This window comes from Perognathus longimembris, chromosome 6, assembly GCF_023159225.1.
Source record: "Perognathus longimembris pacificus isolate PPM17 chromosome 6, ASM2315922v1, whole genome shotgun sequence".
NCBI lineage: Eukaryota > Metazoa > Chordata > Mammalia > Rodentia > Heteromyidae > Perognathus > Perognathus longimembris.
This window is the reverse complement of record NC_063166.1, coordinates 10,883,459-11,022,045: the sequence shown is the minus strand read 5'-3', so window position 1 is coordinate 11,022,045 and position 138,587 is coordinate 10,883,459. Positions and strand designations below refer to the sequence as shown.

General features: G+C 57.4%; 3 protein-coding genes across 5 annotated transcripts; 2 read left to right on the top strand and 1 right to left on the bottom strand.

The window, feature by feature from the left end:
- The first annotated feature begins 44,373 nt into the window (after positions 1-44,373).
- On the top strand, positions 44,374-49,862 carry Cdkn1a (cyclin dependent kinase inhibitor 1A). Its single transcript, XM_048347854.1, has 3 exons — positions 44,374-44,452; positions 47,961-48,407; positions 48,682-49,862. The coding sequence occupies exons 2-3, from the start codon at positions 47,966-47,968 to the stop codon at positions 48,729-48,731; spliced, it is 492 nt and encodes a 163-aa protein (XP_048203811.1). The 5' UTR covers positions 44,374-44,452; positions 47,961-47,965; the 3' UTR covers positions 48,732-49,862.
- A 6,251-nt stretch (positions 49,863-56,113) lies between these two features.
- Positions 56,114-66,665, top strand: Rab44 (RAB44, member RAS oncogene family). Its single transcript, XM_048349207.1, has 13 exons — positions 56,114-56,323; positions 57,698-57,806; positions 58,772-58,943; positions 60,058-60,201; positions 60,311-60,401; positions 60,543-60,638; positions 60,889-61,076; positions 61,514-62,808; positions 64,712-64,793; positions 64,870-64,984; positions 65,538-65,639; positions 66,424-66,500; positions 66,575-66,665. The coding sequence occupies exons 1-13, from the start codon at positions 56,114-56,116 to the stop codon at positions 66,663-66,665; spliced, it is 2,772 nt and encodes a 923-aa protein (XP_048205164.1).
- A 3,374-nt stretch (positions 66,666-70,039) lies between these two features.
- Cpne5 (copine 5) lies at positions 70,040-135,785 on the bottom strand. Of its 3 annotated transcripts, XM_048347850.1 has the most exons (22): positions 135,608-135,764; positions 126,143-126,183; positions 125,033-125,079; positions 111,372-111,475; positions 109,161-109,200; positions 108,895-108,971; positions 104,542-104,601; positions 102,721-102,771; positions 102,368-102,431; positions 93,561-93,664; positions 89,275-89,379; positions 85,089-85,130; positions 82,281-82,356; positions 79,508-79,561; positions 78,489-78,550; positions 75,285-75,331; positions 73,300-73,481; positions 72,414-72,541; positions 72,205-72,307; positions 71,645-71,702; positions 71,207-71,280; positions 70,040-70,255 (listed from the first exon to the last, which is right to left on the bottom strand). In XM_048347850.1, the coding sequence occupies exons 1-22, from the start codon at positions 135,700-135,702 to the stop codon at positions 70,040-70,042; spliced, it is 1,830 nt and encodes a 609-aa protein (XP_048203807.1). In that variant the 5' UTR covers positions 135,703-135,764. The 3 variants fall into 3 exon arrangements, with proteins under 3 accessions (XP_048203807.1, XP_048203808.1, XP_048203809.1); XM_048347851.1 differs by lacking the exon at positions 102,721-102,771 and having other exon boundaries at positions 135,608-135,785; XM_048347852.1 differs by lacking the exons at positions 102,721-102,771; positions 108,895-108,971; positions 109,161-109,200; ... (2 more) ...; positions 126,143-126,183; positions 135,608-135,764 and having other exon boundaries at positions 104,542-104,621.
- Between the last annotated feature and the right edge of the window lie 2,802 nt (positions 135,786-138,587).

The window sequence follows — 138,587 nt, the reverse complement described above, 5'->3', positions numbered from 1 at the left end:
CAGAGTGCTCGCCTCACATGAAGCCCTGGGTTCCTCAGCACCACACAGAAAAAGCCAAAAGTGGCCCTGTGGCTCAAGTGGTAGAGTGCTAGCCTTGAGCAAAAAGAAGCCAGAGACAGTGCCCAGGCCCTGAGTTCAAGCCCCAGGACTGGCAAAAAAAAGAAAAGCTCAGCTCTTGTCTACCAGGACTGCTGCCTGAGCTGGAAGTGACAGCAGTGGACAGGGAAGTTGTTGAGAAGAGTAGGCAGACTCGGCAAGGCTCTCTACTGTCCCAAATTTGCAGCCCCGTAGTGGCGAAGACCCAGGGCCTAGGGGCTGGGAGCTGGAAGGAGTCCACAATCTTGTAGCTTTAGAGATGAGAAGATCCATCTGTACAGGAACAATTGGTCTCCCATCAGGTACACTGCCATGCCATAGGCACTGGAGTAATGGCTTAAACTGGGTGCAATGGTAGTGAGGTTTGTAGTTCTAGCTGCTAGGCTGAGGCAGAAGGATCACCTGAACCTGCAAGTTCAAGACCAGCCTGGGTAGCGTAGCAAGGTAAACCTGTCTCACAATGCTATTGAGGGGAGAAAGTGATCTCAATCGTTGCGATAGTGTTGAACTTTTTTTGCCCTGGCTGGTCTACCATAACCCTTAATTAGGGAGGATTACAGGCATGAGCCACCATGCCCAATGTAACATGCTTTTCCTGCCATAATGATCCTCTTAGCCACTGTAACTGTCTTAGCCTAGTTCCCTTAGGTCTTCCTCTTGAATAGGAAACAAGTAGCATCCTTGTGCCCTTACCCTGGACGGACCCTCTGATGAGCTGTTAGTGCTCCTTAACTGCTGGCAGAGGCATCCCTCGTTTCTGTAGAGCCTGTGGCGCTGGATGAGAGACTCAATTCCCGCCACCAGATGCTTTTCACATTCACATTACAGTGCTGGGGAGAGAAAATGTACACTCTCAGGGAAGAGGAGAGAGCCAAACTGGTGTCCCGGTTGTTGTGATCAACACTGACCTGGAAGCTCAGAGAGGGAGTGGTCTTCTTTCAGATTTGGACCCATTTTGTAAAAAAAAAAAATGGTAGCCAGGCCCTGGTGGCTCACGCCAGTAAACCTAGCTACTCAGGAGGCTGAGGTCTGAAGATCATGGTTTGAATGTCTAAGACATCTCCAATAAATTACAGAAAAAGCCCGAATGGTGTTATTGCTCAAGTGATAAGTGTGCTAGCTTTGAGCAAAAGTTCAGGGACAGTGGGTAGATTCTTAGGACCACAAAATGGAGGGAGATATAGAGATTGGATGTGAGATCTAATATCCAAAGCGGTTTATAAAATAAATAGCTTGATGAAACTGTAACCCCTCTGTACATCACTTTGACAATAACTAATTATTAAAAAATAATAAATAGCTTGAGCCTGGCATCAGTTACACCTGAATCTTAGCTACCCAGGAGGCTGAGATCTGAGGATTGTGGTTTGAAATCAGCTCAGGCAGGAAAGTTCCTGAGACTCATCTCCAATTAATCACTCACCACCCCCCCCCCCCAAAAAAAAAAGGAAAATAGCCAGTAATGGAGCTGTAGCTCAAGTGGTAGAGTACCAACCTTGACCAATAAGCTCAGGGACTATGCCCAGGCCTTGAGTTCCAGCCCCAGGACCAGAAAGATAAGTTTCTGTACCTTTTAGGTACGCTAGACATCAAAATCAGATGTGTGACGCCATTCCATGTGTATCTAGAGGAAAATTTAAGAGTGGAGGGAGGCATACATCAACGCCACAGTGAAAACTAGAGCCGCTAAGCAGTCATGGAACAGTGTGACAGGAAGTCAGGAAGCAGAGGGAAATGTGGCTAGAAGATGCTCTCTCTCTCTCTCTCTCTCTCTCACACACACACACTTACATGTGTACATGCACAGCAATGAAAAATTTCAGTGAAATTCTAAGAACAATGTAGAGAGGTTGAAATAATAGAAAGTAAAGATATGAAGACCAGTAGATTTTCTATAAAGGAAAAAAGAAATGGGGGAATAGATAGAAAAAAATACGTTATAGGGAATGTTTTTGGCCATTTGACGCAATGCCTTTTTTTTTTTTTCTGCTTTGCACATGAAACAAACAGGCTGTGGAATTGGAAAAAAGGAACTCCAGTGTTTTCACAATACCCTGGCCCTGAAAACTCACAATCACTTTTCCTGTGTGATGGGGGTGAGGCGGGATGCATCTCCATTCTGAGAAGGGGAGAGAGAGCTGGATGGGAAAAGTGGAGTAGTTGGAATATGGAGTAATTATTCAATCAATACTAGATAGAGCCTTCATTTTACTTAAGCATTCCATGATGGCCTTATCCTAACCTAATTTTTATTTTTTGTCCGTCATGGGGCTTGAACTCAAGGCCTGGGAGCTGTCCCTGAGCCTCTTTGAGCTCAAGGTTAGTGTTTTACCACTTGAGCCCCAGCACCACTTCCAGATTTTGCGTGGTTAATTGGGGATAAGAGTCTCACGGGGACTTTCCTGCCTGGGTTGGCTTCGAACATCGATCCTCAATTCTCAGCCTCCTAAGTAGCTAAGTAGCCACCAGCACCCAGCCCTAAATTAGTATTTGTGCATGTATTTGCTTGTTGTCATTTACTGGGGTTTGAGCCCCAGTCATTTTGAGACAAGCTGGCTTCAATCTTATCACTCCTGCCTCAGCCTCTCTAGGAAATGTTATGCATTACCATGCCCCACAATTACAATTTATAAAGCCCCTTTTGTGTGTGCATATGCCAGTTCTGAGGCTTGAGCTCCGGCCTGGACTTTTGTGCTCAAGGCTAGTGCTTTACCACTTGAGCCACAGCTCTACTTCAGGTGTTTGTGGTGGTTAATTGGAGATGACTCTCACGAACTTTCTTGTCTGGGCTGGTTTTGAATGAGAGTCCTCATATCTTGGGCTCCTGAGTAGCTAGGGTTACAGGTGTGTAAACCATTGTGCTCTTAGCCTACAAAAAGCCAACACAGCAATTATCCAACTATCCGCTAGGAGGCAGTACTGCCCCATTGAGAAGCGTGGAGCCATATGCTTTGCCTGAGGTCATGCATCTCTAGTATGCTGGGACTCCAGCCTTTTCTACTCGGTTGACTGCAGTCATGGTAATGAGTATTCCCTGAGTGCTTTTGGACTTGCACTTTACAAAGCAGCCATCTTAGAGCTCATCCACTTGATGGGGTCCCGACCTCCCATTTTGAAACAAAGGCTAAGGCCTGAGCTGAGCTAGATGCTAATAATTTGTGTCAAGGTCATGTTGAAGAACAAATGCAGCAGGGCTGGGAATGTAGCTTAGTGGTACAGTGCTTGCCTAGCATGCGTGAAGCCCTGGATTTGATTCCTTAGCACCATGTACACACACAAAAAAAGCCAGAAGTGGCTTTGTGGCTCAATTGGTAGAGTGCTAGGCATTGAGTTTTTTTAAGAAAATGGGTGTAGACAGAAGACTGGCTATGTGGACATGCGTGAAGACAGGAGACGAAGGTCCCCTGTGAACTGACCAGTCTACACCTCTGGATTTGTTCAAGGTTTTAAATTCTAGTCCACTGACATGAGACCAGGCACTGGTGGCTCATGCCTGTTATCCTAGTTACTCAGGAAGGTGAGATCTAAGGGTCACGGTTCAAAGCCAGCCTGGGTGCAAAGTCTGAGAGACTCATTGTTAGGAAACTGAGTTACAGAAAGAGCAGAAAGCAACCTCAACAGACCAGATCAGCTGTAATGGAGAGTTGAAGCGGGATGCCACGGTGGCCTGAGGAGAGACAGGAGGTAGGAGGTGTGGGATAATGGTGGCAGGGGTGGAGGGGCTTTAAATAGGATAATGGTTACGGGGTGCAGTCACGGGTCGCTGAGGGGCTCAGTTTTGTGAGTTTATAGTGCAGAGCTGGCAAGTCTCTTGCCCCCTTTGCAAGGAGTTCAGTGGGCTTTCAGATATAGATTAAGACTGGGCTGGACTGGGCTGGAGAAGTTCTGGAAAATTCCCTGGGCGAAGGGGAGTCAGTGAGCCAAGCCATGGGAGCAATATTATGAGAAGAAAGCAGATTCCCATCACTCATCTTCAAATGTCTGTGAGACCCCCTTCAACATTTCCTTGTGCTGTCTACAGAGGAAGAGCTGGGCCAGAGGAAAGGCGGGGAGGTGGGGTGAGTGGTTTGGGCTCACGGCGCCCGGCTGGGGCCATCTCCCCACCCCCGGCCTGCCCTCAGCCTCTGGCCATTCAACCTCTCACCCTGAGCGCACCCTGGCTGCTTGCCCATCTCCCCGGCAGATAAAGCCTCAGACGGATGGCAAACAGCGCTGGCTGCTGGAGTCAGTACTGGGCTGATTCACCCCGCGGTTTGTGGCTGTGCCAGCCTCGTGGGTCCCCTTGGGATGCTCTGCCCCTCCCGATCACTTGTCTTGGGGACTCTTGAGCAACAGGCAGGCACCTGGGCGTGAGAATGGCTCTGGCTCATGCTAAATGGTCACGGAGGACCTGTCTGCCCCGCCCCGTGGGTGACTAGAGAATTGCCCCAGTGCAGTTTCAGTATCAGGGTGGGGCTGTGGCGTGGGGTGGGGCCCTGTCAGCTGCAGACATGCTGGCAACAGGTGTGGGGTTCTCCACCCAAAGTGCTCCCAGAGTGCTCTCCACCTGTGCTGGTCTCTGAAGGACTCGGCGTGTCAATGACCAGGCTTCGCTTTCTACAGGCTAGCTGCTGCTGCGGCTCTCCCCACATCCTTATGAAATACCGTTTCCATGTTTCTTATCACCATAGGATTCACGTTTCCTTTTGGGTGCCTCTTTTATGGCACGCATCACGTGCTCTCCCAGTGAGCTGCACACCCAACCTCTATTTTTTTTTTAACTTTTTAGTGAATGACTTCTGTAGGCATTGAATAGAAGAAATTGGAGAGAATACAACTTGCCAACAATGTTGATTTTCGTGTTTTACATTCACATTTCTAGGTGCTGCAAACTATTTTTAAGGACAATTTTTTTATTTTTAAAATTTGAGACAGTGTTTTCCTACATGGTCCAGGCTAGATTCAGGCAAGTCTCCCAAATGCTGGGATTAAAGTTTTATACTACCAAACCTGGCTCAGAAACCATGCTTCAGAGTTTAAAAAAATTAGTATATAATTTAGTATGAAAGGGTTTTATTGATATTTCGATTCATAAGAAACATTTTATATCATCATTGTTGTACTGAGGGATGAACTTAGGGCCTCAAGTTCTCATTCAGCTTTTCTGCTCATGCCTGGTGCTCTACCATTTGAACAACACCTCTACTAGTGCCTTTTTGCTAATTAATTGGAGGCAAGAGTATGGAGGATTTTTCTGCTGCCATAGCTTAAAACCAGGACCCTCAGATCTCAGCCTCCTGAATATCTAGGATTACAGGTGGGAGCCACTAGCACCTGGCTGAGACATATTTTAAAGTAAGTTTAAGCCCCTTTGTACATCACCTTTATAATAATAATTTTTAAAAGTAAATTTAGGGCTGGGAATGTGGCCTAGTGGTAGAGTGCTTGCCTTGCATACATGAAGCCCTGGGTTCGATTCCTTAGTACCACATACACAGAAAAAGCCAGAAGTGGCGCTGTGGCTCAAATTGTAGAGTGCTAGCCTTGACCAAAATGAAGCTCGGGGACAGTGTCCGGGCCCCAAGTTCAAGCCCCAGGACTGGCAAAATAATATTAAAAAATGTAAATTTAAAGATTGAGGTAATAATTCACGGGTAGAGTGCACGCACTAGCATGCTCAAAGCCCTAGTTCAATTGTCACAATGTGGCTGTTTAATCATTTACCAGATTTTAAAGGACCCGGAGTTGGGGACATAGATCAGTGTACCCTGCCTTCTTAGCCTGTGGAAGCCCCCCCCCCCCCCCCAGTGGTGGTAACTGACACTTTAACTTAAGGCCTTGCACTTGCTAGGCAGGAGGGCTCCCACTTGGGCCGTGCCTCCTGTCCACGGCTCCTGCTACATCCCGTGGGCTCTCCTCACTGGGCAGGCTCGAGAGCCACACCGCTTCCCTCCCAGGCTTGTTGGGACAGAGACACCGGCTGATGTGTGTTGAAGCATTGTGCCTAACTTGGGAGGCTCTGAGAGTTGGCAAGCTCTGAGTTTTTCTTTGCATCATCAACCTACCCCGCCCCCCCCTTAATTACTCACTTGTAGTTCAAAGGTAACCCATGACCATGGCAAAAGAGACAGAGAGAGAGACGAAAGAAACAGAGACAGCGAGAGAGCACTTGTCAACAAAAAGAGAAGAAAGGATCTGATAGTTTGTGGTTCCAAGGTCTCTGTGTTTCTTTATTGCTTGTGCTTGGCCTGGGAGCTTCCTTTGTGTTCAGGGCTTCTGTGGTGGGGTCCTCACTTTGCAAAGAAAGAACTAGATTGCAGAAGTAGGCAGTGCCTCAAGGTCATGCGTGGTAGGAAGGTGAGGCTGGGCTTCAAACAGCCTGGGAGCTGGGCCACAAAGAGCCCTCAGGGGCGATGTGTACAGGCGGTCTCAGCGGGTGATGCCAGTATTTCCCCTGAGGCACTCAGTCCCGGGGTCCCCGAATGGGCAGGTTGTGAGTAAGCCCCCTGACTTGAGGTTTTTGTTTTGTATGGGTATGTTTATGTGTCTGCACTGGGGCTTGAACCCAAGGCCTGGGTGTTATCCCTCACTGGTGCTCTTCTACTTCCAGGTTTTAATGGCAGTTGGAAGGAAGAGTCTCACAGGCTTTTCTGCCTGGGCTGGTTTTGAACTGTGGTCCTCAGATCTCAGCTTCTCGAGTCACTAGGATGACAGGCGTGAGCCTCTGGCGCCCAGCGAGGTCCCTTGGTGTCGCTTTCGCAGGGATACAGAGTATGCAGTCTCGTTGCCAAGGTTGGCAGGTGCCTTAGTTCTGGGTGTCTCCCTCACTTTAAGGGTGCTCTTGCTCTGCTTTCCGGTCTTTCCTGTTTTCTGCCTGTCTGGCTCAGGCTTCCCAGCACACACTTCCATTGTTTTCTAGAAGAAGCAAACATTCTCTTAGCAGCTGATACACTCCCATGTCCAAATCGTGCACGGTGCTAGGTGGAGTCAGATCCATAGAGGGTGAATTCTGTCCCTGGATCTATGAATCCAGCCAACTGGCCGCTTAGATCTGGTGGTGCTGAGGGTCAGGTGGAGGGACCGTGTCCCATCTACGCACCCCTACGCTAGCGTGCACCCCAGAGCAAATAGAGCAGTGACAGCAAGAGGGGACCAGGTGGGCACCACCACTGGAGGATTGAAGGACTGACAGCCGGCCAGCTGTCTGGCTCCTGTCTGTCACCCTAGCTACTCAGGAGGCTGAGAGCTGAAGAACATGGTTCAAAGCCAGCCTGGGCAGGGAACTTCACAAGACTAAAAGCTCCAATGAGCTACCCATAAGCTAGAAGCGGAGGTGTGGCTCAAGGGATAGAGCCCAGCCTTGAGTGACCTGACAGCTTCTGTCTGCATTGTGCACATGTGCAAGCGGAAGCTTAGAGAAGGAAAACAAGACGGGGAAATGCTACAGCCAGGGCTAGAATCCTAGACAGACGCTTCCTCCTGGCACACGTCTGCCTCGGGTGTGCTGTTAGCTGCCCTCATTACAACTGGGCCTGGGGCAGAGGCTGGTGAGCGTGCCCCGCCCCCCCCCCCCACCAGAGGCAGGAAGGGAGCAGGGGCCCAGTGGGCCTAAAGGTCACAAAGCTGTTGGAGCTCACAGTCACCTGCTCCCCTGCCTTCCTGGCGGAATCCACCACTGTCATGGCAGAAGCCGGCTCCTGGCTGTGACCCTCCCAGGTCACACAGCCTGCAATCCCCGGCCTGGATCGCCAGGTGGCGGAAGAGAGCACTATTCAGTTCCGGCCTAGGGGAGCCTGGGGGACGCTGTGGTCCCCTTTGCTGACCGTGAGTGAGACTTGAGACTCCAGAGGCGCCAGGAGGACGGAGTGGTGTTCTACCTGAGAGAGAGTGTGTGTGTGGGTGTGTGTGGGTGTGTGGGTGTTGTGACAGGGTGGGGGAGGGGTGGCATGTTCAGGTGTCGCCAGGAAGGCGGGGAGAAAGCCATAAACCTGGGCAATGTCCTCCTTATCAGCAGGACCTTCTGCTGGGTCAGTCGGGCAGAGTTCAGAGTCCACCCCGATGGCAGGGTGGCCTAGGTATGGGGAGGATGGGGGCGTGTCCAGTGTCTGGGGACTCTCCTGGGAAAGGGGTGCTTCCTGAGCCCTAAACACCCAGACCTAGAACGGAGCAGAGCCCATTCCCAACCAGCCTAGCCATTTCGCATGGCGCAGGCACAGCCTCAGTTTCCCTGCTTGTAGGTGAGTGGAAACAACGGGCCCTGGCTTCCCCGTGCAGTGTGCCGGTGTGCTAGGCCGGGAGCTTGCACAGCCAGGCACTAGTAGCTCACACCCCTAGCTGCTCAGGAGGCTGAGAGCTGAGGATCACGGTTCAAAGCCAGCCTGGACAGGAAAGTCGGTGAGAATTCATATCTCCAATGAACCCCCCAAAAATCAGAAGAGGAGCTGGGGCACAGGTGGTGGAATTCCAGCCTGGAGGGAAGGAAACAAAGGGACATGGCCCAGGCCTCGAGTTCAAGCCCCAGGATGGGCATAAACAGGAGACTATAAAGAGCCCTCCCCGAGCCACTTGGCCACGGGTGGCGATTCCGTTGGCAGGACCCTCCAGGGACAGCAGTGGACTCTCAGAGAGCGACAAGTGCCATCACCCCGGGTGGCCTGCCTGGGCGGGGGGGGGGGGGGGGGGGCGTCAGCCCGCTGCCTCTGGAGCCCAGGTCTCCCTTCTCACGTGGCTCAGAGGCGGGTTCGAATACCGGCTGCGGCAAACTTCCACTTGGGTTTCGCCCTTGTTTTTCCTTTTTCGTTCCGTGGGCACCGGGGTGGGGAGCTTTTGATGTCACTGGGAATTATTTTGAAACTACCACCTTCCACGGGGCGCTGCCGGAGCCGGGCGGTCGCCATGGAGGTTCTTTTTTTAGTGTGTAAACAGCTGGGCTGCGGCAGCTGTGGCGGAAGCCGCCGGTGGATGCCGGCTGCCCGGCTCGGATTTCCTAGGCAGAAGGATGCCATGCCTTCTCAACTCCCCCGTTAGGAAGCCCAGAAGACAGGGTGCGGACACCACAGGGCCCGGTTCTTCCAGTGGCTTCACCTGGGGAGACCTCGCGGGCCGTCCAAGCCGCAGCGAGGGGACGGAAATAGCAGCGGGGGCGCCGCTTCTCCAAAGTCAAGGTAGAAAACGCGGCTTGGCAGTCAACGCGTGAAAAACAAACAACACCAGCCACCAACCACTGTTTATCGAACACAGCGTGTGTGTGTGTGTGTGTGTGTGTGTGTGTGTGTGTGTGTGTGTGTGTGTGTGTGTGCCGGTGCCAACTGGGGCTTGAACCCAGAGCCTGGGTGTCGTGCCTTGGCTTTTTCACTCAACTTCTAGTGCTCTACCGCTGGAGCCCCTTTCCACTTCTTGGTGGTGGTGAAGGATCTGTCTCATGGACTTTCCTGCCTGGGTTGGCTTCAAATCTCCACCCTCAGATCTCAGCCTCCTAGGTAGCTAGGGTGACAGGCGGAAGCCACAAGCACTTGGCAGAGAACATTCGCTTTGTACAGGTTCTAAGCCCAGCCAGGGCTCCCGAGAGGAGGGGAGGGGAGACTGAAATCGTGGGGAGGGAGCTCTGCTAGAAGCTGGAGCGGCCCAAGCAAAGGCCCTGGGGTTGGAATGTGTGAAGGATGTTACAGGGGAGTTTGCTGGAAGAGACAAGCCTGTGTTCAGTATCTCCTGGTGCTGAACACTTCCAGCCCCCAAAGAGCTGTAAGCAATGCAGCGCTTTGGAAAGCAGTGGAATCATAGCTAACACTGAGAATTCACAGTGTGTGTGTGTGTGTGTGTGTGTGTGTGTGTGTGTGTGTGTGTGTATACATGTGCACATGTGCCCTGGTACTAGGACTTGAACTCAGACCCTCACATTCTTGCTTGACTTTTGTGCTCAAGGTTAGTGATCTACCACTTTAGCCAAGAGCTTCACTTCTGGCTTGTTGCTAGTTAGTTGGAGATAAGAGTCTCGGGAACTTTCTTGGGCCGGGCGCTGGTGGCTCACGCCGGTCATCCCAGCTACTCAGGAGGCTGAGATCTGAGGACTGTGGCTTGAAGCCAGCCGGGCCAGTACTTATTTCCAATGAATCACAGAAAAAGCTGAACGCGGCGCTGTGGCTTGAGTGGTAGAGCACAAGCCTTGAGCAAAGAAGCTGAGAAAGTGCCCAGGTCCTGAGTTCAAGCCCCAAGACTGGCAAGAAAACAAAACAAAACAAAACCAACAACCTTGCTGGGCCTGGCAGGTCCTTGAGGGTTGGGAATTCCGGCCTGGGAATTTTTCCAATATTCTGCCAGCTGTTTCTTCTCTCTGCGTGGTTGATTACGTTTCATTCTGCTCCAGCTCCTCCTTTCGCTTTCAGTAAGGCAACGCAGACGGGCACGGAGGGTGGGAGCTGGCACCGGCCCACGCAGACCCGTGGCACCAAGGGAAGGCACGGGGGGGGGGGGGGAGAGGAGGAAGCAGGGACGGAGCGGGGGAAGTGAGGGCCGCACGGGCCACCTCCTGTGTTTCCTGGTGGTCTTCCCATCTTTCAGCTCTGGGCATTCATGAGACCTTGGTTTGAGAAGGTTCCTGTCAAAAGTGCATGTCTGTTTCTTTGGAGGATGACACCCTAACCCGGTAACACTGGGATGTCTGACAGGCTGGCGGGTTACCTAACAGAGAGGAAACCAACGAAAAGGGAATGGGGAGGGTTGTATGTATGTTATGTGTATATTCATTTATTTGCCAGTCCTCAGCCTTGGACTCAGGGCCTGAGCACTGTCCCTGGTTTCTTTTTGCTCAAGGCTAGCACTCTGCCACTTGAGCCACAGCGCCACTTCTGGCCATTTTTTGTATATGTGGTGCTGGGGAATCGAACCCAGGGCCTCATGTATAGGAGGCAGGCACTCTTGCCACTAGGCCATATCCCCAGCCCTGTTTTTATTTTTTGAGATGTGTCTGGTTGCCCTGTCACAGCCTCCGGTGTGCCGAGATTACAGGCCTGCCCCACCATGCCTGACTAGCCAGTACATTTTAAGGGAGAGCGGAAGCTGTAAGGGAAGAGCTGGCGCATGGAAGGTAGATTGGGGAGGGACATCGTGCTCCAAGCAACTACAGGTGACACACCTGCGCACTCATCTTTACATGGGAAGAGTTTTGTGTGTGAGTGCCAATCCTGGGGCTTGAACTCATAGCTCCACTTCTGGCTTTCTTGGCGATTAGTCGGAGATAAGTGGCTCCTCTCATAGACTTTTCTGCCTCAGCTGGCTTTGAACTGTGACCCTCAGATCTCAGCCTCTTGAGTAGCCGGAATGAGCCACCGGCACCAGGCGACATTTTGTTTGTGTGTTTGTTTGTTTCACTGCATCGTTAGGTTCCAAGAATGTGAGCAGGTGCGTAGGGTCCCCGGAGAACCCTTTCCTGTGGTAAGGTTGGCGCCCTGGCACCATTGGTTGGTCCCTGCAGCGTTGGGTCTCCGGGACGGTCTCTTGGATGACCTCTGGGTGGACAGCGTTGGCTTCCTGCAGCGCATAGTTAAGCAAAGTGGCTGAACTGAATGGCTGGTGTTTCTGCTTAGAGACAGGTAGCTCTGCCTGGGCACTTTTCTTTTTCCATTTGGATTTTACTGTGCAGCTCAAGCTGGCCTCGAACTCTCGATCTTCCTGCCTCATCTTCCAGAATGCTGGGATTACAGATCTGAATGGCCAGGCTTGGCCTGGGCTTTTTCAGAACAAGACATCCTAGCTCCCCAAGAGGCTGAAATCTGAGGATTGTAATTTGAAGCCAGCCTGAGCAGAGAAGTCCCTGTGAGACTCTTATCTCCAATCAACCACTCAAAAGCCCAAAGTGGCGCTGTGGCTCAAAGTGGTAGAGCGCTAGCCTTGAGCAAAAGAGCTCAGGGACAGTGCCCAGGTCCTCAGTTCAAGCCCCACAACTGCCCCCCACCCCCAAAAAAGACTTAAACTCGGCACTGGTGGCTCATGCCTGTAATCCTGAGGAGGCTGAGATCTGAGGATCTTCCAACCTGGGCAGAAACGTCTGTGAGACTAAGATCTCCAATGAACCACCATAAAGTCTAAAGTGGGGTGTAGCTCAAGTGCTAGAGTGCCAGAGTTAAGTGGAAAAGGCCAAGGGTGTAAAAGAGGCCCTGAGTTCAAGCCCCACTACCAGTACAAGGAAACAAACAAAAACCCCTCTAGGCTGGGGGCTCAGCTTTACCCAGTAGAGCTGAGTCTTTAGTCATTCATTCATTCATTCATTCATTTCCAGTACTGGGGCTTGAATTTGGGGCCTGGGCACTGTTCCTTAGCTTACTTGCTCAAGGCTGAGTTTCAGTTTTAGTTACAGGTCTTCTTGAGTTACAGCTCCACTTTTGGCTTTTTGCTGGTTATTTGGAGATAAGAGCTCATGGATTTTCCGGCCCAAGCTGGCTTTGAACCTCAATCCTCAGAGCTCAGCCTCCTGAGTAGTTAGGATTACAGGTGTGAACCATGGACATCCAGCCTGCTCTGTGTGTGTGTGTGTGTGTGTGTGTGTGTGTCGGTCCCAGAGCTCACACTCAAGGTCTGTGCCGTGTCCCTGAGCTTTTTTTTTTTTTGCTAGGATTACAAGCATGAGCCACTGGTACGGGGCTCGCCTTGTGTCTTTTAAATACAAAAAAAAAGGCCACACGGAGCAGATGTGCTGTGTGTGTCTGGGGATTGAACTGAAGAGACGTGAGGCCGAGCGGGCGAGCGCCTGACCCTGCACAACAGCTGTTTCCTCGCAGCCTGCTACCCTGGGGCGCAGCTGCCGCCCCTCCCCCTCCCTGGAACTGGTGGGCGGAGGTGCGTGGGTGGGCAGCGGGGGGGGGGGGGGGGGGGGAGGGGGGGCGTAGGAGAGAGGGAGGAGGGAGGGAGGGGTAAGGAGGGCAGTTATGGAGAGAGAGAAGAGAGAGAGGGAGATCAAGGAAAGGAAGGGCACCTGGCTGGGAACTGGGGGGGGGGGCTGGGGGAGGAGATCTTTGATCACACAGCTTTGGTGGCTTCCGCCACATTCTTCCCCCTCCACATCCCCCCCCCCATACTGGTGGGTTGGAGGGCAGCTGGGAGCACAGCTGGGCCCCCCACCAATTCCCTTAGATGTTTGAAAAAGCCATCTAGCCACTCCCTCTAATTGAGGCGCCAAGTCGGCAGCCCAAATGCCTGGCCGAGGGGGGTTGGGGGTGAGGGAGGCTGGGGGGGGTCGGTGCCTGATCCCCCCAGGTCTGATCGATCCTGGGAAACTATTGTCATCCCCCTCCCCCACCCCCAGGCTCCAGGACAGGGCTGTGTCTTGCTGACCCCTTTCTAATAAAATCCTCCAGAACACATTTCACGGCAGGAAGCGCCTTGGGCCAGCGTGACCCCCATTTCACAGATGGAGAAGCTGATGGCCCAAGTCTCTGGCTGTGGAGCCTCCGGCTGGTCCTGGGATAAGGAGGTTCGCTGCATAGCACCACCCACCAGCCGCAGTGGGCTGGGTGGAGTGGGGTGGGGGAATCCTCAGCCAGGTGCTGGTGGCTCACACCTGTCACCCTCGCTTCTCAGGGGGCTGCAATCCGAGGATCACGGTTCAAAGCCAGCCTGGGCAGGAAAGACCATGGGACTCTCTGATCTTCAAGTCACGAAGCCAGAAGCAAAGCTGTGGCTCAACTGGTAGAGCACCAGCCTTGAGCAAAAAAAGCCAAGCAAGAGTGAGAAGCCCTGAGTTCAAGCCTCAGTACAAGCAAAGGGTGGGGGGGGAACCTGCTAGGATGGAGAGACAGCGGCACCCAGCAGAGCTGGGGTTTGCACCTGGGCTCCGTGCCTCCATGCACCCAGGAAGCATCAGCTAGGAACTTGCAAGAAATGAGCTTCTTTGGGCCCTAGCCCAGATCTACGGAATTAGAAACGTAGGCCCAGGGGTCAAGAGTGTTTACTGCGGGCCCTGTGGAATCACCGGCACTTCCAGTGAATGGAAATGGCGGGCCAGATCTCAGCATACACTCACCCACTGAGGATAGCACGCCCTGGAAGGGTACACATTTGACCAGAATGTTCTAGAAAGGCAGAGCAGGGCAGCCTGCTTCAAAGAACCCAGGGGGGAGATCAGGGGAGAGGAGGAGCCCAGGCAGGACAGACTAGGGTTCAGCCTCCCCATCCCCCCCCCAAAAAAATAATTATACAATTTTAATTCCTACCACGGTTCAGCCCCTTGGAGAGACACATTGATGGTGCTTGTTAGTCTTGGCCCTCGTTCAAGGAGGCAGCTCCGAGTGGGGCTGGGGCGCCTTTGTTTGTGTGGTTTAACTCTCAGCCCAGTTTTCCAGGGCTGATTAGATATCCCTGCTCACAGCACAGCGCAGATCTCTGCTCATCTAGATTCCCTGGAGAGGGGCTTGAAGCCATGTTACCCTGAGGACTGAGAGGAGCTGAAGGCCCAGGGCCCAGCCCCTGCTGCTGACGGTATGCTCTGTACCTACGGTTTGCATATTCCATAAGCAGCAACAGGAGTCAGAAACCAACCACAGCTAGAAACTGGGGGCTCACGCCTGTCATCCTAGCTACTCAGGAGGCCGAGATCAGAGGATCACAGGTCCAAGGAGAGTCTGAGAGTCATGGGGTTTGATATCAGCGTCTCAGCACTGCCCTGAGCTATTTCACTCAAGGCTAGCAGTCTCCCACTTTGAGCCACAGCATCATTTCCGGTTTTCTGGTGGTTCATTGGGGATAAGAGTCTCAAGGACTTTCTTACCTGGGCTGGCTTCAAAGCACGGTCCTCAGGTCTCAGCCTCCTGAGTAGCTAGGATCACAGGTGTGAGCCACCAGTGTCCACCTTCTGTGAGACTCTTATATCCAAACCAGCAAAAAGCTGGAAGTAGAGCTGTGGTTCAAGGGGCAGAGTACAAGCCTTGAGCAAAAAAAAAAAAAAAAGTTCAGGGACAGTGCCTAGGCCTGAGTTCAAAGTTCCACACACATCAGTAACCCTGAGATATGAGAGTCAGAGGCAGATATAATAATAGCACCCTGACTCTGTCTAACCAGGTCATAGGCAGTAACTCACTTACTTTACAGATAAGGAAACCGAGGCACAGAGACATCTAGAAGCAATTGAGTGGAGCAATTGAGTGGAAAATGTCATATATGGGGAAGGTTCCATGGAAGTGGCATCTCTTTCGTGAACTCGTACAGGTGTAGTGGTGTGCACCTGTAGTCCCAGACACACTTCCAGTTTGGGGGAAACTTTGTGGAAATGTCATACAAATGTGTATACCCTCCCCCAATGGAAACTGCAACAATCCAGCTCTTGTTATGAAGACTGTTGACCAGAACTTGCTATAAATGTGGAAATGAGAGGAGGTACTTTCTGGAGGAAATGAGGATTAAGCTGGGATAGGAAAAAACCAAGAGAGCTGGGCATTGTTGGTTCACATCAGTAATCCTAGCTACTCAGGAGGCTGAGATCTGAGGATTGAGGTTCAAAGCCAGCCCGGGCAGGAAAGTCCGTGAGCCTCTTATCTCCAGTGAACCACCAGAAAACCAGGAGTGGTGCTGTGGCTCAAAGTGGTAGAAGGCTAGCCTTGAGCTGAAGAGCTCCGGGACAGCGCCCAGGCCCTGAGTTCAAGCCCCAGGACCGTCATAGGCAAGGCCTCTGGGACAGGCATGCTTCTGAACCCTGGCTAGCTGAGCCCAGCCCCCCCTTTCAGGGCACTGCTGTTGAGGAGCAGCTGGGCCTGTGGGGAGACCTAGCCCTCTGACGGGTCAGAAGCGGAGATGGCACCAGGCGAACTCCTCCAGCTCTGTTTACAGAAAACAATGTGCCTTTGGCTGACTCTGGCCGGCTTCCCTGAGCGATTAGAGCCACTGGCAGGGCGGAGGGGTGCAGTGCTCCCAGGCGGGGCGCCTCCCCCATCCACACGCCTGTCCTGCCCCCCTTCCCTCCCCCACCAAATTCCCACAGCCAGGGTGTGTGTGTGTGTGTGTGTGTGTGTGTGTGTGTGTGTGTGTGTGTGTGCCTGTCTGTCTGCAGTACCCCTGCCCTCCCTGGAAACACCTGATGAGGCTGAGCCTCAATGACGGGTCGCCTGGTCCCCATGGGAGATGAAGTGAGCCCCCACCCCATGCGGGAGGTCCACCTTTCAGCAGAACCGCCAGAGCCGAGAGGCGCAGAGCAAGAACGACGGAGGCCTGAGCCACCTTTCCCGGGCACAGTGGGGGTACGGCCTGATGAGGAGCTGCTGAGCTGGAGGCCAGCAGGCTCCCCCGGGGCTCATGGAGATAGAGAGCTGTGGGCCAGGGCCTAGGACTCAGACGGGGACTAAGTGACACCCCCCATGGACTTGCTGGGGTCCAGAAGGCTCTCCTAGCTCCCCTTCCCTCCACCCGCAGGTCATCCCTGCGGCCAGCCTGATGTATTTCTGAAGGAGAGGGCTGTCGCCCCCCTCTACTGTATTATACCCCCCCGCCCAACCCCCCCCCCACCCCAGTGGGCGGCCGAGGGTGCCTAGGAGCTCCCTGCTTTAGGCTCCAGAGAACTCCGTTGTTAAATATTCCAGAATGTTGTGAGCTGGTTGTTAGACAGAACCGGCATTTAAAATCAAATTATATGAACCAGTGTTTCTCAACCTTTTGTTCAGTGTTGCCTCCCAAGGAGCCTTTTGTTTTCTTCTTTCCTTTTGGTGGTGGGGGGGGGGCTGACTTCAGCTACGAAGAGTCTTTTTGGACATTTTCCTTCCACTCATCTAACCTCAATCCCCTCCTCCATGCCCAGGAGATTTTAATATTACAGACACACCTTCTACCTGTTTATGCATACATGCATGGCTAAGAGTAAACTTGCTTTTGTTCCCTCCATGACAAAAGGGAGTGACACCTCCAAAATACAATGTTCAGAATGTATTATATAAACTGAGTTATATATATATGTATATTATTATATATATATAATCTGTACCCACAATTCACCACTTCCTAGTCATTTTGCTATTATTGATTCTTTTCTTTTTAGGCAGGGTCTTCTCAATATGTAGCTTAGGTTTGTCAACATACCCATAATCATCCTATCAGAAGTCTCCCTAGGGCTGAGATTACAGGCAAGTACCACCCTTCCTGGCTTTGATTCTTTTGAGGTTATGAATCCCCTCCCCCCCCACCAAAGATAGCTGATTGTTCAGCATTTACTAGCACACCGCGGGGGGGGGGGGTCAAGAAAAGATGGCGATGAGCCCAGTGTTGGTGTCTCACGCCTGTAATCCTAGCTACTCAAGAGGCTGAGATCTGAGATATTTGAAGTCATCGCAAGCAGAAAACTCTGTGAGACTCTTCTTTCTTTCTTTTTTTTTTTTTTTGGCCAGTCCTGGGCCTTGGACTCAGGGCCTGAGCACTGTCCCTGGCTTCTTTTTGCTCAAGGCTAGCACTCTGCCACTTGAGCCACAGCGTCGCTTCTGGCCGTTTTCTGAATATGTGGTTGCTGGGGAATTGAACCCAGGGCTTCATGTATACGAGGCAAGCACTCTTGCCACTAGGCCATATCCCCAGCCCCTCTTATTTCTAATGAATCAGCAAAAAGCCAGAAGTAGAGGTGTGGCTCAAGTGGTAGAGCACCAGCCTTGAGTGCAAAAATCTAAGGGACAGAGCCCAGGCCTTGAGTGTAAGCCTCAGTACTGGTTTGGACACACACACACACACACACACACACACACACACACACACGAAAGATAACTCCTCACCTTTGAAGAATCCTGGGAGGACCTGAGGAATGAACCTCCATGGAGACAGGGAAAGGAGGAAGCGGAGGAGAAGGGCATCCACTCTGGACTGATGGGGCTGAGCGGTATTTGAGAGTGGCAAGTGTGTGGAGGTGACTGCCCCTTTTGCCCCCAGGCTGCCTGCAGGACTGAGTGCTTGGAGCTGGTGACCCTGTGCAGCCATTCCCAGCCCGACCCCTCCCCCCTTTGGTGAGCCACACCCTGCCCCCCCCCAACACAGGGAAGGGCCCCACCTGTCTGGGCTGTGGCCGAGACACGTGAGCTAGTGGGCTGCCTGCCAACCATGCCCTGTTCCTAACCCCGGGGCCTTCCGTGTGGCTAGTGGGAGCTAGGACCCTTCCAGAGGAGAGGACGGCGTTTGGTGGGCCCTCAACCAGTAAGGCTGGAGTCTTTGGAAGAAGAGGGAATTTGGGCCCAAGGGGACAGCGGGCTGCCCTGGCACAGATGGTCCCCAGGGTGGCACTGGACAGCCTGCCGGTGGAGGCTGTGGCCCGGCCCGGCCCGTTGTCTGTCCTCCGGGGGGGCGGGGCTGCGGATGGCAGCCTGGCAGAACAAAGAGCCCCGTGGTCCCGCGCAGCCTGGCGCTTCCTGCCTTTCATTCCCGGTGGCGCATTTCTCCAGTGTGAGGTCTCCTCCTCCTGCCTGCGCAGGGCTCGGCTCCAGCGGGAGGCCCGGCCCGGGCAGGCGTGTCTCTCCCAGCACCTCACAGGGCACAGTTCAATGCCAGGCACAAAGGGCACCCCATTGGGCCCCCTTCCTCTCTGCCAGCCTCCGCCACCGCTGCCAGCACTCAGGTGCTTGTCAAAATTCATGCCTTGGAATCAAGTCAGGGAATCAAGGAAAGGCAGCCATAGGGATGGGGGGGCTCCTCTTTCATCCCTCCCCCCCCCCCCGTCCTCCCCTTCCTCAGCTCAGAGACCCTCCACCCATTCCATTTCCCAGGTTTGATTGAGGACCCCTGCCCCCTCCCTCCCTCCCTCCTTCCCTTCCTCCTTCCCTCCCTCCCTCCCTCCCTCCCTCCCTCCCTCCCTCCCTCCAAGCTGTGCCATGTCATTCCTGTCTCTCTCCCAGGTGACATGGGGTCTAGGTCTTGCCTCTTCTGTGCCTTTATTTCTCGGCATCCCTCCTCAGACAGAATGGACCAGACAGGAAACTGGTGGCTGCCCAAAGCCAAGTCCTAACTCTGTTACTTAGGGGCCACGGAAGACTGAGATTGTAATTCAGGCTGGACGCCAGCTTCAATAATATGCCGCTGCCCTTTTCCCAAAGACAATTTGACCATCTCCACCAAAACGCTGCGTGCCTTCCCCTTCACCCAGCACTTCCGCTTCCGAGGAGATGTCGGGTGTGTGGAGGTGTCCCACGCGGAGCCAGGTCGCTGCAAAGGGCAGCTTCCGGTGTGTGTGTGTGTGTGTGTGTGTGTGTGTGTGTGTGTGTGTGTGTGTGTGTGTTTATTTCGTGGAACTGGGAGATCAGGGCCTCACACGTGCATTTTACCAATAGGGCTCACAGCCCTTTTGTTTTATTTGAAGTGGGTGCCCCCTAACTTTGCCTGGGCTGGCTTTGGACCTCGATCCTCCTGTCTCTGCCTCTGGACTAGCTGGGATTACAGCATGTGCCACCATGCTTGTTTTGTTTTATTTTTCTTAAGACAAAAATCTTACTTTGTAGCCCAGGCTGGCCTTGAACTTTTCTGAGTGTGCTGGGATTACACAGACAGGTGTGTGCAACCACGCCTGGTCCTCCGCGGGCCTCATTTGATGGGTTAGGGTACATCCACAAAGAACAAACTCTTGTGCCATGAGACAAAAAGGGAAGAGGATGTTATCTTTGAGCGTAAATGGGACGGGGCGTACGATGCTGCGTGGAGTTGAGAAGGAGGGTGAGAAGCGGTGTATGGGTGGCTCATCACCCCTGTGGGAAAGAGCCAGGAGGAATGTGTTACACGCTCTACACAGGGGCATGGGGCGGGGGGGGGGGCAGAGTGTGCACAGGAAACCCAGCCAGCGAGCCCTGTGGGGAGAAAGATGGCAGATGGGAGACTGCGGTGGGAACACAGCTTCCCACTCAATAGCATTCGGATGTTTTGAATTTTGTATCATGTCAGTGTTACAACTGTGTCAATGGGAAATAAAAACCGAGGAAATTAGCCAGACACTGCTGGCTTGCAACGGCGGAATCCTAGGTATTCAGGAGGCTGAGATCTAAAGGCTTTCTGAGCTGGAGGCTAGCGCTTGACCACCTGAGCCATGCCTCCACTTCAGGCTCGCTCCTTCCTTCCTTCCTTCCTTCCTTCCTTCCTTCCTTCCTTCCTTCCTTCCTTCCTTCCTTCCTTCCTTCCTTCCCTCCCTCCTTCCTTCCTTTGTTCCTTCCTTCCTCCCTCCCTCCCTCCCTCCCTCCCTCCCTCCCCTCCCTCCCTCCCTCCCCCCCCTCCCTCCCTTCCTTCCTTCCTTGTAGTTATCTGGAAAAAAGAGCCTGAAAAACTTTCTTGCCTGGGCTGGCTTTGAGCCGGGATCCTCCGATCTCAGCCTCCTCACTAGTAGCTAGGACGACAGCATCTATCATTGAATCAGTGGCATGGAAGTGATTCGACTGTGAAGAGGGAAAGGATGGAAGCAAGGAGAAATCACAGAGAGGTCACGAAGACGCAGAACATTCCAGAGAAGCAATCAGAACAGAGCCAGTGCCTGGCTACGGGCGGGGCATCCAAAGAGAGCCTGAGAGGGGACAGGGGCCGCCCGGACCCCCTCCCGGCCTCACTTTGGCTCCAACTTCCTCTTGCATTCTAAAGGAGGTGCTCCATGCAGAGTTCCAGAGGGATCTCAAGGGGGTGAGGGGGAGGGACGACCCACTGGCCTTGTCGGGCCCTGAGGCGGTGGCCAGCTTTGCCAGTGGACTGTATTCAGCCTGTCAAGGGTTGACAACACCACCTCCCCTCCCGTGTCTATTTAGAATGCTCTTGGTAGAAGGACACCATGAATGATTACAAAGTAACCTGCTTGGGGAGTTCTGGTTCATTAACCAGCTGTGTGAGACTTTGGAAAAATCGTTCTAACCCCTCTGGGGCCCAGACTCCTCAATCTGTAAGACTGGGAGTCATGATCGCAAGGAATAATGCCAACTCTCACTGCCTTCCAGGGTCTTTGTGAGGCTCTCAGGGCGTGGCGTACGTGAGCCTTTCAAAATATAAAGGCTATGCCCCGGTGGCATGTCCATAGAATGGAGTATTACACAGCCGCAAAGGACTCAAATACTGATACGTGTGATAACATGGATGGACCTTGAAACTGTTCTAGCAGGAGAAATCAAACTCCAGATATCACAGATTGTACGAAAACATTTGTATGAGATGTCCAGATAAGCAAATCTATAGAGAGTAAAAGTAGAATGATTGGGTTTGGTGGAGCATGCCTGTAATCCCAGCTACTTGGAAGACAGCCTGGGCAAAGGCAGGAGACTCTATATGAAAAACAAAGTAGCTGGGCATTGGCTCACGCCTGTAACCCTAGCTACTCAGGAGGCTGAGATCTGAAGGTTGAGGTTTGAAGCCAGCCTGGCCAGGAAGTCCATGAGTCTCTTACCTTCAATAAACTACTCGGAAAAAGTCAGAAGTGGCGCTGTGGCTCAAAGTGGTAGAGCGCTAGCTTTGAGCGAAAAAGCTCAGGGACAGCACTCAGGCCCTGAGTTCAAGCCCCACAACCAACCAAAAAAGAAAAGAAAAGAAAAGAAAAGGAAGGAAGGAAGGAAGGAAGGAAGGAAGGAAGGAAGGAAGGAAGGAAGGAAGGAAGGAAAAGGAAAACAAAGTACATGCAAAGGGTTGTGACTCAGGTGGTAGAGTACTAGCATGATGTTTGGAGATAAATCCTCAGTAGTGATCAAAAATAAACAGTCTGGGGGTTGGCAGGTGGCTTAGTTGGTGGGGTGTTTGTCAAGGAGCAAAAGCCCCAATCCTGAACAACAACAACAAAGGCCCAGAGAGGTTTTCAGGGGAGGGACAGTGATGGTGATCATACAACACGGGATATCCTCCATACAGCTAGACTATCCACCTTTAAGTGGCCAGCTGTTAAACCTTACATGCGTTTCATCACAATGTTTAAAGATGGGACAAAAATCTACACAAAAGGATTTGTGATCGTCTGCACAATAAATAGAAGGACATGGGGGCTGGGAATATGGCCTAGTGGCAAGAGTGCTTGCCTCGTATGCATGAGGCCCTGGGTTCGATTCCCCAGCACCACATATACAGAAAATGGCCAGAAGTGGCACTGTGGCTCAAGTGGCAGAGTGCTAGCCTTGAGCAAAAAGAAGCCAGGGACAGTGCTCAGGCCCTGAGTCCAAGGCCCAGGACTGGCAAAAAAAAAAAAAAAAAAATAGAAGGACATGATTTCCACAATGTCCTTCTCTATTCCCAGGCCAAGGAACAAGTGAGTAGAAAAAGGAAATCCTTGTGTAAAAGTGTGCAGAGGCCCGGGACAGGCCGTGTCAGGTCTAGCGCAGGGAGAGAGGTGGGGTCAGCAGAGTGCAGAATGAATGGCAGGGCCCAGGGATTGCACTCACCTGAGGATTTCAACACTGGCCTGTGTGGGCTAACCCTTTAATGTGGAGGCTGTGGGAACCTGGCAGGGGGGTGGGGATTAATCCCCAGCTTCCGGCCCCCAGGGTCGGCAGGAGGCTGGACCTGAGTAGCCAGACCTGGCCTAGCTCCTGCGGGACTCTGGAGCAAGCAGGATCCTTGGGAATCGACGTAGGTCCTAGGTCCTCGTGTGTGCCAGGCGGGCTCTCCATTGTGGAGCTATGTCCCCAGCTCTAAATAAGGGATTTTTGATGGCGGATGCTAGTGTCTCAAGCCGGTAATCTTAGTTACTCAGGAGGCTGAGATCTGAGGATTAAAATATGGTCCAAGTCAGCCTGGGCAGGAAGGTCCATGAGACTCTTATCACCAGAAAACTGGAAGTGGCGCTGTGGCTCAAAGTGGTAGAGCTCTAGCCTTGAGCAAAAAGAGCTCAGGGACAGTGCCCAGGCCATGAGTTCAAGCCCCCCCATCCCATTCCTTGTCCCCTACAACAGCAATAGCAACATCTTATCTTCCAACTGGGAGCACTCAGTATGTTCATTCATCCACTGTGAGCCTTATAACCACTCTAGACTATAATTACCCCAGTTTCCAGGTAAGGAAATGGAGGCATATACTGTAGGGGAAAATGTTGCAAGATTACCCGGGTGGATGCCTATAACTTACTGTTGTTGTGGTGCTAGGGCTTGAACTCGGGGACTGGGCACTGTCCCTAAGCCTCTGTGTGCTCAAGGCTAGCACTCTACTACTTGAGCTCCACTTCTAGCTTTTTCTGAGTAGTTTATTGGAGATAAGAGGCTCATGGACTTTTCTGCCTGGGCTGGCTTTGAACTGCCATCTTCAGATCTCAGCCTCCTGAGTAGCTAGGATTACAGGCTCGAGCCACTGGCTCCCACCTTTTTGTTTGTTTTTCCTTTTCTGTTGATTCTGGGGCTTGAACTCAGGTCTTGGGCACTGTCCCTAAGTTGTTTTTTTGTTTTGCTCAAGACTAGTGCTCTACCACTTTGAGCCACAGAGCCACTTCTGGCCGTTTTCCAGTTTTCTGGTGGTTCAATGGAGATAAGAGTCTCATGGACATTCTTGCTCAGGCTGGCTTTGAACCACAACCCTCAAAGCTCAGCCTCAGAGTAGTTAGGATGACAATCATGAGCCACTGGAGCCGGTGACTCTGTAACTTTTGATAGAACTGGGCCTCAAGTGTGCTGTTCTCTCGCCCGTCCATTCACCCGTAGGACGAAGGCTCGCCTTTCCCCTCCCCTTTGCATGCCCACCTCCCCGCCCGCATCTCTGCTCTTGTGCTTTGGGGCCATTATTACCACTTTCTGTCAGACTGTGACAGTCCCTCTGATAACTCCGTGACTAATGGGGAATTGTGGGGGTAGCGGATAAAGTGGACAAAGGGGTGATTCACAGCCCCGGCAGGACTGTGTGGGATTGCACAAGATTTCATCGTCCTACGCAGCCTAGAGCGCAAAGAAAACTTGGGAATTGTTTATTTCTGGAATTTTCCATTTCGTATATTTGGACCACGGTTGGCTACCTCAGGGCAAAACTCAGAAAGTGAACATAAGGAGGGGCTATTGTCCATTACTGCACCTCTCACCCCAAATCACAACTCTCATAGAGAAAGAGACAGGACTCTTCTTTGGTTGTTGTTGTTGATATTGGGGTTTGAACTCAGGAACTTGCTCAGCTTTTTTAACTTTTATTTTCTCATGGCTATTACTCTACCATTTATGCCATGCCTCCAGCATGGTTTTGGCTAGTTCTTTCTTTCTTTCTTCCTTCCTTCCTTCCTTTCTTTCTTTCTTTCTTTCTTTCTTTCTTTCTTTCTTTCTTTCTTTCTTTCTTTCTTTCTTTCTTTCTTTCTTTCTTTCTTTCTTTCTTTCTTTCTTTTTGCCAGTCCTGGGTTTGGACTCAAGGCCTGAGCACTGTCCCTGGCTTCATTTTGCTCAAGGCTAGCACTCTGCCACTTGAGCCACAGCGCCACTTCTGGCCGTTTTCTGTGTATGTGGTGCTGGGGAATCGAACCCAGGGCTTCATGTATACAAGGCAAGCACTCTACCACTAGGCCATATTCCCAGCCCCTTGGCTAGTTATTTCTGGAGATGAATTTACACAGATATTTCTATGTAGGCTGGGCTTGAACTGAGACCCTCTAGATCTCAGCTTCCTGAGTAGCTAGGATTATAAGGCCCTGAGTTCAAGCCCCTACAGTAGGGGATTTGGATTGAAGTTTGCATAACTGTGGAATTCTTTTTAAGTCATTAGGATTCCACTTTTTTTTTTTGGTTTGTTTGTTTTTTTGCCAGTCTTGGGCCTCAGACTCAGGGCCTGAGCACTGTCCCTGGCTTCTTTTTGCTCAAGGCTAGCACTCTGCCACTTGAGCCACAGAGCCACTTCTGGCTTTTTCTATATATGTGGTGCTGGGGAATCGAACCCAGGGCCTCATGTATACAAGGCAAGCATTCTTGCCACTAGGCCATATTCCCAGCTCCAGGATTCCACTTCTGGACCTGCAATTGATGCCTCTTGGGACTTACTGGTCTTACCTCCTTATTTATTTATTCATTCATTCATTCATTCATTTATTGATTTTGCCACTCCTGGGGCTTGAACTCAGGGCCTGGGCACTGTCCTGAGCTTCTGTTTTGCTCAAGGCAAGCGCTGTACCACTTGAGCCACAGCACCACTTTCAGCCTTTACTGTTTATGTGGTACGGAGGAATCGAACCCAGGGCTTCATGCACGCTAGGCAAGCACTCTACCACTAAGCCACCTTCCCAGCCCTCCTTCTTATTTTATACCTGTCGATACCCAGGCATGGAGAGGAAAGTGACCGCCCTGGACTTCACGTACAGGAGGCTGGGCATTCAGTGATGGCCGCAGCAAGAGGTGGCCCCACTTCTGAGGACAGCGGCGCGTCCAGGGCTCTGAAGATGGGTGCTGAGCATGGCCAGCCTTCTCCCTTCGCAGGCCTCCGAGCTCTCCAACCCCTCTGCTGTCTGGATTCTATTTGGCGGGTTTTCAGGACTTGAAGGCTGGCGGTCCGCACAGGGCCTCCTGCACCTTGTTTCACCTCTGCAAGGTGCAGAGCCCCAGGCAGGCAGCTCCTTGGAGGCTGTGAGTCATTGGATGCAAGGCCTTTTGACCTCCAACCACAGGGTCTTTATCTCGGCACATTTCTCAACCTGAACTGGGAGCTGGGGGCCTGGAGGAGGAAGGGAGGGAATTCACCTCAGACACTGAGGGGACAGAAGGCGTCTGCCCAGCCCTGTGCTGCTCCTTCCAGCACAGGTTGGTGCTAGTGCCCCCCCTCTTTCACATGAAGAAATCAGGACTAAGAGAAGGCCTGAGGTCCCAGCTCACAAGTGAGCTGACGGGGATTTGAACTCAGAATCTGCTGGTCCTGAGATTGTATCGGGGACACGTGAAAGGTTAAATGCCATCAGAAAGCCAGGGTACCACTCTTCCTAAAGCGGTTCCCAGGGTGTCTGGTCTCCTTTGCCTTAGGCTCATGCCCTACCCTCTCCCCCTCTCTCCCCCCTCCCTCCCTCCCTCCCCTCTTCCTCCCTCCCCCCTCCTTCCCTCCCTTCCCCCCTTCCTCCCTCTCTCTCTCTTTCCCAATCCTCCCCTCCCCCGGCTTGAATTCAAGGCCTTGCACTCTCTCTTGGCTTTTTTGCTGAAGGCCTGTACTACTTGAGCCATCCTTCCACTTCTGGCTTTTTGCTAATTGGAGATAAGACTCTCATGGATTTTTCTCAGCTGGCTTTGAACTGAGCTCCTCCGATCTCAGCCTCCTGAGTAGCTAGTATTATAGACATGCACCACAGCGCTCCCAGCTCTGGGTTTTGATTTTCTAGCTGGGGTGTGTGACTAGCCCTTGTGGGGAGGTGCCCTGAGATGTCAATCACAGTGTGCCCCGCCCCCTTCCCTTGCTTTCCTCTCCCCCCTGCCCCCCATGATCCAAAATGAATATCTGACCAAGGTCAATTCAATCAGGTTTAATCAGACCAGCTCTCTGTGCTGTGGGGACGCTGCAGATCACAGCGAGGCTGATGGTCATTTGAGGCCATTTCAGGAACTCTGGAACTAGGCGCTGCCTGGGTATTGGTGCTCCACTTGCAAAGGCTGGGACACAGAAAGGACACCAGGCCTAGCGGTCTGCTTCTGCATCTGTGGATAAATAAGCCATGCCTACGAATCGGGATTGCGTATGCCGAGTGCGAGACCAGTTGGAAGTCCGGACTATTCCCGTGGCCGGGAGGCCGGGCCCGGCCTGTTCCTATGTCTCCAGTCTCCCGAGCCCCTTGTACCCTTTCACTAAGGTCCTTTTCTTGAGGTTAATTGAATAGGTTTCTTGTTTTCTCTGAAACCAAAGAAGCTTTGTCTAGACACAGGGGGAAACTTGAAAAGAAACAAAAACACACACACATTTATAAGGTTTGAATTTTTTGCCATTGGTCAAGACACGGTTGAGAACTAGCTGTGAGTTGTTCCCATTTCTAAGTGGCGATCTTGAAGTATCACTATCGTTGTCTTCTGTTCCTAAGCCCAGAATTCAGGCAGGGCTTGGTGGGCACAGCTTGCGGCTGCTCCTCTTGGCATTGTCATAGGACTTTACCTGTGTAACCCAGGCTGACCTCAAACTCGAGATCCTCCTGTCTCAGTCTCCCAAGTGCTTGGATGACAGGCAAGTGCTGTTACACCTGCATACAGGAAGGATGCTTGTTCTTGGAGCCTAATCCTAGAACAGTGAGAGAGAAACCTTCTTGGTAGAGAATCTGTTCCATTATCTTCCAGCTCCTATTGCTGCTGCAGGGAAGTCTGAGGTTGCTCTTGTTGTTGTTGGTGGTGGGGCTTGAACTCAAGGACTAGGAACTGTCCCTGAGCTGTTTTTCACTCAAGGCTACTAGCACTCCGCCACTTTGAGCCACAGCTCCACTTCTGTTTTTTGTTTTGTGGGTTTTATTGTGTTTTTTTTTTTTTTGGTGGTTAATTGGAGATAAGAGTCTCACTGACTTTTCTGCCCTGGCTGGCTTCAAACTGTGATCCTCAGCTCTCAGCCTCCTGACTACCTAGGACTATAGGCATGAGCCACTGGGCCCTGGCTGCTGTTACTGTTTCTGGTTCCTCTGGAGTCTTGTCTCATTTCCTTGGTTGCATTAAGATTTTCCCCTTTGCGGGGGGGCGGGGGGGGAGTTGGGGAGGAGGGAATTAGGGAGGAAGGAAGGTAAGAGAAAAATGAGGAAGGAGGTGACAAGTTTGACAAGAAATGTACTCACTACCTAATGTATGTAAACTGTAACCTCACTGTACGTCACCTTGATAATAAAATAAAATTTAAAAAATCCCCTTTGGAGAATGACGGAGGGTGAATAATACAAAAAATGCATTGTGTCTATGTATAAAGATAGCATAAGCAACCTCACTGAAAGTTGATTAACAGTGGTCAGAAATGGGGAAAGAGCAATAGATAGGGCTACTCTGTTCAAAATATAATACATGGGGCTAGGGATATGGCCTAGTGGCAAGAGAGCTTGCCTCGTATACATGAGGCCCTGGGTTCGATTCCCCAGCACCACATATACAGAAAACGGCCAGAAGTGGCACTGTGGCTCAAGTGGCAGAATGCTAGCCTTGAGCAAAAGGAAGCCAGGGACAGTGCTCAGGCCCTGAGCCCAAGGCCCAGGACTGGCCAAAAAAAAACAAACAACAACAACAAAATATAATACATGTAAGCCGGGCACTCCTGTCTCACACCTGTAATCCTAGCTACTCAGAAGGCTGAGATCTGAGGATTGCAGTTCAAAGCCAGCCGAGGCAAGAAGGTCCGTGAGACTCTTATCACCAATTAACCACCAGAAAACCGGAGACGGCACTATGGCTCAAGTGGTAGAGCACTAGTCTTGAGCTGAAGAGCTCAGGGACAGCACTCAGGCCCTGAGTTCAAGCCCCATGACCGACCAAACCAAACCAAAACAAACAAAACACACACATGTGTGAAATACTATGGTGAAATTCCTTGGTACAATTAATACACACTGGGCGGCAGGAGGAGGGAGAGACCAATGGAGGAGATGAGTGAGGACACATGTGTCTGGATTGGGGACATGTATGAATTCCACAGGGAAAAGACACAGAAGCTTCACGTATAGGAGCCTTCCCACTGCAGCCTGACTCCCTCCCTACATTGGCCTGGTCCTAAGTTACATCCTTTATGACAAAACTGCAATTGTAAGTTCAACTTTTCCTAAATTCTGTGAGTTGTCATAGCAGATGATGAAACCTAAAGGGGCCCTGGGAAGGAACCTTCGATGTGTTGGCCTGGAGACCCTCAAGCAAGCAGCTGCTGGCTTAGCAGGCAGGCATACTAAAGATGGCCCATCAACAATGGATGTCTCTCCATTGCTCGTCCATCTACTCCATCTGCCTGGCATCAAAGACATGCCTTAACCATGGGAGAAATGATGCCATATCTTTGATGCTGAAATAACAGAGTGTAAAAAGAGGCATTGTGAGTCTCCGCTGGGATCGTCTCAGATCTCTTTTTCAGGCCCTGTGCCCCCTCTGGCTTTCCAAGTGGCTTTGCTTCTGAGAGCCACGGACCTGAATGTGTCCTAGAGGACGGCGCCAGGGCAGCTTGAAGCCGCTTCACCTGGGCTCAGAAGTCCCACAGTGCCCCTGGGAGCACTGCTTACGCAGTGATTGACAGCTGTGGGCATATGAAAGCCCAGCTTCCTTGTCTGGAGTTGGGATGAACCCTAAGGTATAATTTACACTGCAGGCAGGCTGAGCTCCGGACTTTGCCTGAAATTATAACCTTACTTGGCTGTTCTGGTCCCTGACTCCTCTTCTGGATTCCTAGGAACATTTCTTTAATAAATCACATGTCTACCAGTCCTTGACTCAGGGTCTGCTTCTGGGGAGCCTGACCTAAACTAGTTCCCTATTATTTACCACTCATCACATTTCCATGTGACTTGCAGTGCCAAGAGAGGGGGAGTCTACTTCCCAGCCCTTAACCCTGTGACATGTATTGACCAATGAAATTTGATAAGGAATAACGTATGCATTGTTATAGTGCATGCAAGTAACGGTACATTATTGACTCAAGATTCATCATAGGGTGCTAGAATTGTTTGTTTTTCTGGGCATCTTGAAAGACTACGCCTTCCGCCTGGTCTCAGCACAGAATCCTGGCTGACAAACAGCTAAGATATAACTTGAGTGAGAACAATCTTTATAAATGTAAGTCATGGAGAGAAGTGGATTGTTACTGCAGTCTAACCTATCAGCTCGACACAAGCAGTGTCACATAGTAACGAGCCGTTGGAAAGGCTGGGTTCTGCCGGCTCACACCTGAAATCCTAGTTTACTCCGATACTGGGAGGATCTCAATTCCAGGCTAGCCTGAGGAAAAAAGTTCGTGAGACCCTATTTCAACAGAAAAATCTGGGTGCGGTGTTATGCCTTCCATCCCAACTCCAGTAGCAAGTATAAAGAGGAAGACTGCAATCCCATTTGGCCAGGGTAAAAAGGAAGACCCTGTCTGGAAAATATTTAGAGCAAAAAGGGCTGGAGCTTTGGCTCAAGTGGCAGAGTGTAACCCCCCCAGTAATGTTAAAAAAGCAAAATGCAATTGATTTAAAGGATTAAATACAAAAGAGAATGCAGTGGGAGAGAAGGGGGAGAAGGAAGAAGGTGAGGAAAGCGAGGATGAGGCTTCAGAAGCAAGTCTGGACCATGATGAGATGCTAACCCAGTCAGCATAAGACTGGGCAATTTGTCCTATTTTATTCAACCTATTGTCCCAAACAAGCGAATCTAGATTTTCATTTCTCCAACCTTGTCCTCACAGACAAACCCAGATTCCCTTTCCCTCAGGGGTGAGAAACCCAGAGGTGCCTCTTGGGGGAGACTCTGGGCAGCGCCTTCTGACAGGTTTTGGGGTCCCTCGCTGTTGGAGCAGGGAAAAGGGAGGGCGAGGTGCTAGGCTCACAGTGATCCCTGACGGCACACACGTGGTCGGTGGGTTGGGGGGGGAGGGATGTTGCCCAGGGATGTTGCCCACCGGAAGCCACTATTCCAGAGGCAACCTTAACTAACGCCCTGATGACCGTGTGGCCGACGGAGGGGGGGGGGGGGATGTGTGGGAACCGCAGCCAGCCCCGCCCCCGCAGGCGCCACTGTCATCTCCTCTACCAACCATGGGCGTGGCCAGGTTGAGCGGGATCAACCACATCAGAACCCTCTGTGGTGGGCGTGGCCCGCCTCCTGGGTCGCCCCGCCCCGGCACGGGCGTGACCAACCAAATCAGAGCTTCCCGCCGCGGTGGGCGTGGCCCGGCAATCGGATCGCCCCCGCCCTCCTGTGGGCGTGGGCGTGGCTTACCGCATCAGAATCCCTTTCGCGGTGGGCGTGGGCATCTCAGCCCCACCAGTTGTGGGCGTGGCCAATAGAATATGATCCCTCTCTCAGTGGGCGTGGCCTGCTCCTCGTTGCCCCGCCTTTCCATGGGTGTGGCTAACTAAATCAGATTTCCCCAGCTGTGGACACGTCCTGCAGTCCCATTTCTTCCTTGTCCTGGGGTCCTCACGGCCCTGCCCCGCCTGGACACCCCACACCTGGGTGTCACATCGCACGAGGACTCCACATCCCCAGCCCAGGCCTTTGCACTCACACGCCTTGCGATGGGCACACCAATGACCTACGGCTCCCAATCGACCCCACCCACTGCTGCACACAGAACATGCGCAGAGCAGAAGCTGGTGCATGCAAATGACGTCTCAACCCCACACCCAGAACTCACAACTGAGGTGAACCGCCCCTCCCCCAGTGAGCACCCACCGCTGGACACACCTCCGGTTGACTCACCAGGACGTGTGCACCACACGCGCCATGCGCTCGGCTCAAGCAGTCACGCCAGTCACACGCACTGTGCACAAACGTGCAGTCCCACACCACACCAAACAACGTGGCACACACAATACCTCCGCTGAACAAAACCCACGTGTGTGGGCACACACTCACCAGGTCCTCCCATGGGCAGAGGACCTGCACCACCTTAACACACACAACATACACACGCCCTGCCAAGCACACCTACACCCCACCTCAACCTCATCCCATTCCATCTAGAATAACCCAACATCTCTGTGTGCCCCTTAGCATGGAAGACCCTGGTCCCCAGAAAACCCTCAGTCCCCTGTAACACGCAACAATTAGTCACTACATATTTCTCAAAGGAGTCATGCCTGGACCCCAATAAATAAACACCAGGGATAAAACCTGAGCTGCTGGTGTGTGTATGGCCACTGCATGGCCCAGAACTAAGATAATCCAAGCCCCTCGGCCCCAGGAGTCCCTGACTGTCTCTGGACAAAATGCCTTAGAGCAGGGTAAGGGCTGGGGGCCGGGGAGGAGAGGCTCACGCCTGCAATCTTAGCTACTCAGGAGGCTGAGATCTGAGGTTCCTGGTTTAAAGCCAGCCCTGGCAGGAAAAGCCATGAGATTCTAATCTCCAACTAACAGCCAGAAAACCACCAGTGGTGCTGTGGCTCAAAGTGGTAGAGGGCGGCTAGCCTAGAGTGATAAAGCCCAGGGAAAGCTCCGGGGGCCCTGAGTTCAAGCCCCATGATGAACCAAAAAAAAAAAAATTAGTGAAGATCTGTCAATAACTTCCAGAGAAGACTGAGACGCCTGAGGAGCCTGACTTTGGGGCTTTGTTCTTAGCAAAGACCTTTAGTTCACCTGAGCTGCGGTTCGGCGAATGGGTGCCACAGAAGCCCAACTCAGACAAAGCAGGTCGGGAAGAAGTCGCCTCTCCTCTTTCTCCCGGCTGTGGGATCCAGGACCCCCACCCCCATGCTGCCCGCCTGTCCCCCACGCCCATTCCTCCCCCATCCTGCCTGAGACGCTGTGGCTGGAATCAAGAAACCACCTGCCTTGAGCCACTACCTTCAAAAGCCTCTCATTCCGTCCTAATGGGCCCAGGCGCCCAGGCTGCCCCACCCTCAGGGCGGATCAGGCGGCCGCCTCCTCGGTGGAGCTTAAGGCACATCAAAAGAGCTCTCTGTACCAAAATAGCTCTCGCAGGCCTCGCTGGGGCAGCCTGAAATTATACCAGGAGAGGTTGCTTTTAGGTGAGGGCAGGGTGCTTCAAAGGCTCTTGCTCCAAATGCACCTGTGTGTCTCTGAGAGAGACGTGTGCTCCATCCTTCCCTGCCATTGTCTTCCGTGGGTTGCCACAGATCTTGCCTAGTGCCAGCTGGCTGAGGGGATTGGATTGTCTCTGGAGAGGCCTGTGGGAATAGGCGTGGGATGGATGAGATTTGATCACGGGGGGCGGGGGGTGGAGGGGGTAGGAAGGACACCGGGTGACTCGAAGATAGGGAAACAGCAGGGGCAGACACGGGGTCAGGGCTAGGGGCTGAGAAGGATGGGACACACCCTTAGCAGGAGCGGACGCAGGGGGTAGAGGCCCAGGGTTTAGGAAGGAGGGTTAGAAAGAATGTGGACTCCTCAGAAATGCCAGAAAATAGTAAGGGGGGGAGGGGGGCGTGCTGGTGGCTCACTCCCAGCTAATCAGGGGGCTGAGATGTGAGGATCACAGTTCAAAGTCAGCCCAGGCAGAAAAGTCTATGAGACTCTTTTCCCAATGAAGCAGCAAAAGGCGAGAAATGAGGCTGAGGCTCAAGAGGTAGAGCAACAGCCTTAGGTGGAAAAAAGCTCAGGGATAATGCCAAGGCCCCAGGTTCAAGCCCCAGCACTGGCACCAAAACATAAAAGGAAGAAGAGGGTGGGCCGTTTATGGGTGGGGGGCAGGGTCTCGGGGGGAGGGAGGGAGGCATTGTGAGTGTTTCTGCATAGGAATTGTAGAAACAAACAAAGACATGAGAAAAATGTTGATGAGGGAGAAGAAAGGTTAGGGGAACAGCACTTGGAGTGGGAATCTTCTTCTGTAACACTGTTTGGGAAGACACCAAAAACGGTGCTGCCGTTCTCCCTGCCCAATGCACAGTGACCAGCAGTGCTCTCCTTTATATCTTCCAGACTTCCTACAGTGAACTTGGGGATGGGGTTTTGTTTTCCAGAGCTGGGGATGGAACCTAACACGGTGCACATTTCGATGTCTATCACTGAGCTATATCCCTGCCTCTTCTGGAATCCGATTTCTATAAATATCACAAAAACATTTCAGAAGGTGACTCATCGGCTGTTTGTTGAGCCCTTATTAAATGTGGTGGTGCCGGGTCCATATGTGATGCAGAGAAACGGGAGCTGCCCTCACCACCAGTTACCCCTGACACGAGTTACGGGCCGGCACTGTGGCTCTGCGCAGAGATCAGGAGCTCCGGAACGGAGCCGAGCGATGGGATTCAAGGCTGCTTCCTGCAGCTGGGTGACCTGTGCCAGTGGCTTGCTCTCTGTGAGTCTAGGTCAAGTCATTGGTGGGACAGGATGATACCGGCACCTGCAAGGATTCGTGGAGCTGCTCCACAAGGACACGGCCACGAGTGGATAAGGGCTCGGCTTCTGGAGCCAGCCTGTCTGGGCTCAAATCTTTGCTGAGCCTTGGGGATTCATTTCATCTCTATCTCTACCTCAGTTTCCTGATCTGTAAAGTGGGGATGAAAGCGATGGTGCCTTATTCATGAGATGAGTAAGGGGGAAATAACTAGGGTTTACCCAGGGAACTGTGGGTAAAGATGCTGAGAACAGAGACTGGCATATACAAAGTGCTCAGGACTCATTAGTTGTGCTAACACTAATTATTATTATGATTATCATTATTACTGTTGGAGGAAACAGGATAACTGGAGAAAGTCATGGGGGAGGGTAAGATGTGGGATGGTCATCATCTCTCTCTCTGTCTGCCTGTCTCTCTCCCTTCCTCCCTTCTTCTCCCCTGTCCTCTGGTCCACAGGGTCCTGGTCCTTTACATTTTAAAACAGTGGCCCCCTGCCAGGTGCTAGTGGCTCACACCTATAATAATCCTAGCTACTCAGGAGGCTGAGATCCCAGTTCAAAGCCAGCCTGGCCAGCAAAGTCTATGAGACTCTTACCTCCAATCAATTAACCACCAAAAAAAAACCCTGGAAGTGGCGCCGTGGCTCAGAGTGGTAGGAGGATTAGCCTTGAGCAAAAAGAGCTCAGGGACAGCATCCAGGCCCTGAGTTCAAGCCCCATGCCCCAAAAGGAAAAAAAAAAAATTACTGATGCCTGGCACGAGGTCCCATCTCCTGTTTGGTCCTTCCTACATTCCAAGATGGCTGCTAAGTGGCTCACCAAAGAGAGAGAGGCTGTGGACAGATCATAGAGATACAGAGCGGAGGCTGGGAGGCCAAGTGTGTCTCCTGCTTCTAGTTCACGCGTGGGGCCCGAGGAAAGGAGCCAGCGCTTTTTCAGCAAAAGCAGTTTTGAAGCACCGGTTACATGCCAGCTATCCAGCTATTACTGACTACTTGGGAGGCTGAGTCTTGGGGGGGGGGGGGAATTGCAATTTAAGGCCCGCCCAGGTGGAGAAGTCTGAGAGCTCCATTCTCCACCCTTAGCTGGTTGCAATGCCACCCGGCTCTCATCCCAAGCTAGGGTAGGCGGCGAAGACGGAAAGGACTGAGGTGCCAGGCCAGTCTGGCCCCAAAAATTCCTTGAGTGAGACTCTTGTGTCTATGAAAAGGGAAGCCGGGCTGGCTGGGTGTGTCTCCCATCCCAGCAATTATGGGAAGCCTAAAATAGGTGGATTACAGCCCCCACACTAACTCAGGAGCAAGAGAGACCCTATCCTAAAAATAATGGGTGAAAGCCGGGGCTGGAGGGGTGGCTCAATGGTATCAGGTATCAGACACAGTGAACGCAGTATTTTAAGCCCCCTCCTGCAGCCTCTGCCTCCATCAGTATTTGGGTTCATTAGATCTGCAAAGAGTGACTGAATGAATGAACATACCCTGGGTGTGAGTGAGCTGGGGTGGAATAATGCTTTGGCAGACAGAAAACATCGGGAGGCATTATGAAACTTATTTATTCTATTTTTGTGCTGGTACTGGGGCTTGAACTCAGGGCCCGGGTCATGGTCCTTTAGCTTTGTCCACTTAAGGCTACTACTCTCCTACTTGAGTCACAAGCTCTGCTTTTGGCTTTTTGTTGGCTAATTGGAGATAAGAATCTCATAGACTTTCCCATCAGGGCTGGCTTCTAACTATGATCCTCCCCATCTCAGCCTCTTGTTTAGAGGGGACGAGCTTCTATCATGTGATTGAGCCTCATCTAATCAGCTGACAACCTTAAGGGGGGAGGGGCGGGGGAAGAAAACAAGAAACCAGGTCTCCTGGAGAGGAAGGAATTGTGTCTGCAGATCTTCTGCAGACATTTATTCCTGCTGAAAGTTCCAGCCTGCCAGCTTGCCCTGCAAATTACGGACTTGCCAATCCCACAACCACAAGGCTATTCTTAAAATAAATCAACTTCTCTGCCACTCTTTCTCTCCTCTCTCTCTTTCTTTCTCTTTCTCTCTCATTACCAGTCCTGAGGCTTGAACTCAGGGCCTGGGCATCGTCCCTGACCTTCTTTTACTCAAGCCACAGTGCCACTACTGGCTTTTTCTGAGTGGTAAGATAAGAGGTGATAAGAGTCCCACAGATTTTCCTGTCTGGGGCTGACTTCGAACCTCCATCCTCAGAGCTCAGCCTCCTGAGTAGCTAGGATTACAAGCGCTGGCAGCCCGACCCACCTCCTTGTTTTGACCATGTGAGAGAATGATCTCTTCCTTAAACAAATACAGGAAATTGTGGCAAAACAAACTTCTCTGCACTTTGGACTATACTACAAATAGAATTTTAGAGACTTAAAAAAAAATAAAACAAATGGCTATTATCGATTATATCAAAAGCAATATTTGTCTTGCGTATCTGCGGCCTCCAGCATTGCCCGTGTTCAGGGTAGCTTGTGTGCTTCTGACGTGGGGGGTGGGGCACGGGGGGGGGGCAGACGGCTTGGTTTGGGGTTTCTCAGGCGAGAGGGCTGAGGAGGGGACCCCTGGAACAGCGGGGTCCCGTAGAGAGAGCTCACACTTCTGCAGCACCCCCTTCCCCCCTCCCCCCACCCAGGGGGGAAAAAAAAAAAGATTCCTCGGTAGTTGTTGTTGTTGTTATTATTATTTTGGAAAAGGTCTGAAACATTCACCCCGAGCAAGTGGGAACAGGCTGGACCAGCTGAAAATGCCCGGGCGCTGGGGCCGCGGAGCGCCGTGATATAATTAGCTGTTTTTTCCAGCGGCGAGTGGGCGGCTCACTCTTCTGGCTCCGGGTGGGGACAGCGATGATGCAAGGAGCGGCAAGCCCGGGCAAGGCCGCAGGGGCCCGGACCGTGGGGGGCAAGGCCAGGGCGCCAGTTTGTTTGTTTTTTTCATATCACCTGTAACACGGGGTGGGGGGGGGTGGTGGTCTTGAAGCCCCCACTCCCCGTTTTCCTTTGGTAGGTTCTGGGAGGGCTAAGATGCTGGGTTGTTTGTTTGTCTAATGTTATGATCCAAAATGGTATTATGCAGACGCCTGTGGCTCACCCCTGTGATCCTAACTCCTCGGGAGGCTGGGATCTGAGGATGGATGGTTCGAAGCCAGCCCCAGCAGGAAAGCTCATGAGACTCTTATCTCCAATTAACCACCCCAAAGCCAGAAGAGCTCAGGAATAGCAGACAGCTTCGGTGCTTGGTTTCCTCTCTTCTGGCCGCATCTCTGAGTATTGGGGAGTTTATTCCAAGGGGGTCCCTTTCCTCCCCCTCCTCACAGGGAGAATCACGGGGCTGGAGAGAGGATGGCTTGTTTTTGGCTTATGGAAACTGAGAAAGAATTGGCCTTTGGCCTAAGTCTCAGCATGGGCTAGGGGAGTCCGGCTTCCCTCCCCTCCTTCCCCCCTCCCCACCCCAACCCCACCCCCACCCAGCACCCCTCGGGGGCTGTGCCTGCACCTCTGGTAATGAAAGGACTTTCTTAGTCAGCCTGCTCGGGGCCCCAGGGCACTTTCAGAGGGATTTGCTGAGCAAGGGATTTTCCTGCGTGCCGGCCAGTGACTCCCAGGCTTTGATGTCGACTAGTTAGTCAAAAAAAAAAAAAAAAATCAAGCTGTTTTCAGAGGAGGAAGTTGGGCCCTGCTGTGGGACTCGCCGGGGCACACTGCCTCTTTTGTGTCCTATTTCCGCTTTGGGAACGGAGAAGGACCTGGGTCTACCTCACAATTCCCCATCACCAGAGGAGTGTAGAGGCTGTGGATACCAGAACTTGGTGTATTTATCATCATTTTTGATGCCAGGATTGGGACTTGGACTCAGGGCCTGGACACCGGTCCCTTCGCTTTATCACTCAAGGCTAGAGCTCTAGGGCTTCAGCCAGGGCCTCGCTGACAGCTTTTTGCTGGTCCATTGGAGATGAAAGCCTCACAGATGTTTCCTGTCTGGGCTGAGTTCCAACTGTGATTCTCAGATCTCAGCCTTCTGAGTAGGGAAGGTTACAGGCTGACCCGCCAGCACCCAGCCAAAAGTGTTCACTGTGGAGACGCAGAAGCCTAGGTGCCATGTATGGCAATGCATGCAGACTTAGCAGGAAAAGATCTGGTAGAAAATGGGGGACAGGGGGGGTCCCATGGGCCTTGCTCCCTGCTGTCCTGCGTGGCTAGCAAATGCCATGCAGATCCGGGCCTTCTCAAGGTGCAGCCACAGACCACACTACATCTGTGGATTATGTGTGCGTGTGTGCGTGTGTGTGTGTGATTCCAATCCTCCAATGGTCGGGAGCCAGGTGTGAGCAGATGAACACATCTTCACACCCCCTCTGAACCTACCGCTGAAGGCAGACATCTCCAGGCCCTAGGCAAGATGGGTGTACCTCCCTTCCTCCTTAGGGGGTCATCAGAAGGCTGGTCTAGGTGGGAAGCCTGGAGTAGAGGCCTCTTGGGAGGTGTGTCTATAGGTGTGGGTGTGTGGGGGGGGTGCCGGTCCAGGGTGAGGGGGTGAATTTGGGACCAGGCTTATATGGGGTCTGAGCGAGGCAGGATATTGAAAGGTCCACTAGGTCTAGGAAGTTGGGGCCCCCAAAGGGTTGTGGACAGCAGGGCCTAGGCGAGATGTCTGCCTGCATAGCAAAGCAGGTTCCCATAGAGAGGTTTTGCCTGGTGCCTGCATAGCAAAGCAGGTTTGCATACTGAGGTTCCGCCTAGGGTGGGGGTCAATCCTCCAATTTGAAGCTGCAATCCTTCTATCTCCACCTCCGTAAAAAGCAGCAGAGTGTGCTCAAGGCTTGATAGCTATGAAAGAAACACAGCTAGCGGGACCAAACCCAAGGTCTTCCTCTCGCTATAGATTCCAGGGGAACTCGATCCAGGACTCATGATGGGTCCCCAGTAGAACACCAAAACCTTGGCCACCACCCAGATGTCCACGGACAGATGGCATAACTGGTACCCGGGAACAACTGAATGAAGCTGTTGGTGCCATGTCAAAAAAACACACAGTGGCTCACGCCTGTAATCCTAGCTACTCAGGAGGCTGAGATCTGAGGAGAACAGTTCGTAGCCAGCCAGGGCAGACAAACCCAAGAGACTCTTATCTCCAATTAACCAGTCAAAAGCTCCAAGTGGAGGTGTGGCTCAAGTGGTAGAGCACCAGCCTAGAGCAGAAAAAGCTCAAGGGCAAGTTCAGGCCCCAGTACCAACACCAAAACCAAAACAAAACCCCCAAACCACCCTAGTGGCACGGGTCCCCAATACCAAAAGAAAGAACCAGAACAGCGGTCTTCGAAACCATTCATTTGCTCACGGCTTTACATCGTGGGGGCTTATCTGTTCTCCATGTGGCGTGAGCTGGGGAAATGTGATTATACCGGATTGGCCGCCAAGATGGTCCCCACACGGTGTCTTAGATGATACTGGCTGCACAGGGGCCAATTGAGTCTGCAGGTGCTGAGGACTGTTTATGGAGGAACAGCAAGGGGCACAGACCTTCCTCTCCGGGGGTGATAGGGGGTCTGAGCAAGAAGGCAGAGGTTAATGAAGGAGCTGCTAGGTCTAGGAAGCTGGTGGCTTTTCCTGGGGCCCACAATGCATTGTTTACAGCTGGGCTGAGGTGAATTGCCCTGCCGCCCTATCAACGCACGTTCACACAGACCTGGGGGTTTGCCTGGTGTCTGTATGCGCCTGGAGCAATAGGGTGAGGATCAATCCTTCCGTGCTTACTGCTGAGTTCTTCTGCTGCTGGAGCTTATAGCTAAGTCCTCGGGTGGTGCATGTAGCTCAGTTCTTCTTAGGGACTTGACCTTGCTCTCTGCCTAGGGCCCATTCCCCTGCAGAGGGGAAGCCATGTCAGATGACCGGCCAAGGACTGCTTCCTAGTCAGGGAACGATAGCTCCATCCACCCCAGAGCTCTCTAGCCGGCTCCAGATAAACTGAGACTACTGTAAGGCCTCTGGTCTACAGAGCCATTCCTCTTTCTGCCCACCCTGTTTCTTTTTGGGTTTTTTTGGCCAGTCCTGGAGCTTGGACTCAAGGCCTGAGCACTGTCCCTGGCTTTCTTTTGCTCAAGGCTAGCACTCTGCCACTTGAGCCACAGCGCCACTTCTGGCCGTTCTCTATATATGTGGTACTGGGGAATCGAACCCCGGGCTTCATGTATACGAGGCAAGCACTCTTGCCACTAGGTCATATTCCCAGCCCCACCCTGTGTCCTTTACACCCAGATGGGCATGGACTGCAAATGCACCCTCTTCCCACAATAGCCCTCCTTCAAACGCAATCTCCATTCCCCTGCATTTCCTGGGCAGCCTGCTTGGGGTACTAAAGCCCAGTGATTTAGCCGAGTCCCAGGCGTCCTTTTCCTGGAAGGGTTGGGGGTCTAGTAATAGTACTAAATAGGCACAGCGTGATTTCTGGGTACCAGGCTAAGCCCTTTGCCCACATTGTCTTACTTAATGAAGATCAGAACTTCATGCCAAAGGAATGAATTTCCAATGGTGAAATCTCAGCTTCGGGTGGGAGTTTTGGTGTCGGTGGGGGCTGCAAATTTGGTCACCAATATTTCTGTGATGCCCTATGGCCACACCTGGTCCCTGCACCCGGTGGATTAAGACCCCCCCCCTCTCCCGCCAGCTCCCAGCCCGCCAGGGTGGGGGCTCCCTTGCTTCTAAGCAAGTGGTCACGGATAGGACTGTTGTGCTTTTCCGTGGGGTCTCTCTCACTTCTTGCGAGCTCGTGCGAGGTGATTTCTCTGAAGGCCGGCGTGTCCTGTGTGGACAACCAGTGCTTTTCTCAGAAGCGCTGCCATTGTTCCCCCACTTCCTCTCCTTTCCTGGGTAGCTCAACCCAGAGCACTTGCCACCGGCACTGTCTTGGCTGTCCTCAGCTCCCGCCCGGCTCCTCTTCCTGCTTCACCGCACTCCCCCCGGGGAAGCGGGATCTCCCAGGAGCCTCCCGCACCCCAGGCCCACTCTCCCTCGCCCCTAGACACCCCCTTTCTGGGAGCATGCCCAGGCAGCAGGCTGCGGCCAGGACTGGCCCTCTGGTCCTTGGGAACAAGTCCTAACATGCCTAGCTGGGGAGCAGAAGAGGCCGGAGGCGGCTTCATCCTGGGGGCCCCACCCCCGGAACCCCTGGTGGCCTTGGCCTGGGTTTCTCTGGACACAAAATGGGTGATTCTCAGGTCCTTTGGGTTGGGCTAGGGACCTGGGGTGTATGATGATGATGTGTGTCACGTGTCTGTGTCTGAGTATCTGTGTCTGCGCATGTAGTAGACTGTGGCTCTGTGTATGCCTGTAGGTGAGGCTGTGGATCTCTATCCGTGTGTGCACGATGTGTGCTGTGTGTCTATGTATCTCTGTATGTATGTTTTTATGTGTCTGTGTGTATATCTCTGGGTGTATGTTTATATGTATGTCTACACGTGTGTGTACTTATCTGTGTCTGTGTATATGTCTGTGTGCATGTCTATGTCTGTGTCTGTATGTCTGTGTGTCTGTATGTGTATCTATGTGTCTCTGTGTGTATGTCTGCGTGTGTCTGTATGTGTGCCTATGTGTATGTCTGTGTGTCTGTGTGTATGTCTATGTGTGTGTCTGTATCTGTGTCTATGTGTCTGTGTGTGTGTCTGTCTGTATGTGTGTCTGTGTGTGTGTCTGTGTGTGTCTGTATGTCTGTGTGTATCTGTGTGTATGTCTGTATGTGTGTCTCTGTGTATGTCTCTGTGTGTCTGTCTGTGTGTATGTCTGTGTGTGTCTGTATCTGTGTCTATGTGTCTGTGTGTGTGTCTGTCTGTATGTGTGTCTGTATGTCTGTGTGTATCTGTGTGTATGTCTGTATGTGTGTCTCTGTGTATGTCTCTGTGTGTCTGTCTGTGTGTATGTGTGTGTCTGTATGTCTGTGTGTGTATCTGTGTCTGTGTCTGTGTGTGTATATCTGTGTGTGTCTGGGTGTTTGTCTGTGTGTGTCTATGTGTGTCTGTATGTGTGTGTGTTTGTACGTCTGTATTTGTGTATATGTCTGTGTGTGTCTGTGTGTATGTCTATGTGTGTCTGTGTGTATCTGTATGTGTGCGTGTGTATGTATGTGTCTGTGTCTGTGTATATGTGTCTGTGTCTGTGTGTGTATCTGTATGTCTGTGTGTGTCTGTGTCTGTGTGTATGTCTGTGTCTGTGTGTATGTCTGTGTGTGTCTGTGTCTGTGTGTGTCTGTGTGTATGTCTGTGTGTGTCTGTGTCTATGTGTGTGTCTGTGTGTATCTGTATGTCTGTGTGTATGTCTGTCTGTGTGTGTCTGTGTGTGTCTGTGTCTGTATGTATGTCTGTGTGTGTCTGTCTGTGTGTATGTGTGTGTGTCTGTGTCTGTGTGTATGTCTGTGTATCTGTATGTGTGTGTGTCTGTGTCTGTGTGTATGTGTGTGTGTCTGTGTCTGTGTGTATGTGTGTCTGTGTGTGTATCTGTATGTCTGTGTGTGTCTGTGTCTGTGTGTATGTCTGTGTGTGTGTCTGTGTGTATGTCTGTGTGTCTGTGTCTGTGTGTGTGTCTGTGTGTGTCTTTGTCTGTGTGTGTGTCTGTGTGTGCACTGAAAGTCAGGAGGGACTTTGGCTCCCTTGCTCCCTCAGGGCGTGTGCCTGGCCATGGTCAAGTGCATGTGCATGTGTATGTGCACGGCTGCAAACACTCAAAAAATACCAAACAGTAAAGAAGACTTAGTAAGTGCTTCATAAATATTTGCTGAATACTTTTGTGGTGTAGTGGGGACCCAGAAGTTATTTTAAAAATGGACTTCCCAACCTTAGCAACAACAAAAGAATTACTTCACTGTGAAGCTCAGGACCATAAAATGTCAAATAACTCACCACAAGCCTTCATTAAAAATGTGTTTTCCAATAAAAAAAATGTAAAAAAGAAATGTTTTCCCCCAAAGTAAACACAGTCAGACAATGTCAAGCCTATTTGAAATGCCTGCAGGCCAAGGGGGTGGGGGCAGGGCACAGCAGGGGGGTGGCCTGTGGCAGTCCAGCGTGTGGGCCAGGGTGGCAGAAGCTGGGGTGGGCAGGGTCTGGGCACAGGCCAGGGACTGGCTCAGGGGACAGGAGGGCCAGGGATGGGGGCCGGGGTCCTCCCATCCGTCCCCCCACCCCCCCGCCCCGGAGGCTCCGTGCCCAGCAGATCAGCCGGTCCTCCCTGAGGTCAGCTGCGTTAGAGGAAGATCACTGGGCATGCCTGGGCAGAGATCTCCAGACCCATGCCGCAGCTGTCAGCAACTGCAGCCACTCCAAGGCGCAACTCCACTTGAGTTTGTGACATTTCAGTTCAGATGAACACATCAATGTTTGGGTTTTTTTTCTTTTCTAAATTCATTCCCCCCTTCCACCCCCCCGGGACAAGGTCTCACTATTTAGCCCAGGCTGTCCTTGAACTCACCATCCTCCTGCCTCAGCCTCGGTGGGCTTCTGCAACTTTTGAAAAGCAGAACTGCCCTCCATTTGAAGAGGAGGGAGGAGGCAAGGGTGAACAAAGTGGAGGTGTATGGTCCTCCACTTCTGCCCGCCAGGAGCATCAGGGGACCCATTTAGAACTGCCCTTTGTCACTGTCACCCCACTAAACTGCCTGGAAAGGAGGGGGAGCCTGGGCTTTTTCCTCCCTCAGAAAGGCACAGAAATGGAGAACAAGCAGAGAGCTCTGGGCAGAATGCAAAGGGCCAGCCAGACCTTTTGTTTGCTGTGCTATCTCAATCAGGTCGTAGGACTTCTCTGAGCCTCCTCCTATGTGAAGCTACCCAGGGGATAACTAGCCCTCTAAATCGGTCTCCCCTCCTTTCCTCTCAGGCCCCACTACCTTTGCCCTGACCTCTTCTGCTGAGGTATGTGTGTGGGGTTGGGGGGGGTACGGGGAGACTGGTTCCCCTCATTTCCCCTGGAAAATCACCAACTCCTCCTTCGCTTCCTTGACAAGCAACAACCTCCTATGTGCCAGTCGCGTGGGGCCTCAGTTTCCCCCTGCGTGAGATTGGGGATTGAATCCCACTTCAGCTCCAAAGATGCTTTGTTAGAGTGTCCGTGAACCCCACGTGCCTCGTGCAGCACCAATGAGCACTGTTACAGTGGGCTATTCTAGAAAGTGCTCAGTCAGGAACAGTACGCAGGAGGAAGAGGTGGTCCCGACCCGGGGGAGCCACCACATCAGGTCCAGGTGGGGCGGCATCCCGGGGCCGGGGCCTGGTGAGGAAGGCCCCGCCCAGGGGCGTGGCCTGCCAACGAGCGACGCGCCGGATCCCGCCCAGGGGGCGTGGCCGGCCGGCGAGTGTCGCGTGTGGCCCCGCCCCTGGGCGTGGCCGGCGCGGATGCCTCGGGTCTCCCCGGGGGCGGGGCCGGCGCTTACGCGACAGCAGGCCCCGCCCTCCAGGGGTGGCTATAAGAGCGCGGCGCGCGGGGCGCTGCTGGTGCGTGAGCAGCTGGCGAGCTGGGGCTTGAGGAAGCCGGGTTCTCGCGCGGGATTCATCCGAACAACTGAGACCCTCGAGCAGGTGAGGGCGCGGGGCACAGCAGCCAGGGCCGTGGCTCTGGGCGGAGCCCAGCGGGTCCCGCGAATGTCGGCTTACGGGGGACCCTGGGATGCCGCGTTTGCGCTGGTGTCACAGGTGTTCCCGCGGCAGGTGAACGACGGGCGTGGGTCCGGCGCGCTGGGTTTGCGCCCACGGGCGTGGGTTCTGAGCGGGTGGCGACAGTCACCGAGCCCTCGCACCGTGCGGGACTCAACGAGGACAGAGAGATCTGGAGTTCGAGGGATCTTCAGATCTTTAGTTCTATTCTGCTCTCTTGAGACCCCGGTGGGGCGAGGTGGGGCGAGGGGCGGCGTGGAAGGAGGAGGCCGGGGCCCCCGGGTGGGGGCGCGTCCCTCGGTCGAGCCGTGGGGACAAAGCCGTGGGCCCGGAGGGGACCCGAGTTGGACCCGTAGTGATAGGGGATGCGGAGCAGAAAAAGTTCATCAGGGAGCCGATCCGGATCGGCTCTCGGATCCAATCGGCGCCGCCCGGGCCCCGGCTCTTGATGTCCTGGGCACCTGGACCGCAGTGTCCGCCACCCCGCTGGGCGCTGAGGTCAGCGCGGGCTGTGTCCTGGCCCTTGGGAACGAGCCAGGATACGTCCCCGAAGGGCATGCGAAGGGGTGACTCACTGTGACCCAGGGCACCCCGGGATCAGACCCTCGCGGCGTTCGGGGGGCCGTGGCACCCCCGAAGTCCCCTTCCCTGCCCCGCCTGGGTCTCGGCGGCCCCTCCCTCCCCGTCAGCACAGTGACCTATTTGGCTGGCACAGAGTGTTCCCAGGGAAGTCGGGACACTGGGAGGTCCCGGGCCCGGTGTCCGGTCCCCCTCGGCGCGCCCTTCGGGGCGACGCTGCCCCGCGGCGGGAGCGGGGCGGGGTCCCCCGCCCAGCCGTCCTGCGGGGCGCGGGGTTCCAGAGCGGCGGCGGCGGCGGCGGCGATCAACCAGCGGGGCGGCACCGGGTGGGGGGCGGCTGGGATCCGCGCGGGGTGAGGCTTCGGGGCGCCCCGACCTAGCGCGCCCCGCTGGTCGGGAGGCTGAGCGGAGCCGGACGGGGAGGCGCTCCCGGGGCGCACCCGCTCCGTCTGGAGCCCTCGGGATCACTCGCACCTTCTAAGAAAGATTATGAAAAGAATCTCAGGACTGGATCTGGCATTTGGGGGGCGCCGGGGCCGCTTCCTGTCTGGGCGTGCCCCCCACGTCGGGTTTCTGGGAGGACCCCCGAGCGGTTCCCGTGTTCCTCGCTCTCGTCTATTTTTATTTTCCGGGGATCTGAGTCATCCCGGGCTTTGGGCGCGGAGGTAGGTGGAGGGGCCCGACCTCCGCGCGCCTGGGCGTGCCCGCGGGCGCGCGTGCGCGTGGGCGCGGGAGCGCGCGCGGTTTCCCAACAGCGGCGGGAGTTTCGGAAGCCGCGCTGGCTCAGGGTGACGTGTTCCGGGCCCGGCCCCTCCCTCCCTCCCTCCCCTCCCCCTCCTCCCCTCTCCCCCCTCCCCTCCCCTCCCCGCCCCGCCCCGCCCCGCCCCACTCCAGGGTGACGCGCCGCCCGCCCGCCCGAGTGCAAGCAGGGTTTGGGCGGGCCGGCGGCAGCGCCCCGCAGGAAACTGACTCACCCCGCGTCGCGCGCTGTCGGCGCGGCCCACGCACCTCCCACCCGCGCGGTTTCCCGGAGCCCGGCGCCCCCTCCCGGCCGCGGCGCGAGCTGCAGCCCGCCGGTGCGGAGCGGGCGCCCCGGGAGGCCCCACCCCGCCCCGCCCCGGGAGTCCGCGTCACCCCCGGGGTTCCCCGGCCCCCGCCCTGGGCGCTGGAGGCCCAGGCCCGGGCGCGGGCCCTGGAGCCGCGGATCTGCGTCCTCCAGCAGCCCCCGAGCCGAGGGCTTCGCCCCTCGTGTGCTGCTTCTGGGAGGGTTTGGCCGGCCTGGAGAACCGCTCTCGCTCCCGCACTGCCCGGGTGACACGGTGGGCAGAAGTCCCTTGAGGGCTGTGTCTTGGACGGCAGTGGACTTGGTCCCCCGTGGTCATGTGATTTAGGGGCACGTCCTCTATCTTTCCCCGGGCCTGCCCATTAGCCCTATCGGGGACCCCCCTTCCCCTCCTCCCTTCCAGCTGAGAGTGGAGGGCGATTACTAGGGGGGGGGGGGAATGGAGATGGGGGGCGTGGCCCCTCCGCTCCCACTTCTCAGCCCGCGCGCCTGGGGCCTTTCCCCAGGGAAGTCCTCTCCCTCCCCGAGTCATCCAGCACGCAGCCTTGGGCCACGGCGGGCCCTGCCGGAGGCCCCCCCCCCAGGAGGAGGGGGAGCCCAGCCACCTCTCATGTTCCCTGCCTGGGCACAAGGGGGTGGGCAGGGCCCGGGAGGTGTCTAGACTTCAGATCACCTGATCTGCATGGCAGGATGTGGCTCAGCTGGTGAGCCGATCACCTCCCTGCCCTGCCCTGCCCGGCCCATGCCCCCCTCTTTTCCCCCTGATGACACCCTTGGGAAAGGCCCTCGCCTTCAGCACCTGTCAGCTGCTGTCTGGGGAAGGAGGTGGCTAGGGGGAAGCTCACCAGAACTGTAGACAGAAATAGCAACCCTTCCACTTTCCAAGCCCTTCTGCCGCCCCCAGCCAGGCGCCGACAGCTAACCAGCTCATCCTCACCCCTGCGCCCATTTTACAGATGAGACAAATAGAGGGATGTGAAGCCAGGGCCACCCAGCAGAGCCTGGATTCCAACCCAGGCAGTGTGGCTCTGGATCCGCCCGCACCTCACTTAGCTGCCTCTCCATCATCTTCCAGCGGCCTTGGCTGACCCAAGGGCCTGCCACACACAGCCTTGATTCTTATTCTATTTTTTGGTAGAATTGGGATCTGAATTTGGGGCTTGGAGCTAGAAGACACTCTTTGACTTGAGCCACGCCTCCCTTTTTCTTTGTTTTTGCGTGCACCCCGGTCCATCTCTGCTCCTTGAGTAGAATTACAGGCATGCCCCTACTAGACCGGGCTACAGCCGTGCCCTTTAAACTCCCATCACCTGTTCATAGATGAGGCAATTGAGGCCAGAGACCGGAAACATCCTTGCTGAGGTTTGGGGAGTCAGGAGCCCAGCTGGGAATTTGGTGCCTTCCCCCAGATTCCAGGGAGCTTTTTCTTTGGCGGGGCAGGGCCCTTCGTGCGGGCAGCTGGGCGGCTGTGGCTCATCCCTGGGCTCCTTTGCAAAGCTGTTGACCTCTTGTCCAGGAAGCTGGGCCGCTGGCCATTCCCACGTGTTTAGGGCATTGACATGTAAATGGCCTCCTGGGGGGGAGGGAACCCTGACTGGCCCACAACACCTGTTGGTAAACCCCACAGCTTGCAGTGTACTTGCTTCTGTGCCCTTCAGCCCTGACCTTGGGGAGCTGGGCTGGGCCCAGCCGGCCCCTTCCCCACCCCCAGAGTCTGTTAGTCCTGCAGGAGGAGCCAGAGAGACCCGGGCTTCCCCCCCATGACCGGCCCTCCTTGTGTCTCCTCGGCAGGCGCCATGTCCCAGCGGTCGAGGGACCCCCGCCCCATCCCGCAGCGCAGCAAGGCCTGCCGCTGCCTCTTCGGGCCGGTGGACGGCGAGCAGCTGCAGCGCGACTGCGACGCGCTCATGGCCAGCTGCCTCCAGGAGGCCCGCGAGCGGTGGAACTTCGACTTTGTCACCGAGACCCCCCTGGAGGGCGACTTCGCCTGGGAGCCCGTGCAGGGCCTGGGCCTGCCCAAGCTCTACCTGACCCCCGGGGCCCCCGGAGACCTGGGAGGGAGCAAGCGGCCCAGCACCTCCACCGCCCTGCTGCCCCCGCCCGGCGAGCACGATGACCACGTGGACCTGTCGCTGTCCTGCGCCCTGGTGCCTCGCTCGGCCGAGCAGCCCGACGGCTCCCCGGGGGCGCCCGGGAGCTCTCAGGGCCGGAAACGCCGCCGGCAGACCAGCATGACAGGTGCGTCCCCCCTCCCCTCCATCGGGGACCCCCAGGACCCCCGCCTGGTCCAGTTTAGAGCTTCATCGGGGGGGGGGGGGGGAAGCCGCCCAGAGCAGGGAAGCAGCTGGCCTGAGGTCACACAGCCAGTCTGCAGCCGCTGCCACTGCCTGGGAGCTTCTAAAGTGACTTTATGAAGTCCCCTCCCTGAGAGGGAGCCGACGCTTAGCCAGATGTCCCTTTGTCCCCCGGGAGGGGTGGCCCTCGCCCGGCTGACCCTGTGCTGTCTCCACAGATTTCTACCACTCCAAACGCCGGCTGATCTTCTCCAAGAGGAAGCCCTGAGCTGCCCCCCCTGCCCCCCGGAGGCTCTGCTCCACTCCCGGGGGCCCCCGGCCCCTCTGCGTCTCCTGTCTCCTCCCTCACCTCGTGCGTCTTAATTATTATTTGTGTTTTAATTTAAACTCCCTCATGTACATACCCTGCCTGGCCCCTCCCGCCCACCTCTGGCATTATTTAAAGAAAAATACCCTTAGATAGTAGGACGGTAGACTGATCAGAGGGCGGGACATTTTTTACTCAATGAAATATTATTTAAATCCTTCTTATCCCAGATGCTTTCTTCTCTCCCCCCACCCCTACTGTGGCCTCCACCCTGTCCTGGATGTGGATTCCTCTGGATTTGAGAAGGAACTAGGTAGCACTTTGAAAGGGCCCAGCCGAGCGGGGACAGTGTCGGAATCCGTGGGGACGCCCCACCTCCTGTATGGGGAGCAGGGTGACCCGGCTGGGGGCACGGAATGTGGCACTGGCCTAGCTCGTGACGCAAAGGCAGGGGACTGTCGGGCCCTGTAGCAACCCCCACTCCCTCCCCCCCCCAAGCCCCTTCTGCCTCAGTGTTTGAGCCTCCCTCCCTGTGGGCTCCATAGCTACTTTTGGGGGGCCCTCAGCTGTCCTCCTTTCACAGCTGGCTCTCAAGGCCCCTCTGCTGCTCTCCCCTCCCACCCCCCGTGTCCTTCCCCCTCAGGCCCCTCTTGGATCCGGGGGACAGCGCTGAGCACTGTGGCCCCTCCCCCATGGGCTGGAGGGAAAGGGTCACCCACAAAGTAGGGGGCCTCCCAAGACAGGGTCCCCAGCCCCCCTGTGACCTCCCACGCCACCCGGCTCCATGGCACTTGGAGTGGCAGTTGGACGTGGCGTCAGAGGCGGGTGGGGGGGGGCACAGTGCGCAGCAGTTGTGCGTGTGGGCTGACGTGAGCTGGGGGGGCGGGCGCTGTCATTCCCAGCACTGAACACTGAGCCCCCCACCCCCCGGAGGCACCAAAGCACTTAGTGGGTCTGACCCCCACCCCACTCCAGCTCCTGACACCCGGGCCTGGCCTGCACCCCCACTGCTGTCTCCCTCCCAGCCCCACCCATGGTGCTGGCTCCGCTCACCGCCAGCAGGTGCTCAATAAACGTTTCTTTTTGACTTGCCATATGCTGCGTGGTCATTCCACCTCCACACTTAGGGAAACAGAGAATACCTTACAATTGTTTTTAATAAAGTGTCGTACGGAGTGGGGGTACCAGTCAGTCCATAGGTCACGTCACGAGGACATTTCATTCCAGACAGTAATTGTGAAGGGCTCGGCACCGTGGCTCATGCTGCGTTCGAGTGGCTTGAACTCAGGCCTGGGCCCTGTCCCTGACCTTTTTTTTCCCCTCAAGGCTGGCACCCTACCACTTGAGCCACAGCTTCACTTCTAGCTTTTTGTCAGTTTATTGGAGATGAGAGTCTCACAGACTTCCCTGCCCGGGTTGGCTTTGAACTGAGATGCTTCAGATCTCAGCCTCGGAGGAAGCTAAAATGACAGGGGTGAGCCACCAGCACCCAGCTGTCCATGTGGTTTTCACTAACATGGTAAATCAGTAAGTAAAAGCAATCTCAACAAAGTTCATGTCACCGTATTCCTCAGCTCCATGGTGATGGAGTTGTCAATCACTATTCCACAGTGTCTGGGTTTTCTCAGGGAAAAACATGCCTTTCAACAATGCTTGAATTTTCACTTGATCATTTAAATTGAGCACAACGAGGTTTTTTTACCTTGCTTTCGAGGGGCGGGGGGAGCAGGTTTTTCACAAAATGAAGGGCAGTGAAACTCAGCCAATGATAGAACAACAGGTTGCCAGGGATATCTATGCAAACATCTCCACTCTCCCTAGCAAAGTCTTGAAGCAGTGAGGGGGAAGAGGCTTGGGCCTGGGCATTCTTCCTCTTAGAGGTCATCATCCTTAGAATCAGATCCTGAAGCTGATTTTCAGTATGTCCTGCCTCGTGGGGTCCTGGAGCCATGAAGGTCTGTGAGACCGCTGTTGTGGCGTTCAGGTTGCGCCAGTCCTCTTGGCGGCTTCCAGCAAAGGTCACCAGCACCAGTTTTATCATTCCCATCCTATCCCTCAAGTGTTACATCTGTTGTCCCTCCACTCTGCCTGGGCCTTGTCCCCACCTACGGTGCCGGGCTGAGGCTTGGCTACGAGATGCTGCAGCCTGCCGGGTTTGTCACTGCCCTGCTTCCTGCTTGCCAGCGACACTGGTGTCCTCATTGTCCTATCACTGGTAAGGGTTCCAGGACTGCCATTGCTGGTGCCAACTCGTGTTCTCCCGGAGACAAGGACGTTGTGTGGAGAAGATGTTTAGGGTGTATTTCATGGGAGCTCAGGGAGCAGTGTAGAGAACTTGCGAAAGGAAAGGGGAAGCCAACCAAGGCGCCCGGGAACAAATCCTGTGGGGTGCCACCAAAGTTCAGACCTGCAGTGACATCTCGGAAAGCACATGCAGCGGGCTTCCGGCTTGGGACACTGCACACTGCTGATGTGGGGGTGGCTCGGGGGGCCTGCTCCAGGCTCTGTAACACTATCTGTGCTTGCTGAGCGCCACAGGCGAGAGGCAAGGTGGCCGGGTCCGAGGCGTCCACAGTGGCAATGTGGATCTGGTCTCCTAAGAGCTTACTGGCGGTGGCTTTCCTGGCTCCCACCCGGTGCCCAGCAAAGGGGGGGTTTCCTGAGGGCAGGCCCTGGCCCCTCTCCTTCCTTCCTTCCTCACTGGATTGCAGCATCTGGGAAGAGCTGGTGCTTTGTGGAAGTTGAGTGACGATTCGTCAGATCTTGAATCTCACTTGCTTGTTCTCCCTGCCGACGCCATTCCTCCCTCACCCCGTCCGGGTGCCGGGGCCCTGGCCCTGCTTTTCACCACGGGACCCCCGGGCCATCTACCCCTTACACCTGCACGGATCACAGCTGCCTGCCCCCGTCCCTGAGGCCCTGGGTGGCCTCGGCGGCCCTCCATGTGGAACTGCTTCCCCGTCCCGTGGCCCCGGGTCAAGGCCGCGCTACGCGACACCCTAGGAAGTGGTGGGGAGCAAGACCCGCACTGAGGGCCAAGGTCAAGCAGGGATGTCTCGCCCAGGGGCTCCCTTTTGGAGCCTGTCCCCAGCCCCCCTGGCTCCCTGGCCATGCCCCCCCCCCGCCCCCAAACTTGTGAATTCAAGCATTGTGTAGGGAGTTGGAACTCAGTGTGGGGACTTCTCTAATTGCCCACGGCTTGCTGGCTTCTCGACCCTGCGTTAGTCAGCTTCATTCTTCAGCGGTGCGGTGCTGTTAAGAGCTCTACTGCTTCCCACACTGCCTGTGTCTGACCTGCTCCTGGCACCCGGTGCCCAGCCGGTCCAGCCGTCGCCCCTGGAGCAGGGGGTGAGGGTGGGCACGGCCAGCTGTGCCCTTCCCTCCGGGACTCAGGACGTGGAGACACCTTGCGTGTCCCGCACCCCTTCCGACTCCGTGCAGGGAGCTGGGCCTATGAAGGGGGAGGGGCCGGCCAAGGGTGCCGGGGTTGGGCTTGGAAAGTCCAGCCCCACCCTCTTCCCAGAGGGTCTTAATAAAAACACATAAGTCATGCCTGTTACTTCCAGCGTCTTCTACTTCTTCCTCTTCCAAGTGCTCCAGCCTCCTGGTCTCAAAAAGCATGCTCCGGCCTCAGGACCTTTGCACATACCATTCCCTCTCCACAGTCTTTTCTTAGATATCTTCCTCATGAGTTTGAGAGAATCAAGCAGGACTTGAACTCCGGGCCTCCGGCTCTTGTTCAACTTTTTCTACTCACAGATGGCACACTACCAGCCTGGAGCTACGCCTCCAGTCCTAGCTCTTTAAAAAAAACATTCTTTTTTTTTTTTTTCAGGTTAACTGGAGAGAATAGTCTCTGTGACTTTTCTGCCCAGGCTGGTTTTGAACTGAGATCTTCAGCTCTCGCGTTCTCATGATCATGGATGGGTAATAGATTATTTGCTAAAGGTCAAGTCCGACATAAGCCTTGCTCTAGCTGAGGATGAGGGCCTAAGATAAGGAGGTAGGGGTGGGGTGCCCAGGGGCATTGCGCATGTCAGCTGTGGCCACAGCTACACAGTTGTACACCCCCCCCCCCCCCAGCCTCTGCTCGGGTTAGGACATCCTGGCAGGAAACTGGCTGCCGTGACTGGGGCCCAGATCTCACCTTTGCTTCGGAGGGCTGGGAGGAAGCTCTGTGCCTCTGCTTAGAGGACTCCCCGCTCCCCAGCCTCCTCCAGGCCCCCTGGGCCCGAGCTTTCCCCTCCACCGCAGGAGGGGGGCTGGGAGGGCGGCGGGCAGGTCAGCCGGGTGGTTCCAAGGGGAAGTGCCAGCGATGAGCCCGGGAGATTGGCGGGCTGGGGGGGCGGAAAGGGCGATGTAGCAAGCGAGACTGTTAACAGCCCCACAGTGCGGGGCCTCGGCGGGCCGGGAGCACAGCGCGGAGCGCGGGCGGACCCCAGGTGAGGGGGAGAGCCGGCCTGGAGGGGCCCTGTCTCTGGCTGGGAAGGGTGGGCCAGAACAGAGCCCCGGATGGGGAGCACCCTGAGTGGGTGTCGGGCTGGGTGGCTGAGCTGCTCCCCCGGCCTGGGACGCCACCCCAGGGGGCTTCAGTGGCCAGGGGGTGTGGGCAGCCCCGAGGGTCAGCCAGTGGAGAGTCGGGGAGAGCGGAGGGGAGCGCATGCGCACTTGAGGACTGACCGAAGGAGACCCCCTCAGTCTCCGGGGGGGCCCCAAGGGCGTGGGGGACGTGCTGGTGACAAGTGTCGCCTGACCCAGAGGCGGCTCTGGCTTTGGGAGCAAGAGGTGATTTCCTGGGGCGGCGGGCCGGGTGGCCGAGGACACGCAGGCCCCCAGGGGCTGGAGCGGGGTGGACATCCAAGAGGACATTGTCCCGTGACCAGGCGGGGGCCTGGGGACCCCCCCCCCCGTGCCCGTCCCTGAGGCTCCGCCCGAGCATCTGATCAGTGTGCGGGCACTGTCACCGGAAGTGATGGATCAGGAGAGCTGAGGATCGAGGTTCAAGGCCAGCCGGGGCAGGAAGGTGTGTGAGATTCTGACCTTCAATGAACCGCCAGAAACAAGCAAGCAAGCAAACAAACGGGACGCGGCAGCGGTTCCCTGGCACGGCGGCTGTGCCGCCGGCACTCAGGGCTTTCCTCAGTGTCCCCACCTGTCAACGGGGACGAAGGTTGTCTGTGTGGACCCTCGCCCATGATGTCACCAATGACGTCACGGCAGCCCCTCCCTCCCAGTAGACACTGTAGGCCTCGCCTGTCCTCACGCCTGGGGTGGGTGGTATGTTCCACAAGGTGTGTGCGTGCGTGTGTGTGTACGTACACATGTGTGCACATGTGTGTGTGCGTGTGCGCACACGTGCATGCACACATTCCAGTCCTGGGACTTGAACTCAGGGCCTGGGCCCTGTCTCTGAGCCTCTCTGTGCTCAAGGCCAGCGCTCTCAGCCTCCCGGGTGGCGAGGATGACAGGCGTGAGCCACCTGCACCCGGCTCCACGCACACTTTTAAGCACCGTCTGTATGCGGGTACAGCCGGCCCGCCTCCTCGGCCTACAGCAGTGAGCGGGAGAGGATGCCCGACACCTAGGGGTGGCAATCTCAGTGAAAGGTGGTGGAGATTTCGAGAATCAGTGAGTAAAAGACTGTTCTGGAAGGTGACAAGTGCTAAGAGAGGGAGGTGAACCTTGCCGGGCACTGGAGAGTGGTTTTCAACTGATTATCTCACTACTCCTCAGGGCAAGGTTTCGGGTGAGGCCCAGAGAGGGCGCGTGACTTGCCCCAGAGTGCACAGCCAGAGGCCACGCCCTCCCTGGGGTGTGAACTGAGCAGCCTGACCCTCTCCCGACGCTGACACTCAGCTGCTCTTTCTGCTCCTAGCCCCCCAGGGCTGCAGCTGCCCAGAGGCCGCTGGACAGTCACGTGCTGGGGTGGGCGGGGCGGGCGGGGCCCCGCCCCTCAGGGGGAGAGGATGCACCTCCGCGTTGTGAGCATGCGCACAAGTGGCTGAGGGCGGAGCCCCTACATCGCAATTTGCATGCAGCACGGGGAGGGGAGGGGAGGGGGGCGAGGAGTGAACACCGGTGACAGGCAGGCGGATGAACGCAGGGACGCCCCTGTCCCCTCATTCTTGCCTGTCTTTGTTTATTTAGTCTTGGTACCAGACTGAACCCAGAGCCTGACACCTGCCAGGCCAGGGCTCCACCCCTCGGGCCATGCCCCCCGCCCTTCCCCTGGGCACCTTGTTTCTTGCTATGTAGCCCAGGCTAGTCTAGACCTGGAGATCCTCCGGCTACATCTCCCAAGCCACTAGGACGACAGGTGTGTCCACAGGGCAGCAGCTCAATCTTGGCTCTCCACCCGCCCTCATCTATTTATCTATCAATCAATCTATCTATCTATCTATCTGTCTGTCATGGGGCTTGAACTCAGCGCCTGGGCGTTGTCCCTGAGCTCTGTTGCTCAAGACAAGCGCTCTACCACTTGTAGCCACAGCGTCACTTCTGGTTTTCTGGTGGTTCATGGGAGATAAGAGTGTCACAGGCTTTCCTGCCGGGGCTGGCTTTGAACCGTGATCCTCAGATCTCAGCCCCGCCCAACCCCGCCCCGAGTAGCTGGAGGCTTGCAAGCATGAGCCACCTGTGCCCGGCTTCATCAACCATCTTAATAGGGGAGGAGGCGGGGCTGCGGCTCATCACCCCGTGTCACCCTGCTGACGCCTGGCGTGGGTACTGACGGCCCCCGCGGGAGCCCAGGGCTGCTCGGCCGCCAGCTTCTGGCCGTCCCGGGGTGGGCTGTGCCGGGCTGCGCCAGGCCTGGCGAGCCGCTCTTCGCCCTCCTTTCCCGCACAAGATAAAGGGGTAGCTTGGCGGGGAGCCCCACACGCGGGGGCCAGGTTTGTGGGGTGCTAGATGCCCCGGCTCTGTGGCTCAGGGGATGCCCGTCCCCTCCGCCTTCTCCACGGACGCAAAGCCCGGGAGACTCTGACCCCCAATGAACTTCCAATCCACCATCTTGCCCCACAGGCCAGCGATCTAATGTCTGCACACTGCTTCTGAGAGAGTGAATGTGCAGGACAGACAGACAGACAGACAGGCAGGCTACTTCCATATTTCACTTTGAGGTCTGGCTTCCCCAGACAGCCGTGAGGAAACGGGCCTAGGGCTGACTCCGTCACCCTCGCTGCAGAGCCTCTGCTCCCCCCGTTCAGCCTGTCTGGGGTGATCGATGGGAACAGAGGGAGCGGGGCCTGCCCCCGGCCCTTTGCACATGCTGTGTGCGGCCTCCAATCCCACCGGATTCCTCTAGAACACAGACCCTGCCGGTGCGAGCCGCCCTGACTGGTGCCATGGAGAGCGGGCAGAGCTCATCCCGAAGAAGCCGGAAGCTGGGCTCCAGCCGCCGCCGCCGCCGGGGGCAGATGGGAGAGTCAGCGGACGGCCAGGACACCCCCGGGGCCCCCGAGGCCTGGTCCCCTCAGGCCACGGCGGAGCTGCAGGCCTTCTTCCAGCGCTGTGGCGCCCGGCAGAGGGGCTTCGTCACCCGGGAGGACCTGGTGGTGAGCTCAGCGTCCACCCTGCCCCCCCCCCCCCCCCGCTTGTTTATACTAACATGTAAATGACTTACAAGGCTTTGTAGCTTACTGTTTTCCACAAGCTTTCTATTTTCCTCGCAGTACTGGGGTTTGATCTCACAGTCTCAGACTTGCAAGGCAGGCACTCTAATGGCCAGCCCGATATTCTTCTCAGGGATTTGAACTCAGTGACTCGGGGCCTGGGCACTGTCCTTAGCTTTCTCTGCTTAAGGCTATCACTTGAGCTCTACTTCCACATTTGTGCTGTTCGTTTTTTGTTCTTGCTTTCTTTGGTTTGTGTTGGTCATAGGGCTTGAACTCAGGACCTGGGCGCTGCCCCTGAGCTCTTTTGCGCAAGCCTAGGCACTCGACCATTTCGAGCCACAGTGTCTTCCTGAGTAGCCAGGATTACAGGCAGGTGCACTGGCGCCTGGCCTGGTATTCACGTTTTAACGAGAGAGAGAGAGAGAGAGAGAGGACGTTCCACCAAAGGAGTAGCTTGCCAGGGGTGGGAAGGCTTTGGACTGGGGAAGTTCGTCCATCCTGGGGTGCAGTCAGAGCCCCTGGTCAGAGCAGGTGGATGACCACATACGTCATCCTGCAAACCCCAGTGTGTACACACACACACGCGCACACACACGCACAGAAGAAGATGGGCTCTGCTCAACCTGTGCGCATATAACTAGATTACACTAGAATGTGAGGGGAAGCCGTCACGTACCTGGACAGCTAGCTTTCCAATGCTTCGTTTCAAGGCCCAATGGAAGGCATAGACGTAGACACGGCAGGAGTGGCCCTGCCGCCCCCAGGCCCGGCCAGCCTCCCCGGCGCTTGCTCCGTGTCCTGCAAGGGCTTCCGGTCCCCTGGATGTCAGGTGCGCCGTTCGCAGGTGCGCTCAGGGGCCAGCGAGCCGGAGGCCACCTGTGCCCGCGCGGGGCGTCACGGAGTCACGGCGCCCGGCCGGCCCCGTGTCCTGTCTTGCTCGGTGGCAGGCGCAAGCTGGGGCCTGCAGCGCCCTGGGGCCAGCGCGGGGAAGCGGAACCTGTTCGGTGACACGGTGGAGGGGCGCGGGGGGGGGGGGGGGATAGGCTCGAGGAACGAATCACGCCTGATGGAGGCCAGGGTCCCGTGCACCCTGCTTTCCAAGGGTTCCACGGGGGCGCCCCCGAAGACGGGACGCCCAGCGGCCTTGTCCTGTGTGAGCGTCGGGCCCGGGAGACTCCATCTGCCATAAACCACTCAGGAGAAGCCAGGGGGCGCGGTGGCTCACGTGGTAGAGAAGCCGGGGACAGTGCCCGGGCCCCGAGTTCAAGCCCCAGGACTGGCAATAACACCCCCCCACCCCCCGCCTTCCTTCAGGAGGCCCAGCTGAGCTTCCTGGGCAGCGAGGAGCCCCGCATGGTGTTCGACTGGGTGGATGAGGAGCGGAAGGGCCACCTGTCCCCAGAGGAATTCAGCTCTGGACTCTGTGCGTCTGCGTGGGGAGCCCCGGGGGGGACCCAGCGCGGGGTGGGGCGGGGCTGGGGAGCCTCCACGCGCAGGGCACAGGGGGACCTTTGTCCCCGCAGCCCCAGGGGACCAGGCTTCCCGGCGCCTGCGAGGGAACAAGGCTGGCCCTTCTCCGAGACCCCCAGGGCCAGCACCGGCTGTACCCCGGCAGCCCCTCCCAGCGTCCCCTCGCCTTTCCGGCTTGCCAGCCCGTCCTCTCCCCCAGGGCCTTTGCATATGCTGTTCCGGCCTGGACCACCTTTCTCTACAGCTTCACAGGGTCCCGCCTCCTCCTCCCCTCCATTGTCCCCGTCACCTCCTGGGCTAGCCGCTTTATCTCAAGCAGTCTCCCAGTGGGAACCACCCCATGGCTCCTCCTAGCTCACCTAGCCAATTTGCTTTGAGCAAGAAGAAGGAAGCCAGGTGCCGGTGGCTCACACCTGTAATCCAGGCTTAGTTAGGAGGCTGAGGTCTGAGGATCATGGTTCAAAGCCAGCCTGGGCAGGAAGGTCCATGAGACTCTGATCTCCAAATAATCAGCAGAAGCCCAGAAGTGGCTCTGTGGCTCAAAGAGCGCTAGCCTTGAACACAAGAGCTTAGGAGCAGTACCCAGGCCCTGAGTTCAAGCCCCACGACTGACCAAGAAAAGAAAGAAGTATCCTTTTTAACTCGTCCTGGAATGTCAGTTGCCCAGGACAGGGATCCGGGCCAGTCTTGTCACTGGTGCAGAGTGACTGAGTAGTGGAGGAAGCCACCGCCCACTGTGGAGCTGCTGTGTGACTTCGGGTGACGGTGGGCCAATCTCTGGACCCTAGATGATGTGTAGGGAACACGGTGTCTGCCTTGAGTGACCCCGAGGTCTGTCCGAGCTGGGCTCCTTCCCCGAGGGCTGGAGCAGGCTGGAAGTCAGGGCCAGGCACCCACTGGGCTCCCCTCGCTCCCCAGGGCACATCTTTGGCTCAGACCTGAGCCCCCACGGGCTCCGCAGAGGACCAGCGGCCTCTCGGCGGGCACCGGCTTCCACCCGCGCCCCAGCGCTGGAGGAGGCTGAGCCCCGGGACGAGGAGGCGTTCCCGGCCCTGGCGGGACGGCCGGGCGCTGACCACTTCCTTCCTGAGTAAGGCCGTGTGTGTGTGTGTGTGTGTGTGTGTGTGTGTGTGTGTGTGTTGGGGGGGGGGCTGGCGAGGCCCTGCTGGGCGCTGTGCCCGCGGCCTGGGGACAGAGCCCGGCCTCACCCTGGCCCTGTGGGGACCAGTGCCCTCCCCTCTGCCCTGCAGGGCGGGACTGGGCGGGGGGGGGGGGCAGGGCGGTGCCCAGGGGTGTAGCCTGGCAGGGCAGGTGGAGCCGGCAGCCATTTACCCACTTGGCAGCCTGGCCCCGGCTCTGTCTTCATGTCTTAATTAAATCCAAGCGAAAGCAACATTTACTGGGTGCCAACCAGGTGCCATGCCCCGGCTGGCTCTTCCACCGGGCACGTCTCTCGTTCCCGACAACTCCGCCTGGCAAGTGTCGGCATCTGGCTTTGTACAGATGAGCGCGGAGAGGCGGGGGACTGGCCGCAGTCACACGGTGGAAAGCGAGAGGAAAGGAGGCCCGCAGGGCTTCCAGAAGGAAGAGGCCTCATGGGGAGGGGTCCCGGGGGGGGGTGGCATGTCAGGTGGGCCCGGTAGTGTGATGGTGGGGTTCTGTGTCCCCGGCATCTGACTGTCTGGGAACACGGCTGTAAACCCCGAGGAACATTCTAGCAATTCCAGAGGCTGAGATCTAAGGATCGTGGCTCAAAGAAAAAGGAAAGGCTCTTGTCTCCGATGAACCATTAGAAGCTGTACGTGGAGATGTGGCACCAGCCTTGAGTGGAAAAAACAAAGCCAAGCAGGGGCTGGGAGCGTGGCTTAGCGGTAGAGTGCTGGCCTAGCAGGCACGAAGCCCTGGGTTCGATTCCTCAGCACCACATACACAGAAAAAGCCGGATGTGGCGCTGTGGCTCAAGTGGTAGCGTGCTAGCCTTGAGCAAAAAGAAGCTCAGGGACAGTGCCCTGAGTTCAAGCCCCAGGACTGACCACCCCCAAAAAGCCAAGCAAGAACCCGAGGCCCTGAGTTCAAGTTCCAATACTAGCACAAAAACAAACCATAAGGACCACCAGGGAGTGGGGTCCCCCCATCCCTCCCTCCCTCCCCGCACCCCTGTCCAGGCCGCATGGTGTCTAATCTCTGGAGGCCTCTTGCCGCAGGCGGGAGACCTGGCAGCTGTGGGGGGAGCTGCGGCAGGGGGACCCCCAGATGGCCGAAGCCCTGGAGGGCCTCCTGGCCAAGACCAGCCTCCGCCTGCAGGAGGCCCGGGCGGACAGGGCGGCTCTGGAGCGGTCCCTGCGGAAGTGAGTGGAGCTGGCTGGCAGGGAGCAGAAGCCGTACGTGGGGGTCCTCCCTGCCACGGGGGGCCCCGGGTGCGGAGGCTGCCTGGCACCCGCCTCTCGCCCCTCCTAGGCGGGACTCTGACCACCGTCAGGAGATCCAGTGGCTGTACAAGGAGACGGAGCAGCAGATAGCCGGGGAGAAGCAGCAGCTCCAGGCACAGGTGGGCGCCGGCGGCATCTGGCCGGGTGATCCCGGGGCCCTGGGCCGGGCGGGGGGCGGGGGGAGCGGGCGGGCCCCGCCTGCCTGCCTGCCTGCGGGCTCTGTGGTCTGCAGGGCTGGGCTGACCGGGGCCCCTCTGCAGAGTGACTCCCGGGACCTGGCCCTCAGCGCCCGCGTGCGGGAGGAGCTGGAGGCCAAGGAGCGAGAGGCGCGGCGGCTGGCGGAGGGCCAGCGGGAGGTGAGCGCTCAGGGCCCTCAGACCCGGTACCAGGACTTGAACTCAGGGCTTCCAGTTCTCACGCTGCTTGCTTGCTTGCTCATGGCTGACTCTCCACCCGCCTCCTCCTTTTCCTTCTGATACTGGGGCTTGAACTCAAGGGGCCCAAGCTCTGGTTCAGCTTTTCCCCCCTCACGGCTGGTGCCGCACCTCCAGTGTTGGCGAGTTCTAATCTCCCCTCTTCCCCCCCCCCCCCCCGCACCTGTCCCAGCTGGAGGCCCAGCTCCGCCACCTCAGCGCCGCCCAGCAGGAGGCCCTGTTGGAGAAGAAGCAGCTTCAGGAGGCTGAGCAGGACCTGGCTGGACGGCTGGAGGCGGTGCGGGGCCAGCTGCAGGTGACCAGGGGACACCTGGACGCGGCCCAAGGCCGAGTGTCCTGGCAGAAGGAGGAGGAGCCCAGGCAAGCGGCTGTGGGTGGCGGACCTGGGGGGGGGGGGCGCCCCAGGGCTTCCCAGAACAGGAACAGGGCTGGGCGGGGCCGGGGCCTCGTTCCCCAGCCACGCAGGTTCTCCAGCCCTCACAGCGAGCCTGCCAACTGGGTGGGCCGTGCCCATCGCTCTGATGGGGAGACTGAGGCAGAGAACAGTGGAAGGAAAGGTCTGTGCCCCTGAATTCCAGGCTGGAAATGAGGCATGCGCGCGCAAACACACACACGCGCGCGCGCGCACACACACACACACACACGCCCAGGGCATGCTGGGCAGTCACCTGCTCTTCTGCTTATCCAAGGAGGCGTGGACTCACGGAGGCTTCCTGGGGGCGGTGAACGGAGCAGCGTGGGCAGGGTGGGCATGGCCTGCCCCTGCCTCCACCTTCATTTCCCCACTTCCTTTCCAGCCTCCCCAGAGCCAGTGAGAAGACCCAGGTCCCTCAGGCGGCGCCCCCTGAGGACACCCCACTGCCTGGGGTGTTTGGGGACAGGGATGATTGGGACCAGCTTCTGAGCACCTTCAGCAGCACCCCACACGGAGCCCCCCAACTCTCCTGGAGCCCGCCCCCCACCCCAACAGCCACCTCTGGCCCCCAGACACCCCGAGTGGTCAGACAGATCTCCATCTCGGAGCCCTGCGCTCTGCTGTCTGATCAGGGGCTGGCTTCGGAGCCAGACGGGGCTCTGAGGAACCCCCCGGGGGGGCCTCCCAGCACCCAGGATGGAGAAGGAGTGGACCCTGTGGGGAAGGCCAGCCCAGCTCAGCAGCCTGTTGAACCCCATGGCCTAGGACCCAATGAGGAACCTGAACCCCACCTTCCGGGGGGTCGCCTGGGAGCCCCAGCTGGGGAGCCAGGGAGCTTGGTGGCAGCTGTCCTCGAAGTGCTCACTCCCTGGGGGGATGGGTCCCCCCCTTCTCCCTCTCCCCAGGCTCTAGCCGGGCCCAGGCAGGGGGAGGCTATCCATCAAGACCTGCACGAGCCAGGCCCTGGGGCCTTCCCAGAAGGACCCACTGAGCCTTCAAAGGGCCTGGGGTCTGTGGGTCAGACTCCCAGAGAGGGGCAGGTGCAGAGCGATCTGAGCCCCGCCAGGCAGGAAGACGGTGCTGGGGTCCTTGGCGAAGCCGGCTGCAGGGCGGCCGGGCCGGGCGATGCGGGGGGCCTCCCCGTCCAGGGTGTAGAAGAGGAGCCCAGGGCAGAAGAAGGAAAGCCAGGGGACAGAGGCAGGCTGAGCTCGGCCTCAGAGCAGCCGGCTGGATCCCTGGAAATGGGGTATCCAGAATCCCCCCAGAAAGCTGCTCAGCCTGGGCCTTCTCCAGCCGACACACCACGGGCTCCAGGAGAGGACGAAGCCCCTGCTCGGGGGGAAGCAGCCGGATCCCAGGGGTCTGCACAAAGCCCCTCTGCTCAGGCTGAGCTGGAGTCCCACCCCGGACCCCCACCCCTGCCTGCCCAGGCAGCCAGAGAAGCCAGGCCCCTACCAGCCAAGGAGCCAGGGGCGGCGGGCAGGCTGGAAGGCCCGGAGAGGGCCTCGGGGGAGCCTGTGCCGTCCAGCCCTCCGGGGGACCACATGGCTGGTTCTCCGGCTGACCCTGACCACCTCTTTCACGTCATCTTCCTGGGGGACTCCAACGTCGGCAAGACCTCCTTCCTGCACCTGCTCCACGAGAACTCCTTTGCCGCAGGGCTGGCGGCCACCGTGGGTAAGGGCTGTCGGGAGCGTGGAGGGGAGCGTGGAGGGGAGGTCCCATCCTGGGCTTAACCTTGCCTGAGTGCCTAGGGACATGGCAGGCTCTGCCCTGGCCATGGGCCTGCATGAAGCCTTATTTTATATGGACATAATCTTACTATTTCACTAATTGCCTCTAATTACAGGTAATTTGCTTTTTCTGCATTGATCTGATTAGCTTATAATGTGCCACGTCAACAAAGCACCCTGCAATTTAGACACCATGTTAGTTGTCAGTGAAAACAGGCCTCTCCACCCACAGTGGGTCGGGCCTGGCTCCACCGGCTCCTGACATGCCCCAGGCTATCCTGCAAGTTCAGACAGCACCGTTTCTACGTGGCTGAGTGGGACGGCTGACTGGGGAGGCATTTACTGCAGGTGGCAAATTAGGGTCCCAGGTGCTTGAGTTCAAATCCTAGTGTTACCACTTCCCATGGGCAAATTATTGGAAAGCTGTCTGTCATTCATTGTCACAGAATGCCTGAGACTGTCAACTTATGGAGAGCAACGATTTCTTCAGGCTCAGTGTAGGAGGTTGCCGTCTGTGATTGGCCTCCTTGCCTTTGTGCCTGTGGATGAACAGTCTCATGGTGAAGGAGCACGAGCTAGAGCAAAACCGCTTACCTGGTAGTGAGGAAGCAAAAGGGAGAGGGAGAGGAGAGAATGAGCCCCTCAGTCCCTTCTAGGACACACTCCACTGATCATAGGCCTTCTGGCCAGCCGGCTCCTCCCACCAGCTCCTAGCCTCTCCCACCAGCCTAGCTCCTCCCACTAGGCCACACCCTCCTACCAGTCCCGGCCCCTCCCACCAGCCTAGCTCCTCCCACCAGCTCCTAGCCTCTCCCACCAGCCTAGCTCCTCCCACTAGGCCACACCATCCTACCAGTCCCGGCCCCTCCCACCAGCTCCTAGCTCCTCCCACCAGGCCACACCTCTCCCCAGCTTCTCCCACCAGCTCCTAGCCTGTCCCACCAGCCTAGCTCCTCCCACCAGCTCCTAGCCTCTCCCACCAGTCTAGCTCCTCCCACTAGGCCACACCCTCCCACCAGTCCCGGCCCCTCCCATCAGGCCACACCTCTCCCCAGCCCCTCCCACCAGCCCCAGCTCCTCTCACCAGCTCCTAGCCTCTCCTACTAGGGCAGTCCTCCCTCCCAGCAGTGCCAGGCTGGGATCAGAACCCAATACATGGTCTTTGGGAACAGCCTAAATCCTAATCACAGCACTCTGTGAGCCCCAAATCTTCATCTGCTCAGTGGGAGCACTGTGGCGTCCAGGTCCTAAGTGGTTATAGAGATGGTGAAAGCCTGGTGCTAAAGATTCACCCCTGTCATCCCAGCTACTCAGGAGGTTGACATCTGAGGATGGTGGTTCAAAGCCAGCCAGGGCAGGAAAGTCCATGAGACTCTTATCTCCGGTTAACCCGCAAAAAGCCAGAAGTGGGTTCAAGCGGTAGAGCGCTCGCCTTGAGCTGAAGAGCTCGGGGACGGCACCCAAGCCCTGAGTTGAAGCCCCAGTACTGGCACCAATAGAGAAAGAGGCAAAGGGAAGGGAGGGGAGAGAGGGGGAGGGCAAGGGGCTGAGGGAGGGGCCGTGGCCCTGAGATGGCCAGCCAGCCTCTCTTCCCCTCCACGGTCCCTCCCCTGTGCCCGGCCCCCCCACCCCTGCCCTTCTGGCTCATGGAAACACACGCGGGGCCTGCAGCCACCATTAGGGAACACCCTGCGGCCCGTGGCGGGGGCTGCGGGAAGGAAGCAGCGTGTGGGTAGAAGCGGGGTGGGAGGGCAGAGCGGCAGAGGGCCTCCCCTCCCCCCGGGGGTGGCTGGGGGGCCTGGGTGGAGATGTGACGGGTCCCGGGACCCCTCTGTGCACCGTCGTAGGAGTGGATTTCCGGGTGAAGAACCTGTGGGTGGACAACAAGCTCTTCGCGCTGCAGCTCTGGGACACGGCGGGCCAGGAAAGGTATGGCAGGGCCCGGGGGGGCGGGGGGGGGCAGGGGCCAGCGTGGGGTGCGGTGGCCTCACGGGCTCTCCGGCAGGTACCGGAGCGTGACCCGGCAGCTGCTCCGCAAGGCCGAGGGCGTGGTGCTCATGTATGACGTCACCTCCCACCAGAGCTTCGCCCACGTGCGCTACTGGCTGGACTGCCTGCAGGTCAGGGTCCTTCCCGCCCCCCCGCCCCCCCACCCCCCACCCCACCCCCCGTCTCCGAGCAGCCCAAAGCAACCACAAGCACACGGCACGGTCTCGAACCCACCGCTTCCTTCCTCGTCCATGTGTTCTCACCCCCGAGGCCCACGCAGCCTCCTCCTGTGCTGGGAGCTGGGGGCTGGAATCTGAACCCCAACCCCTCCTCCCTCGGCGGTGTGACTTTGGACAACTGATGGAGCCTCTCTGGGCTCTGCTTTCCCCGACTTCTTCCCCAGGGGAGATGGGAAGCTTGACATACAGCGCAGCACCCCGAGAATGCAGGGGTGCCCGTCAGCTGTCAGAGGCCTTCTTGTATTGCTGGGACTGTTTGTGCAGAGGAGGGCAGGGAAGGGGGGGGAGGCTGGCTGCAGGTGGGAGGCAGGATCCAGGTGGGAAGGATGTGGGGTGAGTGGAGAACGAGGAGGAGGGGACTACAGAGGCTCCCTGTCAGCTTCTAGAAACTTCCAGAGGTTTCCAGGCTAGGATCCTGGCGCTGAGGTTCTGGTTGTGCGTGCAGGACGCAGGGGCGGACGGCGCGGTCATCCTTCTGCTAGGAAACAAGATGGACTGCGAGGAAGGGCGGCAGGTGTCCACCGAGGCCGGGCATCAGCTGGCTCAGGTGGGTCCCGGCTTCCATGGCGGGGAGGGGGACCCCGGATCGCCCCACCCACCCCGGCCCCTGCAGACCAGCCCGAGGCCCCCACGCGGGCCGCCATGGCCATCAAGGCACGGAGCCGGGTTGGATTTGCAGACTCCCCACACACTCCCGACCCACCTAGACAGTGTCTGCAGGGTGGAGACGCGCATAGGCGCTTCGCCGCGGAGTCCCAGCAGGCCAGGCGCCCGCGGCCCACGCGCAGACTCCCTGCGTGATCTGAGGATCACGGTTCGAAGCCAGTCTGGGCAGGAAAATGGACGAGACTCTCTAATGTCCAGTGAACTACTCAGGAAAAGCCAGAAGTGGTGCTGTGGCACAAGTGATAGAGCACCAGCCTTGAGAGAGGCAAGAAAGGCCAATGCCCAGGCCCTGAGTTCAAGCCCATTACCATCACACACACACACACACACACACACACACACACACACACACGCACACGCACATGCACACGCACACGCAGAGTGGAAGGTGTGGTTCACATGGCTGAGCTTCAGCCCCTGAGCAAGTGTGAGGCCCTGGGTTTGAACCCCAGTACCACGGACTAAAGTCCCCAAGACATTTCTCATTCCTCCCAGTTGTTGGGACGCGGGCTTTTGCTATCACTGGGAAGCGGGGTGTCGGGAGGGTGGAGCCCTTCACCCCACACCCGGCCCCTCCCCGTGGAGGCACTGGGCGGAGGCGGTTTGGCAGCAGGGATTGGAGGCTCCCCGGTCCCCCCAGCCTCTCTGTCCGTCCTGGCCCGCAGGAGCTGGGGGTCTCCTTTGGGGAGTGCAGCGCCGCCCTGGGCCACAACATCCTGGAACCCATGGTGAACCTGGCCCGGTGAGTGTCCCCCTCCCCCCTCCCAGGGTCCCTCGGTGGGGAGGGAGGGGTGACGACGTGGCCATTTCCTGCAGGTCACTGAAGGTGCAGGAGGACCTGGTGAGGAGCTCGCTGGTCAAGGTGGCCCCCGGAGGGCTGCCCAAGAAAGGCCGCTGCTGCTTCTGACCCCGCCATTGCACGTCGGGGCTCCCTGGCCTCAGCTCGGCCGCCCTTCTAGGCCCAGCAGGGCAGAGACAGGACGGCACCTCTGAGATCCCGGGCCCATGGCCTGCCCTGTGCCAGCCAGGAGTGACTTTGCTGAACAAATAAGGCCGGGGGTGAGGGTGGGGTGGGGGTCGGGGTCAGGGGTGGCGTGGGGTGTGGGGGTGGTGAATTCTCCAGGAAGTGAAAAGTCTAGAAAAACAACAGGAGGGAAATGAGCCAAACGACTGCCGCACACCTCTGGGTGGTGCAATTACAGGGTGAAAGTGGGGTGATCCCTCCCCTTCCTTTGTGCTTATTAAAAAAGGTTCTGCTTTTCTGCACGGAGGGTGTGTTTCTTTCCTTTCTTTCTTTTTTGCCACTCCTGGGATTTGAACTCAGGGCCTGAGCACTGTCCCTGGCTTCTTTTTGCTCCAGGCTAGCACTCTGCCACTTGAGCCACAGCGCCACTTCCGGCATTCTCTATGTATGTGGTGCTGAGGAATCGAACCGGGGGCTTCTGCATGGGAGGCGAGCACTCTACCCACTAGGCCATATCCCCAGCCCCTGCTTTCTGGCCTGAGAAGTGGGGTAAAAGGAGTCCTTTCCCCATGTGGACATGACGGAGATGACTCCCCAGGCACAGGAAAAGCGCTTGGCAGAGTGCCTGGGGGGCTTGGTGAGCAGGGGGGCCGGTTGGGAGGGGTGTTAGCGGCTCTTCCATGTTGTCTTTGTTCCTTGGTAGGACAAAAGGGGGAGCGGGGTGGGGGGATGATCTGGGGACTGACAGCCTGGCAACGCTAGTCCTGGCCATCAGGGATTGAGTGGGGGAGGGGGAGGGCAGCTGCAGCCGGCTGGGGCTCAGGGCTGCCGCTCCCCCACCCTTCCAGCTCTGCGCCCCCCCCCCCCCACGCCTTCGGTCTCACTGCAGAGACAGAAATAAAGTCCACCGTGGGCTTGCGAATTTCTGGAGGCGGTGTGGCTTTCTCCCCAAGATGGCTGAGAAGGGCCCTTCTCTTCAGAGCCCAACTCGGGGGCTCCATCTCTCACGCTCCATCTCCTCCAAGAGACTCCTCTCTCTGTTCCCGCCCCCTCTGGTCTCGCGAGAGCAGGCCTTGGGCATCTAGGTTGGCCTGGGAACCAGGGTGATCACCATGTTTTGCACATGCACACGTGAGGTCAAAAACTTAGGAAACACGTTTTTGGGTTGAATCGACTCAAAACAGTCTCTTGCTTGCAGGACTTGTCAGAGCCTTGATCGCCCAGAAGGCTGCCGAGGCTCTCCACAAAGGAGTCAAAACAGGCAGTTTCTCCAGCTCGGTGCCAGGGAACTAGCATTCTGGGGGTGCACGCCCTGGCAAAAGACGCAGGAAAGAAGAGACTGTGTGGCACACAAGAAAAAGGCGGCTGGCCTTGATTCACCTACTAGGCAAACCTCACCCCAGACACTTTCCCACGGTGCCCAAGGTGATGGAAAATGAGCGGCTTGTTATGGGAACTTCCCTTCTCCCAAGCCGTGACCCCACCCTGTTCTCACTCAAAGAGTAATAGAGTCCCAGGGGCATCTAATTATAGGGACAGCTGTGAATCAGCTGTGCTCCACTCCAGAGCCCACAGAAGTAAACAAGTCCCGGGCTCTGGGATAATTATCACCGAGCTGCTCCCCAGGCGGGCCTACCCGAGGGCAGACTGCAGGGTCAGCTGGCTGGAGGAGCCAGGAGGGAGAAGTTCCCTTTCCCTGAGACAGGGGAAGCTCATGCCTGTACTTGTAGCTACTGAGGAGGCTGAGATCTGAGGATCTCGGTTCAAAGCTAGCCTAGGCAGGAAAGTCTGTGAGACTCTTATCTGCAACGGACCACTAGATAAACCAGAAGTGGCGCTGTAGATCAAAGTGGTAGAGTGGGAGCTTCCGTGTCTCCCCCTGTCGTGCTTGGGCTTTCTGGAAGCTCCATTCGAGACAGGGTGTGTTTAGTCCACTGTTGCAGGTCCCTCCCCCCCCCCCCGCCCTGTGCCTAGCATCGAGCCTGGCACATGGTGCCTGCTGACAAAACCACCCCAGCCACTCCCGTGCTCCTGCTCACAGAAGAAAACCCAGGAGACGTAGGAAAAGAACCAAGTTTACTTCAATTTAAGGCAAATCCACAGAGACTGTCTCCGAGACAGGCACAGGACCACAGTAGACACACCACCACCACCACCATCACCATGCAGGACAGGGAGGGAGGCGGGCGGGGCGGGCTGGGCAGTGGGGGTCCCATGCGGCAGGAGGGATGGTGTGGCATGCGGGACCCACTCCCTAGGTGGCCACAGGCTGGCCCTGGGCAGCCCTTGCCACAGCAGGGGGCAGGAGCTCAAGCCTGGGTTCTCCAGCCCAGAGCTGCAGGACTGGGGTGTGTTTCGGGTAACAGGAGAGAACGGGGTGACCCGAGAGCCCAGGGTGGGGTGGCGCTAGGGAGATAGAGGGTGGACAGGTGGGCGTGGGATGGATGGGCCCCCAGGACGTCACAGCTGAAGGGAAACCTGGACTATGGAATCACTAGTCTCGTCGCAGATGGGAAACCGAGGCCCAGCAGGCAGGAGGCGGGGGGTGGGGCAGGCCTGGACTCCAGGACTCCCATCTCCCGTCCGCAGGTGACAGAGGTCCCAGAGCAGGAGCAGTGCAGGGTACAGAGCTGGGCTGCCCCGGGCCGCGATGTCCGGGTGGGCAGCAGCAGTGTGTGCACCGAGGGTTCCAGGGATGTCAGGAGACACCCGTGGCAGGGCCAGTGGCCAGCGCCAGGGCGAGGCCTGCACATCTGGGTTCACAATGGGTCAGCGAGGCCCCTGCTGACAAGTCTCCCCTGCCTGGGGGCCAGCACAGCCCTCCCTGGCCGAACCCGCTTCTGATGACATGGTGTCCCCTGGAGGGCGTCTGGCCTTTGGGCCCCCTACAAACCTCGGAGCCTTCTGGGGGCCCGGGGTAGCTGGAAATCGGGTGTGGGGTAGCTAAGGGGGGTGGGGAGGGGATGGGCGATAGGTGAGCAATCAGGCTTGCTCCAGGTGGGGTGAGGGGACCCCAATCATCCCCTTAACACCAGCTCGGGCAGGCTGGAGCCAAGAATCAGGGAAAGAACCGAACGGAAGCCCACAGCTCCCGCCCATCGGGGCGGATTGGGGCGGGGCCTCCGGAGGCCGCGCCCACTGCCAATCAGAGGCCTCCCGCCCACTGTCAACCAGCGGCCCCGCCCACTGCTGAGTCAAAGGCCCCGCCCACGGCCAATCAGAGGCCCCCGCCCAATCAGAGCCCGCCCGCCGCCCATCAGCGGCCCCGCCCGCCGGGCAGGCGCGCCTGCGCGCGGGCTGAGCTGCGGGCGCGGGGCTCAGATGTGCGTGTGCAGGGGGGAGTCGGGGGGCGTGCGGGCCGGGGACGACGGGGCGGAGCACGCCGGGGCGGGCGCGGGCCGCGGGCGGATGCCCTGCGCCTTCATGTAGGACACGAGCTGGTCGGGGATCTCGGCCAGGACGTCGCGGGCCAGGCGCGCCATGCTCAGCACGTGGTTGCCCGTGCGGTCCACGTAGTCCCGGAAGGGCACGAACTGGCGGGCGGGAGGCGGAGGTCAGACCCACGGCCGCCCCGCCGGCCCCGGACCCCCGCCCCGCCCGCATCCCCTCCTCCGCCCGGGGCCTGGGACACCCAGCGAGGGAAGCTGGATGGACCCCGGCTCCAGGTCTCCTCCCACCCTCCCGCCCAGCAGCGTCCCCTCCCACCCTTTCCTCCCCTCTTGGGGAAGCACCAGGACCTGCACCCGAAGCCAGGCCCCTCTGCCTTCCTCCCGGGAGAAGGGGACCAGGAGGAGACATGCTGGCCTCTCCTCCCACAACGCCCTGGCTCTGGGGTCCAGCCTCCTCATTTGGCCCTCTAAACCTTCTCAATTTTTTTTCCTGGTCCTGAGACTTGAACTCAGGGCTTGAGCACTGTCCCTGAGCCTCATTGTGCTCAAGGCTAGCGCTCTACCACTTGAGCCACAGCGCCGCTTCTGGCTTTTTCTGAGTGGTTTATTGGAGAACCACGATCCTTAGATCTCAGCCTCCTGAGTAGCTAGGATGACAGGTGTGAGCCACCAGCACCCAGCTTGGCCATGCCCCACGGCGCACGCGCTTGTCCAGGTGGGGTACACTCCTGGCTGGGTTGAGGGGTCTTGTCCCCACTATCTGAGCCCGTTGTGCTCATGGCCTTGGCATCCTACATGGAGGTGTGGACACTGATGCCAGTTAGTGAGGCTGCCGCCTGCACCTGCAAGGGGACCCGTCTCCCCAGGGAGGCAGAGAGAGCACCAGTGTGCCTCTTCAGAGTCCTGGGGTACCAGCAGTCTTAGGGGTGGCAGGAAGGGGTCTAACGAGCAGGGTGGCCAGGGTCTAGCTCCTGCTTCCTCCTGTGCTGCCCTCGGGGGGCCCCTCCCCAGGGAGCCCGCAGGCTGGGTGTGGAGGGCAGCCTGGCTGGAGGGGCGTCCGCACTCCCTGTGCAGCGAGCATGGCCTGGGCTTCACCTGGACGATGTCCCGCTCGGCCAGCTTCCCCCGGGAGGAGATCCGCACGTCATCCCCGTCCAGCTCCACCATGGCTGTGGGGGAGGAGGGAGATAATAGGCCATGATGGAGGCGGTGGGGGGGAGGGGGGAGATTTCGGTTTGGCCGCCAATCTGCGGCTCCCACCTCATGTTAAGGATGAAGCTGAGATCAGGGGAGGGGCCAGCCTGAGGGGCCACCCCCCCCCCCGCCCGCTTCCCCATTCCACCCAGGCGGCCCCGGGTGAGGGAGAGGAGTGACTCAGGCCTCTTCTCCACAGTGAGGGCCTGGGCACACCCTGGCACTCCTGCCCTGCGCAAACATTCTCACGCAAGCCCAGGCATGCGCACTTGCTGGGGGGGGGGGCTTACAGCCTCTGGTGGTAGGGGGCGCAGCAGGAAAGGGGGAGGCCGGACTCACCATCGAACTCCGCCTGGCCCACACCCACGATGATGATGGACATGGGCAGTTTGGCAGCCTGCGGGGGGTTGAGGACAGGAAGAGTGGGGGACACAGGGAAGGGATGGGGTGAAGGAGAGATGGGGGGCACACATAGGACGGCAGGGAGGGGCGCCAGGAGATGAGGAGAGAGGAAGGGAGGCGGAGGGCAGTGGGTCACAGGTCTGCTTCAGTGACCCCCTCCCCCGTGCTGCTGGCCACCACCGGGCAGGGCCCCTCTGCTGTGTGGTTTGGGGGCGGGACAGCGGCAGCAGGGAGCCCACTGTAGGACAGAGGCACGCATTCCTGGGTGCTCCCACCCTGGGGCCCCCCACTTCCTCTCCCTGGCCACATAGGCCAACATCTGACCCCCCCCCCCATTCCTAGGAATGCATGAATAAGGAGGCCACAGGCCTCTGGGGAATCGGGTCATCCAGGTGTGACCAGGAAGCCCCCCCCTCCCCCCATGGCACCGGATCAGTAGCCAGCAGCCGGGTGAGCGCGGATCCCCCCCTCCCGTCCGTCCGTGGCAGCCCCCTCACATTGACGATGGCCTCCTTGGTCTGCGCCATGTCGGAGATGACGCCGTCGGTGATGATGAGCAGCACGGAGTACTGGGAGCCGTCCTGCACGGCCGCCGCGCTCCTGGGGGCACAGGCAGGGGCTCTCACTGCCCCGCGCGAGGGCGGCCAGGCAGCGGGAAAGGGGCTGGCGCGGGGGGGGGGCGGCCGGGGCGTCGGGGGGCACTGACCTGGCCACGTGGGTGACCACGGGGGCGAAGTTGGTGGGGCCGTAGAGCTGCACCGTGCGCAGGCTGCGGTGGTAGGCCTCCAGGATGCCGTCGATGCCGCAGCAGGAGGGGTTCTCCTGGTTGCCGTTCTGGGGTCAGGGAAGGATGGGGGGGCTCAGCGGGGCGGAGCCTGGTGAGGAGGCGGGGGACCCCAGGGCCCACCCTGAAGGGCAGCACATTGCCTGGGTTAGCAGGCTGGGATCCTGAGAGACCCCGAGAGGGTGCCTTCCCCCCACCCCCCCGTCCCCGCCCCCCCATTCCCCCACCCCCCCAGCCCAGGCCAGAGCCCAAGGCCACTGTGGGCCGGAGCAGCCTGGGAAAAGGCCCCGGCTGCCCCGGGCCTCGCCCGGCACTCCTGGGTCAGGAGGTGGGTTGCTGGGACTGAGGGCTGCCAGCTCATGGGAGGGAGGGAGGGAGGGAGGGAGAGGAGGAGGCTCTGGCTTCACCTCCATGGGGCCCAGGACCCCCAGATGTTGCCATATTTGGTCACCAGGAAAAAAAAACACCACCCCTTCCCTTCCCAGCACTGATCTGGGGGTCCCGCAGTCCCTGGTACCCCACGCACCCCTCATCCTCTTCATTCCTCAGCGGTTCTGAGGAACAGATCAGGCTCAGCTACCCCCCGCCCCTCCCCTCTTCCCTTCATCGCCTCACAGAGGCATCTGTGAGCAGGTAGGACGTGAGCTTCTAGAAGCCTCCACAGCAGCCCGGCTCACAGGGACAGCTGCCACCCCACAGAGTCTGCGTCGGGGCCTTTAGCCCCAAGGACAGAGGACGAGGCGGCTCCCGGCAGCGTGTCACCCCCCCCCCCAGGCTTGGTGAGCCCACACCCCCTCTGCCAGCCTACCAGCGGGAACTCGTGGGACACCCTGCCGTCGGGGGGCAGCTTGGCCCCGAAGCCCAGCGCGGGGAACATCTTGTCGCTGTCGTAGTGTTGGATGATTTCTCCGACGGCTGTGAGCGCCAGCGCGTACGCATTCAGCTGGTAAGGACTCATGTAGTGCAGAGAGGTGGACTGGGAGGGATTGCCTGCAAGGCAGGACCCGGGGACGCTGCCGCGGGGCCCAGGCGCGGCAGGCAGAAGAGGGCGTCCAGCCGCGCCTCCCGCTCGCTCTTACTTCTCCTGGACAGCTCTCTCCCTTGCACCCTACGTCTAATCTTTGAGCGAACCATGGCTGCCCTCCTTGGCTCCTGCCACCACAGCCCAGGCGGACACACGCAGAGCCCCAAGGCCCAGGCTATCTGCACGCGGAGCTCCTGAACCTCCAGTGTCTCTCTCTCTCTCTCTCTCTCTTGCACACACAAGGCCTGAACTCAGGGCCTGGGTGCTGTCCCTGAGCTTGTTCCTCTCAAGGCTAGTGCTCTAGTACTTTGAGCCACGGGGCCACTTCCGGTTTCCTGGAGATTCATTGGAGAGAAGAGTCTCATGGACTTTCCTGCCTGGACTGGCTTCGAACTGCGATCCTCAGATCGCAGCCTCAAGACAAGCTAGGATGACGGGCGTGAGCCACCAGCGGCTCGTTCCCTCTCCACCTTTCTGTCCCCCTCAGCCTTCTGCTCTTCCCACCCCCGGACCTTGGCACTGGCTGTCTCCTCTCCCCAGGGCTCCTCATCGCGTTGAGTCTCTGCCTCAGTGTCCCTGTCTCTCCTGTCCCTCCTCCTGCCCATAGCTCGGTCGTTCACTACTGAGAGGCACGGTGGTGTCTCCACACGCTGGTAGCGGTGTGACCCGTTTTTCCGGTGGTTAAGAGTCTCACAGATTTCCTGTCCGGACTGGCTTTGAACCACGATCCTCAGATCTCAGCCTCCTCAGTAGCTAGGATCACATGTATGGCGTGAGACACCGGCGCCCAGCTGAGTATCTCATTCGTAATTTAGTCTTCTACTGTTTTTTGTTGTTGTTGTTGTTTTGACTTTTTGGCTATTATAAATCAAGTTATAATGATACGTAAGTGGAGTCCATCTCCGGAGCTCTGATTTCTAAGTGCAAGGTGTGTGTGTGTGTGTGTTACACTAGGGCTTGAACTCAGGGCCTGGGTGCTGTCTGAAGGGACAGCTCTTTTACTCAAGGCTGGTGCGGTACCACTATTCACTTTGAAAATATCCATGTGGTGACCCCTTTTTTACATAAACACTGGTCTGTAACTCTCAGTATTTCCAGAGAAAGATTTCTAGGAGTGGGATTACTGAGCTCTGGCTAGATTCTTACTACATAGTACAAATTGTCACACACACACACACACACACACGTCTCCTCCCACAAATGGGGTGTAAAAGAACCCTTGCCTACCTCCCTCCTATGATTTTAAATGAGCGCCAGTAAATAAGGAAAATGGAGAAACCCCAATGAGCCCAGGGCGCCTTGAGGGGCGGAGGAGCCCAGGAAGGTGAAGATGCTCTTGGTGACATGGTTACCATGGCCACAGCCAGACACTGCAGGGGATCAGAAGAGGGGAAGGGGCTGGGGTGCTCGGTGAGCAAAGGCCGGGGTTCCCGAGCTGGGAGTTACCAAGGGCCACGGAGGGCCTGGGCTCTGGGGGGATTCGATCGGTGAAGGGACAGCTTCTCAGGGCACCTTGTCCCCAGGAACACCAGGTGCTCTGAGAGGCAGGACGGCCTCCCCCTGCGGAGCCCCTGTGCCCAGATGTTTTAGTGTTCATGGTTTGACTTGGGGGGACGGGGGACACCTGTACCATCCTGGCTGTTCCCTGGTCCTCCAGGCCTAGGCCTCTCCTCACCAGAGAGGCTCACTGTGGGCCAAGCAGTGCCACAGTTATGAAAGCCCCCTCCCCACCCCCCCCCCTCCCTCACCCACCACCCACCCCCACTCACCGTTGGAGGCTGTGAAGTCGATGGCCACAGTGAAGTTGATCTGGGTCCTAGAAGGGGGAGGAGAGCCAGGGAGTCACCTGGGGAGGGCAGAGCTGTGGGCAGGGCTGGCCAGAGAGGGCGGAGCCAGACTGAGCTGTCACTCAAGCGTCACTGGCCTCGGTGAAGCCACTCATGCCAGCAGCTCTGAGAAACTGATAGCAGGCCCAGCCACGGCCCTTACTGGGTGGCTCTGACCCTTAGAGGTGGCGGCGTGATGCGAAAAACTAGCGTGGAACTCAGGCCAAGGTGTGCTGGCCAGAGAGCGGTCTCCTAGCCTCTGCTGCTGGCTGGGGCGGGAGCTCCTATGCCTTCAGTCTCTAGGAGAGGAGGAGGGAGCTACAACAGTGCAGGAGCCTGGGCCCTTGAGTGACTGCAAGGACCGGCTCCCACCCAACCCTTGCCGCTCCAGGAATGTGTGTGCACACACTCATGCACGTGCACACACACACAAATGCATACATGCACGCCAATTCCTTAACTGGAGACAGTGTTCCCATGTCCCCAGTTGGCTTAGAAAGGTGTTTGTGGTTGTTGTTTCTGGTGAGTCATGGGGCTTGAACTCAGGATCTGAGTGCTGTCCCTTTTGCTCAAGAGCTCTCGTGCTCTACCATAGCCCCACTTCTGGTTTTCTGGTGGGTCACTGGAGGTGAGTCTCATGGCCTTTCCTGCCCCAGCTGGCTTTGAACAGCGATCCCCACTGAGTAGCTAGGATTACAGGCATGAGCCACTGGCCCCTGGCCTCATCAAGTTTTAAGATTGGTTGAGTCTGAAATCCAGGCAAGATCCACATACTCGTTAGGATTCTCTCTCTCTCTTTTCCCAGAGCTGAGGACTGAACTCAGGGCCTTGCAGTTGCCAAGCAAGCACTCTTCCACTGAGCTAGATTCCCACATTCTCCAGATTTCTCTCTTAATTCTCTCTTTATCTCTTGGCTCCACCAAGTGTTTGTGTCAAGCTCTGAGAACGGTAGGATCCTTGTTAGGTCAATTGACTGTCGTCCTCTGTCAGCAAGAGACAGTGCTTTTCTTTTGCCAGTCCTGGGGCTTGAACTCAGGGCCTGAGCACTGTCCCTGGCTTCTTTTTGCTCAAGGCTAGCACTCTGCCACTTGAGCCACAGCGCCACTTCTGGCCTTTTCTCCATATATGTGGTGCTGAGGAATCGAACCCAGGGCTTTATGCATACGAGGCGAGCACTCTACCACCAGGCCATATTCCCAGCCCAGTGCTTTTGTCTTTTAGAAGAAGGGGGGCGTATAGAGGGGAAGAGCTGAGGGCACTGGTGGGCTGGCTCTCTCAAAAACGAGGTGAGGGGAGAGCATGGCCATACTCCTATCCTAGCTCCCCGCTCTCTGTGTCTGGCAAACCCTGTGGAAGGAAGCAACTGGAAAGCTACTATGGCAACAGGAAAATGAGTCCCTGCTGCCCAGTGAGTCCTGCCTGTGGGCAGAGCGCAGGCGTACCCTGCACCTCCTCTGACCTGGGGGCCCAGATGCCTGTGTTTTCCCTCTGGGATTCCAGAGAGAGGAGAATCCTTAGACGCCTCCATTGGCCTTCTGCCTGCACATGCGCAGTGGGCACTCTGCAGCAGCTGCTCCCCTTGGTCCTCCAGGGAGCGTGGAGAGGGGGCGGGGAGGCTGTCAAGGCGGGGGAGCTGCCCCTTCCAGTGGGGTGCTGCTTTGCCCTGGCCTCTACAGGCTCCTTTCTCCTGAGTCCTGTCCATCTGCAGCAAGCCATGCCCGGGAGCCGCAAAAGGCAGCGCCAGGATTATTAATGACTCAGGAACAAAAGGCAGCCCGTGGTGACAGCCATGGCCCAGAGCGCCACACAGGCAGGTGTAACGCAGAGATAAGGACCTCCCGTTCCCTTCCGTCCCTGGGGGGGGGGGGGCGCCATGCAAATGGGAGGATCAGAGGGACAGGGATGCTTGGAAATAGCCAGGCTGCAGAGAGCACAGCCGGCCTGCTGCTTAATGGGAGCAAGATGGAATGGTTTCAAAGGTGGGCGAGAGCCTGGGCAGGGAGGGGCCTGGGGTGTCAGGAGGCGGGGGAGGCGGGGAGAGCGTGGGGGGAGCAGGGAATGGAGCCATGGGAAAGCGCGGCTTCCCGGGCCAGCGTCTCCCTCTGCCCTGGAGAGCCGGGCAGCCAAGTGCCCTCTTGGCAGGAAGGAGGCTGGGCAGCTGCCATCTGTCTCCTCCCCGGGCAGGTGCGCTGCTCACCTGCCTGCACCTGTGGGTTCTGCGCGGCCCACGCCCTGCCCTGGCACCTGTCCTGGCAGGGAGCAGGCCCGGGAGGCCCTCCTTGGGCGGGCTCCCGCTTCCCGTGAGCGGTCGGTGCGTGGATGGACCTCCTGGCTTTGCTGCCGGGTCTTAGGTGCCAACACCCCCCGCCTCCCCAGCCCCTGGGTCTTCCCACTTCATTGTTTTTATTTTGCTGGTCCTAGGGTTTGAACTCAGCTTGGGCATGCTCTCTGAGCCCATTTTGTACAAGGCTGGTGCTCTACCACTTGAGCCACAGTGCCACTTCTGGCTTTTTCTGTGATTAATTGGAGATGCGAGTCTCAGGGACTTTCCTGCCTGGCTGGCTTTGAACCGCAATCCTCAGATCTCAGCCTCCTGAGTAGCTAGGATGACAGGCGTGAGCCGCCAGCACCCAGCCCCTTCCTACTTCTTAAAATTGAAGGGTGGGCCACCTGCTGGCCTTGAACCCTACTGCCCTACAGGCCCCCTGGCAACTGCGCTGCTCATCCCGGGCGACCACACAGACCCCAGCCCAGAGTCCTGTGTGCGGAGGACCTGGAGTCTAGCCAAGTGTGCTCTGAGCCTCTTCCTCCCCCTCCTCCTCTTCCTCCCCCTCCTCCTCCTCCTCCCCCTCCTCCTCCTCCTCCCCTCCTCTTCCTCCCCCTCCTCCTCCATGGCTCTGTCGTGGAGCCCCCCCCCCGCCCCTTCCCCCTGCCAGGTCTCATCTCTGTGTGGGACCTCACATGAGTCTCCCCAGAATGGGGCTCTCGGCTGGTGGTCTCAGCTCCAGCCCTGCTGGGGTATGCACAACCCACATCAGAGGCTTCCCGGCTGGGGCGGGGCCTGAGCTTGTGTGGGGAGGGGGGGTATCCCACGGCCCTCTCCTCTCAGGCCAAGGACGTGGGGTGGGGAGGGGTCGTCCTCCTCACCCTCCTTTGATGTAGTCCAGGAAGGTGCACTCCGACTCGACAGCGAAGGACAGCAGCGTGACCTGGGGAGCCATGGGGAGCCAGGTCAGCGGGAGCAGAACGCGGGGGGCGGGGCCCTCCCTTGGCACCGCATCAGGATGCCCAGGCCAATCACCCCGGGCCCACATGAGCAGGGGTCTTCCTGCCCAGGCTGACGCCCAGTCCTCAACAAGCTGCTCCCATGTGCCTCTGGCAAGACCGACCTCGGCACACACACACACACACACACACACACACCCCGTCCCGCGTCTCCCCACGCGCTCCCAGCTCTGCCCCGGCCCGAGGTTTTCCCGAGCAGCCCGTCCTGTCCCTGGAGGTGGCTGGCCACCCGGGATCCCTGTCCCGCGCAGAAGTCGCTACTTTCTGTGCTTTGGCGGCTTTGGCTGGAACTACAGGCATCTGTCCCACGGCTTGGCTGAGTGGTTTTCACAGTGAAGACTGAGTGGTGATGGGAATGATTATCAGCCGAGACACCTGAGGCTGCGCTAGCTCTGAGTCATAGAGGTCACAAGGGGAGACAAATCGCAGCCCCTCTCTGGGCCAGAGTTTCATCTAGGCTGGGAAGGCTGGGTGAGACCAGCCTGGCGGGGGGGGGGGGGGTACCAAGCCCAGTGATTGGTTGAGCATGGGTCTTGTGAAGGGTTTTTGCTTCGGCCGGCCTTGAACTGTGATCCTCCTGATCTCAGCCTGAGTAGCCAGGATTCCATGTGTGAGCCAACATGCCCGGGTCCCGATATTCCTAACTCTCACTCTGTTTCTTATCCCTATCCCTTGTTATACTTTTCCACATGCCCCAGGTGTGCGTGCGTGTGCATGTGTGTGTGCGCGCGTGTGTGTGTGTGTGTGTGTGTGTGTGTGTATGCACAGGCAGGCCACCCCAGCCCTCCCCACCCGCCCTTCCACGCATGCCCAGACCCCTGACTCCAGCCTAGCTGAGGGCCCGGCCTCTCCCCCGCTGAAGAACAGAGGCAGCTACGTACGGTTCCAGAATTCACGTACTTCTTTTTTTTCATTTTCTTCTTCGGGTTGATGACCTGTAGGAAAAGCCAGTTACTTTCCCCCTCAGCCACTCAGGGTGGGGACCAGTGCCCAGATGTGACCCCCCCCCCGCCCGGCCACATGTGGGGAGGGAAGACCACGGGGAGGTGTGTGTGTGCACAGGACTTCAGGAGGCTTTGTGGGAGACTGGCATTCGGTTACACAACCAGGGTCCCCGGTTAACCCAGTGTCCCATGATCAAACACCCCGGGACTGTTTATTTAAAGTTCTTTCTCATGCTCCCCCAACACGCCCTCTGCTCCGCACAGCCAAGAAGGCTGGATGTCGCAAAGCAGCGATGCCTGTGCCTGTCTCCTGGGCTGGCCCCGTTGTACCCCCTCCCTCCCTCCCTCCACCCCCCTCCCCTGCTGCTTTCTCCCCTCGGTGCCACCTCCCCTGCCCTTCCTTGGGTCAACTCCTTTCGGAATTTGCCACCCTACTCCTAGCCAGGTGCTGGTGGCTCACACCTGTCTGTCACCCTAGCTGTTCAGGAGGCTGAGACCTGAGGGTCAAAGTTCAAAGCCAGCGGGGACAGAAACGATCAGGAGACTTTTTATCTCCAGTCAACCAGCAAAAAACTAGAAGTGGAGCTGTGGCTGAAGTGGTAGAGCACCCACCTGGAGTGGGAAAAAAGCCAGACAAGAGCGAGCACAAGGCATGGGATTCAAATCCCAGGGCCAACACACACACACACACACACACACACACACACACACACATATGCAGGCATGTGCATGCACGTGCGTGTGTACACACACACACACCCCCCTTTGCTGTTTTCACTTTCAAATCAGACCTGCTGTCAGCTAAAAGCCACACAGTGGCTGCTTCATAGAGACTCAGTGGGGAGGCTCAGTGCCCAACTTTGCAGCCCCCCCGCCCCCCCCAGTGAGACAGTCTGACTGTCACGACCTCCCCCACCCCTCCAGTGCTCGCAGACAGGTGCAGAAGCTCCGCGGTGCAGCAGTGCCCCTAGGGGCCGTCCTGGGACGTGTCCCACTCCACGAGGTCCCCCACCCACAGGGCAGTGCCCCCTAGGGGTGGTCCTGGGAAGGGCCCCGCCCCCGTCCTCCTGCTGGTGTGAGCTGCGTGGGGCTCTGGGGGTCACTGCAGCAAGTGAGACACGGCAGTGTTTGGGGGTGGGTGGCCTTATCAACAAGCACCAGCCGCAGGGGCCCTGGCCTAGTCTGGGGTGGAGATGGGGGGCTTGCTGGAGGGGGAGCACAGACCCTCCCCGGGAGCGGACAGAGGCAATGGGGCGGAGACGCGGGCGGGATGGAGAGGCAGGTGAGGGGCAGGCACGGGGCAGGGCTTGGCATCTCCCAGGGGCCCTGGTGGCGTGCACCGTGTATCTCTGACGAGCCCACATGGCCTGGGCTGGGCTGGGGCAGGGGCCTGCCTGTCACCTGGTCACTGGGCAGGGCAGCGAGCCTCAGGCCAGGCCACGCATCTGTCACGATCTTTCCTCATCCCCGGTGTGAGCCACGGGGGGGGGGGGACGTGGGGGGGGAGAGGGGAGGGGGAGATTTCCATCGGCGTCTGTCCACTGGCCCCGAAGGTCCAGCGGCCACGCTACGGAGGGGCCATGTGCGATCCAGATGGCCCAGCAGGCTTCAAAGAGACATGCGTGTGGCCCGGCCCGAGCGCCACACGCTGAGCACTTGGGTCCCTTGTGGGAGGCTGCGGGGTGAGGGGGTGGAGGGGTGGAGGGGGGGCAAACCCCCTCCAGGGGTGGAGGGAAGCGAGGATGGTCACGGCTGGCTGAGATGAAAAGAGCAGATGTGGGGAAACTGAGGAGGTAGGGGTGGAGTCTGGAGGCGGGCTGGCTCCAGCCCGAGGAGGGGGGCAGTGTGGGAAACTGAGGAGGTAGGGGTGGAGTCTGGAGGTGGAAACTGAGGAGGTAGGGGTGGAGTCTGGAGGCGGGCGTGGCTCCAGCCCGCAGGAGGGGGGGTGGAGTCAGTGTGGGATGCAGGGCTGGGGACAGAGCCTTTTGTTTTGTCAACACTGTGTTTTCAACTCCAGTCCTGGCACTTGCTGGGCCACTGTTCCGCCCCCCCCCCTCCTCTTTGCTTATTTTTCAGATAAGGTCTTGTGTGTTGTTTTCTTCTTCCCTAGGGTAATCCTCCTCCTATCTATGCCTGCTGCATAAGCTGGATGACAGACGTGAGCCACGATGCCCGGCTTGTTCTTTGAGATAGGGTCCCCCCCAACGCAGGACAGGGTCTTTACAGGGAGTATCTCCCCTCTTCTTCAAGGCAGGGGGGCACTCCAGTGGGAAACAAGTCAGAAATGCCCTTTGAGGGCAAATGTGCTATGTGCGGCGCTAGGACACATCATCGGCGAGGCCCCCGGCTTCTATTCTGACTTCTGGAAGGAGTAGTGATTTCAGCAGCCCCCCAGTCTGCTCTGCTACTCCCAACTCAAGATGGAATTCCTTCCTTCCCTCCCTCCCCTCCCTCCCTCCCTCCCTCCCCCCCCTCCCTCCCTCCCTGCCCTGTCCCCATCTTCTTATGGGAAGTGCTCTGTACAGGGCTCTGTCACTAGGGATTTGGAGTCAGGCTGCGTCCGGAACCCTGTGACTTTGGGTAAGCTCTCACCCTTGTCTGAGTCTAGGTCTCCTTGGTTGTAGGGGGGACCACGAGAGCCCCCAGTCCTCATCAAAATGACCCAGAGCCACTCACCAGGAGAACCGCCATGCCCAGGGGCTGGCCTCACCTCATAGATGTTGAACTGGCTCTGCCCGCGCGCCAGCTCCCGGTAGCTGGTCGTGAACTCCCCGATGAAGTCGTGGCTGCAAGGGAAGGTGGTTGCTGAGCTGGGGCCCAGGCTGCGTGGTTTCCATCCACCCCGGCCTCTGGGCCTCTCCCCTGGCTCCTAACTTTGTCTGGGCCTCGACTTAGCAGCCCCGTGCCCCGGCATCGCTCGTGGAGCAAGAGACCCAAGCATCACCTAGCAAGAACAGGGCCCTTTCTACTGCGCTCTTGTCTGATGAAGCCTGCGGGAAAGGTGTTTGGGCAGCACTGCGGGGGTCTGGAGTGAACGCTGGGGGGACTGGGTGGTCAGGAAATCATACTCCATGATCAGGGTGATCGTGGCATTACACAGGAAAAGACCTTCGCCTTTTTACATATCCCCAGTGAAACTGGAAGAGGTAAAAAATGCTATGATGTAATTCACTAAGCCACGTGGGTAAAAAGTATGGTCAAGACCAAACTCCAAAAATTGTCAAATTCAAGCAAGGGGTTTAGGGATATTTCTTAAAACACTCATTTCTTCATTTCTCTTCTGTATATCTAACAATTCCTCCCCGCCCCCCCCCCCCCCGCGCAGTGAAAGCTTTTCTAGCCAGGTGCTGGTGGCTCATGCCTGTCATCCTAGCTACTCAGGAAATTTACATCTGGAAGATCAGGGTTTGAAGCCAGCCTGGACAGGAAAATCGGAGACTCTTATCACTAATCAAACACCAAAATAACTGGAAGGACAGCTGTGGATCAAGTGGTAGAGTGGTATCCTGGAGCCAAAAACGCTCAAGGACAGCACCCACGCCCCAACCCTGAGGACAAGTGGGGGGTGGTGGAGCTTTTCCACTTAAACTTTTTGGTAACAGGAGTCTCACCCTATTGCCAGGTTGACTTTTGACCACTGGGCTCAGCCTCTCCCTGCTACCCAAATTGCTCTTTTTAATGCCTTCAGTGCTAGGGACTAAAACCAGAGCCTCCCATATGCTACCTGCCACTCAGCCATACTTCCAGCCCAGCCCCCCTCCCCTTCCCCCCCCCCCCCCGCACCGTGCTTATCTTGTTTTGTGCTTTTGGCAATGGTGGGGTTTGAACTCATGACATCTCACTTGCTTAGAAACCATTGGAGCCATTCCTCCAGTCCTTCGGCTCTGAGGGATTTGTTTTTTGCCAGTCCTGGGGCTTGAACTCAGGGCCTAAGCACTGTCCCTGGCTTCTTTTTTGCTCAAGGCTAGCACTCTGCCACTTGAGCCACAGCGCCACTTCCGGCTTTTTCTCTGTGTGTGGTACTGAGGAATCGAATCCAGGGCTTCACGCATGCTAGGCGAGCTCTCTACCACCAAGCCACATTCCCAGCCTCTGAGTTTGTTTTATCAGATAGGACTTCAAGCTCTTACTGAGGCTGGTCACGGTCCACAGTCCCTCCAACTTCCACCTCCTAAGCAGCTGGGAGTATAGTCACTCTCCACTAAACAGACAATTAGCCTTATCTCCATGCAGCAAGGCAGCTGGAGATGTTTCCTGCCGTGTCCATTTTTTGTGCGTGCTTGTTTAGTGCAGTAAAAAACTTGTACAAAACAGACCTCCTACTGGCCTTGTGGTTGCCCCGTTGACTTAATTATTTCTCGATAGAACACAGTAGTTCATATGCTGGGGGTGGGGGTGGGAGTCAGCTGCAGAGTGAGGCCCAACGGGTGTCCTTGAACCCTGTGCTATCAGATACTTACATTGCCTACGTGTGCGCATGCGTGCCAACACCTGGCCTTGAACTCAGGGCTTTGTGCTCTTGCTCGAGGCTGGCACTCTACTGCTTGGCTAGCACACTTCCACTGCCAGCTTTGTGCTGCTTAGCTGGAGATAACCGGCTGGCAGGTGTGTCTGCCCAGGACTGGCTTCCAACTGCAATCCTGGCATCTGAAACCTCCTGAATGGCTAGGGTTTCATGAACCCCCAGGACCCAGCCTGCACTGAATGGCACTTGAGGGTAGGAGACCGGGTGGGGCCTGGTGGCTGTCCCCTAGTGCCGTGGAAGAGAATATGCTAGGGGAAGGACACGTGTGCTGGATGGCAGGGTAAGACGAGGCTTATCACGTGTGACGTGGGCGGTGAGGAGAGGAGGGAGGGAGAGGAGGGGACAGGGAGGGGAGGGGAGAGGAGGGGAAGGGAGAGGAGAGGGGGAGAGGGGAGGGGGGAGGAGCCTGAGCTGCCTGAGCTGGGGGTTTCTTGCAGGATGAGCTTGACCTGACTTGGAGCCACGTTCGCAGCGTCTTTGAGCCGAGAGGAGGCGGCCGCCCACATCCACACCTGACTTCCAGGAAGCGGCTATGGCCGCAGGACCTTGGGGTCCCCTAAGGGGCCCCCAGCAGAGCAGGGAGAGGTCGCCGAGCCCGGATGACCCGCTTGGCTCTGGCTGGGCAGAAACGCAGGGGCCTGGCCGGGAGCCTTGTGCGGCCTGCTCCTGTCCTGCCCTGGCCTCTCAGGCCGCCTGGGCTCGGCCCTGCGGCCTGGGGTGCTGGCGATCACTCAGCGCTACCCCTGTCCTTCCAGCAGGTTCCCTAACAGACTGTGGGCCTACAAGGCCCGGCCCGGGCCTCCCCCGCGCGTGTACGGGACGGAACGTGGCCTGGACGCTCGCTCAGCACCTACTAGTATTTGTAACATACTTCCATAGGCCCCGAGTCCACGAACATGGGCACTGTGGGCCCCGGCCCGCCGCTGGGCAGCTACCGGGGAGAGGGGGACGGAGGAAAGCTGCCCCCTCCCCACGCACCTGCCGACCGCTTACCTGCCGTCTCGATCCCAGTCGTACACCTCCACCTTGATGGTCCTGGAAGACAGAGACATGGGTGGGCTGGGTGAGCCCTGCCCCTGGGGGGGCGGGGAGGGACTGGGGACAGGGCCTCCCCTGCTCCTGGACCAGAAAGGACGCCGGGCTCCCCCCGGCTTCTCAGCCTCGGTGGCCCCAGAGCTATAGGGGCTTCCCAAAAGGTCGAGGATGCCTGCAAAGCAGCCTCACCGCGGCTCCTGTCCATTCTAGAGAAGCCTCGGCCCAGGGGAGGAGACACTGCGCGCTCCCGCGGGGGGCCCACGCTCTGAGCCCATGGCCGCATCTCCGGCCTAGGCAGGATGGCTTCCGCGGTGACAAGACTGCCAGAAGGAGCCTGGGAGAGGCAGCCCTAGGCCTCCGTGTGTCAAGGAAGGGCCCCCCCCAGGCGCTGACGCCCCATAGCCTGCGGTGATTTCCCATCCCAAGACTGGCTCCAGAGTGAGGGTGTAATTATCTTCACATTTGAGCCCGGCTGCTTTAATTAGTTTGTTTTGACTCCTATGCTTGGGGCTGGGCTCGGAGAACCAGTTTTATTTTTAGCCACGTTCCCATGGCAACCGCTAGTGGTCCAGAGGTGGGAGGAAGGAGGTTAACCCTTGGTGCCAGCTGCTCTGCCCTGGGGGATGCCTGGGGGCTCGGGAGCTGCCAGGAGCCCTGGGGAGGGCCTGGGGAGGCGGGAGAGGGCTGGGAAGTTGGGGTGTCCAGCCTCCCGCTCCAAGTGGGGTGTGCCAGGCAGCTTTAATTAGCTCACAGATCCCAACCATGGCGGTCTGTCTTCAGCCTGCCAGGCGTTGGTCCTGGGGTTCTGTGGTCTCCCATTAGGAGGCGCTGTTTCCCTTCAGATGAGTGACACGGGTGGGGTAAGAGCAGGGTATGGAGTCACAGCGTGAGGTAGAAACTTCCAGAACGGAGGAATGCCAGGAAGGTTGTAACACAGATGTGCAAGCTCACTATTTACAGGAATCTTTAAATTATTTTCAAATGAATGATTATCAATAGCACACACACATGAGCAAGTGTATGCACACATGTGTGTACATGCATAGTGCACATACACACACTCTTCTATGCCCCTAACATGGGCTAGAAGAGTGGCAGGAGGCCCCGATGTGGTGTCAGATGGTTCTAGGCTTGGAAGAGAAGCCCCAACTGTAGAACCTGTCACTCAGTCTCCCTGACCCACAAGCCCTTGTGTGGTTTTTGTTGTTTGCTTTGGTTTTTGTGCAAGTCCTGGGCTCGATCTCTGGGCCTGGGCACTGTCCCTGGACTTCTCTTTCTGCTCAAGGCTAGCACTCTACCACTTGAACTACAGAGCCACTTCTGGCTCTTTTTTTTTTTTTTTTTTTTTTTTTTTTGCCAGTCCTGGGGCTTAGACTCAGGGCTTGAGCACTGTCCTTGGGCTTCTTTTTACTCTGCCACTTGAGCCACAGCCACTTCTGTATATGTTTTCTATCTATGTGGTGCTGGGGAATCGATCCCAGGGCTTCATGTACACGAGGCAAGCACTCTTGCCACTAGGCCGTATTCCCAGCCCCACTTCTGGCTCTTTTTTGTGATCGATTGGAGATAAAAGTCTCATGGCCTTTCCGGCCCTGGCTGGCTTGGAACCGCGCCCCTCAGATCTCAGCCTCTTGAGTAGCTGGGATTACAGGTTGAGCCACCATTGCCTCACCAAGCCCTAGTTTTAAAGAGTAATTTTCATGACATCTACGTAAGTCAGGAGACTTGAACCGGGTTCCTGGGGTCTATGATTTCTGGTTCCCTATAGGCCAAGGCCAACAGTGTGTCTTCAGTGGCATCTGATCCTGGGTATCGGCCAGGAACTGGGCCCTGTGTGTCCCACAGTGAAAATAACAGCCTCTGTACCCTCGTTTTCAGATGATGGCACTGAGCCCAAAGGGCTCAGAGACGTGCCCAGGTGATGTGGGAGGCGGGACAAGATCTGGTCCCTGCCTCCCACTCCTTCCTCAGAGCCCCCAGGTGACCACAGGGGACAGTAAGAGGCTCAGAAGCTGCGGGAGACAATGCCAGCCATAAATCAGTGCGGAAACTGTTTTCAACGCCACAGTCAGAAGACCTGGTTTAATTGGTCAGACAAGAGTCTGGAAAGTTCTGGAGTCATCCATCCCCTGTCTGGGTCCTGAGATCTGCACTTCTCCTCCGCAGACTGGAGCCCTGGGTTTCGAACCTGGCTGCACGCTGGACCTGCTTAGCACCTTTGGAGCCCCCACCAGCCCCTGACCTCTGAGCACGGCACCTCAGAGTCCCTCCACGAGGCTCCTGTGGGGGGACAGCGACCCCGATGCCCTGCTTAGGGCCTCCTAATGCAGGAGAAAGCCGGGCCAGGCAGCACCAAGCGACAAGCATGGCCCGGGATGAACACAGATGTCAGCCAGGTCGCAGTCATTTGTTCCGGGCCACGGCGAAGGGGACGAGGTGCGCTGCTGGTTCCCTGCAGGGAGAGGCTGGCCGGGCTGGGAGAGGGGACTAGAAGCCCGGCTGGACCTCCTCATCCCTCATAGTCCCCGTATCAAACTCTTGCCTCTTAGTGGCCCGAAGGTGAGCCCGCGCTCAGGCCCCGCCCACTGAAAGCCAGCTCTCAGGACCCGCCCCCTAAAAGCCAGCCCTCAGGCCCCGCCCCTTGCCTTTCCCTGTCCCAAGAAGATGGGGGGTTCTGAGGCCCCTTCTCTAGGGAAACAGGGTTGTGGGGGGTGAGCTGGGCCCCACCCAGCGCAGCAGCTGTCCCAGGACCTCCAACTCCTTCTTCCTAGAAGATTCCAGCTGGCTACCTCCTGTCCCCTGCCTGGGATCCCTTCTGGCTCCCCATGTCCAGCCAGCCAGCCTCCCCGAAACCCTCTCTACCTTCCAGTTCCCCACAGCCTCTGTTAGACCCCAGCCTCTTCCCACCTCCTCTCATTTTGCACAGATTATAGCCACTCGAAAGACGCGTGTATGGCCAGGTGCTGGTGGTTCACACCTGTAATCCTGGCCCTTCAGGAGGCTGAGATGTAGAGGAGCACAGCTGGAGGCCGGGCTAAGGTAGCAAACTTTGCTAAACTCCACCTCCCAAATAAACAGCAAGTGATAGAGCACCAGCCTAGCAAGCATGAGGTCCTAAGTTCAAACCCTAATCCTGTAACTACTACTGCTGCTACAAAAGAGGAGGAGGGGGAGGAAGGGGAGAAGGAGGAGCAGGAGGAGGAGGAGGGGGGAGGAGGGGGAAGAGGAGGAGAAGTAATGAAATATGCATGCATGTTTGAGCTCCTGGCCGTGTGGTCAGAGCAGAGGCTCCCTGAAGACAGAAACCCAGCTCCCAGAGGCAACACTAGGTGCTGGGTGATCATGTGAAGAATATGGCCTAGCGGCAAGAGTGCTTGCCTTGTATATATGAAGCCATGGGTTCAATTCCCCAGCACCACATATATGGAAAACGGCCAGAGGGGGCGCTGTGGTTCAAGTGGCAGAGTGCTAGCCTTGAGCAAGAAGAGGCCAGGGACAGTGCTCAGGTCCTGAGTCCAAGCCCCAGGACTGGCAAAAAAAAAAAAAAAAAGAAAAGAAACAATCTACCATCACACACACACACACACACACACACACACACACACGCACGCACGCACGCACGCACGGCGTAGCCACAGTACACAGTCCAGGGTGGCCCCAGGGTGGCGGTCTGGATGTCCCAGGCTTCCCGTGCAGGTGGCCAGCGGAGGCCCAGCTTTATCAAGGCCCTGGGCCCACCCGGCCACTGCCATCATGAGGAACCCAGAGGGCTCCTGCGATGTCCCCCAGGGGCCCCGCGCCGTGGCCCCCACCTCTGCCTTCCCGCATGGTAATGACTCATCCGTGTGATTAGCGCGTGTGTGCTGCCTCCCCCACTGCACAGAGCGAAGCCCGCGGGGCTGGGGGAAAGGTAAAGATCACCCTGGGCAACGCTAGAGCGCTAGCCTGGAGCCGAAAAGCCACGGGAGCAGCAGCTACTCAGGAGCCCAGGCAGCCCTGTCCCACGGGGCGGGGGGGGGGGAGGACGGTGGGGGGCGGAGGAGGAGCTGAGTGGGGAGATATCAGGGAGGCGGGCACGTTGGCTAGGGTTCCCCAGACACCCCCCACCCCGGGCATGGGGACAGAGGTGCGCCCCGCCTCTCACCGGTCGTAGTCCCCGTTGCACAGGGCTCTCACGGGGATGGAGAAGGTTTGCCACACCGGGTTCAAGGTGTTCTTCATGACCTCCGTCTTGTGGCAAATGGTGAACCTGGTGAAGAGGGGAGAAGCTCCTGTAGCTGTTGGGGTCCTCGTGGTGTGCCCGTCATCTCCACGCCCCACTCCCTGCTGGGTTTGTTCTCCCCATCTTCCCGCCTCAGCCTCTCAGTACCTCCAGCTGGGCGGCACCTCCAGGAAGCCTGCCCTGACCCCCCCTCCCCATGTAGCACTAAGCACCCCTCCCCCCGCAGCTCCTCCTCCGCTGTCCCTTCCCCCCACTTCACTTCTGAACACCGAACACTTTGACATGACCTGTTTTATTTTCCCTTCTTTATTCTGTTTCTGATCTGTCACTAACCTTTTTTTTTTATTTCGTCAGTTGTGGGGCTTGAACTCAGGGCCTGTGGGTGCTGTCCCTGAGTTCTTTTACTCAAGGGCCGTGTTCTATCTATTTGAGCCACAGTGCCATTTCTGGTAGCTAATTAGAACTAAGAACGTTATGAAGCTGGGTGCTGGTGGCTCACACCTGTCATCCTAGCCACTCAGGAGGCTGAGATCTGAGAATCACAGTTCAAAGCCAACCTGAGAAGGAAAGTCCGTGAGACTCTTATCTCCAAGTAACTACCAGAAAGTTGGAAGTGGTGTTGTGGCTCAAAGTGGCTGAGTGCTAGCCCTTGAGCAAGAGGCCTCAGAGACAGTGCCCAGGTACTGAGTTCAAGCCCCACACCCTACCAAAAAAAAAAAAAAAAAAGAATGTCACAGACTTACTTGCCCAGGCTGGCTTCGAACCCTGACCATCAGATCTCAGCCTCTTGAGTGGCCAAGATTACAGGTGTGAGCCACCAGCACCTGACTGTCACTAACATTTAATCTCCATTTAAATAAGGAATTTTTTTCCTGCTTACCTTTCTTTGTTTTGTTTTTGCCAGTCCTGGGGCTTGAACTCAGGGCCTGAGCGCTGTCCCTGAGCTTTTTGCTCAAGGCTAGCACTCTACCACTTGAGCCACAGCACCATGTGCAGCTTTTTCTGTGTATGTGGTGCTGAGGAATCGAACCCAGGCCTTAACGCATGCTAGGCTAGCACTCCACCAGTCGCTTACCTTTCGTTTCTTCTTCTTTTTTTTTTTTTTTTTGGCCAGTCCTGGGCCTTGGACTCAGGGCCTGAGCACTGTCCCTGGCTTCTTCCCACTCAAGGCTAGCACTCTGCCACTTGAGCCACATCGCCGCTTCTGGCCGTTTTCTGTATATGTGGTGCTGGGGAATCGAACCTAGGGCCTCGTGTATCCGAGGCAGGCACTCTTGCCACTAGGCTATATCCCCAGCCCTTCTTCTTTTTCTTTTATGGCGGTTTTGATCTCAGAGCTTTGTATCGCTAGGCAGGCTCTCTACGACTTGAGACATACCCTTCGGTCTTTTTGGCTTCAGTTATTTTCCTAACAGGGTCTTCCATTTATGCCTAGCTGGCGTGGGCTTGAATCTTCCTATTTACCCTTCCCACGAGACTCTCTACCTCTACTTCCCTGCAGCCGGGATTACAGGCATGAACCACTGCGCCATGTCTCGTTTTGTCCTTCCTGATCACCTGCATATCCCTAGGGCTGAGAATGAAGTCTGACATTTAGAATGCATTCCGTCATTTATTATTATTATTTTTTTAAATGAAGGCCCCAACTGCTTAGTCGACTGCAGTCGAGAACACCAAAGTCCCTGACTTGGACGACCGCTTAGTCAGGGTCTTCAGTGCAAATCTGCGCACCTGCTCCGCAAACCAGAGGTACAGGAGTGGCCCTGGCCCGGGCCGGCTGCCCCCTCCCCATGCCGTGGCCGGCGCCCCGTGGCCGGCCGCGGGGAGGGGAGCTTTGCCAGCTCCGCCCCGGCAGACGCCAGGTTGGAAAGGTCTCCCGTGAGCGCCGGGCCCCACCCGAGCCCACACAGCCCGCGCCATGTCTTCTCTGGCAATTTGCAAGTCAAAATGTCATTCTTGTCACTGTGGCTTCTCCTCTCTCCCCCGCTCCTCACCCACCCGCGGGAGTGGAGCTGTGTGTGGGAGACAGACCTCTCTCTCTCTCTGCTGCACACCCGCGGTGGGGCAGGCCGGTGGGGGGCAGGAGGGGCGGGTGCCTACGGCTGGGCAGGGGCGGCAGAGGCTGGGGGACCGGTGACAAGGAAGAATGATTGGGGGGGGGGAGGATCACGCTATGCATGAGTCACGTGGAGCTGTCACTCAGGCGGGGGAGGGGGGCTCCTCAGTCTCTCCATCCTTGAAACCTGAGAGGGTCTCCCAAGCCCCCCAGCCCGGTTCCTCCCTCCACGCTCCTGGCTGAGTCGTTGACGTCGGGGAGCGTGCCTGGGTCTCTTGTCTAAAGCCATGGTCAAGCCTGCTGCCCTCCGGGGCTGCCCCTGCTGCCCTCCCGGCCCTCCCAGGTCCCCGTGCTCAGCTTGCCTCCCATGGGGCATGGACCGTCACAGTGAGTCCCCTCGGGAACCATACCCCCCCCCCCAGCAGGAACCCGGTGGCCCATGCCGCCCCGGTGGCTTGCTCTCGGGAAGGAAGCCTTTGATCTGCTTTGTTGTTGTTTTGGAGACAGGGTCTCTCACGTGTAGCCCAGGCTGGCCTCTAAGTATCAATCCTCTTGCCTCGACCTCCCTCCCAGGTGCTGGGGTGACAGGCGTGCACTACCACGCCTGCGGCCTGGGTTCTAAAGGCACCGCAGACCATCCCCACTGCACCCCACAACTGTCTGTCCATGGTGGGGCGACGGGGGTGGGGGGTGGGGGGAGGGTGTGCCCAAGATAGCAGCCACCAGCTCGGCTTAGGTGAAACTTGCCTCCAAATAAGTTCCCTCCTGGACCTGGGAGACCCGCAATCCGCTCCCCAGCGGCACTGCAGGGCTACAGCCTGTGTCCCCGCCCGCACCCCGAGTCCCCACGCAGCCTGTGTCCCCGCACCCCGAGTCTCCACGCAGCCTGCGTCCCCCCACACACCCCACCCATCGCCACGCGGGCTTCCCGCCCTGCCCCCACCCCTTCCACCCATGGCCCGCCGTGCCAGCCCGGGCCCCACCCTGCACCCCCTCCCCCACCAGCTCTGCCTCAAGTGGGGGGCTCTGTGCCCCCTGCAGCCCAATCCACAGGAATTATTTAAAGAAGCCCCTGGAGTCTCCTGGAGACAAAGAATTCCTTTGTCATGCAAATGCGCGCACCTCACTTCCCCACGCGGAGTTGAGGTTTCAAAATCAGTTTTTCCTGGAACGGAAGCGTGCCCCCTTCCTCTGCTGCGCCCCTCCCGGCACACATGTGTGCACACACACACACCCCAGGCAGGCAGGCATTCTCACACACATGTGCACACACACCTGCACGCACACACGCAGGCCCTCACGTACATGCACACGCTTGGATATGTTCTCACACATCACAAGTGCTCACAGATACGCTCACGCACATGCACGCTCCCCCCACACGCACATTCTCACACACATGTGCACACACTCAGGATTTCAGGGTTCCCCAAGGTGCCTGCCCTGAGCCCGCTCTTTGCCCGCTCTTTGCACTCACTTCCTCCTTCCTGCTCCCCCCCCCCGTCCCCCCTCGCTGTGGACCTATTATCTTCCCTTCTAGCAGTTTCCATTTAACTGCCCCCCCTCCAGCTCTTCCTCCCCCAGGATCCCAGCAGCCCCCCAGGGCCACCTCCCTCGTCCGAGGAGGCTTCATTTTGTGGCTGAGAAGACCGGCCCAGAGAGGAAGGAGGAGGAGGGGCTGCAGAGACTCTGGGGTTCTGGAGGAGCCCTGGTAGAGTTGGGGGAGCCTGCGTGCAGTGGGGGGCATCCTCACAGGAGGTGTCCCAGGGAGGCGGAGGCTGGCTTGTATGGAACATGAGCAAGCCGGCTGGCGCCAGCGGCTCACGCCTGTCCTCCTAGCCACTCACGAGGCTGAGGTCTGAGGACTGAGGTTCGAAGCCAACCTAGGCAGGAAAGCCCAAGAGACTCTCATCCCCCAGGAACCAGCCCAGAAAGCTGGAAATGGAGCTGTGTGTGGTGTACCCAGCAGCCAGCACTGCTGCCAAGCACCAAGCCCCCAGCACTGAGATCCTCGAAGGCACAGACCCCATCTGCGTGTCAGGGCGGTGGCTCTGCAGAGCAGAGGGGCCCCAGCCTGCACCTGGCGCACGCGCGCACACGCGCCCAGGCCACGCGTCCTGGCCCCACGCACTGCATTGTGGGGGGAACTCACGTGCCGTCCTCGTTGCTCCGGTAGAACACCAGGAAGGGGTCGGACTTGCCGAAGAAGTCTTTCTTGTCCAGCTTGTTGGCGCAGAACTGCATGGTGACCACGTCCTGGGGGAGGGAGGGCAGGCAGGGCGGGTCAGGCGGGAGAGGCCCAAGTGTGGGGGGGATGGGGGGCACAGGGGGATCTCAATCCCGGCTCTGCCCACTTGTAGCTGCCGAGCCTCAGTTTCCCCTCTCTGACACGGGGTGGGGGGATGGAGAGGTGCTTCGCCATCCTGCTGACAGCTCACAGGGGTGTGACCGCAGCCGACCACTCTGCACCCCCCCCCCCCCGTTGGTCCTGTCCCACTCCCACAATGCACTGCGGCGACCTGGCCTGTAAGCCCCTGGGGCCGGATGGGGCCCAGCCAGCCGCCCCGGCCTGCAGCTCCCCAGTAGCCTCTCCAAGGCCGCCCCTGCACCCCGACGGCCCCTTCTCTCTCTTGAGAGCTGTGTCTCGGGGAGCAGACAGGGACAGAGAGGAGAGGGCACCTCAGCACGCAGCCGCCTGAGCAGCGGGTGTGGTGGCATGAGGCTTAGGAGCCTGGTTGCTGGGGTCAGGCTGTGTGACCCAGGGCAAGGTACTCACCCACTCTGTGCTCAGTGTTCTCATGGGCTTGCGAGGCTGTCATGGGGGCAGCTCTGTACGTGTGCTAATCACACGCTGCTGTCCCTGGATGTGTGTGGGGCCTGTCTCTGACACACACACACACACACACACACACACACACACACACACGGACAAGCACGAGCGTCCCTCCTAGCTAGCGATCACTCCACCACTCAACAAACCCGCTGGCTCTTCCGGCCCCCGTGCCTCGGTGGGGGGAGACAAGGAGCAAACCGCAGCGCCCCAGACACCAGCCGGGCTTTCTGTCTGCTGCTGTGTTTCTCCAGGACTAGAATCTGAACCGAAGGCCTTCATCCTCGCGCGGCTTTCTTGCTCGAGGTTGGCACCCTACCCCATGAGTCACGCCTCCAGTCCTGCTTTTTGCTGGTTATTCTGGAGACAGAGTCTCGTGGGCTGACCTCTCACGACGATCATCCAGATCTCAGCCTCCTGAGTAGCTAGGGCAACAGGCGTACGCCCCCCGCCCCCCTATGGCTTCCCTGGTTCTTTGGAGTTGCTGAGTTCCGGGGGACTCTGGGCTTGCATTGGAAGGGAGGGACTCTGAGTGCAGGGGACCCCAGAACAGCAGTCCCTGCCTTGGGGGACTCTGAGCTGCCGGCAAGGGGGGGGGTCTCTCCTCCTGATCTACCCAGGAGGAGACAACCCAGTGGAGCCTCAGGACCCTGGAGCCTCCAGAACAATCCAGAGCTCGAGGTATGAGACGGGGGCGGGCAGGCTGCTGGTGGCTCATACTGGAATCCCAGCTCCTCAGGAGGCTGAGATGTGAGGATCGCAGTTCAAAGCCAGCCCGGGCAGGAAAGTCTGAGGAGCTCTTATCTCCAGTTAACCACCTGAAAACCTGAAGTGGCGCTGGTGGCTCAAAGTGGTAGAGCACCAGCCTTGAGCAAAAGAGCTCAGGGGCAGCGCCCAGGCCCTGAGTTCAAGCCCCACGACGGACAAAAGACGAGGGTGGCTTAGGGAGCACCCAGGAGACCCCGCTCACAGACTCCGGCCTTCAAGCTGCAGTCAGCACGTGAAGAGGCACTCTACTTTGCCCATTTTATGGAGGGCAGATGGAAAGGGAGCTCTTAGCCTTTATTTATTCCTACTGTTGTTGTTATGACAGTGCTGGGATTGGAATTCAGGGCCTTACCATTGTCAAGTGAGCACATTGGAGGTCCTTTTGCTTTTTGTTCCTTTTCTCGCATAGCAGCTTTTGCCTGGGTCAGCCTTGAGCCCGTGTGGGGGTACACACGTCCCCTGTGACCCCCCCCAGCTACCTGATAGGCTGCTGTCATAAGCCCCCGGGCTGAGGAGCTCTGCAGGCCCAGGCTGTGCTCTGGGCCGCACCTCCTCACCCCCCTTTTTATGCGTCTGTCCCGGGGCCTGAACTCAGGGCCTGGGCACCATCCCTGAGCTTTTGCTCAAGGCTAGTGCTCTACCACTTGAGCCACAACTCCTCTTCTGTCTTTTCTGCTGGTTCAGTGGAGCAGCCCTCCCTTAAATGTCCCCGGCCGCTGGCCTGTTGGTAATTCTCCGAATGCCACTGGCACCAAACCCTAGACTGCTTGGTTTCAAAGGCCTTGAGCCAGCACCAGATAAGCAAGCACGCTGGGGGAGGGGGAGGCCCTGAGTTCAAACCCTGGGTCACACGCTACACGGCTACCAGGACGGCCAGGGGCCTAAAACCAGTCTGACTTCAAAGGTGGACGTGCTGAGATTGCAGATGATGGCCGCACCGCATCAAGACTTGTTTAATCACGTTCTATAACCTCGGCTGGAGAAGTGGGAAATCCATTCTGAAAGTACTCTGTGCCAACCGACTCAAATTACAGAAAAATGCCGGCCGCTGGCGGCTCACGCCCATCATCCTAGCTACCCAGGAGGCTGAGCTCTGAGGATCGCAGTTCAAAGCCAGCCTAGGGCAGGAACATCTGTGAGGCTCTGATCTCCAGTGAACCATCAGAAAACCAGAGATGGCGCTGTGGCTCAAAGTGGTAGGGTGCTAGCCTTGAGAACAAAAGCTCAGGAACGACGCCCAGGCCTGAGTTCAAGCTCAGGAACGGTGCCCAGGCCTGAGTTCCAGCCCCGGGACACACACACACACACACACACACACACACACACACACACACACACAGCCATCTGAGCAAGCTCACAGCACCCAAATGTGGGTACTGAGTGGGAAGCCAAGGAGCGGTGAGGAAAGGGCCCAGAGCACAGCAGGTAGCCGATTAACAAAGCAACTGTATGTGGGGGGTGTCTGAGGGTTCAAGGTCAGGCTTGGTTTCTGCAGGAACAGCTTGATTGGAGGAGTGTGTGAAACTGGGGGTCTCTGAGGCTGGGGGAGTCTCGGGCTGGGGAGGCTGTGAGGACGAGGGGTGGGGAGTCTCTGAGGATGGGGTATCTCTGAGGTTAAAGGGTAGGGGGTCTCTGAGGGTGGGGAGTCTCTGAGGTTGGGGCTGGGGGTCTCTGAGGTTGGGGGAATTTCAGGCTGGGGAGGCTCTGAGGATGGGGGGTGGGAGGGTCTCTGAGGCTGGGGGGCTCTGAGGTTGGGGGATGGGGGGTCTCTGAGGATGGGGTCTCTGGGGCTGGGGGGTGGGGGGGTCTCTGAGGCTGGGGGTCTCTGAGGTTGGGGTCTCTGGGGCTGGGAGTCCTCTCTGGGGCTGGGGGTCTCTGAGGCTGGGGGGTGGGGGGGTCTCTGAGGCTGGGGGGCTCTGAGGTTGGGGGATGGGGGGGTCTCTGAGGCTGGGGGTCTCTGAGGTTGGGGTCTCTGGGGCTGGGAGTCCTCTCTGGGGCTGGGGGTCTCTGAGGCTGGGGGGCTCTGAGGTTGGGGTCTCTGGGGCTGGGAGTCCTCTCTGGGGCGGGGGGTCTCTGAGGTTGGGGATCTCTGAGGATGGGGAGGCTCTGAGGCTGGGCGGGGGTGCTCTGTGAGCACAGAGACTCTGTTCTCGCCTGGCATCTTGGGAGCTGGTCCCGAGAGGATGGAGCAGCCTCTGCAGTGTATAATTTCCTGCAATCTCTGCCTTTCACCCTATCTTTTTAAAAAACATATTAAGTTCTTCTAAAACAGCAGGATTGCTTCAATTTACGTCTCTCCGCATGCTAATTGAGCTGCCGGGGAGAACGCTGCAAACAGCCTTTCCCTCTCCTCTCCAGCCGCCAGCGCCTGGGCTCCCTGGCGTCCCAGCCCCCTACCCCGGCCTGGGGTCGGCTCTGGAGGTCAGAGGTCAGGGGTCAGGGCGTTCTGAGCCCTTGGAGCCCCACGCCAGCCCTTTTGCTTTTCAGGATTTTTTTTCAGGTGTGGCTCCTCTCCCTCCCCACCTCTCCCAGCCCCCTGCCCTGGACCAGAACGGTCCCACCTCCACCTCCTGAGTAAATGGAATGACCGCCATGCCCCCTCATGCCCGGCTGCCAGAGCAAATATTCTAAAGCGATATCTAAAACAATAGAAGTCAATGCTAGAACCCATGATCAACAAAAGATTCCATTTTAAAATGGAGACCACACGTCCCCAATTGAATCAACTGGGAAGCACAGAGCAGTCAAGTGCCTTGCCCAGGGTCACAGAGCAGGCAAGCAATGGCACTTGGCCTGGATCTAGAACCCTAGTTCATAATGACACCTAACCAGAATCAGCCAAGCCTCCCCGCCCAGCCCAAAGGACAGGCTTCTGTTGTTTCCTTTCAGAGATCATGTTCAGCCAGGCCCTATAATTCCAGCTACTCGGGAGACTGAGATCTGAGAAGATCGCAGTTCAAAGACAGCCTGGGCAGGAAAGTCTGGGCGACTCTCATCTCCAATGAACCACCGAAAAACTGGAAGTGAAGCTGTGGCTCAACTGGTAGAGTGCTAGCCTTGAGTGCAAGAGCTCAGGGGCAATGCCCCTGGCCCTGAGTTCAAGCCCCAGGACCTGCACGAAAGAGAGAGAGAGAGAACCATACTGTAGGTGTGGTTTAAGTGGTAGAGTGCCAGCTTAGAAAGCAAAAGGTCTTGAGTTCAAATCCTAATACTGACAAAAAAATCAGTGCCAATAAGTGGTTTCCATATATATATGTATATATATATATATACATATATATATATATATATATCAGAGGAATAAAACACCAGGTATGGTAACACACTTGCTACTTAGGAGGCAGAGGTAAGAGGAAAGAGGTCCAAAGCTGAGGTCAAGCTGGGCAAAAGCAACAGATTTATCTAAAAAACAAAAATAGTGGGCTGTGGTTTAAGTGGTAGAGCAACTGCCTGGAAAGTATGAGTAACAGGAAGGAAAAAAAAAAGGCAGAATAATGTGCAATTATCAGACACATGTTTTTAAAAAAATAGTCAAGAAAAATGCAGGCTGTAAAACTAGATTAAAAGAAATAGTGTGTGTGTGTGTGTGTGTGTGTGTGTGTGTGAACACTCAAAAAACGGCCTCAGAGGAAACACATCCACATGTCATTCATGATTATCTCTGGGTGGTTTTCCTATTCTTCGTATTTTCTCTGTATTTGTCAACTTGTCTAGAAGGAACATGTTGTTTTTTTCAGATCAGCGATTATTTCTGCGACTAAGAAGCAGGTCTCGTCACAACTCTGCACCCAGGCCAGTCCCATCAATGGGCTGAGAAGAAGAGGGTCACCGTTCTAGGCCAGCCCAGCAAAAATCAGTTCCAGAGACACCCCCCGCCCCACTCCCCACGGAAAGATCCCATGGCTGGAACCCACTTTGTATTTCAGTTCTAGATGAGCAAGTCTTTTTTAAAAGCTGGTTTTAAGTTGTTCAACATGATTTTATTTTTTTTTTTGGGGGGGGTGGTACTGGGGCTTGAACTCTGGGCCTGAGCACTCTCTTCAGCTCAAGGCTCCCGCTCTACCTCTTGAGCCACAGCGCCACTTTCTTGGCTTTTTCTATGCATGTGGTGCTGAGGAATCGAACCCAGGGCTTCAGGTGTGCTAAGCAAGCACTCTACCGCTGAGCCACATTCCCAGCCCCAGCAACTCTTTTCTATCACCTCTTTTCTATATGGGGAGGGGAGGTGACACCGGAGTCCACCCCAATCCTCTGCCATCCCCAGCCTCCCACGCGTGGTCCCGAGGTCCCAAGCCTGCCTGCGGAGGAAGGCAGCGCGCATTCATTCACACAGGAAGCCACCTCCCAGGCCCCGCCCTCTTCCTTTGATCCTCCCACTGAGCTGCCAGGCAGGGAAGACACAGCCAGGCAGTTCAGATGTAATTATTTTAATTCAACCAGATGCTGGGGATTAGTCTCTTTGCCTGGCAAAGCTCCTGGGGGAGTGGCGGGGGGAGAGGGGGTGGAGAGGAGGGGGAAACAGAGCTCAGCCAACAAGGTGCCAGAAGAAAAGGAGCTGGCGGCCTGGGAAGGGGAGGAGGGAGCCCTCCACCCCACTCCCCAAGCCCTGGCGTGAGAACGGCTTCCCACCCTCCCTGGAGGAGGGAGGAGGGAGGAAGGGGAGGAAGGGGTGGGGGAGGAGAGGAAGGTACTGTGAGGTGCTGCAGGAAGCTGTTTACCCATAGCTGGAGAACCAAGCCAACAGCGCCAGCCTTCTCTAGAGTGCTGGAATTTCCAGGAGCCTTTCTTGGGATTACCTTATTTAATTACAAGCCAGGAGGAAAGTCCTCAGCCTGGAAAGTGAATTTAGGCTTCGGGAGACTCAGACCACAGCAGCAGGGTGGCTGCCTTCCCAGTAGATGGATAAGTGGATGGATGGATGGATGGATGCGTGGATGGATGGATGGATGGATGCGTGGATGGATGGGTGGATGGATGGATGGGTGGATGGATGGATGTGTGGATGGATGTGTGGATGGATGGATAGATGGATGTGTGGATGGATGGATGGATGGGTGGATGGATGGATAAGTGGATGGATGGATGTGTGGATGGATGGATAGATGGATGGGTGGATGGATGGATGGATGGGTGGATGGATGGATAAGTGGATGGATGGATGCGTGGATGGATGGATAGATGGATGGGTGGATGGATGGATAAGTGGATGGATGGATGCGTGGATGGATGGATAAATGGATGGGTGGGTGAATGGATGGATGGATGGATGTGTGGATGGATGGATGGGTTGATGGATGGATGGATGGATGCCTTGAACAGCGCTGGCCTTCCGGGCCCCCAGTCCCTCTGGGGTCCCAGCAGCCAGCTCTTCTGCAGACATTGAGGTGGGGTTTCAATGTCACCCCTAATGAACATGGGTTCCCCCGGTCACATAAATCATGATAAATGAAACCTGAATGAACGCGGGTGGAGCCGCAGGCACGGGCCGGGCTTACCCGGGGCCAGGGTTCTCTTTCCAGAGGGAAGAGTAACTGGACACCAGGACAAGTGGCTGACAATATTCCTCCTGGTCTCCCACAGCCAGTTCTGCTCTCACTCACAGGTCCTGGTTTCTAAATGAAAGCCCTGAAAAGCAACCTAGTGGTAAAACAACAACAACACCCCGGACTCTCCAGGCACACTGCCGGCCTTCAACTCTCTTCTATTCAGTGGCTGTGCGACCTTGGAGAGGTCACTAGCCTCTCCCTGCTTGCCTTCCTTCGTGGAAGCAAAGGCCCACCATCCACCAGATATTATAAGGCACCCTAGCACATGATGTAGCTTACAGCCCTGGGCTCCGTGAGCGTTGCTTTCCCAGTTAACCCTCTGTGCCACAGGAACGCTGTGGGGGCCAGGGAGGACCTATAAAGTCAAAACTATGATCCCAGCCATGCAAGATAAAGCCTTCCAGACAACCACTGGCGGGGACATCACAGACTGAGTGCAGAAGCGGGACTTCGTGTGGTGTTAGAGATGGAGCCCAGGGCCCAGTGCAGGCTTGGTGAGCACCCCACCCAGGGGCTACCCCTCCAGCCCCTCTAGCTGTCCAGTAAAGCAAAGCCACTCTTCTGACTAAATAATTTCTATGAATCTGCTGGTGGTTCACGCCTGCCATCCTAGCTACTCAGGAGGCTGAAACCTAAGGATCTGGGTTCCAAGCCAGCCCAAGCAGAAAACTCTGATAGACCAATCTCCAATTAACCAAGAAAAAGCTAGAAAGAGAGCTGTGGCTCAAGTGGCAAAGCACCAGCCTTGAGCAAAAAGACCCTTCCAGAGCACAAGACCCCGAGTTTAAGGCCCAGTCCCAGTGCATATGCGCACAAGTGTCTGAAACAGCTGAAGGAACTAGGAAAAGTCAGAAAGTCTTGTTTCTTCTCCCGACGGCTCCAGACCCCATAGCACCTGGTTCCCCGGTATCTAGGCTCTGCCCCTTCTGCCTAATTTCCACCCTTCTCCTTCTCCCCAGGACCCTGGCTTCCTACCAGGCACCTAACCCACCTGAAGGCCCAGCCTGGGAGGTTAGGGAGATGAGCCTAGATGCTAGGATCAGCCTGATCTGGATTCCAACTACGACTGCGCTCCCCGTGTGCCTTGGGAAGGTAGTCTCTGATAAAATGGGAGTCCTGTCTCCTCGTCTGGCTCCTAGGGGTGGCTATAAACTATGGGCAACGTAACTGAGACGCGACTGCTCCCCTGTGACCTACAGTCACTGCTGTGAGTCGTCAGAACCCTGAGCCCCTCCCAGGGTGGCCCGGGCTGCCCCCTGCTCCCATCCACAGGCCCAAGGTACAGGCAGCTGGGAGAGCTGCCCGGAGACGCGGACTTCACTCCCTCACACACTGCTCGCTCTCTCTCTCACACACACACTCAGGCACACACACATGCATCCATGCATTCACAAGCACACACTCACAACCCTCCATCCCCAGACAAGAGTGGAACCATAGGTCAAGCGCCCAGCGCCCGGGACCGGAAAGGCTTAGCTTTGCCGCCCTTCCCCCCCCAATCCAAGACTAGCTCATGCCTGTGCCCCAAGGCAGCGGAAGATGTCCCTGCCCTTCACCAGGTCTCTTTATTTGGCCTGGGGGGGGGGTGTTGAGAGATTGGAGCCCCTGGACCCCGGGGTTTAAAAACCCGGGATTTACTTCCTGCCTTGGGCCTCAGAATGCTCCGTGGTAAAGAGGGGACCCTAAAGAGCCGGGCCTACCTGGGGACTCCTGCTGGGACATCCCTGGGCCTGTTGACCAGGCCCCGCCCACCTGGCTCACCACGCCCACCATCCGACCACGCCCACTCCCACCACCTGACCACGCCCCACTCACCCTACAGTTGCTGAGTTCCTCCGCGGACAGGATGATGGAGCCACACTTCTTTCCTGGGACGCCTCTGGGAGAGAAGAGAGCAGAATGGAAAGCCAGACAGAGGGAGCCAGTGCTGACAGTCTCCCTCGCTCCCTCCCCACGCCCTCCCCCTGCCCCGGGGATCTACCCGCTCCCCAATCCCTGCGGAGACCCAGCTTTCAGGAGTGCTTGTGGCAGTGTGTGTGGCCTAGGGTGTTGGGAGCTGGGGCCAGGAGCCCGGGCCCTCGGGCTGCCCACCCCCTCTTGTCGGTGCCCACCAGGGACGACTGTGTCTGCTGTGAAGGCTCTAGAATCACAACTGTATCCAGACTCACCCGGAGGCTTCCGGACCAGTGGTTCTCAAACTTTCCATCCAAACACCACTTCTGCGGGCAAAAGACCTGATGGGCTAGCCACTCTACCCTGCACCAGCTGGCCAGTGGCCCCGTGTGCCAGCCCCGAGCCCCTCAGTGTGGGATGCAGACTAGCATGGAGGGGTGAGGCAGGAGGGCTGGGGTCCCCGGAGTGGGCCTGGCCCAGGCTCTGCCGCCCCTTGAGTCCCTTGGCCGGGTCTCCTTGGGAGCAAGAAATCCTGCCAAGCAGGAAGCCAGCCAGCCACAAGCAGGGCCCACCTTGGAGGCCTCTTCCCACACATAAGGCATGTCCTATGGCCAGGGGACCCCCGCTACTCCTTTCATCAAACGGGAACCCCAAGATCAACCCAATCCACTCGGATGTTATAGACTCAGCTAGGATCCCCTCCCCCCACCCCAGCATCAGCACCCAGGGGCTCCTGGGAAGGAGAAGTTCAAAGGTCAGGCTCCAGAGCCATGACGTCATGACTGCACCCCTTCCTGGCCCATAGGGAGTGTGATTGTTGCATGGGTTGTGCTAAGATTCACACAGCACCAGACTCAAGAGACAGGCACGCTCTTCTCCTGCTGGCTCCCTTCCCTTCCTTCACAGCCCCGCGGAGCTGGTCCAGTGCAGCCCCAGCCCCAGTCCAGGCCCCGGCCTGGGGAAGATGCTTTGAGAACCACTGCTGGAGTACCTCCCTGTAGCACCAGCTAGTGAAGACAGTGACTCTCAACCCAGGAGTGTGGGGAGGAAGGTGGACAGCCCAGGACCCCTCTACACCAGGTAGACAGAGCAGCGGCCACAACTGGAGCCTCCCCTGGCCCTGGACAGGGGGCAGGGCTGCCAGCTCGTCTGTCCCCGAGATGTGGGCAGCTGAGCAGAGTGGCTCCAAGTCCTTCCCCACCTGCTGGTCTGGTCTCTCGTCCATGGCAGAAAGGACTTGATGTGTGTGACCAGGCAAAGAGAATCCTCAACACCAGCCTCCTCCACCCCTTGCTGCTCCATCTGTTCTCTCTATTTCTGATCTTTCTCTCCCTCCTCTCCAGCCCCAACTGCTCCCACCGGCTTGGCCTTCCTTCCTCTTCCTCCCTCCCTCTCCAGCCTCCGTCCGTCTCTGATTCTGCTGGAATCTTCTCTCCTTGTAAACCAGCCACACTCTCCTAGGGGTGTGAGTGGCCTGGGGCCCAGAGCCCTCCATTCCAGCAGGCAGAAAGCCAGCTTCCAGACCCTTCTTCCTTCAAACACAGACATGGGGAGGGAGGGGGGCTCTCCAGCTGGAAGAGGAGAGGCAAGGCAGCAGCCCCCCCCCTCCTCCCCGCGGAGCCTGGATTGCGTGCAGTTGGCATGAAGCAAGTGGTCAGGGTGAGGACGAGAGCTGCATCTGCCCTCTGTGCCGTGGAGGGCGAGGAGAAGGCCGGCATCAGAGAGGAGGGAGCCGTGAGGGAGGAGGGAGAAGAGGAAGAGGAGGAAGGGAAGGAGGAGGAGGAGGGGGAGGAAGAGGAGGCAGGGACAGGGCAGTAGGAGGGGGAGGGGGGAGGGGGAGGGTGGGCGGTGCCCAGGCCCGTTCATCCCTTGCAAAGGGCTCCTACCTCTGAGCCCCACCCTGCTCTCTGACGATGGAGGAGCCCTGTCCAACCTAAGGGGCTCTCCACCCAGGACCCAAAGTACTCGGGCTTGTGGAGGGGGACCCGGGACAGTGGGCCTTCCAGCGGGCTCCGCCCCCCTCCCCCCAACAGGTGCCCTTGGTGGACCTGGCAGGGGTGTGGCAGGCTCAGGCCGGGAGCTGCCGGGTGACTTACCCGTTGGACACGGCTGGCATGGGTTTGCCCGTCCTGGAATTCAGGCTGAACGCCCCGATCCTGTGGAGAGAGGAAGGGAGCCTGCCTGGAGCCCGCCTGCGGCCAGGGCTGCCTGGAGGCGGGTTTGTGGCCCAGAGCCACAAAGGAGGCATCTTTCACACCCGAGGTGGCATCCAGGACAAGTTAGGCTCAGCTTCTCAAAGCGGGGTGCCAGCCCCCCACCCGCCCCGGGTAGGGGTTCTGAACGTACCTCTCAGGCCCACCCAGACTACAGGGTCAAAAGTGTGTGTGTGTGTGTGTGTGTGTGTGTGTGATCTGTGCCTGGGTGACGCCGACGCCCCCTAGAGGTAGAGAACCAGCTTGCACCTCGTTGGGCCTGGGGTCCCATCCATCGAAAGGGGACAATGCTGCATGGGACATCATGTTCTGGGGAGAGCTGTGTCCCCCTCAAACTCATATGTTGGTCTCTGAACCCCTAGTGCCCCAGAATGTGACTGAATTGGGTAACAGGGCTCTGTGTGTGTGTGTGTGTGTGTGTGTGTGTGTGTGTGTGTGCCCATGCAGTCACGCACACACATGCACACTGATACTGGGGTTTGAACTCAGGGCCTTGAAGCTATCCCTGAGCTGGTGCTCTACCACTTGAGCTGCAGCTTCACCTCCAGCTCCCTCCCCCCACCCCCCCAAATCCTGAGGCTTCAACCCTGGGCCTGGGCACTGTCCCTGGGCTCCTTTAACTCAAGACTAGCACTCTACCACTTGAGCCACAGTGCAACTTCTGGCTTTTTCTGTGGTTTAATTGGAGATAGAGTCTCACAGACTTTTCTGCCCAGGCTGGCTTTGAACCACAATCCTCAGATCCCAGGCTCCTGAGTAGTTGGGATTACAGGGGTGAGCTACCAGCACCCAGCTCACTTCCAGCTTTTGGGTAGTTAATTGGAAATAAGAGTATCCTAGACTTTTCTCAGATGTCAGCCTCCTGAGTAGCTAGGATTGCAGGCATGAGCCATTGGCTTTATCTTTTTTTCGGGGGGGTCCCAGTCTTGGGGCTTCAACCCAGAGCCTGGGCGTTGAGTTTTTGTGCTCAAGGCTGGTGCTCTACCACTTGAACCACAGCTCCAATTCTAGCTTCTTGGTGGTTAATCCCACGGACTTTCCTACCCAAGTTGTCTTTGAACGGAGATCCTCAGATCTCAGCCGCCCGAGTAGCTAGGATTACAGGCGTGAGCCACCGGCTGCATCTGTTTTTAATAGTTCCAGAAGATCGGCTCCTGCCCCTCCCTTGGATGAGCCGGTCCCAGGATGCTCTGGGCTTCTATATAAGGTGGGGCAGCTTTTCCAGGCAGCACCTCCCAAGTTGCAGCTCCCAAGGGGAGGAGAGCACGGATACAGCGTGCACGCGTGGAACTCCTCGTCCAGTGCTGCAAAGTAGGACGTTATGACAAGGAAGTCTGTGTGTGCTGCACACAGATACGGTGCCCCTTCCCCCTGGGTTTTCCACCCGCGTTTGGGTGACTCCATGATGGCAAATCCCACCGATACCGAGGACCAAACTACTACACAGATCTCACGAGCACAGCGCGGACCCTCGCGTCTGGTCCAGAATAGATGCCCAGTCGGCAGGAGCTGCCAGGCTGGGTTAGTCATGAAGGCAGCTAAGCTTAGACACGCGGGCCCTCGTGGCTCAGAGGCCCCTTTCTCACCAGCATTCCCCGCCATCGTCATGGTTTGTGTCTGGCGTGTGCTTTGAGGCTCAGCTCGAAAGCCGTCTCCTGCACAAAGTCTTCCTCAACCCTCCAGCCTCGCCCCGCTGTGCCCTCCATCAAAGGCGGACACCGGAAGTGGACGCAGCAGGCCGGAAATGGGCTAGTGCTAGTCCTGGGCGTCTCTGGCCAATCATTCCATCCAGGTACAGCCAGAGCTATGCTGTGGGTGGGACCAGGCGCCTCGGTAAAGGTCAAAAGTCAAGGTGGGGGGGGCTGTGCATAGCCTATGGGGACGGGTCAATGGGTACATGGTCCTGAGTTCTTCTGAGGTAGATAAAAAATATAAAATTACAATTAAGCCAGGTACTGATGGCTCTCGTTAGAATCCTAGTTACCTGGGAGGCGGAGAATGGAAGGGTCAGAGTTCAAGGCCAGCCTGTTCAAGGCAGAACATTTCTTGAGACCCCTTTCCCCCTTCTTAACCCACATGGGTTGGTGCAGTAGTATATGCCTGTCATGCTATGCTACCTGAGGAGGCTGAAGGTAGGAGGACCACGGTTCCAAGTCAGCCTGGGCAGGAAAGTCCACAAGACTTTAGAGAGGAGCTAGACACATGGGTGTAGGCCTGGACTTCCAGCCTGGACAAGACGCCTAAAATAGGTGGATTGTGGTCCACATGTGTGCCTGGGCAGGAACTGAGACTCTATCTCAAAAATAACCAGTGAAAAACAGGGCTGATGGTATAGGTCAGCCAGAGAGGGAGGGCTTGCCTAGAAACTGTAAGTCCCCGAGTTCAAATCCCAGTACCACAGGGGGGAAAAAAAAAAGTACAATTGAAATCGGTGAAGGTGGCCCTAGTTATGAATATCTTTGTTATAACTGAGTCTTAGAAGAGTGTAGGGATAGCTGGGCATGGTAGTGCATGCTTGTAATCAAGGCTGAGGCACAAGTGTTGAGTCTGAGGCCAGCCTGTGCTACATAGTCAGGCCCTGTCTCAAACAAAAGACAAAATAAGGGCTGGGAATATGGCCGAGTGGCAAGAGTGCTTGCCTCGTATACATAAAGCCCTAGGTTCGATTCCCCAGCACCACATATATAGAAAATGGCCAGAAGTGGCGCCGTGGCTCAAGTGATAGAGTGCTAGCCTTGAGCCAAAGAAGCCAGGGACAGTGCTCAGGCCCTGAGTTCAAGTCCTAGGACTGGCAAAAAAAAAAAAGACAAAATAATAAAAGCACCAGTGCCCACGCCTGTAATCCTAGCTACTTAGGAGGCTGAGAGCTGAGGATCAAAGTTCGAAGCCAGCCCTGGCAGAAAAGTCCCCATAAGACTCTTTTCTCCAATCAACCATTCAAAAACTGGAAGTGGAGCTGCAGTTCAAAGTGGCAGAGTGCTAGCCTTGAGAATAAAGAAGGGACAGTGTCCAGGCCCTGAGTTCAAGTCCCATGACTGACAAAAATAAAAAAACCAAGTAGACACTGGCTATTGACAATCATGATATCCCTTGTAAAAATTCCATTTTTTCTACTTTTCCATGATTGCAAGGAAATGATTCGGTCCTGGCTGGCTGGGTATGCGTTTTACTGTAGCCTTGTTGGATTTCCTGACGGGTTTTTCTAAAGCCGCTTCTTTATAACTGTGCTTTGCTGGCATTTACCTACAAGTGGACATGATCTTAGTTTGCAAACAATGGAGTACTTTCAGCTGAGCTAAAGGTTGAGCTGGGTAAATTCTTTGGGTCCCCTTCCACCGGTAATTCTAAGTTAAATCTTGGTTGCTTTTGTGAAAATCATAAATGGGTTAGGCTAAGCAAATAAAATGTGACTACTTCCTCTTCTTTCTTCTTTCTCTTCCTCCTCCTCCTCCAATGCGGGGGCTTAAAAACTCAGTGTCTGGGTGCTGTCCCTTAGCTCTTTTGCTCACTTCTAGCATTTTCAGTGGTTGATTGGAGATAAAAGTTTTCCAGGCTTTCCTACACAGGCTGGCTTTGAACCTCAATCCTCAGATCTCAGCCTCCTGAGTAGCTAGGATTACAGGTGTGAGCCACTGGTACTGGCTGATCCAGTTTCTTGATGGAGATGAGGCCTTGCTTATGTTTTTCCTAGGCTTAGTTCTCAAATTCTTTAAGCCTTAGAACTCTCTCTGTTCTTCATAAGTGATAGACAGGGATTATCTTTATTTTTCTGAGCCCAGAGATGGGAGCTTTTGGAAGGCAAAAGGCCTTACTTGGGGCTGGGAATGTGGCTTAGCAGTAGAGTGCTTGCCTTGCATGCAAGAAGCCCTGGGTTCGATTTCTCAGCACCACGGTGGAAGACACCAGGAGCCAAACATAACCAAGCGCAGTGGTAATCCTAGCTTCTCAGGAGGCTGAGGTCTGAGGACCGCCATTCAGTCAGTCCAGGCAGGAAAGTCCATGAGATACTCATCTCCAATGAGCCACCCAAACGCTGGAAGTGGCGCTGTGGCCCAAAGTGGTAGAGCACTAGCCTTGTGCGAAAAAGCTCAGGGACAGCGCCCAGGCCCCGCGTTCAAGCCCCACCATGGACGTCACTGTGAGCTTGGTGCATTGCCCCAACCAGCCAGCCCTCAGCAGAATGGTAACGGCGGTCAGGGGCGCCAGCAAGACAAGCTGCACCCCATCTTCACTCACGTGAGCGGCTTCTCCAGACGGCTGCCAGAGGACCCCACGATCTCTCCAAGGGTGCAGAAGGCCTGGCCCAGGAAATCCTGCAGACGCAGAAGACGGGTGTCACCTGCTCTGTTCCTGCTCTGCCTGGGCCCTGGCTAAGAGTGAGCGTGCGAGGATGCGACACAGCACCACACACACACACACACACACACACAGAGCACCGCGAAGCTCACGCCAAGACACGGAAAGAGCCCACAGACTCGCGGGCAGTCAGAGGCAGAACTCACGTGTTTGGATAAATCGGGGCTTTTGGAGTCAACGTCGTATCTACAGGAACAGAGAGGCACATGGTGAAGGCAGATGAGGATGGTCTTCAGTAGAGTTGGGGGCCCCCGTCCCCCCAAACAGGCTGACATGGAAGAACTGTAGCTTAACGGCTGATGTTCAGTCTGGGTCTGGGTGTAAAGGGGTGCAGAAGTGCATTCTGGGAGACACTTGGGATCGGTGCCCTTCACTGTGTTCATCATATTCATGGATAAGAATTAATCCAGGCCGGGTACTGGCGTCTCACGCCTGTCATCCTAGCAACTCAGGAGTCTGAGATCGGATGATCACGGTTCAAAGCCAGCCTGAGTAGGAAAGTCCCTCCGACTCTTTTTTTTTTTCCCAGTCCTAGGGCTTGAATTCAGGGCCTGAGCACTGTCCCTGGCTTCCTTTTGCTCAAGGCTAGCACTCTGCCACTTGAGCCACAGTGCCACTTCTGGCCATTTTCTATATATGTGGTGCTGGGGAATTGAACCCAGGGCCTCATGTATACGAGGCAAGCACTCTTGCCACTAGGCCATATCCCTAGCCCCCCTCCAACTCTTATCTCTGATAAACTACTCAGAAAAAGCCAGAAGTGGCGCTGTGGCTCAAGTGGTACAGCGATAGCTTTGACACAGAGAGGCTCAGGGAGAGAGCCCAGGCCCTGAGTTCAAGCCCCAGGACTGGACAAAACAAAACCAAACCCAGCACCAACGGCTCACACCTGTAATCCTAGCAACTCAGGAGGCTGAGATCTGGAGGATCGCCATCTAAAGCCAGCCTGGGCAGAAAAGTCCACGTCACTCTTTTCTCCAATTAACCAGCAAAAGGCCATGGTGGAGGTGTGGCTCAAAGGGGAGAACACCAGCCTTGAGTGAACAAGCTAAGGGAGACCATGAGGCTCTGAGTTCAAGCCCTGAGCACGAAAGTGTACCAGGCACACGCGCGCATGCACACGCGCGCGCACACACACACACACGATCTCTGCATTTCACAGTGTGTGCATCACAGATTGTTAAAGACTGGAAAATGAAATGAAATGAGCTCTGGCAGAGCCTCCTGGCCTCCGCTCTGCGCTGTCTCGTCTTCACCCCTGCCCCCACCCTCTCTGCAGCTGGCAGCCCCAGGCCCTGCGTCTCTCCCTGGGGAACAGACGGCGCCACCAGCTGCCACCCTGAGCCTTCTACCTCCCCAATGTCAGCGGGACTCCTCCATGTGGGCGGGCACTGTCCTCCCCCTCCCTCCTCCAGTGTGCTCCTCCCTCCCTCCTCCCCCCTCCCTCTTCTCTCTCTCTCTCTCTGGTACCAAATTGAACTCAGGGCCTCCCATTTCCTTGACAGGTGCTCTACTGCTGAACCATGCCTCCAGCCCTCTTTTGCATGGTTGTTTTGAGACGGGGGTCTTGCTTTCTGTGGGGGGCATGTGCCTGGACTATGAGCCTCCTGTCTTATACTCCCTCCTGTAGCGGAGATGATGGGCCTGGGCCCCCAAACCCAACGACTTCTGTTGAGATGACGTCTCCTGGACTTCTCTGGCCAAGCCCGAGCCCCACATTGACCCTGAACACCAGGACAAGGGCCTCCCCCTCTTCTGATGTTCCCGCAGATGCGCTGAGCCCCGGCTGCCATGTTGACTCTGGGATGGTGGAAGGGGTGTGGAGGGGGCCCTGCCACAAAGCCCACTCTGGGCTGGCACTGGAGGCGGACGCCTACCATCCTAGCTGCTCAGGAGGTGGAGAGCTGAGGATGGAAGTTTGAAGCCAGCCTGGGCAGGACGGTCCACGAGACACATCTCCAATGAGCCACCAGACAGCACCCCCCACCCCCCAGACTGGTACCAAAGACAACATCACACACACACACACACACACACACACACACACACACACACACACACCGACCCTCTTGGTTACCTGAGGAGCCAAGAGGGTGGAGATGGAGCCTAGCTCCGCCCCTCCCCCTCCCCTCCTCTCCTCCCTCCGTCCTGAGCCCGCTGGGGGGGGGGGGCACCTTTGTCCCCAGCTCCCCAGGTCCTGGAAGGGATGGGGTGGCCTTAGGTAAATGACACTTCAGTCCTGAGGATGCCTGGCTCCAGGAGTGTCACAGCTCCCCCAAACGCAGAGGAAGGAAATTACTGCCCCACCCCCGTGTCCCTCCATGCTCCCCCCTCCCCCGCCAGGCCCCCCAACTCACAGGTCAAAACGGAGGTTCTGCTTCTCCTCGAAGAAGTAATCCACGATGAACTTGCGCACGAAGTCGGGGTTCAGCGTGTTGTCGATGACCTCCGTGCGGCCAAACTGGAAGAGAGAATGAGGGGGGCGGGCAGCATGAGGTGTGTGGCCCCCAGTCCTGGCTCTGGGAGTCAAGGAGGCCCTGATTGCAGGAGTGAGCCCCCCATTCAGCCGCTGGGCTCACAGGTCTTGAGGTCAAGTCCCAAGTTGAGAAAAAAAAAAATTGAACAAAGGAAGTCTGAGTCGGAAGGGTCCAGCACAAAACCTCTGCACTCAGCGGAATATTACTCAGCCCTAAACCAGAGGACTCAGGCAGTGTCACTCCGCGCCCAGGAGCAGCCACACAAGTAGGGCAAAAGCATGGCCACCAGGGCAGGAGGAGGGGAAGGGAAGTCAGAGGGTAACATGGCTGCCAGGGCTGGAGGAGGGGAAGGGAGCTCTGTGGGCATGGAGTGGCCATTTTGCAGGATGAAAAAGCTCCACTTAACTACCAAAAGGCTAGGAGTGAAGCTGTGGCTCCAGTGGTAGAGCGCTAGTGTGACTAAAAGAAGCTTAGGGATAGAGCCTAGGTCCTGAGTTCAAGCCCCAGGACCAGCACACACACACACACACACACACACACACACACACACACACACACACACACACTTCCCAGAGATCTGTTTTCCATGCTTTATAGAACCATACACTTAAAACAGTTATAACAAAATTTTCATTATTATTAGCATTACTGGGGCTTGAACTAAGGGCCTTGCGCTTGGTAGGCTGACCCTCGAGCACTTAAGCCATGCCTCCAGCTGGGTGTGTGTGTGTGTGTGTGTGTGTGTGTGTAGCTTGAACTCAGGGCCTGAGCACTGTCCCTTAGCATTTTTGCTTAAGGTTGGTGCTCTACCAGTTTTTGTGGGTTAGAGATAGCGTCTCACAGACCTTCCTGCTCAGGCTGATGTCACACTGGGATCCTCAGATCTCAACTCTCTGAGTAGCTACAATTACAGGTGTGAGCTATAGACACTTACCTGGCTAGATGTGTGCATGGGGGGCACACACACACATACACACACACACACACCCCATACATGTGCATTTAATCACACAATTCAAACACACAAAACCCTTCAAACCATTCATTCTATGACCTGGGCAAGCAGGGCCTTGTGGATTATCCTTCCCGGAATCTCACCATGAGTAAGACAGGATAGGTGCAAGACGACATATTTTAAATAGAACGCTAATCTTTCTAAATATATTAGCGTGGACAGTAATGACTCAGGTAAACAAATAATCTTCCCGGTGGCGGGCCTTGGCCCAGGCCTCCTCTCCATTAAGTAACTTGTCGGGAGCCACACAGCTAAGACCCCCCCACTTCAGGGCAATTCCCAGCCAGGGCCGGGGCTCCCCAGGCCAGATACAGCAGGAAGGGGGAGGAGGAATACCCATGGCTTCCATTCACTGCCAACCAGAACCGGCACCAACCCGCGGGCGCCCCCGAGTCGGTGAATGGACTCGGGTGGGAGAAGGAAACGAATGCGCGAGTCTTGAGTTTGCCACAAGCTGTCCCCCTGTGGTCTGACCTGAGCTGCTCCTCATCGGGAGCTGGGAGCCTACGGTCCTCCTGCCTCAGGGACCACAGGCCTGTGCCACCTCGCCCGGCGGCAGCTTGTCCTACCCGCTTTCTAGGGTTATCATTGGGTTCCGTTCGATTCGTCGCTGGGCTAGTATACAACTCCAAAAAATGGAGAGCATCGCCCAGAGGAGTCTTCCTGCTTTGTGCGTGAGAGCAGATTTAAATTAGGCTTTATCATGTGCTTATGTTACGTTCGTACAGATGTCAGATTTACCTTTTTTAAGAAAAAAAAAAAAAGAGTCATCCTGCAACAGTCACATGTAGAATATATATACCTTAGCTTGCCGGCGCCGGTGGCTCCCGCCTGTCATCCTAGTTACTCAGGAGGCTGAGATCCGAGGATCGCGGTTCAAAGCCAGCCTGGGCAGGAAAGCCCTTGTGAAACTCTTAGCTCTTATTAACCACCCCCCCCCGCCCCCTCAAACCAGAAGTGGCGCTGTGGCTCAAGTGGTAGAGTGTGAGCCTTGAGTAAAAGTGCTCAGAGACAGCGGCCAGGTCCTGAGTTCAAGCCCCAGGACCAACCAAAAAAAAAAAAAAAGGAAAACGTCTAACCTGTAGCAGGTTCACTGAGAATATACCTTGGCTCAATTCCCCTTCCCCCAGCCTAATTAAATGGGGTACAGCGGGTGGGACCCAGAAAAATGCTTCTTCCAGGTTCCCTCAGAGACTACCGAACAGACGGAGCTGGGAGCTATTTGCTACTGAGCAGGCAGGGATCTACTATTTGCTGAGTGACTGGATGCCCGGGAGATCAAGCGGATCACTTTCTTATCTCATTCAGTCAAGAGAGGGCAGGATCCAGTGTCACACAGGCAGACACGGCAAAGTTCATTATATTTTCCTTCATCCAACTGCAGGAAGCCATCCCGCACTGTGAAAATCCACCACAGAGGAGTTCTGCTCTCCTTGGGAGAACATGGGGTTGAAGAAGATGGGGCGTGGGGTGGGGGGGAGTTCTTGTCTCACCCTGGAAATTCCACAGCTCTCCTTAGGAAGCAATGCCCTTTGCGGCTGTCGCTGACCCCTTTTGTCTTCAGACAAAAGGGAACTTTCTCCCAATGGCATTCCTGTGGAAGCTTCCAGGTAAACACGCAGGTTCCACAGAATCCTCCAGAAAGACGAGACCTCCAGCCCTCCCTGCAGACTGCCCTCCTCCAAGGCCACCGCCCCTGCAGGCCCTGCCTGACTCCAAGAAAGACAGGACACCTGTCGCCGGCCAGGACATGGTGCTAGAAGCTTCCAAATGGGGATTCCCTGGAGGCTGACAGTGCCTGCGAGGGAAAGGGGGTTCCCCTGGACACAGGACTGGGGAGGGCGGGATGGGGAGCAGCCATGGCAGTGAGCCCGCGGTCTGGGCGGGAGGAAGGACCCTTGAGCTTTCCCCACGGGAAGGAAGAACGCGGAACCTTGGCCTGGCACAATCCACCAGCTACCAGGTCCCCGTCGGGCCCAGGGCCGGACACAACCAAATCCACGTGAAGAAAAGAAGGGGGGGAAATCAGCTGCCTGAGGATTTGGTTTTACTGGAGTCACAGGATTTGGGAGCCAGTAGAGACTTGGAGTTGATGGAGGGTTAGGAGGAGGTGGGGTGCGGGAGGGAGGAGGGAAGGGGAGGGAACTGCCAGGGCCTATGAACAGCTCTACGGGGGCCAGGGGGAGGGTCAGCCGGAAGCTCTGCCAGCTGCCGGAAGCCCCCATCCAGCCTTGTAGCCGTTCCCTACACCCTATACCTGCATTTCAGGAGGGTCACATGGTCCGAGGGGAGCGGGGAGAGGTGGGGGGCGGCGGCTGAGATGGGGGCTGGGAGGAGGCTGGCTCCCCACATCCCTGGCAACCAAACCCCGTGGGAAAGGCCTCTGGTGGGCCACACAAGCCGCCCCGCCGGTTCCTGAGACCTCTGAGACAGCACCCCAGAATGTCAGCAAAGCCGGGGTAAACAGCAGGGCACCCCCCCCCGCGAGACCCCGGGGGGCAGCCTGCAAACTCCCTTGGGGGCCACATGCAGTGGGGGGCAGGGCTGTGCTGTGCATAGAGTTGGCACTTACAGAGGCATGGGGGGCAGGGGGGCCCCCACTGTCTGCCCTGAGTCCTACTAGGGTGCCAGGCTCATCACCCAGAGGGGGTCCTGGCTGGCCTAGCCCCAGCCTTGCTGCTCCAAACCACACCCCACACACCCTACACACCACACACACCCCCCATCCCACACCCCATACCCCCACCCCACCCCCACTCCAACCCCTCCACCCCCTGGGAGGGAGCATTACATCCCACACTAAGTTGGTCTCTGATGTAAATACTACACCCCCCCCATGTAGCCCCCACAGTGTGCGTGGTTTTCAGGCCAACAGTGGGAAGTTAGTGCCCTTACAGTTCCCATTTTGCACACAAGAAAACAGAAAAGGCTCATGGAGATGTGGGGAGCCATACAGCGGGATGGGGTGAGCGGTGGGAAGAGGAGGCCGGGCAGCATGGAATCACAAACCTACACGTGCCTGTTGCTTCTGTTTCCTTCTGTTGTAGGGCTTGAACTCAGGGCCTGGGTACCACTGGGTACCACTCGGAACCGTAGCGAGGATTACAGGCCTGAGCCACTGGGCCACAGAGATTCTCACTCCTACCCCAGCCCAGACACCCCGTGCTTCCTCAACGCTCACCATCCCTCCCTCCTTAGAAACGCTTCTGCATGTCTAGGAGGTTCCATTTCACACACGCGCGCACACACACGCACACACTCCTAGACCCTCCTGTGATGCCATTTAAAAAAAATGTTAGACAGGCGCTGGGCAGCTCACACCTGTAATCCTAGCTACGCAACAGGCTGAGATCAAAGGACCTCAGGCCTCAAGAACTCCATCGCAGCGAGCCAGCAAAAATCCAGGCTGGAAGCATGGTTCAAGTGGCAGAGCACTAGCTGTTAGGGAGAAAGCCAAGAGCACAAAGCCCTGAATTCAAACCCCTGCACAGGTGTGCACACGCATGCACACGTATACACACACACACACACACACACACACACACAAAGTTGACCTACGATCTGAAGAGTGAAGAACTAGGACTCCAGACCTCGGAATCAGCCAATGAGAGAGAGAGCAGAGGCAGAGAAAGGAGGGGGGAAGTTCTCATGGAGGCCCCCCATCCATCTCATGAGGAAAGGGCTGAGACAGGAGCCCAGGTCCGCCTGAGCTGCACCCTAGATCTCCGAGTAGCCTGCGGGGCACCCCCTCGCTCAGGCTTCCCTCCTCCATCAACTCCTCCTCCTTGGCTTTCTGTTGTGACTTCTCATCCCTGCACACAGCCCTGATCCCCTGGACCCCCCACCCTGCCCCCACCCCCACCCCCTCCGCCCCAGCCACCCTGCCCAGGGGCCATCACTCAGTTCCTCATCTTAAAGCTAAGGCGCCAAGTAACCAGGAGGCCGCCAGGGCTCTCCCAGAGACGCACGGCAAGCCAGGGAGGAGGCCCAGCGCCCCCCCCCCCACCATGACAAAGGCGTGGCACCCTGCCTCAGTCGTGAGTGGGTGCCTCTCGCAATGGCTCCCCGGGACGGCAGCTCCCGCCTTCTGACTCACGGTGGGGTGGGGACGTCATCCCAGCTGCGAGGCCCCCATGGCCGGGACGGGAGGCGGGCGCTGACGGACGGGGCGCTACCTCCAAGCGGCTCACTCCCCCCGGCCCAGGCGCCCCCTGTAATCTTTATAGATTATTGATGGCTCCTTAATTAGAGATGCGGAAAGCCTGGCTGCCGAGCCCGGCCCTGGCCCTCATGAATCACTGGGCACGACTAAAATTAGAGGCCACCGGGCTGGCTGTGACTCAGAGGGCCCGGGGAGAGGGGGGGGGGGGCTGTGTCTCCCGGGCTGGCCTGGGGACAGGGCTACCCCGTGCCCGGAGGCAGGGGAGACAAGGCCACCCCGAGACCTGGGGGGCAGGAAGGGGCCAGAGGGGCTGGTCTCCCCTGTCCTGGGGAGCCTGTGGAGTTGGGGAAACGCGAGTGCGTGAGGAGACCAAGGCCTCCCTGGTTTTGGCTGGGGTGTGTGTGTGTGCGGGTGGGAGGCGGGGGGGGGGGGCTGTGAACAGAGATGCCCTCCCTCCCTGAGCCCCAGTCACCAGCGGCAGGCCTGTGAAGAGTTACTGAGATATGCTGAAAGACCTGCGCCTAAGCGAGCTCACGTCCTGAAGGAGCCTTTGCTCCAGATCACCTGTTAAACGTCCCGGCTCCTGAGGGCGGGGCCCTTGCGCCAATGAGCCAGGCTGCCCAGTGCCCACAAAACAGTCTCGCTGGCCTCCCCCAACTTCCGGCCTACAGGAAGGAAGAGGGGTGAGCAAGCACCACCCCCAGTACAGCCCATTCTCTCTGGTGTCCTCTTGACAAAATATCCTTGCTCCCATCTATGGTATCATGCTGCCCGCCCTCCCTCCCTCCCTCCCTCCCAGGAAATCCCTGGTTTCTCTCTCAGGACTTCTTGTAAGAAGAGTCACTATGAGCCAGGCAGTGGTGGTGGCTCACGCCTGTGATCCTAGCTACTCAGGAGGCTGAGATCTGAAGATCTCCGATCAAAGCCAGCCCGGCCAGACAGACCTGAGAGAGACTCTTACGTTCAATTAAGCAGCACAAAGCCGGGTAAAGGGCAGGTGTATCACCATTGGTAAAGCTCCAGCCTTGAGCAGAAAAAGCCAAGCAAGAGCTCAAGGCCAGGGCTGGGAATGTGGCTTAGCGGTAGAGTGCTCGCCTAGCATGCATGAAGCCCCTGGGTTCGATTCCTCAGCACCACATAGGCAGGAAAAGCCAGGAGCGGTGCAATGGCTCAAGTGGGAGAGTTGCTAGCCTTGGACAAAAGAAGCCCTGGGACAGAGCCCAGGCCCCAAGTTCAAGCCCTAGGATTGGCATGCGCACGCACGCACGCACACACGCGCACACACACACACACACATCAATATTGTTGAGCAGGTGCTTTGTACCAATCAGCAACTTCAACCACCACAGTGGCTGGTCAGCTAGGGCTCACCTGCGGTGCCCCCGCCTGCTGCCCTGGCCCGGGCCCCACTGGGCAGGAGGCAGCCCGGCTCTCGGGCCAGCTTTAGCGTTAAAGGGTAGCTGGTCAGCACGACAGGCCACCACAGGCCACAGTGCCACCAGGGGACCTGGCCCAGAACCTTGGGCTATGGGAGAAGGGAGCTCTCTTTTTTTTTGTTGTTTGGGCTTGAAGACAGGGTCTCTCTCTGTAGCTCAGGCTGGCCTGGAACTCTTGATCCTCGGGCTCAAGCAAACTCCTTTCTGCAGATTCCAACTTGGACTCGTGTCCGCTGAACAACACGGGCTGTGGAACGCCTGGGGCTGAGGGGCGGGGGAGGCGGGCGCCACCCATACTCCAAGGTGACCAGAAAACCAGCTTCGGCAATGAACGGCCTGGTTGGGGATCTAGACGCAGACCTCCACCCATCCCAGCTCTGTCACTTTTGCTTGTTTTGCCAGTCCTGGGGCTTGGACTCAGGGCCTGGGCACTGTCCCTGGCTTCTTTTTGCTCAAGGCTAGCACTCTGCCACTTGAGCCACAGCGCCACTTGCAGCTTTTTCTACTTATGTATACTGAGGAGTCGAACCTAGCGCTTTGTGCATGCTAGGCAAGCACTCTACCACTAAGCCACATTCCCAGCCCAGCCCTGTCACTGTTCAGTTGTGTATGGATGGGCTGGTTAATGAGGCTTGAACTCAGGGCCTTGCGTTCTTGCTTCTTGTTTTGTTGTTGTTTTTCTTAGGTCACAGACTAGGATTCAAATTCAGGACCTGATGCTCTCACTCACTGGCTAGTGCTCAACCAACTGAGCCATGCCTCCAACCAACCCCTTGCTTGTTTGTTTGTTCCCTTTTCTTTTCTCTTTGTTTGTTGTTCAATTCTAGCACTCTGACACTTGAGCCACAGCTCCACATTCGGCTTTCTTGTTGGTTGATTGGAAGTAAGAGTCCCACAGATTTTTCCGTCCTGGCTGGCTTGGATCCGTGATTCTCACACCTCAGCCTCCTGAGTAGCTGGGGTTATAGGGATGAGCTACTGGTGCCAGCTAAAGGAGACCGTTGGAGCCCAAGCTGCACAAAGGCGCTTCACAGTTGGTATTTCCAGACCTGTCCAAAAGCATTACCTCCGCTGTTAACTCCCATCCACGCATGCCTCCCCGCCCCACTCTGCACGTGGGTAAACCGAGGCCTGGGGAAGGCAGACCGACCGAGGCCACACGGTTAACAGATGAGAACTGTGGGAGTCGGTCCTCGAGTTCAGAGCTTCCTCTGACTGTTCTCAGAAAGCCTGTCAGCTCCAAACGGAGGTCAGCCTTGGAAAGGGTGGAAAGCGGCCGCAGCACACGCCCCCCCTCCCACGCCATGCTTGTCACGGATGTGGATGGTGATGACTGACAGGACCAGGAGGCGGGACCAAACCACCGAGCACGCCATCACAATACAACACAATTGCTACCAACCATGACGAGAGAGACTCAGAACGGGGCCAGCATCCATCCAAGTGGAAGGAGCCCTATTCTTACAGCCAGAAGGAGAGAGGAACCCCCAAACCCAACTCAATGAAAGAGCAGTGGAACCCCAGCTGGGCGTATTTATCCAGCCCCCCCCCCCACACACAACGGTTCGACTGAGGAATTTTTCTTTGTGCTGGGGTGACGGCGATAAGCTGATTTATTAGTTTTGATCTTTTCTGGGGCGAGCGCCATGCGGTTCAGGAAGCCGCGTGAAACCACCAAGATGCAACCGAGCACTGCACTGCTAAGCCAGATGCCTGACACTCTCAGTGGATGACACGCATGTTTTCACGGGCTCACTGGGACGCAACCGTGTTGTAAGCCGAAGAGCAGCCACCGTGACCACACAGGCCTGCAGTGGACCCGTCCTCGCCCGGGTGAGGACGCAGCCGTCCGTGGCAAACAAGCCCGCAACACACTCTGCAAGCAACACCGACAGACACGCGCTCCAGGCGGAAGGCCCTGAGACCGGAAACAACCATCTCCTCCTCTGTGGAAGGGGCTAATGATAATAATTCATAGTAATACCACCTTCACGGATTTGGGGATCCGTCCTCCCTCCCTTCCTGTGCTGTGGGTCCAGCCCGGGGCCTCCTGCACGCTAGGCAAGTTCTACCATTGAGCCCTCCTCGGCCCCCATGGGCTGTTGTGAGGACTGACTCAATGAAACGAGGTGAAGGGCTTTGGACGGCTCCGTGCAACGTGGTTGAATGTTTGCCGTTGGTATTCATGGCTTGTTGCTGCTGTTTGCTGTTGCTCTTCTCTCTCTCTCTCTCTCTCTCTAACAACTGCTCCCTTTGTGGCCCAGCACGCGGCAGGCATCTGTCACCGTGTGTTTACATCCCCCAAATGTATGTGGAAGCCCTGGGCTCAGTACCACTCTGATGGGGGTGGTACCAGAAGCTCTGGGGGTGCCGAGGTCCTGAGGATGGAGCCCTCATGGCCGGGAGGGGGACTAGTGGCTTTATAAAAGAGGCCCAAAGCCAGGCGCAGGTGACCCACACCTGTAAATCCTAACTAATCAAGAGGCTGAGATCTGAGGATCCTGGTTCAAAGCCAGCCCAGGCAGGAAAGTCCGTGAGACTCTTTATCTCCAATTAACCACCAGAAACCCAGAAGTGGCGCTGTGACTCAAAGTGGTAGAGCGCTCCCCGTTCCTTCTACCTAGAGGAGCAAGGGAGAAACAATGGGCCTTACCCAACCGTCTATAAACTCCAGGCGCTCCAGGGCCTAGTGGTCCCCAGGAAAAGCAGCCTCATCCTCAGCCTGGGATTGCTCAAAAGCCAGACTGAACACTGAGCTGGGGCCCTGGGTGTGGTGGCTGGGGCCACGTGCTCTGCAAGTGATGAGAGGACATCAAATGGGCACCCACATTCCACGACTCCCACCCCCTCCTTTCCAATGGGCTCAGCCAGGACGGCTGCCTGGGAAGGCAGAAAAGGGGACCACCACCCCATCTTCTGCGAAGGTCCCTGTGCTGACTCTCCACCCAGTCAGAGTGCATCTGACTGGTCCTCCCGGGCGACCTCACTACCTCGGGCCACGCAGAACACCCTGGCCTGGCTTGATGCAAATACTGTGCGATTTCCCGGGCTAAAATTACATCTTAGAGTCCGTTTTCATAAAAATGTGGTGACAGATTTAGGTGCCGGGAAGACGGAACTTTCTCACAAGGCATAGAAATGACCCAAACGGTTAAAATCAGCCGAAGGCCGGCCGTCAGCGGCCGCCAGAGCTGCCTCCTCTTTCCCAGCCTTGGCAAGGGCAGTGACCGCCCCCCCCCCCCCCGCCCCCGCCAGATGCTGGGCTTTGAGTGCTTCACCTCCAACACCACACAGAGAACCAGACAAGCAGCGCCCTCTCTCCACCACCCCCTCCACACACCCGTGTGCTTCTTCAACTTCTTTAGAAATGGCCACAACGTGTGTGTCCTGGGGGCGGGCCCCGTGGCTGGGCTCTGCCCCCCTGACAACACACAGAATCTGGACACAGGTCCCGATCTCCTCTTTTAAACACAGCCACGCCCTCTGAGCTCCAAGGTCGCTGCTGCTCTGACCTATGGACTCCAGGGCTGCTTCAGAAACCACCTGCAGCCCGCCCACCACTCCTCACTGTCCCCCTAAGTCCTACCACTGTACTTTAGATCCCAGATGACCCCCAGGGCCCAAGTGGTTGAGGCTGGGCCCACAGGGTGGGCTGTGCTCCTGTGTGGGTGTGTGACCTTTGGGGGAGGGCCCTAGGTCACTGGAGGTGTGTCTTCAACAGACATTGTACAACTCCCTGTTTCTTCTTCTTCTCTGCTCCTGATATGAGTCATTATCTTCCATCATAGTTTCTCATCAGAGGCCCAAAGTAATGGGGCAAAGATCAAGGATTGTATTTATAGAATCTTTAGAACAATGAGCCTTCTCTCTCTCTCTCTTTCTTTTTGTGTGTGTCAGTTGTGGGGCTTGAACTCAGGGCCCCGGCGCTCGCTGTCCCTGAGCAATTTCTGCTGGAGGCCAGCACTCTGCCACGTTGAGCCATAGCTCCATTTCCAAAATTCTGGTGGCTAATTGGAGGTCAGAGTCTCCACGCGCTTTCCTGCCTGGGCTGGCTTCAAATTGCCATCCTCCGATCTCAGCCTCCTGAGTCACTAGGATGACAGGCGTGAGTCACTGGTGACGGGCTGAACCTTTTCTCCTTGTAAGTGAATTCCCACAGGTGTATTTCATTACAGTGCCTGGAAACTAACAGCCCTCTCGTTCATTCTCCAGCTCCACAGCCTCTGAGGGGACCTGCTCCCTGACACCTCCTTTGTGCCACCATCTTGTGCTGTGTCTCCTGGCTCCCCTGAAATCCCATGCTATGCCTCTTCCTAGTCCCCTCCTTTCCCTTCCTCTCCCATACCCACACCTGCCCCCCACCCCCACCCCCGCCTTGCTCAGCACCTCACAATGCTTTCTCTTGCAAACGTGGGCAGGGGGAAGAGCCCTTAGCAAAGCCCCCAAACCACTGGCCGATGGTCTACAGCAACTATTTCTTGTTTCCCCCTCACCCGAGCCTAAAGATAGGTGTATCCCCATCTTACATCTGGGGAAATGGAGGCACAGACACTAATGGCTCCAGGTCCCGCCTCCTTAAGGGGGTGGAGCCAGGATGTATTGGAGTCCTGGGTCCCAGGGATCTTCTCTGCCCTCTCACCCGTCTGTTGTCAGGCATGACCACAGTGCTTGGATAATCGGGGGGGGGGGGACCCCTGATCTAGATGGAAACAAGCCACAATTATGGAATGTAATTAACGCTTCGCCAAGCAGCACTCTTCTGAAGAGGCCCTTCCAGACGTGGCCTAATGAATCACCGAGACATTCGCACATTCTGGCGCTGACGTCTAGGAAGCTGGGCCAAAGGCCCCACAAGTAATTAGTCCACTTAAGTAGGCTAAACGTTTCCCTGGCAATCTGGCTGATGCTTTGATGGGCTTCCTTCCGACTCGGAGCGCTGCCCCTGTGGATGTAATTCCTGCACACTCTCCAGATTCAATTCACCCCTTTCAGCCACTTGCTCCTGCGGGGAGTGGGGGCGGGAGGGGGCAGAGCAAGACAGGTAATCTACCAGACAGGCACCAGCTGAGATGCGAAAAGCAAGCCCCCCCCCTTCCTCCCCACCTGGCCAGACCCAGAGTCTCAGAAAAAGCAAGCTCAGCTCTTTCGGTTGTTCTTCCAGGAGTCCCCTCCCCTCCCCCCTCCCAGGTCTCCCCATTCCTCCCTGCACCCCCAAAGCCATCTCCTGTAGGATCTTCCTGCTTGGGTCCGAGGCCCTGCCGGAGAGGAAGTAACAGCCAGCACCTCCGTAGTCAGCCTGGGTGGCTCCGGCTCCCACTCCTAACCCATCCCTTCCCCTCGACGACCATTTAGAAAGCGCCTGCTGTGTGCTGGGCCCTGCTCCTGCTCCGCATGCTCCAAGGGGAGCAGGGCCTGCAGGAGAGGAAAGGCTCAGCCCTGTGGGGCCGGCAGATGACAAGATAAATACTGAGCCAGAGTCCCGGAGCCGGGACACGACGGGATGAGGGACGAAACACCGGTGGGGAGGGTCGGGGAAGACCTCCAGACCACGACGATGGAGACCAGATCTGCGGGACGCTCAGCAGGGGCCGGAGGGACACGTGGAGTACAGCCTTCACCAGCAAGGGCGAAGGCCCTGTGCTAGAAGGCCGGCAAGCAGGGGAGGAGCCCTGGGAGACAAGGTCAGCCGCCTTAAGGAAGCCTGATCAGCTGGCACTGGTGGCCATTGGAGAGACTGCTTTTTTCCTTTCAAGATGGGCGCCTAGGGCCGGCTCTGAGCAGCGGAGGGATAGACTCCATTTTTGCAGGACCTGTCAGTACCCAGGCGGAAGAGACTAAAAGCATCTAAGAGACACCAGTCACCTTCCGAAATCTCTGATTCTTCAAGTCTACCCTCTTCCCCAAGTGCCGGTGACAAGGGACGAAGGGGCATGGGGTGGCAGAAATAACAAAAGACACAATGTGGACCATCCTTGGCTGGTGGGGTTCGGGGGGGGCTTGGGAGCCAGGCATGTGGGGGGGACATGGTTGAGATTTGACCGAAGCAAATGGGAGACATGGAAGCCTTCTGCACAGGAAGCACCTTGCTGAATCCATCCCCCACCTTACCAGACACATGGGCGGGGGCGGGGGGAGGGGGGCACCCGGGGGCCACGATGAGCTGCCCCCACCCCCGACACAGACCTTGACCATCAACCTGACCCGAGGGAGAAGCCCCCGGGAGACAAGCAAAGCCCTCTCCCAGGGGCTGCGGAGGGGCCCTGGCTTATCAGGGATTCGGCCCCCAGAAATCTCATGGTGGGTGACAGGACAGCTACCTATGCTTCTTGTCAGCTGCCCACGGCCCATCTGCCTGTGTTGATAATTCTGCGTGGTTCCTAATGATGTTATAAATATCCAAATGGCCCTTGGCAGAAAGATAAAAAGGGCTCCATTGGGAGGTGGTGGGAGAGAGTAGGTCACTGGGGGTGGGGGGAAAACATGTGATTGGAGGCTGGATCTTGCCCTGCCCCTTCCGGCCACTGATCTACCCTGCTTCCTGTCAGCCATGAAGCGAAATACTCTCCCGCCATTATGTTCCCACCCAAGAAGAGCCAAAGGACCAACCGATCCAGGGCTGAACACCCTGAAGCTGGGAGCCCACACAGACCTCTCCTCATCCTGTGGGATGTTTCTCTCAGGTATTTTGGTCACAGCCGTGCAAAAAGCAGCTAGTATTGCCACGTCCCCCTCCGACGGAGCTCCCTGCGGAGGGACAGGCCGTATAGCAGGGACAAGACCAAAACGGCCCTCAGCCCACCCTGCAGCCTTCAGGAGGGCTTGGGGCTGCAAGTGAACCCCTTCGGGTGGGATTGCTCAAGAGTTGGAGGCAACAGATAGACACAGATCGGGGATGGCTGGTGCCCTGGTGGGCAGGGGCTGAACCTACCTCTCGCCACTGCTTGTTCTCCATCCCTTGAGTATACATGACACACACTGGAAGAGAGAAGAGGAAAAAAGTCAATTACTACTCCAGGCCATGGGAACCCCGGATGGAAAGGGACCCTGGCTGAGATGGCCTGGAGCCTGGATTGCTCTGGGACGTGGGCAGAGTAGCTACTGTGGGCACCGGGATGTCGATGTGTGGATGTGTGTTTGTTGTTGCGACATCCCCTCAGCCCCACAACTCATGTCTAGGCATCAGTTCACAGGCGTCAGCTTGGCACTGCACCGGACAGGCCTCTCCTTTGGCATGCTTTCGAGGAGGGGTGGCCACCGCTCACTGCTAAGCAGGCGGGCAGGCATAACGGAGAACAGTGTGGCAGAGGTAGGGTAGGAGGGCATCTGAAAGCACAGGGTCCCTTTGCACCCAAACAGTCCCACCAGGCCTGTGACTCTCACTACTCCCCTTTGACTGATGGGGAAACCGAGGCTCAGAGGAGCCCAAAGACCTACCCAAGGCCTACACACATTGCTGGGGGCTAGAAACCTGCACTCCAAACCCAGCAACTGTCACACCCGACCACAGCCAATCAGGGCTCAGAACTGTACTGGTTTCAGCCAGCCGCGAGTGGCTCACGCCTGTCATCCCAGCTTCTCGGGAGGCTGAGACCTGACAGTGGTGTTTTGAAGCCAGAAAAGTCCATGAGACTTTCACCTCTAGTTAACCACCCCAAACCCAGAAAACCTAGCCGTGGAAGTGTGGGTCAAGTAGTAAAGCACTAGCCTTAAAGGGAAAAAAACTCAGGGGCAGAGCCAAGGCCCTGAGTTCAAGCCCCACGACCAACACACACTCCCCCCCAACACACGCGTGTGCACACATACACACACACGAACTGTACCATTCTCCCTGGTGCAGCAGACATCTTGCCCCTAACACCCCAGCCTCTCCCAACCCTCTGGGTCCCCCACGAGGCTTCACAGGTCGGGGGGCTGGGCAGGGCCACCCCCGGCTCTCCTTCTCCTGTTTGCGGCCCGCAGTGACACCTGGGCAGCCCTGCCACACATGGACAGTCACGGTCACGGCCAGCATTGTGACTGTGACTACAGTGGGACTTACATGGGTCTGACTTGGAAAACATGTCTTTGTCCAAAAGGTTCCTGAAAGAAAACAGAAGGGGGGTCAGCAAGGCAGAGGGGAGGGGGGTGTCGGGCCTCCGGCTGGTCCTGATCCCCGGCTGCAGGCTGCCTCTGGCCCCAGGGTAGCAGAGCTCAGCTACGTCCCTCGGCCTGGGAGGCCGGCCCTGTGGAGACCCCCGTGCTGTCTTCTGCTCTCCTCTCACCCCCAGCCTGCCCTCCCCATCCCGCTGGCACCCCAGCCCTCCGCCGGTCCCCAGGAAACCATCCGATGAACCTCCCAGCCCACCGCGGAACACACGACGGGTGAGGCAGCTCCTCAGAGCCGGCACGGCGACCCAGATGCGAGGCCCAGCGGACCTAGAACCATCCCCCCAGGGGTGCACTTCCAAATGTGAGGGGTGCCTGTCTTCCCTGACGGCTGCCGGGGTGGGATCTCCAGCCCAATGAGCGGGAAAATAATGGGGAGACGGGGCTCTACGAAAGAGGCAGGTTTAGTTTCCAGTTCTCCCATGAAACTCCAACTATAGAAAATTCTAGGATGTTCAAGCCGGGAGGACCTCGCAGATGCCTTTCCCAACTCCTTCGACGCAGCAGGACTGTGACACGCAGGGACAACCACAGGCTCCTCCCAGGCCCGGATGTCCGCCACACGTGGGTGAGGACAGGGGACAGGGTTAGCTGTCGTGAGCAGACCAGTCGGAGAGTGAGGCCCAGGATTTCCATTGTGTGTGTGTGTGTGTGTGTGTGTGTGTGTGTGTGTGTGTGCAAGAGAGAGACAGCGGGAGGAAGACATGGTATCTTATCCCCAAAGACAAGGAAATGGGGCTGCCTGCTTTTCAGCAGGGCCAGAGGCCCGCAGCTCTGAAACACTGCCGCTGCTATTCATTATGACAGTCTTCTGGCACTGGGGTTTGAACCCAGGACTGTGAGGTGCTAGCAAAGTGCTTTACCACTGAGCTATAGCTCAAGAGTCTTCTTTATGCAGCCCAGGACGGCACTGACTTTGCAATGCCCCTACTTCAGCCTTTCCCGCGCCAGGGTTACAGGTGGGCACCACCACACCTGGCTACAATTATTCTTACCACCTTTCCAGAACCTTCCCACCCTCCTTCCTCAATGTGCCTCTCCTGGCTACTTCCCCCCCAAACCACATCCCCCTCCCCTGAGCTCCCAGACAGTCCCTGGAGTGTGCGGAGTTTCCATTGGCTGAGGCCTGGCCCCGCCCCCAGCCTTAGCCCCGCCCCCTCCATCCTGTCCCTCCCCCCAGCCCTGAGGACCCTGGGCCCCCACACCCAAGTCCCCTTTACTGTCACCCATCTTTCCCCCAACTCCTGTCCTGACGGACACGGGGGACCGTGGGGCCAGGTCAGCTCGGCCTGGAAATGTGGCCGTCCACCATGAAACCTTCTCGGGCTCACTCGCCCTTGCACCCAGGTTTACACAGGCAGATCCTCACTCCAGGAAATGGAAACAAGAGGTGTGTTGTTTGGTTGGGTTTTTTTTTTCTTTGTTAAAGGGAAAAAGAAAAGAAGGCAGATCCTTGGGGCTGTTCCCAGAGTCTGGTTTTGTGGGTCTGGAGCAGGGCCCAGACGTCAAGTTTCAATAGGGATCCTCCTGTCAGCCCTCTGGCTAGTGTGTTTATGTGGCTTGTTTTTTGTGTCAGTACTGGGGCTTGAACTCCTGCCCTCCCTTAGGTTTTTCCACTCAAGACTGTCGTGTGACTACTTGAGCTACACTTGTACTTCCAGTTTTTTGCTCCTTAGTTGGAGATAGGAAGAATCTCGTGGAGTTTTCTGTGCAGGCTACCTTTAAACTTCAACCCTCAGATCCCAGCCTCCCGAGTAGCCAGGAGTACCGGCGTGAGCCACCAGTGCTCCCGCTCCTCCTCCTCCCCTTCCCCCCTTCTTCTTGTGACCAGTCCTGGGGCTTGAACTCAGGGCCTGAGCGCTGTCCCTGAGCTTCTTTTGCTCAAGGCTAGCGCTCTGCCACTTGAGCTACGGCGCCACTTCCGGCCATTTTCTATATATGTGGTGCTGAGGAATGGAACCCAGGGCTTCAGGCATGCTAGGCAAGCGCTCTACCGCCAAGCCGCCTTCCCAGCCCCTCGTCCTTATTTTTTTGGAACAACTTCCTCCGTGCCCCAGGCTGACCTCAAATCCACTCTCTTCCCGCCTCTGTGCTGGGATGGCAGGCGTGCTCCATCCTGCAATCTCAGAGCCTTCACTGCCGCTGGCCACGGACCCCAGCATAGGCCTGCGCGGTGCTTCGCGGCTCCTCCCCAGCCAAGCCCTGCCCTGGGTCCCCACTCACCCGATCCCCAGCACCTCAGGCTCAGAGACTAAGTTCCCTCAGCCACACAGTCAGCCCGCAGCCTGGGGGGGGGGCAGGGGACCGGGTCTTTTGTCCCAAGGAGGGGGCCCCCACCACGGACGAAAGCCCAGCCCCCCAAATGCCTTTGCCTCCACTTTCTGTTTTTGGAGAGCTCAAAGGGAAAAGAAAAAAATATTCCAACAGATAAAATGTATTTTTTTCCCCCAAAGAGCACGAAGCCCTTCTTCAGCTGTCTACCCAGCAGTAGCGCGGAGCTCCGCTTCTTTTGTTCCTTAAATCAGGCCCGGGGGGAAGCAGAGCTGGGCCCCCCCCCCCCAGGCTGCCCATTCTCCGCTCGCTCTCCAGGGAGGAAAGGAGGCCGTGGGGAGTCAGGAGTCCCCGGAGCACTGGAGAGGCCAAAAGACAGCCCCCGAGCGGGGCGCCAAGCACACCGGGCCGGGCCCCCCGCGCTGCAGGCTGAGCCTCTCTGCCCCGCCCCGCGGGCTGGAAGGCTTCCATCAACTCAATTCCCACAGAGACTCCGAGGTCAAGAAAAGATGTTTTCAGGGGCTGGGAGTGTGGCTTCGTGGTCGAGTGCTTGCCTTGCAGGCATGAGGCCCTGGGTTCGATTCCCCAGCACCACATATATAGAAAAGGGCCAGAAGGGGCGCTGTGGCTCAAGTGGCAGAGTGCTAGCCTTGAGCAGAAAGAAGCCAGGGACAGTGCTCAGGCCCTGAGTTCAAGCCCCAGGACTGGCCAAAAAAAAAAGGGCAATTTCCCCTCTCAGGGGCCTCTGAGTTGTTATTATTAGTGATTGTAATGTTGTCTCTCCCCAGCTGTGTGGCCAAGGGAGGAGCAGAGGGTGGGGTCCCCATGGGGTCCCAGGGGCCCCCCACGCAGTCTTCACTGGGACACCAGGTGGCTGACCTGCCTCACGGAGGGGGAGGGGAGCCGGTGGCTTAGAGCTGGCCATGGGCAGCCATTGTGTCCCCCCTTCCCTTCCAGATTCTTCCCACCCCCCACCACATCGGCCCTCAGGCTTCCCCAGGCTGACACCACAGTTCTCACTCCCAAGCTCCAAGCCCTCCCCCTCCCCACCCCAGTCCATTCCCGTCACGGCAACCGGAGCACCTTTGTTTTGTGTGTTTGTCTTACAGGGTTTGTGCCTGGTATCAGGGCTTGAATTCGGGGCCTTGGGCGTTTCTGCTCAGCTTTCTTGCTCAAGGCTGGTGCTCTGCCATTTGAGCCACGCCTCTCGCTCGGCTTTTTGCTGGATCATTGGAGATGGCATCTCATGGACTTTTCTGCCCCAGCTGGCTTCGAACTGCCAGCCTCCGGATCTCAGTCTCCTAGAGTAGCGAGGGTTCCTGGCGTGAGCCACCAGCACGGCAGACAGCTGTTAACGGACTGAATCAAATTGTTCCATGTGTTCCACAGGCCGAGGTCTGCACCCCCTGGTGCATCTCCACCGTGGCAGAGGGCTTGCCTAGCCGGGGGTCCATGCCTCCTACTACAGAGACTAACAGTGAAAAAGGAGAGCCTGGTGCCCGTGGCTCACACCTGGAATCCTAGCTACTCAGGAGGCTGTGACCTAAGGATTGCGGTTCAAAGCCAGCCTGAGCTGAAAAGTCGTGCGTGCCGGTGACGGTGCTCCTGGCTTTCCATTCACTGGCACTCACGATGGCTGTTCACAGGGGCTGGCCCGGGACCCGCCCACCTCTCAGCAGGAAGCCGGGGCCTTCTGCTCTCCCTCAGGCCCTGCAGGGGCTGCTGGTCCAGGGAAAGGGGTGCCAGGGGGAGTGAGAGCCACCCTGTGGGGCTTTGCAATCACCCCAAGCCCTTTGTCCTTGCCTGGAAAGCAAGCAGGAGGACAGGCAGCCAGCCATCGGTCCCCTGACCCCACGAACAGTGGCCGTCCACCGACTACAGGACAACCCCAGGAGCCGCTCTCTAAGAGCTAGCCACTCTCTCTACCCAGGGGCAGCACTCCCGTTAACTCGGTTCTGATAGAGTTCCCCTAACACCGAAGAACAATACGCCCCTGGGGCGGAGGATTCAGCTTAGTGGAAGAGGGCCTGGCTTAGGGCAAGGCCTTGAGTTCAGTCATCCACTCTGCGAAAAACAACATCAACAACAACAAGAAAAAGCAAACGGCTGCTTAAAGTCGTTTAAAGACTGCTTAAAGACCTTCGTTTAAGCACTAAAGCTGTGCTAAGAAATTTAGGGAGGAACTGTGCTTTTTCAGATAAAAGCAGCTTTCCAGAGAGGCCTTTTACTGTCATTGGATGTGACTGGAAGGCCTGGTGCAGAGGCAGCCGTTCTGTAACCATGCGGCTCGGTAATGATAGATGGGCTCTTCGAAGCGGAAGTGGTGTGACCAGCCAGCCCTAAGGCACGTTGCCTCCAGACTCTCTGTGACCTGAGAGAAACCAGCGCGTCTCAAGTTTAAGCCATCAACGTGAGCTCACCTTTTCTTCGTTATAGTGGAAGCATTCCTAACTGAACCTGACTCCCCTCTCTGCCAGGGACGTCTCCAGCTTCATTTCCCCCACTTCTTCCCTCCCTCTGAGGGATCATGGTAGCTGCGACCATCCCATGTGGTACCAAGCCAAGGCTGGCTCTATTCTGCGGCCTCCCTGCCCACTTCTGAGTTTGCCTCTCAGAAACACAGGCCTCCCTCGGCAAGCCGGCCTCTCTCATCCCTGGGACGCTTGACCATCCCCATCCTAGCGATACCCAAGCCCCACCATGGTCGTCATGGAGACCGAGTCTTAACATCAAGAAACCCTCAGTGGCCGGGCACCTGTGGCTCCTGCCTGTCATCCTAGCTACTCAGGAAGCTGAGATCTGAGGATGGCGGTTCAAAGCCAGGCAGGGCAGGAAAGTCCCTGAAGCTCTTGTCTCCAATAAATTACTCAGAAAAAGCCGGAAGCGGCTCTCTGGCTCAAGTGGCAGAGCGCCTAGCCTTGAGCACAGAGAGGCTCAGGGACAGCACCCAAGCCCTGAGTTCAAGCCCCAAGACTGGCAAAAAAGAAAGGAAGGAAGGAAGGAAGGAAGGAAGGAAGGAAGGAAGGAAGGAAGGAAGGAAGGAAGGAAGGAAGGAAACCCTCAGGGCTCTGAGTCTGAGGAACTGAATCTGGATGCTCTTCAGGAATAAACTAGCTGTGTGACCTTGGGCAGGCCCCCTAGCCTCTCTGAGCCTCGATTCCTTAATCAACAAAAAGACTAAACACTACTCTGTGTCTTATGGGGGAATATTCAAAATATATAGTCGCGTAGGGCGCCAAGTGGCTCACACCTGTAATCCTAGCTACTTGGGAGGCTGAGATCTGAGGACTGTGTTTTGGGCAGGAAAGTCCATGAGACTTTTATCTGCACTTAATCACCACAAAGCTATAGAAGTGGTGCTGTGGTTCAAGTGGCAGAGCACTGGCCTTGAGTGAAAAAGCCAAGGGACCAGTACCCAGGCCTCGAGTTCAAATCCCAGTACATTCACAAATGCACGCACACACACACACACACACACACACACACACACAGAGTAAGCTATGCTAGACAGAAGTCAAGAGCCCAGAAGTCCCACCCCCACGAGCGCGCCTGCGTAGCTGCTCCCTTAGTGCCAGAACCTGGGCTGGTGGGTCCTGTGGGTGCCAGGTGGGATTTAAAAGGAGATCACAGTGATGTGTGTAGCCCCCCGCTGAGGGCCCCTCATTGGAAAGGGCTGCGCCCCCCGGGGCTGAAAGTCACTGCATCCAGCAACCAATAAGACGCCAGCGCTTTACTGTCAGAGCAGCAACCATGTCCATTCTGCCCAGCAACCCCAGGCGGGTGGCACTGGCTTGGGCCTGGTGAGGGCCAGAGCCCGCCCCGCCTGGCCTTCAGAGGGACTCCCCAAAACCAGGAGGTGCTGGCGCCCTGCTGCCGGCGGGAGGGTCAGAGGCTGCAGATCGCAGGCGCCGTTCGGTGCTCTCCTAGCTCTGCCAACCCGGTGCCTTGGGGCGGTTCAGTTAACCAGACCTCTTGGTCCTAGTGCTGGCCTGTGACAGCTGCCACCAGGCCCCTGGGGCCCGCCCTCCCCCATGCCACCCGCCCCCTGCTGGCAGAACGCACGCCCAGGGGGCACGCTCAGCGCCAGCCCCATGCCAACCCGAGCAGACGGAGGCAACCAGCACCGGGACCGAGGCCAGAGCTGCCCCTCGCCACCCCCCCCCCCCCCCCCCCCCCCGCTAGCTAGCCGGGCGAGAGCCGGAGAGCCGGCTGGAGGAGCCGGCGGCCGCCGCCCACCTTCGGGAGCCTCCGGCTCCATCTGCGGCGCTGGGCTGGGTCTCGCTCCCGGCTGGACGCTGCCAGAGTGCCCGGGTCGCAAGGCACACTGAGCGAGGCGCGTGGTGCTCACACGTGGACGTGTGGAAAGCCCTTTGTCTAGCTACTTAAAGAGAATTTGTTTTTGTAATGAGGAAGAACGCTGAGAAATGAGGATCGCAGTCCAAAGCCAGCCTGGGCAGGAAAGTCCACGAGACTCTAATCTCCAAGAAACCACAAAATCAAGTGGGAGAGCACCAGCCTTGAGCAAAAACAAAATTTTTAGAAGAGCTCAAGGAGAGGGTGTGGAGGTGGCTTAGCGGTAGAGTGCCTGCCTGGCTTTCATGAAGCCCTGGGTTCGATTCCTCAGCACCACATACACAGAACAAGCCAGAGATGGCGCTGTGGCTCAAGTGGTAGAGTCCTAGTCTTGAGCAAAAGAAGCTCAGGGACAGCGCTCAGGCCCTGGGTTCAAGCCCCAGGACTGGCAAAAATAAAAATAAAAAAAAAAAGGAGCAAAGCACAGCAGTACAGACCCCAGCATCCCCCATGGCTGCTGAGTCCTGAAAACTGACAGGACATTTGGGGAAAGGACAGGGACGGGTGAGCTCTGACCGAGTGGCCGGCAGAGTCAGGAAAGGTCTGGAAGAAAGAGCTTGTGGCTTGGGGGGGGGGGGTCTTCGGAGTCATTGCCTGCGGGGTTCACACCCTCAGCCACTGTGCCAAACAACCCAAACCTTGCAGATCTTCAGCCCTCTGTTGCCCAACGGTCACTGACTGGGGTGAACTCTAGCTGAGCCAGGGTGTTCTTGACCTGAAGCGGGGGTGTCAACACAAGCTCTGCCTTCTGGGGCCGGGCTGTGTGGCTCTGTGCTCAGCTGAGCGTGCCCAGGACAGGCCGGGCTCTCCCGACCCCACCCCAGCACAGGGTACAGAGCTTGGGGGGTCCTGCTGCGGCCGCAGGAGAGAGGGGAGACAAGACGGCCATTCCGTCTTTCCTGCCCAGCTGCGCCCCCCTGCCGGCCCCACCGCCCGCAGCCCCGGCTGGGTCACATGGATGCTTTGCACCCCAAGGGCTCTTCTCTTGGGGTGGCAGGGTGGCAGGTGTCGGGAGAGGGGGGGATTTGACCGTGGCATAAACTACAGTTGGGATCTCCACTGGGTGCCAGGCACGGCCCTGCGCATGAAGCTTCTCCCGGAAGACATGGACCTGGCCAGTGGGGAAACTGAGGCTCAAAACTTACCACAGGTGGTGAATCAGACAGTCTGCTACTAAAGGCCGGGCTCTGAGAGCCACGCGGGCCTCGCTCTCCCCTCCTCTCCACCAGAGTGGCAGGTTTGAGGGTGGGAGGCCTACACCTGAGACGTCTAAGGGGGTCTACCCTCGGCACAGCCGTGACCCTGCGACCCACGGGGCTCCCCTGGAAGCCAGTGGGGAGAGCCGGTGTCTGGCGGGTGAGCAGTGGGGTGCACAGGGCCAGGGAGGCGAAAGTTCAGCCTGGAGAGCAGGCTGCTCAGAGGCCCGGAGGCGGGAAGGCTCGGGTGACAGTGACTCTGAAGACTGAAGACGACAGGCATGCGACAGGCGTGATGGAAGGCAGGGAGGGGGCGCGGGCAGGAGGAGGGCAGGCGGTGGCAGCTGCTGACGGAGGAGGTGAAGACTGGAGCTAAGGGGCCATCAGGGGTCTCCTGGGAGAGTTAAGGCCGTGAGCAAGAGACAGCAGGGAGAGTGGGACCCGGCGGGGGGGGGGGGGGGGCTTTGGGGAGCTGTCACAGGACCCCCTGGAGGGCCTGGCTGGGGGCTCCATTGTTGGCACCTTGCCAGCCCTCACTCTCAAGTACTCAGAAGAAAGCCACCCCCCGCCCCCCCAATCTCCACGCCAGACTCTCTTCCACACCAACCCTGCATGCGGGGTTCTGCCCGAATCTCCGCAGTGTCACAACTTTGTAATAAACACAGCAATTAATAAATACAGGGTGGACAAAGAGCCTGACCTGGAGGGAGGCAGGGTGGGTGACTTGGAACCGGGGTGCAGCCAGGGCTCCCCAAATACCGCTGTTTGGGGGGGGAGAGTGGGCTTCCAGGATGGGCTATGTCCCCTGCCCTGCGGGGACCCCGGCGGCAGCCACAGAGGGGCTGCGGCAGAGCTCCCCACTTCTCCACGCCCACCCTCCCGCTACGTGGGAGGGCCCTCCCCCCTCAGCTAGGTGAACCTGAGAGCGCCGCGTTCACGAGAGAGGAGTTACCCCAAACCCTGTGTGACACGACTGAGGATGGGGGGGGGGGAGAGTCCACAAACATATTCCTCCTACCTTGTTCTAAAATTTCACACCATTGCCCCTGCCTTAGGCTTGAGATTTCTGACCCAAGTTGGCGGTGCTTTTTGTTTTTTAAGTTGGGGGTCCCCCCCCCACTCCGATGGAGGAAGCCTTCGGAGTCCCTTGGGGTGAGGGGGGTTCTGGGCAGAGACCACCAGGAAGGAGAGGGAGGGACGGGGGAGGGACCCCCGGGACAAAGCACTCCATTTGGGGAGGATCTGACTAGAGAGAGCCGGCGGGGAGACCCCGGGGCCGCCTCCCCGCCTCGCCCCTTTCTCTTTCCGGGCCCGTGGACCCCCCGTTCCTGGGTCTTTATGTCATCTCGGAAGCAGCGACCCGGAGCGCAAACTTTCCAGGCTCTGACCCCAGCCTGGGGTCCCCCTTCGGCCGTGACCCCCCCCCACCCCGGCAGCCGGCGAGGGGCTCCGGGCCGGGGCCGGCGCGCGCTCCGGGAAGGGGGCTCGCGGAGGAAGGGGGCGCGGCGGCGGGGGGACCCGGGCGGCGGGCGGCTCACCTGCAGGACACGGTGATCTCCACCTTGGTGGCCGGGATGCTGCCCGCCAAGGAGTCGAACTCGCTCAGCGACGCCATGTCCTCGGGCTGCTCCATCACCCGCCGCGCCCCCACCCCAAATCAGGCGATCCCGGCGGCGCGGTCCGCGCCTCCTGCGGGCGGGCGGGCGGGCGGGCGCGGAGAGGGGGCGTGGGCAGCGGGAGAGGCGGGGGCGGCGGCGCGGGGCGAGCCGCGGAGGGGCGCGGGCGCGGCGCGCGGGGGGCCCGGGGCGCCGCGGGGACGGGGCACGGGGGTGGCGCGCGGCGGCGGCGGCGGCGGGAGAGGGGCGCGCGTCCGCGGGGCGCGGGCGGGGCGGGGGCGCGGGCGGCGGCGGCGGGGCGAGGATCCCCCGGGCGCCGGGTCTGCGCCGCCTCGGGCTGGGGCTGGGCGCCGGCGGGAGCGGGGCTGGGACGCGGCGGCGAGCGCCACCTCCTCGGCTGGGGATCGGGCTCCGGGGCGCCCCGACTGCGGGAAAATCAAATGTGCCCGGAGCCGCCGCCTCCCGCCTCCCGCCTCCCGCCTCCCGGGCGGGCCGCGCGCCGGGGCCGCCCGCAGGGGCCGGGGCGGGGCCGCGGGCGGGGGCCGCGCGCGGGGCGAGGGTGTGCGGGCGGGCGGGGCGCCCGTGCCCGCGCGTGGCGGGCGTGGGGACGCGGCTCCGGGGCCGGGGCCAGCCGCGGAGGGTCCCCCGCTGGGGAAGCGGGGCGCGGGGCCCGGTGTGCGCCCGCCTGGGGCGGCTCTCAGCCCGGGTGCTCGCTCTCCGTCTCCTCCCCGAGGCGGGTCGGGGAGACCCCGGCGACGGGGAGGGGGGCGCCGGGTCGCCCCCCAGGGCTTTGGGGCCCAGGTCGCGGGGTCACGGCCACCCAAAACACACAGCGCCCTCCTCCTCCCCTCCCTCCCCCCCTCCTTCCCCTCCCCCTCCCCCATGTCCTCCAGAGGCTGCCAGCTTCCCCCCTCCCCACAGGCTGGGCGACCCCTGGGGCTCCAGGCCGGACCCCGAGCTGGGCGGCCGCGCAGGTAGACTCGACTCCACCCGCCCCTCAGTGCCCACCGCCCGCAGTGCCCGCTGCGCCCCCCGGGAGGCCTGAAGTCTCAGGAGGCACCCGACACGGGGCAGCCCCCGCATTCTGTTTGGAAGCACTTTGCAATCCATCAGACACAGCTAGAGTGGAAAACAAACCCGAAGACGGGATTCTGCTGGGCACGGGCGGCGCTCACACCTGCGAGCCTCTGGGTGACCATCAAGGCCAGCGCTGGAGCAGTGGCTCGAGTGGTAGGGCACTAGCCTTGAGCAGAGAAAACACACGTGCCAGGCCCTGAGTTCAAGTCCTAGTCCCAGGCTCGCGCCTGTGTGCCTGCACACATACAGGTCACACTCCTGGGACTGTTTCCCTGTGGCCCGGATCCTTCGGATCGGGTGGATTCGGTTCTGCCAACCGGGGGCCCCCAGCAAAGGGCAAAGGCACCCCAGTTCCCCAAGGTGCGAGGAGACACTGTGGACGGAGCAGGGGCTGGAGGCCTCACCGTGGGGTTTGGGAGTGAGGCTCTTCCTCCACAAAGAACGAGTCAGACTCCTTTTCTGTGGTTTTACTATTATTTTTACGTTTTATCATTTTTAAATTCACAGCAGAGTCCAGTCTAAACCACGACATGCAGCTTGAACCACATGTTGGAAAACAACGTTTTCCACGTGTTTCTAAGATGATTATTCTGTGTAGTAGTAAAACAGAACAGCAAAGCATGATGTAAACTTTCCATTCCAGAGGTTTGTGTGTTTTCTTAGGATGAAATTGTTAGTGACACCTAACAAAACTGTACAAAAATTTATTTTTTGGGGGGTGGCAGCATTGAAGTTTGATTTTAGGGCTTTGTATGGCTTAGGCAGGCACCCTACCACTTTGGCTACACCCCAACCCTTCTTGCTTTACTTATTTTTTGTAGGCTCTGGTGCTTACTGCCAGCGAGGCATTGGGCCATAATTCTCCTGCCTCCCTTGAAGCAGGGATTACAAGCACCATGCTAGGCCCTCCCACTGGTTGCTTCTCCTGAGGAGCTGGATTCGAGTCTCCATGGCCCCTTCCTCCCTGTACCTGACCCAGACTGCTCAATTGTAGGGGTTCTGCATTCAGTCCATGTTTGCTAATAAGCACTTGCTATGTGTCTTGTCAGGTGTTACAGCTACTTTGCTAATAATAATCACCACTATGTTCTTTTCAAAGAACTGGCCAGATACTACTCTTAGTTGTGCTTTATTTTTATTTTTTTGGCCAGTCCTGGGGCTTGAACTCAGGGCCTGAACTCTGTCCCTGGCTTCTTTTTGCTCAAGGCTAGCACTCTACCACTTGAGCCATAGCGCCACTTTTGGCTTTTTCTGTTTATGTGGTGCTGAGAAATCGAACCCAGGGCTTCATGCATGCTAGACAAGCACTTTACCATTAAGCCACATTCCCAGTTCTTAGTTGTGCTTTTTTAAAGGTATTATTCATGTTCCATAAAATCACCATTTAAAAGTTTGTAGTTCAGCCAGACACTGGTGACTCACATCCGTAATCCTGCCTGGTCAGGAGGCTGAGATCTGAGAATTCACAGTTCAAAGCCAGCCCAGACAGGAAAGTCTGTGAGACTCTTTATCTCCAATGAACCACCAGAAAACCAGAAGTGGAACTGTGGCTCAAAGTGGTAGAGCACTAAACTTAAAGGAAAAGCTCAGGGACAGCACTCAGGCCCTGAATTCAAGCCCCATGACCAATAGGAAAGAAAAAAAAAAAAGTTTGTGGTTCAAATCTGGTATTCACACCTGCAATCCTAGCTACCCAGGAGGCTGAGCTAGGAGGACCATCAGTTCAAAGCCAACCTGGGAAAGTCCATCAGACTCTTATCTACAGTTAACCACCCAAGAGCTGGAAGTGGAGATGTGGCAAGAATGGTAGAGCACTGGCCCTGAG

What these genes read in the sequence shown, in the direction of transcription:
- Cdkn1a (XM_048347854.1), top strand. Translation starts at nt 47,966, where the DNA reads ATGTCCCAGCGGTCGAGGGACCCCCGCCCCATCCCGCAGCGCAGCAAG. An exon ending in CCGGCAGACCAGCATGACAG is followed by an intron (nt 48,408 to 48,681) that starts GTGCGTCCCCCC and finishes CTGTCTCCACAG; the next exon opens with ATTTCTACCACTCCAAACGC.
- Rab44 (XM_048349207.1), top strand. Translation starts at nt 56,114, where the DNA reads ATGGAGAGCGGGCAGAGCTCATCCCGAAGAAGCCGGAAGCTGGGCTCC. An exon ending in CAGAAGGAGGAGGAGCCCAG is followed by an intron (nt 61,077 to 61,513) that starts GCAAGCGGCTGT and finishes CTTCCTTTCCAG; the next exon opens with CCTCCCCAGAGCCAGTGAGA. An exon ending in CCGGGCATCAGCTGGCTCAG is followed by an intron (nt 65,640 to 66,423) that starts GTGGGTCCCGGC and finishes CCTGGCCCGCAG; the next exon opens with GAGCTGGGGGTCTCCTTTGG.
- Cpne5 (XM_048347850.1), bottom strand. Translation starts at nt 135,702, where the DNA reads ATGGAGCAGCCCGAGGACATGGCGTCGCTGAGCGAGTTCGACTCCTTG. An exon ending in GTTTTCCAAGTCAGACCCAT is followed by an intron (nt 125,080 to 126,142) that starts GTAAGTCCCACT and finishes TCTCTCTTCCAG; the next exon opens with TGTGTGTCATGTATACTCAA. An exon ending in CGACTTCACAGCCTCCAACG is followed by an intron (nt 73,482 to 75,284) that starts GTGAGTGGGGGT and finishes CCTGCCTTGCAG; the next exon opens with GCAATCCCTCCCAGTCCACC.